General features: G+C 34.1%; 1 protein-coding gene and 5 pseudogenes across 1 annotated transcript; 3 read left to right on the top strand and 3 right to left on the bottom strand.

The window, feature by feature from the left end:
* Positions 1 to 10,179: 10,179 nt before the first annotated feature.
* LOC125813059 (uncharacterized) lies at positions 10,180 to 25,564 on the bottom strand (annotated as a pseudogene).
* An 8,368-nt stretch (positions 25,565 to 33,932) lies between these two features.
* LOC125813061 (E3 ubiquitin-protein ligase UPL5-like) lies at positions 33,933 to 97,636 on the bottom strand (annotated as a pseudogene).
* A 3,637-nt stretch (positions 97,637 to 101,273) lies between these two features.
* On the bottom strand, positions 101,274 to 116,691 carry LOC125813058 (E3 ubiquitin-protein ligase UPL5-like; annotated as a pseudogene).
* Positions 116,692 to 116,843: 152 nt separating this feature from the next.
* LOC125813057 (uncharacterized mitochondrial protein AtMg00810-like) lies at positions 116,844 to 117,490 on the top strand. The gene is made up of 2 exons (XM_049492550.1): positions 116,844 to 117,249; positions 117,366 to 117,490. Exons 1-2 carry the CDS (start codon positions 116,844 to 116,846, stop codon positions 117,488 to 117,490), a joined length of 531 nt encoding a protein of 176 aa, XP_049348507.1.
* Positions 117,491 to 119,138: 1,648 nt separating this feature from the next.
* LOC125813056 (trans-resveratrol di-O-methyltransferase-like) lies at positions 119,139 to 130,482 on the top strand (annotated as a pseudogene).
* A 1,772-nt stretch (positions 130,483 to 132,254) lies between these two features.
* On the top strand, positions 132,255 to 133,267 carry LOC125813055 (probable O-methyltransferase 3; annotated as a pseudogene).
* The last annotated feature ends 10,912 nt before the right edge of the window (positions 133,268 to 144,179 follow it).

Below are 144,179 nucleotides of genomic sequence, written 5' to 3'. Positions count from 1 at the left end.
TGCTTGGATATAATCCCAATAGGTAAAGTTTACTATGACTTTGTTTAGACTAAATTGTCTTTCAGTCATTGAGGAAATAACCCAATCTTCAATATGAATGATGTGTTTTATAATCATTTTATTGAAGTTATAAACATTCTCACTTGTATTATATCCTGAAAAATGTTGAAATTCAACACCTATGCTTATCAACAGAGTCTCATAATATTTTCGAGTTTTGTATGACTCACCCGGGAAATAAAGCCCATTAACTAAATTCCTCTGGAATATCTTCCAAGGTTCTTCTCTTCTCTGTATGTCTGAGTTTTCTAAGAGAAATATCATTTCTCTTTTCTCTACCTTTTCATATGTTTTGATATCATCAACTTCTTCTTTGGCGATTGAAGCAAAAGTATCACCTTGCTTTTGAGTTAAAAACTCCTGTAATTTAGCATATAATGGATCACTTTCTGGAATATCTTCCAGATGTATTGATGACGAGACTTTTTCCTGCGCTCTAGAGTTTAATTAAAAATAAACACATTCCTCCTCTTTGTATAATTGGAGTATTAGATGATGAAGATCCGTATGACGAACTTGATGAACTCGAGGATGATCTTCCCCTTCCTCGTGGGTTTTTACCCCTTCCTCTTCCCTTAGTTACCCAAGGGTTTTCCATCCTGCAAATAAAGCATCGAGATTTATTCCCAATAAGCATCATGATAAGTATTAGCTTCTTTTATAGATACGAAAAGGTCCATCACCATTCCGTCTATAATTTTCCAACAAATCAATTCTTTCAGGTCTCGATTGAGAGGAAGAATCTTTAAAATAGTGATTAATTTTTTTAGTAAAGAAAAGAGAAATTGAAATATCATCAATCTCTTAATTGCAATTATACTCACTCATTTTGAATGCATTCTCTTGATAGGAAGTTTGGTAGAGAGTTATCACTTCCTTTTTTATATAGAATTTCGAAATCAAAAGGTGCTAGTTGTGCATGCCACCTTGCAAACATTAACTTTGATGAATCATGTTTGAAATCTTTATCAAACATATATTTAGCTGCCTGAGCATCTGTTTTTATCACAAATTTTTGATTGTGAAGATCATCTTGAAATTTTAAAACACATTTAACGATAGTTAACATTTCATGAGCTACTGTTGCATATTTTCTTTGAGCATCACTCCATTTTCCTGAATGAAATTGAATAAGATATTCATTTTATTATGCGGGTTGATCTGTTTTAATATTCCACCATAACCCATATTGGACGCATCTGTTTCCACAATCTTTGGTCAGGCAGGATTAGCAAGGGTTAAGCAGAGTAGTGACTTAACTCTTTCTTTAATAATTTTAACCAAATCGGTGAGACTATCAGTCCAAGGCCTTTTATGATCCTTTTTCAGCCGGTCGTATAACAGAGATAAATCGCAAGACAATTTTTTGTAGAAGGGAGAAATGTAATTTAAACTTTCCAAAAATCGCTGCAATTGCGTTCTATCAGTAATAATATCAGGAAATTTTGACGCAAATTCAATAGATCGTTGTATAGGAGTAATTTTTCCTTGACAAATTAGATGACCTAAAAATCTAACTTCTGTTTGGAAAAGACTCATTTTTGGTTTAGAAATCACCAAACCATTTTGAATGACTATTTTTTTCAAAATGTCTAAATGCTTATTATGCATTTCTAAGGTTTTTGAATAAACAAAAATATCATCAATATAAACTATGATGAAATCCAAATAAGGATTAAAAATATCATTCATAATCTTTTGAAATTCTGAGGGAGCATTCTTCAAACCAAAGGCCATTACATTCCATTTGTATTGTCCAAACAGAACATTAAATACCGTTCTATAAGAATGGTCTTTAAATATTTGAATTTTCCAATATCCTGATTTTAAATCAAATTTTGAAAAGATATTAGCATCATATAATCTTGTTAATAAATCTCTTTTATTTGGAATAGGATACCTAATCCATTTTAAAAATTTATTTAAAGGTTTATAATTTATAACTAACCTCGGAATACCTCGTTCTTTTTCTGCTGCGTTATTAACATAAAAAGCAGTACACGACCATGGAGACTTGGAAGGCTTTATCAAACCCTTTTGTAATAAATTATCACTTTCTTTTTTGCAGAACTCAATCAATTCGGTATTCATATGACAAGGACGTGATTTGGTAGGAATATTTTCCTCAGAGAAATCATCTTCATACGGAAGTCACAATATGTTTTTTCCGATTCCAAAAAGCACTAGGATGATCAGCACAAATATCAATGGCCATTTTTTCAGAAATGAGTTTAATCTTTTCATGTACTTTAGCAGATTTTAAAGTATCGAATATATTCATACTAAATATCTCAAGTTGTAAATAATCAACATGCTTTTGTTTCATTTCAATTAGAGCATTAATATCTCTAGAAATAGGCTCGGTGATAAAAGTATAACTAATATCTTGATTTTTATAAGTAGCAGAAAATCCTTTAGCATATATATTGGTAAAAGGATAAATTGCATTTATAAAAGGAGTTCCTAGAATAATAGGAGGGTATAACTGATTTTTACTAAGAAAAAAAGCGAGGAATACAAACTTTATTGTGGCAAATACGAGTATTAGATAATTTATACTTTATATCTAAAGCATGACCAGATGCAGATTTAACCATATGAGTTGTTTTCTCAAAATATTTAGTAGCTACTAGACCTTCTTGAATGCAGCTTACATCAGTGCCACTATCAATCATGGCTATGTTAGTTATAGAAAAAGCATTATCAATTAATATAGTACATTTAACATACCATTTATGAGCTGTAACAATTTGCATCATTCCTAAAAACATATTTTGTTTTGGATCAATATTCAAAGTGTTGGCAAGAGTATTTTCTTCAGCAGTAGATTCATCAACCTTATTCTTTCCTTTGCTATTAGCAAACTCAATTTGAGTAAGACGGTGATCACAAATAATATGATATTGTTTAAGAAATTTAATTTCTTCCTTTAAATGTTCAATTTCTCCTTTTAAATCATCAAAAGAGGTATCACGAATAACCATGGTTTGTTTAGAAGAGAGTCTATTATGAACGTCAGACAAAGAATAAGGAGCAGAATAATTAAACTCATCTTTAACCTTTTTAGAATACTAGATGAACAGCTAGTTTTACCAGCAGCCAATTGAATGATCTTTTCACGAAGAGTATTATTAGTAACTTCTTTCAGAAGTTCTATCACATTGTCTGCAGTGATGATGAACATATTCATGTCTTCGAATTGAGATTGTAGCTTGTAGAAATCATCATGTTCACAATGACAAATATCACCATGACATTTGCAAGCATCATTCGAATCTTGTTGAACCTTACTAGAAGACTCAGGTTGCTCATCCTATGTTGCATAACTTGCTTCAGAATCATCATAATCTGGTTTGGAACCAGAAGTATATAGGAAACTATAAATCTTTTCTTGAATATCTTCATCAAGTTCTAGAGTCTTAAGCTTTTCAAGCTTACAATTTGGAGCTATATGTCCAAATTTTCCACATTTATAACATTTAATCTTATCAAGATCTCGCCTTGACCTATTCTTGGTAAATCTATGAGATTTACGATGAGCCCTACGCTCATCTCTTTCTTCTGTAGTCCTTCTTCTAGATCTTCTTTTCTTATGATGAGATCTATGAGATTTCGATTTAGAAGTTTCTCGGTTGGTACCTTTGGAAGTATCTGGTAAACCGAACTGAGTACAAAAATCTCCCAATTGAGACTTCTCTCTAAGCTTATCCATCTTAAGCTGTCTTGAGAGTTTTAACTCATTGCACAAATTTATGCCTTCTTGCGTACAAGCCCCAATAAGCTTTCCATAAGTAAAATCACTCTTTCTGCAAATAAAGGAGGTAAACCATCAATAAATTTGACTTTCCAGAATTCTAAACCATTTTCGGGAAGTTTCATTGCCCGACTTAAATAAGTATCTTTATACCATCTAAACTCACCTAAATGTCTACATCTATGGCCATTTAGTAAGGATCTAATGGTTTCATATTGATTGGTAAATCTACCACTAAAATGTTCTAAGATGGTTAAGACTAAGGTATAAACAGCGTCTTCTCTATTTTTTACTAATTTATTATTATTATTATTATTTTTATATCATCATCATCATCATTATTATTATTATTATTATCTCCCTCCAGAAGAGGAAGAGGAGGAAGACCAAATGCAAGAAGAGGAGGTCATATCCTCGCTCAACAAGGCAACAAAACACTAACAACATTTAATAGTAATATTTCAGCTGCTTCATCAAGTGGAACTAGTGTTATTGATATAAAGCACCCGATGTATAAAGAATTTATGGACTTTGTGAAGTCCAAAAAAGAGTCAGATAATTATCCACCAACATACTCTTCAATTCTGATTGATGATCAGAACACACAGAGGTCTTTGATATGAATGACAAAAAAGAAGTTATACTTCTTTTGGAGGAGAATGATCTCAAATGGAGAAATGAGCCATGGCAGATAATGGCTAGGTATTTGGATACAGTATCTTATACTACTACTGTTTAAAAATACATAATGCATTATGAGATAATACTCTCATCTACAGGGTGTGAATTTCAGCACTTTTTCCCTGCTAATACTAAGAAAATTTATAACTTTTCTAAAATAATAATAAAAAAGATTTTATCACACGAAGAATGTGGTATGAGCACATTAAAGGAGTTGGATTATATCCATCCTGAACAAAAGATTGCGGTAAAATACAATTACATGGATTCTATTGATGGATTTAATAAAGTCCTTTTATATGAAATAATAAAAATCATTCATGGTTTATTAAGATATGTTCTAATATATTTGACAGACATATCCCTAATTGGTTTTGCAAATGGTGGACTTTATACGGTCCCTCAGTAAAAATCTTAACGGAGTCATACAAAAACTATATCTAGGATCTCCTTGAAATTTAAGAACACATTTCACGATAGCCAAAATTTCCTTAGCTATAGTGACATAATTTTTTTGAGCTGCATTCCATTTGCCAGAATAAAATTGCACTATATAATGGCGCTTGTTATTAGGACAATATTGAGTCAATACTCCACCTTGCAGTTATGATAACTGCAGGTTTTACTAGCCAATTGAAAGGTTGGTGGGATAATTATCTCAATCAAGAGCAAAGAGATAAAGTCCTACAGGAAGTTAAACTAGAAGGAGAGCAATATACTCAGAATGCAGTTTATACACTGGTTCCAAATATTATTGAACATTTGGAACCCCCCCCCCCCCCTCTCTCTCTCAAAATACTCTCTTTGTAATATATCTTTAAGCATTTGAATAAATGTTGGAATTTGGCTACAGAAGTCGTCTAAAGGTATTAATTTTATTATTAATCTTATTAATTTTCTTTGTGTATTGAGCCCAAAGATGGGCTAAACTGTTTGTGTTGAGTTGTAGCATACTATGTTACTATAATAAATGGGGTAAGTTGCAATCATAAAAATGGTTTGAGCATTCAGATTAAGGTCATACATAGATTATCGAGGCATAGTAATGAAAGATCACTAAATTGATCCGTTGGACTACCCGTTGGATTACTCATGTGGAGGGCGGACCCGGATAGTAAGGATTTTTATATACTATAGCCCGGACGAATCTATATTTGTAAAGGTTCCACACAATTTGAATGAACGATCCATATTTGTTTCAAAACAAATACGGATCGCACATTCAAATTGTGAGGAACCTTTACAAATATAGATTCGTCCGGGCTATAGTATATAAAAATCCTTACTATCCGGGTCCGCCCTCCACATGGGTAATTCAACGGATCAACTCAGCGATCTTTCATTACTATGCCGGGATAATCTATGTATGACCTTAATCTGAATGCTCAAACCATTATTATGATTGCAACTTACCCCATTTATTATAGTAACATAGTATGCTACAGCTCAACACAAACAGTTTAGCCCATCATTGGGCTCAATACACAAAGAAAATTAATAAGATTAATAATAAAATTAATACCTTTAGATGACTTCTGTAGCCAAATTCCAACGTTTATTCAAATGCTTAAAGATATATTACAAAGAGAGTATTTTGAGAGAGAGAGAGAGGGTTCCAAAATCTGCCTCTTTATTAAAACATACATCCCCTTATATAGAGGTTTAGAAATAAAAAACGAATAAAAGAAGTGGCCCACAATCTTTACATTGGCCAATAGGGACACGATAAGGCCGACAAACCCTTATGGTCTTCACATGGCCTGCATTATTCTTAGTTGGCCGACATTACTTTGGGCTATCCATACTTTATAAAAGTATCTTTTAAATATTTTGGCCTCTTATGACATGTGACCAAATATTATGCTTTTTCTTTTCCTTTGCCAGTTGTGCTTGCACTAGAAGATTCTTCTATTGTTGTTGATAATTCCGGAGAATAGCGTAAATATCTATCTCTTCATCAACGTCTTGTCCTTCGCCAGCAGCACATGTATCATCTTCTTCATTAGTATGGCTTGCTGATGCCATAGAAATATCATCTTTTATATCGATGTCAAGATTTCTCATTAAATCTTTTTTTACTTCCTCCATGTATAAAGCTATGGCTTCTGACTTGGAGATGAGACCTTTCTTCATTTGAAGTTTTCTTGTAATCCTTTTAAATGGACTTAAATCCTCTATGACTTGCGGTTCCATAGTAGCAGTATCATAATACTTGCTAATCTTAACATTGATTAAGTCAATAATTTCTTGGCCATGTATCTTGCCTTCAGGGTTTTTCTGAAGTAGTTTACTCCAGAACTTGGTATAAAAAGTCCTATGTAAACAAGGAAATCCTTCTGAAGTAGTATTAACTTCTATCGACCATTTCATGATCCAAGGAATAGAGAATTCAATAAAGAAATACATTAAAGATATTCCTTCGAAGAATACATTTTCTTCCTGTAAGTTTATCAATTTCGGGGAGATATCTACCCATTCTAGATATAGTTTTTTGTATGACTCCGGTAAGATTTTTGCTGAGGGACCGTATAAAGTCCACCATTTGCAAAACCAATTAGGGATATGTCTGTCAAATTTATTAGAACATATCTTAATAAACCATGAATGCTTTTTATTAGCATTTTTGTATAAAAGGACTTTATTAAATCCATCAATATAATCCCAGTAATTGTATTTTGCCGCAATTATTATTATTATTATTATTATTATTATTATTATTATTATTTATTTTTATTATTATTATTATTATTTATTATTATTATTATTATTATTATTATTTTATTATTATTATTAGTAGTAGTAGTAGTAAATGATACTACATTTCAATATTAATACTTCCACGTGAAAAAAAACTCACAAAACTTCAACTATTTTTCCCAACATAGTAAAATGCATATTTAAAGATAACCTAACTTTCAAATATTATATTCAAACTTCAAAACAATATTTTTTTTAAAAAAATCAACTAAATCTTTATATCCAAAAGCATACTCAGTCCCCCCACCAAAAAAAAAAAAAAAGCCCACCCCTATACCTTTTCTATTTACCTTCAACACCATCACCTATTGAAGTTAGGACACTAAGCCACAAAGTCTGATATGTCCTTCCTCATGCCGTTCCACAAAAAGACTTCCCATAGATCACGGTACATCTTAGCAGCACTTAGATGAATGGAATAACTGGAATTATGGACTTTTGTAAGGATTTGTTGCCTCGACTCACCCACATTAGGAACACATAAGTGACCATGGTAACGAAGTGCACCATCTCCCTCTTGGGAGAAGACCTCAACTTTTTGCTGATAAATTGCACCTTACAACTGAAATAATATAGGATCCCAACTGAATACATATGAAGCTAAAATGCACTAAATACTGAATTGCTCAAAATACTGACATGCTAACTCAGAATGCAACATTTATATACTGAGAACGTGACATTCGAAATCTGGAGCATGATTTTCTATTTAAGTTACCTAGCAAGTACAGTTCATGAACTACGAGAATTTAAACAAACAAGGGCTCTGAACTTTATACCAGGAATTATGCAACATTTCAAAGAAAACATGTTATTTATACTATGGATTCTATGTCAGCTGAAATCACAATAAGATCCCAAGATTTACAAATAGTAGGTCTAAAAAAGCTATGCAGAATCAAGAAACTAACTGAATTCTAGGGACCTAGTGGATGAAAGCAATACACTAGTGAAATCCAACAGACCTGGTGACAAAATCTACGAAGAAATCATTTGGATTTCGTGGCTGAACTTTGAAGAATAGTGTTGCTTGTTCTAGAGAGGTTTGGTCGACTTTTCCTCTTATTTTTGCTCCAAGTTTGGATGATTTTTTGAGAATAAATATTCTAGGTATGTATGACTAGGTTATTAGGCTTAGATTGAGTAAAATGGCGTAGTTCAGGCATCAAACGACGTAGTTTAAGTGTCTAATGCATAGGGAAAAGGACCAAAATGACCCTGACATAAAAATGACGAGTTCCATCTACTACAGTACTGACAGGCCATCGTTTGAACTACCAACCGTTGGTTAGGGTTGTCGTTCATGCTCTGCCTGATAGGGCTTCACTAAAATGAGCAAAACTTTTTACTTCGAGCTTGGAATTTAGTAAATTCGGTGGCATTGGAAAGAGGATGCAATTATCTTTAATTTGATAGGTCATAGGCCACCTAGTTCATTTTGTGCTAAATTATATGACTAGTTGAAGTTGACCCAACAACAATTTTTCTCCAAGTGGCTGCTGACCCTCACCTACGATTCGTAGGTCCAACCACAGACCGTACTGGTTGACTGTGGGTGGGATTAGAGACCATAAAATTTTTGGACCTCAATCACGGACCCCACCTATGGATCGTGTGTCAGACCACGGATCGTCGATGACTTCCGTGGTTCTGGCACCAGGTCCTAGAAAACTGCATTTTTCTATTTTCTCGAATTTGTTTTTTATTTTCTTGAATCCGAGGTGTTACATTGTAGCTTCATCTCATGATTTAATGCCATGGTTTTATTATTTACAAAATTTCATAGCAAGTAATGTCATGTTTGGAGACCTCATTTCGCACCAACAAAATAAATTTATTTTCAAAGCTAAGAAACTCTTTTGGGAAAAGCCATGCCTATTTAGGGTATGTACTAATGGTTTCATTTGCTAATATGTCCCCGGAATAGAAATGATATCAATTTTAGAGGCTTGTTACTTATCTCATGTTAAAGGGCACGATGGAGGAACCCAAACAACAACTGAAGTGTTGCAATGTGAATTTTATTGGCTCACACTATATCAGGATGTTCATAACGTTGTGAAGAACTACAATCAATGTCAAAGAAAAAGAGGCTTATAGAAGTGTAATGAGGTACCAGTCAATCCTATCCTTGAACTGGAACTTTATGATGTTTGGAGTATTGATCCATGGGACTGTTCATCCGCTCATATGGAAATACAAAGAACATTTTCTTTCGATTTTGTACTCCAAGAGCCATCATTAGTGATGACGGATCACACTTACGCAACAAATCACTCAACATCTTTATATACAAATACGATGTCAAGTATAAGGTGACCACTCCATATCACCCTCAAATTAGTGGGAAAAAATAAATATCAACCCGTGAGATTAACTCCATTATTGCGATAAGAGTGAATGCCAATCGCACGAATTGGGCATGAAAGTTGGATGACACTTTGTGAGCATACCGAACAACATTCAAAATAACTATAGGAATGTCCCCATATCATATGGTTTTTTGTAAAAGCATGTCGCCTACCTTTTGAACTCAAGCTCAAAGCGTTGTGGGCTTTAAAAAATATGAACCTAGATTGGCCAAGAGCAACCCAGACACGCGTGGAAAACCTCAATAAGATTGTTGATTTTAGGTTCAGAGTGTATGAAAGTGCGAAGAATTACAAGATACACATGAAATTTATATATAATATTAGATTTGTTTGACCCAATTTTATTATATTTTAAATTATTAATATGAACAATAGTATTGGGTCAAAAGCAGTACTATAAGTTTTACATTAAGTAAAATCTTTAGTCCTAGAAATGGGAAAGAGTAATAATTCAGTACTTTTCTTAAATAATGAAAGACAAATAATATTCATCGATAGTCAGGTGATTAACTAATACAATTATAATTATACTTAGAAATGTTTTGCATTGTGTCCCTAGGGTAAGATCTCAAAATCCCAAAGGTAATAAAAGGACTTCATAGGAGAACTTATTGCAACATCTCCCGAGTTCACATGTGCACTTAATGCATCACTTCCCAAGTTGACCTGTTGATGCCCAAACAAATATTCATTTTCTCTTTTTCTCTTTCTTTCTGGCCACAAAAAAAGTACAAAACAATAAGAATCAACCAGTTATGATAATGAATATGAAAATGACAATAATAACACCAATATATGAAGGAACTATTTGTTTTATTTTGATTTTCTTGACTTTGTTTACCTATGATTGAAGGGATGTCACGTTCAGATAAATAATTAACTCCAGTGCGATCTTTTATGTAAACTCCATTGCAAGATTCACATGTTCCTACCACATAGTGTTTGATCAATTTGTTACCGCGCATACGTGTTTTACGTATTGGTGTTACCTAAAAATTAAACCCTTATAGTAACCATGCATAAATATAGATGATTTAATTATTTATTCTAATCTAACTTTCTTGAGCTAACCTGCAATGTTTCTCCCTTTTCACTTGATTTTTTTGGTTTTTTCAGGAATTTCTCCATATAGAAGAAACTTATAAACCTCTATCATAGATCGAAACTTTTCCTTTGTCTCCAAATGATGGTAGACCTATTTGTCAATAGTAATTAAATGTTAAGTACATAATTCATCAATCAAAGTATAGCTTGATATTAATATTGACAAAACAATCATTTCTAATATTTAGATGAAAAAACTTACGTAATCAATTGTTGACCCATCTCAATGAGAACTGTTCTTGATGATCCAGTTTTGTCTTCTCTGTTCAAATATATGCATATGGAAGTAATGCATATTTTTTGGTATCATCTCTATAACCTTATTCTTACTCTTCTTATTCTGCAACCAAAACAAGTTATATTTTATGAAATTCAAATATATCCAAAATTTATTTTTAAATGTTAATTACTTGGTGGAGCTGGGAGCATCAATAATTTGTACATCAAGTGGTACACAAGAAATTGAAAATAGCTTACTACAAAATATAATGCATTCAATTACATCAAGTAGCACTAAGTTGTTGATGTGCCTATTTTATTTCAATCACCATCACTATGAATCAATATAATCAGCCAACACTAACACTAGCTAACTACTATTTGTTGGGTTTTAAAAGGTGTGAATGGAAAATGAAGAGTTGCGACTTTTATGAAGAGTTGCGACTTTTATGAAGAGTTGCGACTTTTATGAAGAGTTGTGACTTTTATGAAGAGTTGCGACTTTTATGAAGAGTTGTTACTTTTATGAAAAGTTGCGACTTTTATGAAAAGTTGTGACTTTTATGAAAGGTGGTGACCTTTCCGAAAGATTGTGACTTTTCCAAAGGTTTGTGACCTTTCCGGTAAGGCACAATAAGAACATTTTCACACTACCCTTTGTTTTATATAAATTGAGGAATTTCCTCTCATTTTAAAAATAGAATTTTTCTGGACTTCTTCTACTACTAAATCTAGTATTCTAAGTGTACTTTACTGTCGTTGAGTGTCTCGCTGACACCAGCGTTATGGGTATCAATACACCGGTGATTGAGATCATTCTATCCTGGGAGGACATATTCCAAATCAAACATCGGATACTAGAGGGGAATAATTTCCTTAAGGGGACACTGTGCATTCAGTGGGCTTGATCTTCTTTCTGTTTTTCCAGATTCTGGTATGTGTTACAGATTTTAGATTTGTGAATTAATTTATGTTCTTCTGTTCTTCACTGGTTCATTAAACTTTGGTAACTTCATGTTTCTGCAAAGTTTGTTGGAATCAGTAAGATTCTTTAAACACAGATTGACAACAATTCTTCTTTAAGGAAAAAAAATATTTCGTATATTTTATCTAATTTGTTTCTGATTCTAGTTTCTCTACTAGTTTTAATTTTCTAGTTGTGAAAATGTTCTTAAACTTTCTTACCAAGTTCTTCAAAGTTTTGTTCTAAGTATCTTGGGAATACAAGACGAACAACAATCTTAAGGAAATTATTATACTATTGGTATTTCTTGTATTCTACTGATTGAGAGAAACAGATCATGGAAGTAGAAGTTTAAGGCATTACTTCTCCATAATTTGGTGCTTTGTTTAGCAAGGTCGAAGTGAGAATGTACAGAAAAAATTGGTGCTATTTCGGTTAAAGATTACACCAGGTAATCTTCTTATTATTTATCTAAGGAGGAAAACAATTTCTAAGAGTTAACAATTTTGATTTTTTATCATGTGTATCTTTGGAAAAAGATCTGCAAACCATTTGTTGTGGAATGAATTTTTCTTGGCAAATAGTATTGCCTTTAAAATTCTTTAGTTTGCAAAATGAGAGATGCACATTTTTGTTTGATAAATAGTATGTCAAAATGTTATAGTTGGAAGACTATTTGAAAAGAAAAACATTTCTATGTGATAAAGAATATGTTTAATTTTGTTTGGAGACTAAAAAAAAAAACTTTTGTAGTTTTGTACTTCATGTGAAATTTGATTGTGTCTGATTTTTGTAGGCTAAAAACTTTTGTAGTTTATTACTCTGGATAAATCAGAATATGCAATTGGTTTGAAAAATTATGAAAACTTCACATAATAAGTCAATGTTGTACTTTTGACTTTCTATAAACTCACTGTTATATAGAAACAAATTGTACAAATTTTTTTTGTCTTTATTGTTAGTACCACTTAGAGTTTGTGATTTTGTGCCTCTATGAATGAACTTTGACACTATGTAAATATTGTCAAAGAGAATTGAGCAATATAATTCTTTTGTAGAATAATATTTCCAAAAGAGGTTTCATAGTGCCAATGACATTTTGATAGTCCGGGAAAATATGTGGAAAAATTGTTTTCAAATACTTGAAAAATATTTTTGAGATCATAGTTAAAATGTGGGGGTTCTTTGCTTATGATAAAGATAAAATTAGACTTGGTGTCTAATTAATTTTGGAGCAAAAGATATGAAATTCAATGATACTTTGTATTATGTTAGTCCCACAAAATTCTTGGAGTATATTCGATATTGTGGTTGTTGAGTTTCTCTATTACTAGTATGATGTGACTAGTATGAAACTACCAAATTATATATATACTTGTTCAAAATAAAAGTGTTTTTTTTATGAAAAAGTGTCACTTAAAATGTTGTGATTTTTCATGAAAATATGTCTATTATAATAAAAGTATTTGCATAGACATGAATATTGGTGAATAATTATTCGTTATGTTTTGTAAAAGAAACATTTGGATTATATTGCCTTTATTGGACCTGATGAAACTTTGTTCACGAGTAGTTCTATAACAATCAAATTGAAAGTTATGGAAAGGTCCTGCTGAAAAGGACATTTGACAAGGTGATGACTCTAAACAATGTTTGTGTCATACAAAATTGTAAGAAATAGGAACAAATATCTGTGAGAAAAAGCTACCTCGCGGAGAGCTTTTCAAACTCAATATTTTTATTTGTTCTTACTTGCTTGAGTCAAACTGTTTGTGACATGAACACTTGGGACATGTCAATTACAAAACCTTGTAAGGAAAATTGATCAACTTAGAAGTTTTGTCTAACTTTGAGTGCAATAAATTAAAAAAAATGTCAAGTTTGTATGAAATCTAAGTATGCTGAGCATTCTTATAAATCTGTTGAAAGGAATTCTAATCCCTTAGAATTGATTTACACTGACATTTGTGATATGAAGTCAACACCATCTCATGGTGGAAAAAAGTATTTCGTAACTTTCATTGACAATTGCATTAGAAATGACTATGTCTATTTGCTGAATGGTAAGGATGAAGCAATAGAAATGTCTAGACAATATAATATTGAAGTTGAAAATCAGTTGGGAAAAAGATAAGAAGTAATAGGGATGGAGAGTATAAATCTCATTTTGCAGAAATATGTTTGTAAAGTGGAATTATCCATCAAACTGCTACCCTATTCACCTCAATCTAATGGAAAAAAAAACTTAACTTTGAAGGAAATGGTCAATGCATTACTTATGAGTTCTGGTTTACCACAAAACTTGTGTGGAGGAACTATCCTTACTTCAAAAGGGAACAACAAAAAGTTTTGCCTTTTCATAAAGAAAGCAATAAAAAGTTTTATTTTTCCAGGACACAATCTATTCCATATGAGAAATGGAAATGAAGGAAATCCAACTTGAAATATTTCAAAGTGTGGGGGTGTCTAGCCAAAGTCCAAGTTCCTATTTCTAAAAGGATTAAAATAGGACCTAAGACAGTGGACTGTAATATTAGACTTGAGTAGTCTAGTGAAAGGTCTAAACGACCTTGGAAAGAATAAAAGGATAATGTACTTAATAAAGATATTCCAAGGTATAGTAAATGTCAAAGGACATCTACTTTCTTCGAATATGATTTTGTAACATTTCTTGTGTCTTCTGTAGACTCATCCTTTTAGACAGATGGTGTTAATAGTGAGATTGGTTCAATCTTGAGCAATCCTATTGGAAGTTGGTTGATCTTCCCCCAGGAAATAAACTTTTGGGTTCAAAGTGAATCCTCAAAAGGAAAATGAAAGTCGATGGAATTGTTGACAGATATAAAGCAAGACAAAAAACAAGGTCTTGATCTTTTCGGCACATACTCGCCAGTAACTAGAATTACATTCATTTGGATGTTAATTTTGTTAGTTGTGGTATATGACCTCCAAATTCATCAAATGAATGTGAAAACAACTCTCTTAGATGGAGAATTGGAGGAAGAAATTTACATGGAACAACCCGAGGGTTTTGTGGTTCCTGGTAAAGAAAAGAAAGTGTGCGAACTTGTTAAGTTATTTTATGGACTAAAACAAGCGCCCAAACAATGACATAAGATATTTGACCAAACTATGTTGGTAAATGGATTTAAGAATGATGGAAGTGATAAATGTGTTTACATTAAAATCACAAGGTCATTGTTTGTTTGTATATTGGTGATATGTTGATCATCAGTAGAGACACTAATGACATAAATGCTACTAAACATATGCTAGAAAGCAACTTTGATATGAAAGATCGTGGAGTTGTTGATGTGATCTTAGGTATAAGAATCCTTAGAACTCCAAGATGTTTAGCATTGTCACGGTCTCATTACATTGAAAAAGTACTTGACTAGTTCAAATATTTGAATTTTAATTTTGTCAAGACTCCAATAATGTGAGCTTTACACTTCAAAAGAATGAAGGTGAAAGTGACTCACAATTGGATTATACTAGAGTATTGGGAAGTATGATGTATATCAAAAAGTGTACGCGATCAGATATAGCCTGTGCTATTAATAAACTGAGTCGGTTCACAAATAATCCCAATTAAACTCATTGGATGAAAATGAAAAGAGTTTTGGGGTATTTAAAACATACTCAAAACTATTTCTTTCATTATACAAATATCATACAGTATTGAAAGGATATAGTGATGTAAATTGGATCACCGGGATCAAATAGAGTAAAATCCACGAGTGGATATGTATTTACTCTTGGTGGAGGAGCAGTCTCTTGGAAATTTTCCAAAAAGACATATATTGCTAGCTCTACAATGATCTCTGAGCTAGGTGCTCTAGATAAGGTCGGTGAACAAATTGAAAGACTCCGGAATTTCTTGATAGATATTATTTTTGGCCCAAACCTTTGGCATCAGTATGCATACACTTTGATAGTCAAGATGCAATAGGTAAGGCATGGAGCATGATGTATAACGGAATGTCTCGTCATATAATACATAGACATGATACCGTTAGAAAACTACTCTCTAGTGGAATTATAACAATTGACTATGTAAAGTCAAAGGATAATGTGTCGTATCCACTTACAAAAAGGCCTAACTAGAGAGAAAGTTGAAAGATCATCTAAGGGAATGGATTTACGGCTTAGGACAAGTCATCATGGCTGTAACTCTATCTAGCAGACTGGAGATCCCAAGAGCTAGATTCAAGGAGAAAAACAAAGTTGTGACTGACGGTTCGGCATTGTCAACTAACTCAATCCATTCTCATGATGAAGACAATGCTCAGGAACAAGGATACATCATTAAGGCTTGTTATAGAGTTAATAAAGCTTAATGTTTTTAATGATTTGCTAAGTTTGGCAGATTTGACCAAATAGTGTATCTACTCGATAACACGGTTAGAAATCACCTATGTGAGTGTGAAGTGTAAGCCGCTTCAAAGAGGATGATTGTCAAAAGCCCATCTCTCTATACACTCATGAAACCAGGAGGTGTTCATGGCTAAAACGAACACAACCGTAAGAACCATAAACGGTAAAGGGTTAATTGTGTGACATATGGTTGTCTAGGTATACACCAAAGCTCGACGGTTCAAAGATATCGCATCTACCGATTGACCGAGTATATCCGACATATGTTCACTATGGAAAGTCCAAGGGGAAACCTACTTATCCAGATGCAATTAATTCTTGCTTGTAAAGTACACATACTTGTCCATTTCTTTGTCTTGGAATCATTCCCCATTCATGCGGGGGATTGTTGGGTTTTAAAAGGTGTGAATGGAAGATGAAGTGTTGCGACTTTTATGAAGAGTTGTGACTTTGATGAAAAGTTGTGACTTTTATGAAGAGTTGTTACTTTTATGAAAAGTTGCGACTTTTATGAAAAGTTGTGACTTTTATGAAAGGTGGTGACCTTTCCGAAAGATTGTGACTTTTCCAAAGGTTTGTGACCTTTCCGGTAAGGCACAATAAGAACATTTTCACACTACCCTTTGTTTTCTATAAATTGAGGAATTTCCTCTCATTTTAAAAATAGAATTTTTCTGGACTTCTACTACTACTAAATCTAGTATTCTAAGTGTACTTTACTGCCGTTGAGTGTCTCGCTGACACCAGCGTTTTGGGTATCAATACACCGGTGATTGAGATCATTCTATCCTGGGAGGACATATTCCAAATCAAACATCGGATACTAGAGGGGAATAATTTCCTTAAGGGGACACTGTGCATTCAGTGGGCTTGATCTTCTTTCTGTTTTTCCAGATTCTGGTATGTGTTACAGATTTTAGATTTGTGAATTAATTTATGTTCTTCTGTTCTTCACTGGTTCATTAAACTTTGGTAACTTCATGTTTCTGCAAAGTTTGTTGGAATCAGTAAGATTCTTTAAACACAGATTGACAACAATTCTTCTTTAAGGAAAAAAAATATTTCGTATATTTTATCTAATTTGTTTCTGATTCTAGTTTCTCTACTAGTTTTAATTTTCTAGTTGTGAAAATGTTCTTAAACTTTATTGTGTCTTACCAAGTTCTTCAAAGTTTTGTTCTAAGTATCTTGGGATCGGAATACAAGACGAACAACACTATTTACAATTATTATTGATACCAATCATCATTACCACAAACATCATCAAGCAGTATCGACAATGACCATCATTTGTCACCACGATATATTGTCTACCACCATCATTTACCACAACCATGAGCTATTAGTGATGGTTTGAATTGACTTATTTTTTGTGACTTTTGGTTTTTAAGATATTTTTTAGTTTTGGAAATATTTGGAAAAACACTTTTTTTAAGGTTGAAAAAGTACCAAAAGAGCCAAACATCAGAAGTTGGATGTTATCCCCAACTTTTAGCTTTTGACTTATAAGTCTCTTTAAAAAAACTCATCCAAACACCCCCTTATTTATCATTCAAATATGAACTACCACAAAACTACTATTATAAACTTCTACTATCACCATTATCAACCCCTACTTTCCACAACACCATTAATAGTCAACAAACCATCCTTAATTTTTATTCATAACAACCATCACTAACCATCACTACTCATCCAAACTTTTTATTCCATAAGATAACTAACATTGAAAAAGTAATTTCTAAATACATCAAAAGATTTTATAGATATCTAAATAGGAAAAGCACTAAACACCTTATGATAAGTATGCTAAATAATGGACGAATTTTTCAGAACTTACCAATAAAACACCATCTTGAGGTGGAATAGAAGATATTGGAACCGCCATTATTGCATCCCCGCGATCAATTTTGTGCTTCTTATCCATATTGTAGTAGAAAATACGAGAAATTATTAAAGAAAATAAAGACGAAAATTCAAGGAGAAATTCATGTAAGTTAATATTTTTTTTTAAAAAATAAAAGTTCTAGAATATCCATATCAAGAAATAGATTGTTTTCTTATGCTTTCAATAACAAGAACATTGATTTTCTTTGTAACGCTTCTCGTATCTTCACATAAAAAGAAAATTTTACTTTATACTCCTATTCAAAAAATTATATTTTAATGGTAAATAAAATCAATTAATTTTTTAATATATTTATTTATAACTTAGTTTAAAGTGAGTAATGATGTTAGGTCATGTTCTTTATGCTAATTTCAATGTTTGTTAAATTTTGATCAAAATCACAATGCCTATTTTATGTCTATTAATCAAGGGTAGAGGTTTGAGTTTTTTCATTACCGTACAAATATTTTATACTGAGGTGATATCATCGTAGCTTTCTAAGTCATGTGTGGTTTAGATGCGAAACAAAAATATTTATTTGTGTTATCATATAGACGAAAGTTATCTTGAAAGACCTATTATTTTTAGATGTATGTAGGACCTAACTAAAAAAAGGGCACAATTGGAGGATAGAATATTTATTAATACTATTATTTATACACTCCTTGTATTATAATTAATGTGACATACTTTTCTTTTTAGTCAATCCCAAAATCATGATTTATTTCCTAATTAATTGACAAATATTTAATGACACTATCAATATTTTACTATTGTTGGGTTCCACTTATTTGGAAAAAAAACCACAAAGGTGTAATTGAAGGGGGGGGGGGGGGGGGGGGGGTAGTCTAATTTTAGTTCATGTGTTAAAGGAAATTAAACTAAACACTTTATAATTAAAAAAAATCAAAATCTTACCTCTGAAACATCAACTTTTGATTTATTAAGTGCGAGAAAACTTATGGGAACTTTCATTAATACTGGATCCACATCACCATCAACTTTGAGATTCTCATCCATTTTCTAGTTTAAAATATGAGAAAAAGAATAGTTAGATTTACATTTTGAGAACTTAATCAAACTGCTAGAATTTCAAAAAAAAAAGAGATACTTGTCCAACAATCTTATGCATTTTGTAATAAGATCATCTGATTCTAGCAATGCATCTCTTAATGTTCACTAAATAATTGGATGTCTGATGAAAAGTTCCATCCTATTGTACATGTTTTAAAAAAGAAAAAATGTGCTTACCTCCAAAACTTTAACTTTTGATTCTTCAGGAGCACTAAAAGATATAGGAACTTGCATTAATGTTGCATACTCATCTCCATCAATTTTGTGGTGCTTATTTATATTCTAGTATAAAATATGAAAAATATATTTAGATCTTTGTAAAATGAAAAATTGTATGAAAGAATAGATATCTTCTCAAAAAATATGAAAACTAATCACTTGCTAGTACTTAATCAAAGTGCTAGAATTCCCAAACATCTGTCAAACACCTAACTCTAAAACATCATTTTGAGGTGCGATAAAAATATGAGAATGACCACTATTGCATCTCGTAGATTATGAATAAAATCATTAACATAAAAATAAAGATAACTGCTAGATTTCTAGTAATTTATATATGTCAGTAAAAGTTCTACAATACCTCAAACATTTAAAAATCTTAGTAAAAGCTCTACAATACCCCAAAAAATAAAGAAAAATATGTTTTTCCAAGTTTTATGTTATAAGTAATAGAAGCAATGATATCCATGCGAAGTTCAAACCTTTTTGTCAATCTTGAAGCATCTTCACATCAAAAAAATGACTTTCTATTTTTCTTTAAAGAAACTATATTTTCATATGGCTTAAATTTACTCAAAATACTTCCATCAATGACGAGTTTAATCAAGTGTAGATGATTAAACTTTTTCATTATTTGATTTTGTAGCAAGGTACTATCATATCAAGTCTGAGAGGTTTGGATGTGGAACATAATTATCTATATGTTTTAATACTTGATCATATACATAAAATTTATCTTGAAAGACCTATTCTTTTTTGGCATGAATGTAGACTTAAGGTGAAACATTGTGTGAAGTATTAATGGAGAAAGTTTTAAAGAAAAAATGAAAACTACTATCTTGCTAGTAATTAATGTGCTCGTACCAAGTAACATTTTAAGAAATTAATCAAAGTGCTAGAATACCCCAAAAACGTCAAACTAAAAAATTGTTTGTTCATCAATCATTTACATGAAGTAACAAGATCAATAATTTTTGTGATAATTCATTTCGAAAGATTCAACAAATCTATCTATATATAAAAGGAGAAGAAAAAATGACACATGTCAACACCACAAAATTTTCAGAATTTTAAATTATTTTAAATACTTAATAATCAATAATTAAATAAATAAATATAGACACATGTCAATAATTATCTATCTTAAATTAACCAAAAAGAAATAAAGGTTACATTTTGCAACTTACCGTTTAAATAACACTAAAGCATATTTAAGTGATATACAAAATTGTAAAGAAATCTAAACTTATCTAACTACCTATTCTTTTTTAACTTTTTTTTTTTTTTAAAAAAACAAACTTCAACTACAAATAATTATCCTTAAAATTCCTCACCCACTTACTTAACTTCCTTCCCCATAAAAACTCAACCGTATTAATTCACTAAATTTAAATACGATTGTCTTTTCTTTAGTTTTTTCAAAAAAAAAAATGCATCTAAATAAAGGAAATTCAAACCAATAATAATCATTACTATTCATGGAAAGGTAATTTTTTTTGCATATTTCCTCTCTTTTTCTTCTGTTTTATGTTGTTTACATTATCTATAATTGTACTTTATTTTGGAAGTCTAGATGTTGAAGATGATCAATTGATGAAGTTAGGATCAAGCCATTTATGTGATGAATATATGTAGTTGAAGAAGGAGAAATACTTTTAAGACTAGATTCGATAACTATGACAAGCATGTAATATTTTAAATTTTTTCATCTTATGTTTTGTTTCAAAATCAAACTGTGTTGATGTATTTACATATAATTTATGATTCTTTGTTTACTGCATATTTCATATTTATAATTTTTTAATCTTATTTTTTTAACATGCAGATAATGATGAAACTATAATGAAACTTTTGAATTGAAAAATTAGAAGTATTTGAATTTGAAGATATTATATTTTCAAAAGAAAAAAAATTATTAACTTAATTAAAACTAGAAACTCATGTTTATAGAATTCTAAATAAACTCTTACTATTTCACAAATTTATCTTTTCAGATGTTGACAAATATATTCAACTATATTTAATTTACAAATAAATGAATATAATAGTAATATCTCTCTATATTAATATAAATGAAAGTTGACATATATCTGCTTGCAATTTATTTATTTATCGGATATATTGAAAACGTTAATATTGACAACAATTTCAACGATTACAGTGATAATGACGACGATGTTGATGATATCGATATTAGAACAATGAAGATTAAAGTGGACAACAAAAAAAATATTAAGATGACAAAGGAGATCAAGAAGAAGAAAAAGAAGATCAAGAAGGAACATACAATGACTGAAATGATAAAAGAAATACAGCAAAGTAGATCATCATTTTTCATTTTGGATCATTTCAAGATTATACTAGCAGTGGTAAAGGAATAAACATTGATAGTTTCATTTCATCACCATAATGTGATGATTTGTATTTGTTAGACTAATCACACTTCATTTTTTTTTTAAATGTCCAAGTAAATATATCAATGTTATGTTGAAAATTCATAAAGTAAAACATAAATATAAGTGATAATTTGTAAATCTTATAATATATAATTTGCATAAACTTTATTTTATTTATAATATGAAAAGAGATAAGATTTATTACCCACAAAAGTTTTGTGGGTAATATAGGTTTTCTTATGTGGTTTTTTTTTAAACATTGTTTGTTAGTTTGTATTAAATGTGTAAGAATTGTTTCTGAGTTCTAAAAATTACTTTAAGTTATGGATAAACATTTTATTTTGGCAAATTTTAAAAGATCAAAAGAAAGATGAATATTTATGAAAAAATTACATATTTTTTAAAATAAATTAAAAAATAAATATATTTTTTTAATTTTTAAAACATTCAAAAATTTAAATTCGTTATTTTAAATAATAATCAAGAAATAAACAATTCCATGTAATTGTAATCATATTTTCATCAAATATAGCTAGGATATAAGAATGAAAGTTAACTTAAATTAAAATAAAAGCTAAGTAAAGACTTTCACTAGCTATCCATGAATTATGGATCCCATTAATGTGAAAATTGGGCGTTTTAATTTTCAAAAAATACTTTATAAATTTGTGTTTAACTTTTTAAAAAAAAAATATGTTTTGAATTTGTGTTTCAAATTTAGATAGGAGATAAGTTTGAAAATTAATTTAAATGAAAAAAATGATAAGTAAAAACTTTCACCAACTACCCACAAATTATGGAACCCTACTGTGAAAATTGATAGTTTTAAATTTATTTTATATTCTAAAAATATTATTAATTTAATTCGCCTATTTTTTATTTTTTTAAAAAAAGTTGTTCCAAGTAGTTACAACCATACTTTCATCAAATTTAGCTAGGAGATAATTTTGAAAATTATTTTAATTATACGAGTGAAAGTTGAGCATTTTAATTACTTTTTTAAAAATAAAAACTAACAATTAAATCCTAATTTTAAAAATAAAATAATTTAAACAATTTCAAGTTATAATAACCATATCTTCATCAAATTTGTTGAGGAGATAACTGTACACACAATTTGAAATAATATCAACTCAAAATAAAGATATTAATGTTGTTATCGTTTTAATTTTTAGTTAATAAAAACAATGACAAATATAATAAAAATAAACATAAATAAATATAAAATAAAATATTTAAAACATTAAAAATAATAATCAGCCATTTGGATTATTTACAAATATCCAAAAGAAAAAACTATTTTTAAAATTACATTAACTATTGTTTCTTTTTAATTTATTTAAAATTAAATTTTGTAAAAATTGACAATCTCAACAATATGTCAGTTTTGCCTCTATATTCGGTTACTTCTTTAAAAAAACATTCTTTTTTTACTTTCACTTTATATATATATATGGGGTTGTATTTATTAAGATTAGTTTTACCTTAAATCAATTTTATATCATATTGTAGCACAAACTTAATACGGAAAAAATATATTTGTAAAATCTTTTGATTTTCAATAAAATATATATAGAAAATGTATCAACATACCATCTAATCTTATGATATCAAATATTTCTTATGGAAGGTTAGAATTAATAAATTACTAACATAATTTTTTATTCAAATGATATGAAAAGAATAAAGTACAAACAAATAAAAATATTTGAAGTATTTGGTATTTGATCAAAGATAAGATGATCATAAAATTAATAGTATCCTTACAAAGAATTCAACCTGATATATTATAAAACTAAAGGCATAGTTGATATAGTTATAGTTAAAATAAATTGTGTACTAATAATATTAATTCAATGTGCTCAAATAAATAAGTTAATGATTTGTATTATTATTATATTATTATTATCATAACAAATTAAATATATTATTAACTGCATAATTTATTTTATTAATTATTTTTAATTATAAAATTATTACATTTTAAATCATCCGCGCAGCGCGGGCACGTATACTAGTTCATTTAATATGTGACAAAGGGTTTAACCCTAAATTAAAATTTCTTTCTAAACAAGTTAATTTTTTTGAAAATCAATCATTTTTAGAGTTTATCTTTCTATGAAAAATGTTAAATGCATCCTCAACCTTCTAAATCTATCACTTATTACATTAATGTCTCACGCACTCAACCTCTAAATCTATCACAAATTAAATTAATTCCACACATAGCAAATTGTCTCTTTTAATATGATAAAACCTATGTTGATCGATCTTCTCTAGACATATATTTTTTTTAGAACTTTCATCCTCGAACTAATAAAATAAAACAAATGGTTAGACAGAGAGAAACCAATTATATAAAGTGTAGATCCTTTAAAAAGAATTAAGATTATGTGTTTCAATTTGTTGTAATGAGATTTATTTAATTCATTGAATCGGTGATGAAAATATCATATTTGGAAAAAAACCCACAAAGGTGTACCTTATATTTTCAAAAATTATTTATTTTGAGGATTATTTTAGAACATATCAAAGTGTTTTCATATTTTGTATAATCCATGTCTAGTCAAATCACATAACATAAATTTGAGAGCGGAGGGGGGGGGGGGGGGGGTTATATTTTTAGTTCATGTCTTAAAGGGGATCAAAATAAACACTTTATAATTACAGAAACTTTTCAAAAGCTTACCTCTAAACCATTAGATTTTAATTTATCACGTGCGAGAAAAGTTATGGGAACTTCCATTAATACTGAATCTCATCACCATCAACTTTGAGATTCTCATCCATATTCTAGTTGAAAATATGAAGAAAAAAAACAGTAAGATTAACATTTTATAAACTTAATCAAACTGCTAGATTGCTAAAAAAAAAGATCTTTATCCATCAATCTTATACATTTCGTAAAGAGATCAAATATGATTCTCGTGATACATCTCTTAAGATTCACTAAATAATTGGATGTGTGACGAAAATTTACATCCTATTTCTACAAAAATTACTAAAAGTGGTCGCAACCTCTAAAGAAGAACATTTGTTTTTCTTTCATAACACAATTAAAATTTTAAAAAAAGTTCAAGAATTCACCAAAAGATTTTTGTATATGTTTTTTTTTTTAAAAAAAAAACTAAACACCTATGGGCGATGACTAGATAAACTTTTCAAATGCTTACCTCGAAAACAACAACTTTTGATTGTTCATGTGCATTAAAAGATATAGGAACTTGCATTAATGGTGCATCCTCATCTCCATCAATTTGGTGCTGCTTATTTATATTCTAGTAGAAAATATGAAAAAATTACTTAGATCTTTGTGAAATGAAAAATTGTGTGAAAGAATAGAGAAGTTTTCAACAAGAAAGATGAAAATTAATCACTTGCTAGTAATATATACGTGTATATATGATTATTTTTATTTGTATGATATATATTAATGTTGTTGTGATTGATACGATTTCAAATGTTTTAGCCTTAAACAAAATATATTTTTTCATAATAAAGATAACATTTAAAAGTTATTCAAGAATAGATTAAAAGAATTGTATATGTCTTAAAACGGAAAGAATTAAACACCTTAAAATTGGAGCAAAAGCTTATCTTTAAAACATCAACTTTTGATTCTTGAGGTGTGCTAAATGATAGGGGAATATCTATTGATATTGCCTTTTCATCAGCATCAACTTTATGTTGGTTATCCATATTCTAGTACGAAATATGAAACATTTGATTAGATCTTTTGTTATACGGAAACATTGTGTGAAGTATTAATGGAGAATGTTTTAAAGAAAAAAAAATGAAAACTACTAGCTCGCTAGTAATTTATGTTCCTGTGTCAAGTAACATTTTATTAACTTAATCAAAGTACTAGAATACCCCAAAACCGTCAAACTAAAAAATATTTGTCCATCAAACATATCATGAAGTAACAAGATCAATGATTTTTGTGACAATTCATTTCAAAAGATTCAGCAAATTCATTTAATAAGTGATAAAAAGTTTCACCCTAAATTAAAATTTCTTTCTAAACAAGTTGATTTTTTGAAACTAAATAATTTTTAAAGTTTATGTTTCTATGAAGATTGTTCAAGGCGTCCTCAACCTCTAAATATGTCACAAAATAAATTAATTTCACTCATAGCAATAATTATCTATGTTTTAATATGATCAAACCTAAGCTGATTGATCTCCTCTATTCTAACTCATATTTGTTACAACTTTCATCCTTGAAATAAAAAAAATAAAAACAAATGGTTAGACAAAGAGAGAAACCAATTATGAAAATCATAGATCCATCAAAAAGAATTAAGATTATGTGTTTCAATCTGTTGTAATCGTGAATATTTCAAGACTTATTAAATTCATTGAATCACTGATGAAAATTTCATATCAAATTTAAATTTATTTCTAAACAAATCAAGAATTTTGGGGAAAATCAATATTAAAAACTTCTCTATCAAAAGAATTTATTAAAAGCGGTCTCTACCTTTAGATCTATCACAAGTTAAATTTATTCCGACCATATATATTATTATTATTATTATTATTATTTTAATTTGGTCAAATTTAAAATGATCGATCTCCTATCTTTCAATCTAGATCTACTAGAATTTACATTCAGGAAATAGCAAAAAATAAACAACAATCATTAGACAAAAAAAGAAAAAAATTATCAAGATTATATATATATATATATATATATATATATATATATATATATAAGTCTAAACCTCGTAACTTTATTTCGTTGAAGATGGACTTTTGTTCTGGTTGAGTATTGAACACAATAGATGGAGAAAGTAAAGTGAAGACTAAATAGCACTTGAATAACACAATCAGCGGAGAAGGCAAATATATATATGCTAGTCTCTTGAATTGGTGAGAAAATTAAACTTGTCTTCTTTTACACACTATTTTTGAGAGGTAGAATTAAATTTACACTATTTTTGACAGGTAGAATTCAATTCAGATTCTTGTAATCCATTTTTAGAATACTTTGTTGTAACTAAATAATTTATAATTAAATAATTGTAATTATTAGGTTTTAAAAGGTGTAATGGAAAATGAAGGGTTGTGACTTTTCTAAAGAGTTGTAACTTTTCTGAAGAGCTGTGACTTTTCCGAAGGGTTGTGACTTTTCTTAAGAGTTGCGACTTTTCTTAAGAGTTGCGACTTTACCGAAGCATTGTAACTTTTCTGAAGGGTTGTGACTTTTCCGAAAGATTGTGATATTTTCTGAAAGGTTGTGACTTTTCTAAAGGGTTGTGACCTTTCCGATAAGGTACCATAAACACATGTTCATACTACCCTTTGTTGTCTATAAATAGAGGGGGTTTCTATCATTTTCCAATATGTATTTCTTAACTTCTTCTGTAAAAATAAATTCGAGTGTTCGTTACTGTCGTTGAGTGGTTCACATGATTTTAATTAGGTACTGAAACACCGATGCGTAAGACCATTCTATCCAGGAGGAAGGGGATAATTTCATTAACCTCGGGTACTTGAGGAGAATAATTTCTTTAAGAAAACACTTTGTATTCAGTTGGCTCAAATTTTCTTCCTTATGAAAAATATTTTCCATGCTATTTTTTATCTTCTTTAGATTATATTTGTTTACGAGTTTTAAAGTTTTGGGTTGTATTGAACACTCGATGTTTACTCAAACAACATGCCAAGAAAACATGTAAAATTCTCACGATAATGTTAAGGCAAAAAAAGCCAACTAAAAATGGCATGTGGGTGTTAATTCGTATTATTCCAAAAAGAAAACGAAAATAACTTTTAAACATTAAGTAAAAAATAAAATAAATCCATTTTCTTATTTCCAACTACCCCCCCCCCCCCCCCCCCCCCGCACACACACACACATTTGTCTTCTTTTTTCACATTAGATGTTTTCCCACTTCAACAAACATCTATGGTACAATGTAAGAGACCTATCTTATTTTGGGGTTAGGATTTGTAACTCCATCTCCATTAATTCCTAGTCATTTTAACTGAAGAAAAATATACCCCAATAACTATGCACACTCCCTTTGTACTTTCCAATCTTTTTAGATCTTATTTTTGTTGACTCCCTAATTTTTTCCTTAATTTTGATGAATTTTTAGTTGTTATCTAAACACTCCAATTATTGACAACTCAATTTGCTAATTTGTTCAAATAGAGAAATCACTTGAAGAAGAGTCACATCTACCAATCCTTGTGGTTTGACTCCGACCTCATAAGTTGCGTAATTGTATTTCGTACAACCGTCTACACTCTAAAATATGAGACACAATTGAGTGTTTATATGGCATCATTGCTGCAGATTGGTTAACGATAGTCTTTTATTGATTTTTAAAATTTGAACTTGTGTGCATTTTTGTGTTCTTGTTACTTTTTATTTGTGTTGCTGGTTGCCAAAAACAGGACAAGATGAATCAAGAGGATGACAAATAAATTGTTGGTGATGTTGAGTTCGCAAATGAATTCACTGAAAATGAAGCACCCATGGAGATAGGTGTGGTCAAATCAATTTGCCTACCACCGGAGGTAGGAGATGTCGTATTTCAAGTGACAAGTCAAATGCTTCATTTTCTTAAAATGAAGAGCTATTAGGAGGCAAAGTGGTTTTAAAATGGGAGTATAAGACAAGAATTGGTTCGATTGAGATTGATTCCTTTCTCATAAACTGGAGACGCTACCACATGGCTTGGAGACCCCGAGGGTCAATCACCACTTGGGTGGAACTGAAGGCTGCTTTTCTTAAGAGATATTTTTCCATTTCTCTTGAAGTTGAGTTCAGAGATGAAATCAAAAACTTTCAGCAAAACCCGAAAGAACCACTTTATGAAGTTTGGTTAAGATTTAAACAAAGGGTTGTTAGGTGACCAAGGCATGATTTATTTAAGGTTGTTTTCTTACAATATTTCTTTCGCTCTTTGAGTAGTCAAAACAAAGAGATTATCAAGGGCTTGCCAGGTGGATCAATTATGGATCAGTCATTTGATAGAGCAAAGTTCTTACTCCAAAGGCTTGTTCGAACAAACTGTAATTGGCATAAAAGGGGATCCAACGGGACGATAGGTATCACCGTTTACAAACAAATGGACTATTACATTACTTTACCCTTTCACCTTGTTTAATCACCCTTCACAAAGAAAGGGACTATTAAATTACTGAAGTACTTTTCAAAAACATCAATCATACTTCTTTTTTTCCTCAACTATCAAATAGCACATATGAAATCATTTGATTCTTCGTTTAAAGACTCTGTTCAAAACTTGCATTGAAAACGTATACTTATGGACTTATCTTTCAAATCCAAGATCGATATATAAAAAAAAAATGAAAACTCTTATAACTTTATGAAAATAGTGCTCTCTTTTTCAATATAAACATGATACATTTGAACCTTTTAAGTTCCCTTAAACTCTTTTTAAAAAATAATAATAATGGTTTTAAACTTTTCTCTTGAACTCACTTTGGTTTCCAATATCAATGTAAGGAAAATTATTCACTCAAAAGACTTTTAGAAAAACTCAATATATATAGGGTTCATGGGAAATACAAGCATGAACAATAATTCAAGAATTTCAATGCATAAAGTACCGCAATCTCATAACATAGGAATCTCATAGAATTGAGGGAAAACCCCTAGATTCAACTTGCTACTGACTGAATTGAGATGTAGGGCGTGATTATGAAGCTATTAGACTTAATTTTTTGTGGAGACTTGATTTTATCTTAAGCTTGAGGAGGAACATTAGCTTTTTGGAGGAAACTTTTGATCTTGGAATCTTGGTGCTTGCTCTTGATAAAAGAAACTTTTTTATGAAGTTCTTAGTGTGGAAGAACATGGGAAATCCTTCAGCAAAAGGATTCTCTTTGTATCTTGGATTTATGACTTGATGGTTTTAGGATTCTTGTGACCTTAAATTCATATCCAAATTCATTCACAGACTAAAGAATTGACCTTTACTCATATGAGCAATTTAAGAATCACGCGATACGACCTAACATGTAAATAAAGCATGGTGCGGGTCTTAGCTTAGAAATTTTCGATATGTTACAGTCATAGTCTGGGGGGGGGGGGGGGTACTTGTGCCTTATCCCTAATATTATATATCACATGTACTAAGTTCAATCCAAAAATTAGAAAAATAGATGGCATTTCTTACATCTAATTGCTTAGAGGAGATTTGAGTTGATCAAAATTTTACAAAATCAGGTTGTGTAGGGAAGATCATGAACTACTAGAGTTTATAAATATTGTATACATAGGGTACATGTATTTATATACATTTTTTATACATAGCTATATATCATATTTATCCGATTATATAATAGGGTAAATCATATAAATATGCTATGTTATAAAAATATTTACCATCTATGGCAACATAATTTTTCTAACTAAATATAACATTTTTTTGGAATTAAGAAAATTGTATAGTCTTCGCCTCTTTCTCAGCCCTTTTTCCTCTTCTTCTTTTTACTCTTCTGCTTCTTCGTCTCTTTCTCTGACACTATTTTTCTTCCTCCTTTTTTCTTCTTCTTCTTCTTCTTTGAAATTTTCATTTAAATAACTATCCTCAAATCAGTTTTTTCCCATATTTCACTATTTTTATCCAAAAACAAGATGAAAAGAGGAATAGAAAGACCGAAAATTTGTACAAAATCATGTTTTCAAACAGAAATTTTAAATCTCTAAAATTACAGAAGCAAGAGTTCACCATTGGTGGTCATTATAAAGCTTCAAATTTTGAATTCATTATTTGAATTTTACGCATTTGTGATTAGTTTGGATAGGTAGTTCGTACAAATAATTGAAAATGTCATTTGGAGTTTATATCTCAATTTTCAGAGGGTTTGGTTTAGTTTATAATTGATTTTAGGAGAAATATTAGATTGAAACTCGAAAAAGGTGAAGTTTATGAAACTGTATCGCAATTGTATTAGATATGTTTCATAATTGTATTAAAACCATGAACAATACATTTATAATACATATTACAAACTTCACTCCTTTTTTAGTGATATCAACCAAAATAATTTAAGTAACAAATTTATACATTTATAACATAGGCACAATACATATTACAAATGTTCGAGATACAAACCAAAATGATTTATAAGAAACATATAATACATATTTTATTCATGAATAATACAAGTTTAATTCAGTCTATAGATTATTGTCATGTCTTTCGTTAGTTACATTTTGCATTGTTAATTTTCTTTTCTAATTCAACTTTAATATTATGTAATACACTTTTAACACAAATTTAATTCATTTTGTAGTTTATTATTTGTTACTATTAGATTACTTGTTTAATTCATTATTGATATAAGTTTAATTCACTCTATAGACCATTGTCTGTGTTTCATTAGTTACATTTTTTATCCATGCTTAATTCTCTCTTCTAATTTAACTTTAATATTTATGTAATGCACTTTTAATACAAGTTAATTCATTTTGCAGTTTATTGGTTGATTTGTTATGATTGAATTACTTGTTTAATTCATTGTTGATACAAGTTTTATTCAATTTACTATAATGTTCTTTCGTTTGCTACATTTTGCATTCATGTTTAACTCACTTCTAATTCAACTTTAATATGTGTATAATACATTTTTAATTCAAGTTTAATTCATTTGGCAGTTTATTATGTCTCTTCATTTGTTACGATTAGATTACTTGTCTAATTAATTATTGATACAAGTTTTATGTAGTCTACGAATCATTGACTCCTCTTTTGTTTGCGATTAGTTTGGATAGGTTGTTCCTACAAATAATTGAAAATCGTGTGTGCAAATTGAGATTTCAAATCTCTAAAATTGCAGCAGCAAGCCATTGATGACCATTAAAAAGCTTCAAGCTTTGAATTCATTATTTGGATTTTACGAAAGTGTGATGCGTTTGTATAAGTTGTTCTTCCATATTATTGAAAATAACATTTTGGAGTTTATATCTTAATTTAAGGGAGATTCATTAACTTTAGCATTGATTTTATGAGAAATTTCAAATTAAAACTTGAAGAAGACGAAGAGTTTGGAATTTTCTTGCAACTGTATTAAAGTTGAATTAGCTCTATTTCATAATTGTATTAAAATTGAATTAAAATCATGAACAATTTATTTATAATACATATTTCAAATATATCATCTTCTTATATAATTCAAAATAATTTATAAGATACATATAATACATGTTTTATTCACGAATAATGATATATGTTCAATTCAGTTTATAGATCATTGTCTTGTCTTTCGTTAGTTACGTTTTCAATTCATTCTTAATTATCTCTTCTAATTCAACTTTAATACTATATAATACAATTTTAATTAAAATTTAATTCATTTTGAAGTTTTTTTATTTATTTGTTACTATTGGATACTTATTTAATTCATTATTGATATAACTTATAAGTTTAATTCAGTTTATAGATCATTATCATGTCTTTCGTTAGTTACGTTTTTCATTCATTCTTAATTCTCTCTTTTAATTCAACTTTAATACTATGTAATACAATTTTAATGCAAATTTAATTCATTTCGCAGTTTTTTTATTTATTTGGTACTATTGGATACTTCTTTAATTCATTATTGATACAAGTTTAATTAACTCTAGAGATCATTGTCTTGTCTTTCGTCAGTTACGTTTTCCACTCATTCTTAATTCTCTCTTCTTATTCAACTTTAATACTGTGTAATACAATTTTAATGCAAATTTAATTCATTTTGCAGTTTTTTGATTTATTTGTTACTATTGGATACTTGTTTAATTCATTATTGATACAAGTTTAATTTACTAAATAGGTCAATGTCTAGTCTTTCATTAGTTACATGTTTTTATTCATGCTTAATTCTCTCTTCTAACTCAACTTTAATATTTGTGTAATACACTTTTGAATACAAATTTAATTCATTTTGCAATTAATTGGTTGATTTGTTACGATTGGATTACTTGTTTAATTCATTATTGATACAAGTTTTTTTCAATTTATATGCAGATCAAAGAATGCTCTTTTGTTTGCTACATTTTGCATTCATGTTTGATTCTCTTATAATAATTCAACTTTAATATGTTTGTAATACATTTTTAATTCAAGTTTAATTCATTTTGCAGTTTCTTATGTCTCTTTATTTGTTACGATTAAATTACTTGTCTAATTAATTATTGATACAAGTTTTATTCAGTCTAAAATCATTGACTACTCTACGAAAAAAAAAGGAAAAAGAGCAATAGTAAGAAAGGGAGAAAGAGCAACAAAAAAGAAAGGAAGGGAGAATGAATAACAAAAAGAAAAAAAAGAAAGAAAGAAAGAAAGGAAGGGAGAAAGAGCGAGACAGAGAAAAGAGAGAAATTAAAAAAGTTGTTATAAATGGTAATAATTAAAGAGTATGTTTAAAATAAGTAATTATTTTTTAAAAGGAATCTACTCAAGTAATTAATCCTATATAATATTTGTGCAAATATCTATACATTACATGTACATGCAATCATTTAACTGAAAACACTTTTGGCCAATAGCATGTTCACGCAAGAATCCTTTAAAATAGGCAGGTGTAATATCTCCGCAAATTAAAGGGCCCTATTATTTTAAAATAACAATAAGCTACATGTTTTTTTTATTTTAAATAAAAATATTGATTACCGGTTATTTTGGTTTGTTTATTGAATACTATTTGTAAAAAAAGTAAAGTTTCCATATAAAAAGCAAAAATTATTAAAAGTTTGACATATCTAGAATACTATGTCTCAAGTAAAATTTAAATAGATTGACTATATTATCAATTGAAAAGGAGTTATTAGAAGAAAAACGAAATTATGAGAAAACTATTCATTTTATATCTCAAAAAGCTAGAAGAATTCACATCTTAAAAAATATAATATTTTTGGAAAAAAGTTTAAGGCCTCTATTTGAATTTAATTTAGCTTTAGGCAACTAGTGTGCTTAAGCCACTCAACTAATACTTACTAGTGAGCTTAAGCTGCAGAAGACACCTAATAAAGTTTCAAAAGACATCTATTTAGAAGAATATTACATATCACATGTACAAGTTTAACAAAAAAATTTGCACATCACTCGGCACCAAAGCTGCAACCAACATAAGTTTGGGTGATTATGTTAAGACGATTTTGCATGACATCCATAGACAGATAAGGAGGAAAACACAGGAAGTAAAAGCATGTGTGCGAGGAAGGCAAGCAATCATGAGAATCTGAAGTTCGGTAGATGTGAAGTTTAGAATCTAGACCACCAAAACCCTCAACAGGCAGAGACTTGATTGAAGTCCAGAAGAAGAGAAGCACATTTCTCTGCTCAGCCGACATACTTCCAACTATCTGCAGCAATAAAACAAAACTTTGAAAATACTGGTGGGATAATAACTTTGAAGGAGCAAAGGTGTAGACTTCTCAATAGTTAACACTCTGGAAACATACTTAGTAGCAGACGAGAAATAAGTACCTCCCAGAACCAGGATATTTGAGATCATCTTTTTTGTAGCCACTGTAATTGTATGTTCTTTCCAGTCTTCGACTTAAACAACTGTTTTACTCCCATGAAGCATCCTGTTAAGGTCTTCATGATCTAGGATCCGGTAAAAGGATTCTTGGAGCTGTCGGTCAGTAATTATGTCAGCAAAACCACGAGCAAAATAGGCTACCTGATGAGCAATTGATGTGACAAAATGGTGTTTAACAAGAAGATTAACATAGTTGTCCCTATTCTCACTGTTCACTATCGTATTTTTCCCATTAGGGCAAAGCTCCACCACTTTCCTGGATCCCAATTGTTCGTCTTCACAAACAAATGTTAGGCCTAGGATATCTTCATCCACCATTTTCGTATCCATCTCCAGTATCTTCTTGCAGCCACTGTACAAGTAGGGATCTGATAGTCTTCAAACGAAATATCCTCTCCAGCTAATAATTGCAAAAAGAACACACGATCAAAGGCAATGCTTATTTGTACTCTATGCAACAAGGCCAACGCAATCATCATCCCAGAGAAGGTAAAATACTCAAGGTGCAAGGGGTTCACTTTAGATGCTGCAAGCACAAAATTCAAAGATGATGGTTATTTTGCATTATAACAGAGAGAATAATATAACTTTTCGTGAAACATCAAAAAATTGTATCGAATAGCTTGCAGCCATCTTATAAATGCAGTTGTGCAAGATTCATCCTAATCTAGACAGTTAATAAATATTGGAAGAATTAACGAAAGGAAAGAAAAACTCAGCTTTTCTGCTGGACAGTAAATGAACTTATGAAGTCTAGTATGGTTTCACTGTCATTTATGAAACACCAAAAAGGATGCCTTTGAGTTCAAACCAAGAGTATATTTTTTCCTTCCTCTGTGGAGTACCATTGAATTATCTCAAGTCTTTATGATAAGATGTATTTTGTACAGACCCTGTTCTGCTGCAGCCGTGGCATGATACAAGCTCCATTTCACTTACCATTACTTTAAATAGATTAATGCACTTTGGAATTACTTATGTAGCAAGGAATCAGTAAAACCCTCAGACATGGGTTTCATGAAAGAGTTGAACCTCAAAGAATGCTATGAGGGTATGAACAGCAACATCAAGCAACCTTACATGGTTTACATAAAGAGAGATAATACGTATACTCATACTCACAAAGATTCAATCTCTATCTCATACTATTTATCTATTTTTGAGGAAAAATCTGATAAGAAACATCTTTCTTACTCGACAACTTTAGATCCAAAAACTGACAGAAGGGATAAATGAGAACAAAATGTCACATGCATGTGTACATGAAGGCAACAAAAGTTTACCTGGATTTGGGAAAAACCTTCTACCGTCATTTGGGCATGAAACAAATAGAGCATTCTGAGGGTTGAAAATGGCTTCACATACCAAGAAAAACCACTCCCTCAACACACCAGGCCCGGTAGCTTCTTCATTCTCAAATTGAATAAATAACTGGCCTCGCAGCGAGCTAGGGCTCCCATGTCCAATATACTGAAATGAGTCTTCAAACAAACGAGACCTGCAAATGAGCATCTCGTAAAGCTCCTCATTCTTTTGCCTCCCTTCTCGAAGCATCCTCAAGGCAAAACGTTGCCTTATCTTAAAATTTGTTACTTCCTTGTGCTCAAGAATCCACTGATAATCTGTAGACTTTTTTGAAAGTAAAGCACAACGCAACTCTTCTTTGCGTCATCTTCTCCCAGAACATTTCCTTCAAACTCTTATACAACTTCGAAACTCTTTCTAACTCCTTTAGAATTAAAAGATACTGGGACCAACAGCGTACAATAGGCTCACCTCTTTCTATGTTTACCAAACCCAGCTGGCTTTCCACTTTCTTTAGACATAGCTCCGATTTTTCAACCAAGTCACAAAAAATACTATGCACGCCGTTAATCTCAGATCCTTCATTTCCTGCTTCATCTTGCATCAAGGAAGGAAAACTGACTGGACTGCCAAATGCTTTTTGACGCCGTATTGCACACTTTACCGGATGCATGAACTTAATAAACTCACGCACATCACTCTCTGATAACTGTATAAATTTAGTTGATTGCACACTCAACTCTAAAGCATGAGATAACATTGTTGCCAACTCATGAACAAAAGGGAAAACATCCTTCAATCTTAACTCATACTTGACATTATGGACATACCACTTCATCATTTCAACTAAACTACTCCGGCAAAATATATATAAAGTATCATCAACCCCCGCAGCCCCTCTTAGAATCTTACAGAACTCGAACAAAATAGGAGCAAACAGCCTATATACAGTTACAGGGTTGGTGAAAAGTGTCTTACATGAATCTATAAATTGACAAATACATCCATGAGCAGCTTGTTTCTTAGTTACAGAAGGATATACATAAAGTTTTACCAATGCCGCAGGAACAGAGGAGTGAATAAATATTTGGAGATATTCCTCTGATCCATCTGCGCCATCCTTTGGGGTCATTGCAAGAAAATCATTAAGCATCTTAGTCATACGGGCGAAATGAGCATTAATATCTGTGTTGTCATTCCAGTTGCAGAGGTCATGATTAACCAAATTCAAGTCACTCATCAGCTTCCACGTGTAAGGATGGCGCGTGCTTCGCATTCTCCCGAAGAATTGCAGGGTACCGTCGTTTTGTATACCACATTCCAATAACGTTTGGCACAACTCAAGCTGTTTGCCGCGGTAGATTAATCGTTGTTCCATTGCTGGTACAGCGGAGGTCGATTGGATTGGTCGAATTCCTGTGATAGAGTGGATTTTCCCGTGAACTGATTCAACTGTATCAGACGAATTGGCTTGAATGACCAGGCTTTTTCGGCCGGAAAACACACGGACGAAGAATTGAATGGCTGTGCTGGCAGCGGCATAATCATTGAACCTGCGTTTGCTGATAGTTTCGTAAGGTAACTGGTACGCCATTGCAGGGGCGGCTCAAACCCATTGGTGGCCTAAGGCCAAAATCAAACTAGAGGCCTTAAAAAAAATTTATAAATGTTTTTATTTTAAATCTATTTTTCTAGCTTTTTGAGATGCAAAGTTGTTAATAATTTTTGTGTAGTCAATCTCTTCTAATAATTCCTTTTCAATCGATAATATAGCCAAACCTCTTAATCTTTCTTGAGACATTGTCGATCTTAAATAAGATTTTATTATTTTTAATTTTGAAAAACTTCTTTCGGCTGAGGCGACTGTTATGGGAATTGTTAACATTATTCTATAAGCAATGTAAGCATTTGGAAAAGAATCAAGTCTTTTTATTTGATTGAGTATCTCAATTAGAGTATTGTCTTCTACTTTTATGATTTCCCTTAACATTTTTAATTCAAAAAATAAGTCTAAACCGTCAATATCGGAGTGAGTATTATGTTTTAAGGAACATTCAAGATTAAGACAATTTTTTTTTAAATTCTCATCATCTAATGATCTCAATTTTTTCCCACTAAATAGAAAACCAAAAATATTTTCATATACTTCAAATTGTTCAAATCTATTTTGAAGTGAAAAGATGGCTTGGTCTACTATGTATAAGAAGTAATTAACTCTAAATGATTCTTCAAGAGATCTTGTGATTTCATTATCAACATTTTCATCAAATTGTTTTTTTCTATAAATTACACGTTTTTTACGAAATACAGGTTCAATATTCATCTCTAATGCAATTTCCTTAGCCGAAATCATAGCACTTGTAAATCCTTCTTCTCTATATGTTTTAAAAAAAGAAACTAAATCTCTTAATTGATCTATAGCGACATCAATATGCATATCTTTTGATTGTAAACTTTTGCTAATTGAATTTACAGCAAATAGTACATCATACCAAATAGTCATACCCAATAAAAATTCAAAATTTTCAAGCTCAAAAATTGCTAAACAATTAGCTTCACTTTTAATTTTTGGATCATCACTAACTTCTTCTAATTTAAATAAAGCATCTCTTATTTGTGGAGTTTGAAATCTTATTGCTTTAACACTTTCAATACGACTTTCCCACCGTGTTTGTGACAATGATTTAAGAGTTAAACTAGGTACACTATCTTTTAAAATTTTCCACCGCTTAGTAGACGAAGAAAATAGTGAATATATACGTTGTACCACTCCAAAGAATGATATAGCTTTCGTACAAGAATTAACCATATCACAAAGTACCAAATTTAGATTATGACAACCACATGGTGTATAAAATGATCTAGGATTTATATCAAGAAGTCTTTTTTGCACTCCTTGGTGTTTTCCCTTCATATTAGACCCATTATCATATCCTTGTCCTCTTAAATTATCAATATCAAGTCCAATACATTTTATTTCATCTAAAATAACTTCAAAAAGACCTTTTCCACTTGTATCATCCACTTTTAAGAATTCTAAGAAATATTCGGTTACATTTATTGGAGTTGTCGAAATATCTACACTCCGTATTATAAAAGACATTTGGTCTTGATGACTTGTATCTGGCGTGCAATCAAGTATGATAGAGAAATACTTTGTTTTTATAACTTTTTCAATAATCTTGTTCTTAATTTCACTTGCCAATAAATTTATTAATTCATTTTGAATATTATGTCCAAGATAATGATTATGAATTTCATCATGTTTGATTCGTCGAATATGTTCTTGCATAATTGGATCAAATTCTGCAATCATTTCAATAAGACTCAAGAAATTTCCGTTATTTTCTTGATAGATTTTTTCATTTTTCCCCCTAAATGCCAAATTATTTCTTCCAAGAGTTTTTATGACGGAAATAATTCTTGACAATACATTTTTCCAATGTTCTCTATCTCTATTAATTTGGTCTTGAATGTTTTTATCGATTGTTTTATTATTACGCAATCTAAATTCTAAATCAATCCATGAACTCATATTAATAATATGTTGGCTAGTTGTTTCATGGGTTCTAAGCTTAGTAGTAAGATTTTTCCAATCTCTACTACCTTCATTAGCTAACTTATTATTCTTTGCATTAAAGGTCGTATTAAATAACTTACAACAAAAACAAAATACCTTATTCAAATCTTTGGAATAAACTAACCATCTTCTTTCATGTCTTTCTCCATTTGTCAACTTTTGAAAATAATATGTAGTAGAAAAGTGCCTTAAAAATTTATCCTTTGGAAAACATGTGTTGGTAATTCTAATTGGTCCCTTTTCTACTAATAAGTCTCTTGACTTTGTATCAACAATATTCCATTGACTAGGATCATAGATATTTTTAGGAGTATGATTATTTAATTCATTTATAAGTTCTTGATTTTCTTGGGAATCTACATCCGACTTTTCACTAATTTCCTCTCCTTCTTCTTCTTTTTGGTTTATATCATTATCTAACTCAACTTCAACTAAGTTTGTAACTTGTTCTTCTAAAGAGCATTCCCCTACCTTTTTTTATTTAATTTTATCATTGTTTTCCAAAAATTTATCAAGAGCACCTTTTTGAGATTTTATCAAGTTGTCGACTTTTCTTTTTCTTTTAAGTTTTGAATGACCGGATTCATATTTTCTAGTTGACATATTAAAATCTAACAAATATTTTAAACACTAATTACAATATCAAATAAAAAATATAATAAACATAAGACACAAAACAAAAATAATATTAGAAATTAGAATGATATTACCAAATTCAAAAGCTATGAAGACTTGATTTCCGAAAATGAATCGGGCTGCTGCAATATAGTTTTCTCCAAATTTAAAATATAAATTATCAATAGAACAAGTAAATTTTTCTTAGCTTTATAAGAGAGAGATGTAAGATTAGAAAATAGAAAGTGAGAAGAAATAGAAGGGAGGAGAATAGAATATATAAAAATAAAATTAGAAAACAAAATAAGGTAAAAAAAAGAAGATAACTTGTAAGTTAAAAAAAAATACACAACTTTTCAACTTTTTATGGGAAAGTTAAAAAGTCATGGTCATATCTATGACCATCACTTCATTTAGTCGTTTACACTATTGACTTATTAGCTCTAACAATTTTATTTTTTAAAAATTTAATCTTTCCTAATTAACTAAAAAATGGGGCCTTTGCATTTATTGTCTTAGTTCTAATTTTTTTTTAAAATTTAATCCTACCTAATTAACTAAAAAATGAGGCCCCCTAAAATTGGGGGCCTAAGGCCAAGGACTTTTTTACATGCCTTGCCAGCCGCCCCTGCGCCATTGATGAGTAAGAAGAGAAGAGTTTTGAGTTCTAAGCACTAATTTTGAACATATGTTAGAGGAAGTCAAATTTGTCTTGCCTATTAAGCCTCACCCTTCAAAATACTTCCCGTTTTAAACTATTTTCCTTTTTTGTCCATTTTAAAAGATTATTTTTAGTATGTTTTGAAAAGTATTTTAATTTTAGTTTTCCACATGTATATTTAAGGTCCTAAAATTAAATGTTAGAAGTCTTCAGTGAAATAAATCAGACAAAAAAAAAGGTCAAAAAATCCAAAATACTCTCCGTTTTAAACTATTTTCCTTTTTTGTCCATTTAAAAAAAATATTTTTAGTTGTTTTGAAAAGATAATTTTTCTTTTGTCGCAATATTTTAATTTTAGTTTTCCATATGTATATTTAAGGTCATAAAATTAAATGTTCAGTAAAATGAATCAGACAAAAAAGAAGTCAAAAAATCCAAAATACTCCCTGTTTTAAAAGAAAATTGAATTATTTTCCTTTCTAGTTTGTTTTAAAAAAAAAGATATATAATTTGTTTTAGTTTGTTTTAGAAAGATGACTTTTTTCTTTTATGGCAATATTTTAACTTGAACGTTCCACATGTTTATTTAAGGTCATAAGATTAAAGGGTAATTTTGGTACATTTGATATAACTTTAATTTAGAACTATAAAATTAAAAAAAATCTTCTTTATTTTCTTAAATTTTGTGTCAAGTCAAACTAGGTCATTCGTTTTTAAACGAGAAAGTACAATGATAAAAGTGTTTAAGATTCAAGATTCTTACGATGTATATGGAAAATCTACTTATTTAGACATATATTCATACCACATATATTAATCTTGCATACACTTTCAAATAATTACTTAAATTGCCACTATTTTTGAGAATTTTGTTTCATATTTGATGTGAGATACACCACTCTCTAACAAAATGCCTAGAATAGAGCAATTGTGTATAATATATCTCTTAAAGGTCGTTTGGTAGCTGGATAAGCTCAAGGCTAATATATGAATTGGTTATTTATGTATTAATTTTCTACTACGTTTAATTTCTAATAAGATAAAAGTTATGCATGCATTAATTTTTTTACAATATTTGGTTGGTAGGTTTGCAAATGTTGTGTAAAAATTATTCATGTAGTATTTTCCTACAATGTTTTATTTCCTTTTTTTTGTAATACTACATAATTAATAGAAAAAGTCCAAAATAGTCTCTTATATTTGTAACACCAAAGTCATTCTTGAGTTTTCACATGGAGCAGTAGTAGTCCTTCATGTTTTGCAATATTGGTGCATTTTTGGTCATCCACCAAACTTTTCTCTATTTTATCCACAATTTATGTATGGAATGTTCAATCGTTTTTTTTTTTATATATTTAGTAGAAATAATAACTCCATGTGAGGGAAGGTTAGGAGAGGAACATCTTGTTTTGTTTAGTAGAAATATTATTGCAGCTAAAATCGAGAGACTCTTTAACATGAAATAGTACAAAATTTTCTTTTCTTGCAACATTATATGTCAATGTGTTCTTAGTTTAGTTGCAATAATATTTCTACCGAATAGAACATGCTCTTTTTATCTCCTTCTCTCACATGGAATTATTATTCTATTAAATTTATAAAAAGACGATTGAATATTCCATACATAAATTGTGGACAAAATTAATGGTAAAAAATAGGCGAAATACTTCCTCCATCCGTGCAAAATCCAAAATACTGTTGTTTTCCTGTTTAGTTTGTTTCACCTACTTTATCACATCGTTCCAATAACTCGGCAAGAAACCTGGTTCTCTCATGCTCACCGTTTTAAAAGAAAATTGTTATAAATATATTGAATGTCTATTGGTTAGAGAATATTTAAGAACCTTAACTTTGGGACCAAGTCAATTTTCTCCTATAAAATAGAGGGGACCTCTTCATTGTTAAATCATCTCTCAAAAGAAATAATCAGTCTTCTCTCTTCTCCCTACTTTCTTCTTATTATTATTTTATAGTTTCATAACACGTTATCAACACGAGACTCTACCACCTCAAAAAGTGAAGGTTAAGTTTGAAAAATTAATAAGGTATTATTTATTCTTTTACTTTTAATTTTAATGGTCAATCTTAAGAAACTAGAGTTAGTTGCCCTTCATAGCTCGGGCAAGAACTACCTTTAATGGGTGTTGGATACTGAAATCCACCTTGATGCAATGGGTCTTGGAGACACCATAGAAGAAAAAATAAAGCATCAAAGCATAACTGCCCACGGGAAATGCTATTTTTGCGTAATTATCTTGACAAGATTCTAAATATCGAATATCTCACAGTTAAGGATCCACTTATTTTGTGGAGTAGCCTAAAAGAAAGATATAACCACTTGAAGATGGTTATACATCCAAAGGTACGATATGATTGGATGCATCAAATGCTACAAGACTTTAAGTCTAAACATGAGTATAATTCTGCCATGTTCAGCATCACTTCTGAGTTGAAACTATGTGAAGAAACGGTTAGTGAAATTAATATGATGGAAAAGATGTTCTCCACTATTCATGCCTCAAATGTGCTCCTACAGGAACAATATCGAGAGAAAGGTTTCAAATAGTATTCTGAACAAATTTCTCATCTTCTTGTGGCCGAGTAAAATAATGATTTATTAATTAAAAATCATGAGAATTTGCCTGTTGGATCTGAACCACTTCCCAAAGTGAATGAGGTGTATGCCCACCATGCTAGGCATGAAAAAGGTCGCGGCCTAGTCGTGGTCATGGATGTGGACGTGGTCGTGATTATGGTCAAGAATGAAATTATTTTCCTAGTTTTAATCATTCATCAAATAAAAATACCATCAAAAGAAAAAAAGAAAGGATAAGAAGCATGAAACAACTAGGGCAGGTTATTTTCGATGTGGTGGAAGAGGTCATTATGCACGTGATTGTCATATTCCCAAACTTTTGATTGAGCTTTATCAAGAATCTCTAAAGAAGAAAGAGAATCCTGAAGTGAATTTTGTCTCTGAAAATCAAGTTGACATCACACACTTGGATGTAGTAGATTTCTTCGCACATCCTCAAGAAAATCTAGATCATATGATTGGTGATGGTTCTGTGGCCATGGCCGAGTGAAAGTTGTGTTTGTTTGTTTTTTTAGTAGTTATTAAATTAAGGGAAAAGGGTCAAAATGCCCTTAAGGTATTGGAAATGGCTCAGAAATTTCCTTCTTCCAACTATTAGATCAAAAATACCCTTTCATCCATCTATTTGGATAAAAAATACCCTTAGAGTTAAATTTAAGTCTAAAATATCCCTCCCTTTAACAGAAGCTTATGTGGCAAAAATAATTTTTAAATTTTCACGTGTGGCATTATTATTATTGGTTCACATGTAAGTAGACTCAATTTTATTCTCAATCATATCCATCAATCCAAACCCATTTCTAAAAGACCCAACTCTTTCTACCTTCATCTTCATCTTCATCTTCATCTTCCTTCTATAAAATTATTTGGAAGACTACTAAAATACAATCAAATTCTTTCAGTATTCTTGGATCTTTGAAAAAGGTTATAAAAATTTCTATATATCATCATTCTCTAGAAAGAAAAATTAATTTACCTACTAATTTTGTGGTAGTGAAGATAAGTGCAATTTAATTTGTACACCAAAACGTATCAAAAGAATGAATGATTTGCTAAGATGGGAACAAAAAAATCCTTCATTCAATCTCCCATGGAAGCAAGACACGATTTTACTTTTCATCGAATCGGGCCACGTTTATCACATTTCAAGAAAACTGGAGCCTCTAACAGTAGAGGAGGAGTTCAATCTCCAATTAGCTCATGAAAGACTTCGAAAATTTCTGAGAAATGCTTGAACATCATGTTCTTTTACTGATTGTTTTGATACTATTTTATTAATCCTCCAAATAATTTTGTAGAAGAAAGATGAAGAAAGTGGGAGAAATGGGTTTGGGTTAATGGGTATGATTGTGAATGAAAATGGGTCTAATTATATGTGGACCAGTAAAATAATGCCATATATTTTAATTAAAAAATACATTTTTGCCACATCAGCTTCTGTTTAAGGTAAGGATAATATTATGATTAAATTTAACTCTAAGGGTATTTTTTATCCAAATAGATGGATGGAAGGGCATTTTTGATTCAATAGATGGAAGAAGGACATTTTTGAGCCATTTCCAATACCTTAAGGACATTTTTTACCCTTTTCCCTTAAATAAAACATGTAAAGATAGTTGCGTACAAGTTACATGTGTACTAGTTTTTTTCTTCTTTTTTTTTAGTTAGCATTATTTAGTTTTGTAATTCATTATTAAATTGAACTTGCGTTTGCTGCTAGTTTTGTGAGGTAACTGGTACACCATTGATGAGCAAGAAGAGAAGAGTTTTGACCTCTAAGTACTGCTTTTGAACATATGTTAGAGGAAGTCAAATTTGTCTTGCCTATTAAGCCTCACCCTTCCTCCACATGTCCAAAAAATCCAAATTACTTCCCGTTATAAACTATTTTCTTCTTTTGTCCATTTTTAAAAATTATTTTTAGTCTGTTTTGAAAAGATATTTTTTGTGGCAATATTTTAATTTTAGCTTTCCACATGTATATTTAAGTTCATAAAATTAAATATTAGAGAAGTATTCAGTGAAATGAATCAGACAAAAAAAGTCAAAAATCTAAAATACTCCCCGTTTTAAAAGAAAGTTGAATTATTTCCCTTTTTAGTTTATTTCAAAAAAGAAATGATATATAATTTTTAGTTTGTTTTAGAAAGATGACTTTTTTCTTTTATGACAATATATTGACTTTAGCTTTCCACGTGTTTATTTAAGGTCACAAGATTAAAGGTTAATTTTGGTACATTTGATATAACTTTAATTTAGAACTATAAGAATAAATTTTTTTCTTTCTTTTCTTAAAGTTTGTGTCAAGTCAAACTAGGTCATTCTTTTTAAAATGGAGAAAGTACAATGATAGAAGTGTTTAAGATTCAAGATTCGTGCGATGTATATGGAAAAACTACTTATTTAGACATATATTAATCTTACATATACTTTCAAATAATTACTTAAAATTCCACTATTTTTGAGAATTTTGTTTCATATTTGATGTGAGATACACCACTCTCTAACATAAAGCCTAGAATAGAGAAATTGTGTATAATATATCCCTGAAGGGTCGTTTGGTAACTGGATAAGCTCAAGGCTAATATATGAGCTTTTTATTCATGGATTAATTCTGTATCATGTATAATTTGTAAATAAGATAAAAGTTATGCATGTATTAATTTTTTACAATATTTGGTCGATAGGTTTGCAAATGTTATATAAAAAGTATTCATGTAATATTTTTCTACACTGTATGATTGTGTTCTTTGTAATCCCACATAACTAATAGAGAAAAGACCAAAAATAGTCTCTTATCTTTGGGTTAAACCCAAAAGTCATTCTTGAGATTTTAATTGGAGCAATAATAGTCTATCATGTTTGCAATATTGGTGCATTTTTTATCCTTCACCAAACTTTTATCTATTTTATCCGCAATTTATGTATGGAATGTTCAATCATCTTTTTATATATTTAGTAGAAATAATAACTCCATGTGAGGGAAGGTGATGATAATCAGATTACGCCAAGTGAGCAAGAATAATATCAGTACAAATAACACGTACTTGTAGGCATCATCGGTCGACCCAAATCCACCACATAATATCATGCACGTAATCAAGAATAAAAACTTAAAAATGTCAATAGGACCCACACATTGTCACAACCCGAGCCTACACCTTGGACATGGCCGGCACTCAAGAACCATTGCTGGTCCCCAAGCGAACCCTCATCCTGGCTGACTACAAGCGGAAGACTAACTCAAGCATACAAAGCTTAAAAACTGAATAAAAATTCATGAAACTTAAATACAAAGCTTTAACTCAAAAGAAAACTCTGAATAATATAATATATTCAACTTGCCATAAAATAGGCAACTTAAGTCTTTAAAACATTTAACAAAATAAATAAACAGACTTCTGAAACTCTACTGTCTATCTATGAAGCCTCTAAATGACAAAGATGGAAGTCGGGACAAGACCCACGACTTCCTAACAACTGATATAACTGAAAGCTAAATGAAATCTTCCGGAAGCAAAGAGGCTCACCATAACTAACTCAAACTGCATGTGGTATCAATGAAGCTCTTGTTGATGACCTTGAATACATGCATTACATCACGAAAGGATGCAGGCTAAATGGCTCAGTACGTGGAATGTACGAGCATGTAAGGGGAAGTCTAAAGCATAACATAAACTTGAACTTGATAAAAAAAAAAGGGAACATACTTACCTCTTTTCAAACTTACTCAACTCAAGGAATACTCAAAGATACTCAAAACTACTCAACTCAGAAGTACTCAAGGATAAGATACTCAACTCTGCAATAAGGTTCTCAACTCAGTGAAACTCAACAATAAGGTACTCGACATAATGAAGCACAAATCAACTCAAGATATTCAACTTAAGATACTCAACTCGAAGGTACTCAATGATAAAACAATAGTAAAAGATGCAATATATATGGAAAGCTGTAAAAACTGTAGATAGCAACTCAATGTATTGAAAAATACAATAATACTCAATGTGTATATAAAAATACAATATAAATCTGTGGGAGTTTCTCTAACCGACAACCACCACTATGAGCCTAAGTGATGATACAACATCTTGCCCACACTGCCAGAACTGTCATATACTTTACCGTCATATAGAACGCCTTAACTAAGTGGATCCACTAGTCTATGCTAAAAATCACTTAAGGAATCATCTAAAAAGCACTTAAGGAATCATCTAAAAAGTATGATCCTTTACTACCCATGATGGATACATGGTTTATAGAGACGTGAGTTATCTGAACTCAAACTCGTCCTCATATCGGTGCTCAATACTACTCCCAAAATACTCAGCTCATATGTTTAAAAACATAACTTTGTCTTTGACCTGAGATAATTACTCAAAAATCTCTCTCTTAAAAGAGATGGTACTCAAACTGCTCAAAACTCTTTTGGAAATCTCAGTTTCCTCTCATCTTAAATGTGAAAATATTTACTCTTGGGAATACTTAGTTCCCATATATAATTTTAAAGAAAATGAACTTTACTCTTACTCTTTACTCAACTCAAAGCTTAAGTCTTAAAACAAAGTTAAAACGTTTGTAAAAGACTTCTTAAAATATGGTTCATGTCGAATTATGGACGTGAACGACTCAATGCAAGGTTTTCAAAAACCATAGGTAGAACTCAATACTTGGAACTCAAGAACTTCAATGATACTACTCATTTCAAGAATGCTCAACTCAGAGGGTTCATGCGGAATTATGAGCATGAACTACTCAACTCAAGACTGTTCGACTTATTGGGTTCATGCAGAATTATGGGCATGAACAAATCAACTCATGGACTTCATGGGTAATAGGTAATAGTCCCATGATTAGGATTATAATCTCGGAAGGGTTAGGAACTCGATACTCAAGACTTAGAACTTGAAAATACTACTCCTCTCAAAGATACTCAACTGATGGAGTTCATGCGGAAGTTATGGGCATGAACGACTCGACTCAAGGGTCAAAATATCAATAAGGAACTCATGTATATTACTCTTCTCATTCTCATACTTACTTACTCAAAACTTAACTCAAATCGATGGTGGATCTCAAAGGATTCACAATTGAACTCAAAGACTTTCTTGAACTCTACTCTTAACTCTCTCTTGAATGTGAATTATGAATTCAAGAGTTATGGTTCATGATATGAAGGATCTTGTGATGATAAAGTAGACTCATGAATACATTCTCCTCATTCTCATACTCACTTGCTCGAGTCTTGAAACAAGTTATTAGAAATTGTAAAAGACTCCTCAAAGTGACTTTCTAAAAAATGTTCGAAAGAACTCTCAAACTTGACTCTCAACTCTACCTTGAATGTGATTTATGAATTCAAGGTTGCGATTTGTGATAGGAAAGATCTCGTGATGTTTAGGAGTGTTTTTAAATAGTTAAACATAAGAAATGATCAAGAAATCACTGTCTTGAAGCAAGTCCGCGACGCGGAGATGCATTTTAATATTTGGTCACAAATTTACTTTTGAGGCAGAGAGTTCCGTGATCTCTCCGCGACGCGAAGAAAATTTCTGTTAAAAGAGAAGGTAGGTCCGCGACGCGGAGTAAGGTGCCAGATTCGCCCAACTTTTTCCTTCTTCGTTTTCTAACCCCAATTCGCCTAAATTCGATTCTTTTACTCAACTTCTCTTTAGATTCAAATACCCAACACATGTACACTAGAGTCTAACTCAAAACAACTCTATAAATCGACGCAATAATACCAAGAACTTCTCAATCTTAGCCCAATTCAAGAACGAAAGCAAATTCAAGAACACATATCAAGAACACCAAACTTTCAACTATCTAGAATGAATTTAACGCTGAAATTAACATGATTGGTGTGTGGGTGAATAAACTCAACACTATGAAAGCTTACATACCTGAAAGAACCATCTTTTTGAAGAACTTGTAGGAAAATCTTGGGAGATGAACCCTAGCCTTAGCGTTTCTTGAATTCCTTGAGCTTAGAATTTTTTTGGAGTGGATGAGAGGGTTTGATTTATGAAAACTGATTTTTCTACACATTTAGGACAATTTAGATGAATTCCTTAAGGTTTTTAGGATGAAAATACTCCTAAAGAAATAAATAAAATGAGCTGGGAGTTGGAATAAATTTTCACCAGGTAGTGAGGTCCATATTGGCTTCGTAATGCGGAGCCATCGCGAAGCTGCTGCCAGGTTTGGGCATCGTTAGTAATTCAGTCATGACTTTTTACTCAGAGCTCAAAATTTAGCAAACTCGGTGGTGTTGGAAAGAAGACTCAAAGGGATTTAATTTTCCATCTTGTAGCTCACCTAACTCATCTTGTACTGGGAGTTATGGTCGTTTGAAGTTGACCCAAATCTTTGAAGAACTTAGGAAGGACTTGAATGAACTCTCTTTACTTCTTCTTGAAACTTAAGGTGCTACATCTAGTGACCTTAATACTAAAGAAATTTTAATTCCTTGGTAAAAATACTACTCACAACGAAGGCTGGTTCGAGTCTCAGTTCGATATTTTTTTTGGAGTGTTACACACATTTCACCTCAAGTCACCCACCTTCTTCTCCTGCGGACTCTACCATATAAGTCATTATCTCCTCATATCATATCATAGCCTAACTCTTGTCTATCACATAGAGAATCCCCCAACTCTGATAACGTCTAACTATACTTCTTGAATAGAAATATAAACCGTCGTATGCAATATATTTACCCAACTATGAGTCAGGGTCGATCCCACAAAGAATATGGAAGAATATTATCAATAGCAAATATTTAACTCGATAGTCGTTATTTAAAAAGGGGGAATTTAAATTGAAACAAAAATAAAAAGAATAAAAATAGCTTGGAACTAATTATTTATTTATATTTAGATTATTAAAAATAACTAGGAATATGTTCCCCATGATTTCATAACATAGCAAGAATATTGTACTAGTGATCTATTTCAAGTTTTAGCATGCAAGGTTGTAAAGTTATGTATCTCCTAAGTGATTGGGTGATTGGGTCCTCCAAGTAGGGAATTTCACCATGCAACTTGGTTCGTCTATAAGATTGGGTCCATCTATAAGATTGGGTCCGTCTATTAGATTGGGTCCGTCTATCAAATTAGGTCTGTCTATTAGATTGGTCCGTCTCCTAAGTGATTGGGTCCTCCAAGTAGGCTTACCCTTAACCCCAGATTAGCCCTCACGGTAGGTGGGTCAGGCTATTAGATAGCGAATTATCACATCTAAATCTCCGTTGTTCAATCCCTTTCTCATTCATTACTTCCTTGGTCCGACAAGTAGGAATGAGGAGAATTCTAACGCTGCGCACCGTTAAAAAGCATTCAAAAATGAAAGAATTAACAATACATGCATAAAAATCATTCAAGAATCACTTTGTACATAAACTTACTTTAATAATTCATCATGGTTCCCACAACCCTAGTTATGAAATTTAGCTGCTCATTATCTAAAAAACACAATCAAAATTTACCAAATTAAATATGCTTGTGTTGATCCTAAAATTGTAAGAACAATAGCTAAAATATATTTCAATAATCACAAATACAAATAAATAATAAAGGATGGAGAAAAAAGAATAAACCAGAACCTGCCTCCACGACGGCTCTTCCAAAGCTCCTAAGCTATAAAGTTCTAAATTATGTGTTGTGTATTGTGTAAATTTTCTTGTTTCTTCGCTGCCCGAAGAATAATCTGTTATGCCCTATTTATAGATATAAAATTAATCCTAAATAAAATAATTGAGATCAAGACAAATTAGAAAACCAAAACCCAATTAAATTGGGTTTTCTCTGTTGTACGCGTAAAAATAATGTAAACCGCATTAGTTTTTTTGTTGTTGACTCAATAATTGCCACGGAGCAATAAAAAGATTAACAAATCTGGTAATTCTGCATCTAACCAACTTTATATATAAATATATTATTATATTAAATTTAATTCATTGCTCGATTTTCTTCTATGATTTCTTATTTTAATTCCTTTGTGCTCCAAATTACTTTATCTTGACACCATATTAATCCTACAAATAACACAATATAATAATCCATAAAATTTATGCTAAAAATGATAATAAAAAGCTTAAATATGAGGCAAATAATGATTAAATATATTTATTTTTGGCCTCACATCAACACCCCACACTTAAACTTTTGCTCGTCCTCGAGCAAACATTAAAGCTCATAAGAAAAATCAAACTCAGAATACCACCATTGTAACGACTGGTTCCCGTCATTATAGAAAAGCCAACCGAGAAAATTTTTGGGCTGAAAAACTTTTTCGTAGTAACTTGGGATTTCCCAACCTAGTCCATATTTGGATGAAATCGGAGTCAGTGAGGTCTAGGTAAATATGGTAACAATTGGGTGATCTAATTATGATTCTGATCACGTGAATAGATAGCTAAGACCGTAAGGAACCCATACGACTTTACGGAATTGAATTCGGGCGAGTAGAACTCCCGAAATTGATCTTAGCGTGAACGAGTAGTTTTTGAGTGTCATCGGTTGAAGGTATGTTGTGAAATGGGGGTTTTGGAATTCTTAAAATTGCTCACTGTTTCCGTGCAGGCCGCTGTAGCGGGATGAGTGCATCCATAGCGGGACAGTCACAACTTAAGTCAGAAATAAACCCCAAAAACATTTTATTCTGCACTTATCAACTTTGAGAGCTAAGGAACGACCCCATGTGTTTTCTTGAAAATTTTCCACCATTCTTGACGCTAAAGGTAAGATTTTCACTCCCCGAATCCGTTTTTCGATCCGTAGAACTTAGTTTTGTAGGTAATTATCGATGGGGGGTGGGTTTTGATCTTGACATTATGGTGGAAAAATCCCTAATCTGGGTATGGGGGATCAAGAGTTTGATCTAGGGTTGATAGATTTGATGGTAATTCGGGTAATTATATATTGTTTATTGGTTCTCGTATTATATTAATTGTTTGTAGACCAAGAACAAGCGGAACGAATCCGGAAATGGAAGAATCAAATTACTTAGGGGATTCAAGTTTGTTTCGAGGTAGGTGATGGTTGTAATTTCATGTTGTATGATGCATGTTTGTTCTTACTTCATTATAATACGTGTATGTATGCGAATGTAGCATTATTGATCACACTAGTTGTAAATAAGGATAGATGAATGATGAATGCAATGAATCATTACTTGATTGTATGATTTTGAGAATATACTTGTGATTGTGATTGTGGCTTGTTGAATGGATCGAGTGTTGCGTTTCGACACACTAACTAGGATCGGTTGCCACATTCTGGCATAAACATGGGATCAGTTGCCACGTTTTGACATAAACATTGGATCGAGTACCACATATCCGTACGCTAACAGTTTGGGTGTGGGTTCCATGAGAAAACCATTGACTTGACATAACTGTGTATCTTGAGAAATGTGAAACTTTCCACTGTTCGTAAAGCATATTGATATTGTATATGTTCGGTGTATACATGTTGTTATTATGTTGTAATGGCTTATGTATGTTGCACATAGTGGGATAACCGTGTGATCCTACCAGTACATTGTGATTGTGTACTGATACTGCACTTGCTCTTTCTTTGTTGAGTACATGGCATCTTCAAGGGGCTATTGACATACCTCGTTTAGAAGATCACTGATCATTCAAATTCATGGGTGAGCTATTTCTTCCAGGCTTCCATGAGTTCTCTTTCGTTTATGTTCCCATTTCGGACTTAGACTAGTGCATTAGGATTTCTTATGTTTAGTATTGGGTTGTACCCCTTCTTGTTTAGACTTATGGTTCTTGTTAGAGTTTTGGTACATTGACTTTCAGGTTCTAGGCATTACTTCCGCAATGTTAGTATTTGTTTGCTTGTTAGACTATTGATTTGGAGTTTATGGGAACTCCCTATTTCTTTCCTAAGCATTTAAACTTGCTCCCATACTTTAAATGACTTAGTATGTTGGTTGAGTTTTTATCTAGGTTCATTGATCTCGTTGTACCGAAATGAGTCTAGTAGAGTCTTGCGGAACGGTACAGAGACGTCTGTACTTTACTTCGAGAGGCTGTATGACTTTAGGAAATCTCTTTATTTTCAGGGAAGGGAAAAGTTAGAGTCGGAAGGGGTGTACAAGCGTAAGAAAGCTAAGATAATATCCTCCATTATGGCTAGGAAACTGGTAGGGCAGGGTTGTTTGGCTTATTTGGCTCACATTCGGGATGTCTAGGTTAAGTCTCCATCTATTGAGTCTATTCCTGTAGTGTCAGAATTTAGAGAAGTGTGTCCTACGGATTTGCCTGGTATGCCTCCGAATAGAGATATATATTTCTGCATTGATTTGGAACCTGGTGCTCATCCCATTTCCATCTCTCCATATCGCATGGCTCCGGTAGAATTGAGAGAGCTTAAGGCTCAAAACCAAGAACTTCTTGATAAAGGATTTATTTGTCCTAGTGCTTCCCCTTGGGGTGCTCTATTTTTGTTTGTTAAGAAAAATGATGGTAGTATGAGGATGTGTATAGATTACCGGCAATTGAATAGGGTTACCATTCGAAACAAGTACCCATTGCCTCAAATATATGATCTTTTTATCCAATTGCAAGGTGCATCAGTTTTCTCTAAGATTGATCTAAGGTCTGGCTACCATCAGTTAAAGATTAGGCCTGAGGATGTGCCTAAGACGGCGTTTAGAACCCTCTATGGGCACTATGAGTTTCTAGTTATGTCGTTTTAGGTTGACTAATGCGCCTGCAACTTTTATGAGTTTGATGAATGGGGTGTTCAAGCAATTTCTTGATTCGTTTGTTATAGTCTTTATTTATGATATTTTGGTCTATTCGGAAAGTGAGGAAGAGCATGACGACTATCTTCATATTGTTCTGGGTGTTCTTGGGAAATAATGCATGATAAGAATGTTATAGCTTATGCATCGTGACAGTTGAAGGTGTATGAGAGGAATTAACGAACACATGATTTGGAATTGGCACCGGTAGTGTTTGCTCTTAAGATCTGGCGGCATTACCTCTATGGTGTCAAGTGTGAAGTGTTTACTGATCATCGTAGTTTGCAGCATGTGTTCACTCAAAAGGATCTGAATTTGAGGCAGAGAAGATGGATGGAGCTACTTAAGGATTATGATGTCACCATCCAATACCATCCGAGTAAGGCTAATGTAGTGGCAGACGCTTTGAGTCGAAAAACGGTGAGTATGGGTAGTTTAGCTTGCTTGAGTGTAATCAAGCGACCCTTGGCTAAGGAAATTCAGACCTTGGAGTCAAAATTAAAACAGTTGTGCATCTTAGAAAAAGGTGCGGTGTTAGCTAGCATTGAGGTTAGGGCCACGTTCATTGAGGAGATCAAAGCCAAACAGTTTGAGGATGAAAATTTGAACGAGCTTAAGAAGAAGACTGCGATTGGTAAGGCACAAAAGACCACTCTTGATGCGGAAGGTATGCTCAGTTTTAAGAGAAGGATTTGTGTTTCTCAAGTTGACAACTTGATTCAGAATTTGTTGACGGAATCCCATGGTTTGCGATACTCCACTCATCCGAGTGTGACCAAGATGTACTGAGATTTCAAGCGAATTTATTGGTGGTCGAGCATGAAGAAGAATATAGCGGAGTTCGTGGCTAAGTGTCAAAATTGCCAACAAGTAAAGTATGAACACCAAAGGCCTGCAAGTTTGCTTCAAAGAATGTCAATTCTAGAATGGAAGTGGGAAAATATAGCCATGGATTTCGTGGTTGGTCTTTCCAAGACCTTGGGAAAGTTTGATTCTATTTGGGTAGTGGTTAACAGATTGACTAAGTCAGACCATTTAGTCCGGTAAGAATAGATTATCATGTTGAACAATTGGCGAAGGTATATGTGAAAGTGATTGTGAGGTTGCATGAGGTGCCCCTCTCTATCATCTCCGACCATGGTACGCAGTTTACCTCCAAGTTTTGGAGGAATTTACATGATGAATTGGGCACACAACTTACTTTTAGTACAAATTTCCATCCACAGACGGAAGGGCAGTCGGAGAGGACTATTCAAGTGTTAGAACACATGTTGAGGGCATGCGTGATTGATTTTGGAGGGCATTGGGATAAGTTCTTACCTTTGTGTGAGTTCTCCTATAATAATAGTTACCACTCCAGCATTGATATGACACCATTTGAGGCACTATATGGGAGGGGATGTAGATAACCCATAAGATGGTTCGAGGTTGGAGATGTGAAACCTTTGGGAGTTGATTTAGTGAAGGATGCTCAAGATAAGGTGAAAAGTATTCAAGCTAAACTTTTAGCAGCCCAGAGTAGACAGAAAAAATATGCAGGCCATAAGATAAGAGACATGACATTTCAGACTGGTGAGAATGCTCTTCTTAAGGTATCACCTATGATAGGGGTGATGAGATTTGGCAAAAAGTACAAACTAAGTCCGCAATACATTGGTCCTTTTAAGGTTCTTGAATGTGTAGGGCCAGTGGCATATATATCGGCTTTACCTCCTAGCCTATCTGGAGTTCACCCGGTGTTTCATGTATCCATGTTGAAGAGATATCATTGTGACGGGGATTACATAATAAAATGGGACTCAATTGTGTTAGACAAGGACCTCTAATATGAGGAGGAACCGATTGTAATTCTTGATCGTGATGTCCGAAAGCTAAGGACCAAGGAGATTAATTATGTGAAAGTTCAATGGAAGCATCATCCAGTTGAGGAAGCTACTTGGGAAATCGAGAAAGACATGCGAGATACATATCCCCAGTTGTTCATCGATTTAGGGACTACTCTATTCTTTCTTTAGCCTATTTTTCCTAAGTTTGTCACTCGGGGACGAGTGATGGGTAAATTGGTATCTATTGTAACGACCGGTTCCCATCGTTATCGAAAAGCCAACGGGGAAAAATTTTGGGTCGGAAAACTTTTTCGTAGTAACTTGGGATTTCCCAACCTAGTCCACATTTGGATGAAATTGGAGTAAGTGAGGTCTAGAGAAATCTGGTAATAATTGGGTAATCAAATTATGATTCTGATCACGTGAATAGATAGCTAAGACGTTAAGGAACCCGTACAATTTTACGGTATTGAATTTGGACGAGTAGAACTCCCGAAATTGGTCTTAGCGTGAACGGGTAGTTTCTGAGTGTTATCGGTTGAAGGTATGTTGTGAAATGGGGGTTTTGGAATTCTTAAAATTGATCACTGTTTTCGTGTAGGCCGCTGTAGCGGGGTGATGGCCGCCATAGCGGGACAGTTGCGACTTAAGTCGGAAATAAACCCCAAAAACAATTTATTCTGCACTTTTCGACTTTGAGAGCTAAGGAACGACGCCAGGTGTTTTCTTGGCAGTTTTCCACCATTCTTGCGGCTAAAGGTAAGATTTTCACTGCCAGAATCCATTTTTTGATCCGTAGAACTTAGTTTCGTGGGTAATTATCGATGGGGGAGGGTTTCGATCTGGAAATTATGTTGAAAAAAACCCTAATCTGGGTATGGGGGATAAATGGTTTGATATAGGGTTGATAGATTTGATGGTAATTCGGGTAACTAGATATTGTTTATTGATTCCCATATTATATTAATTGTTTGTAGACCAAGAACAAGCGGAACAAATCTGGAAAGGGAAGAATCAAGTTACTTAGGGGATTCAAGCTTGTTTCGAAGTAGGTGATGGTTGTGATTTCATGTTGTGTGATGTATGTTTGTTCTTGCTTCATTATAATACGTGTATGTATGCGAATGTAGCATTATTGATCATACTAGTTGTAAATGAGGATTGATGAATGATGAATGTCATGAGTCATGACTTGATTGTATGATTTTGAGAATATACTTATGATTGTAATTGTGGCTTGTTGAATGGATCAGGTATTGCATTTCGACACACTAACTAGGATCAGTTGCCACGTTCCGGCATAAACATGGGATCGGTTGCCATGTTTCGACATAAACATTGGATCGGGTACCACGTACCGGTACACTAACAGTTTGGGTGTGTGTTCCCTGAGAGGACTATTGACTTGACATAACTGTGTATCTTGAGAAATGTGAAACTGTTCGTTGTTCGTAAATCATATTGATATTGTATATGTTCGGTGTATGCATGTTATTATTATGTTGTAATGTCTTATGTATGTTGCACATAGTGGGATAGTCACGTGATCCTACCAGTACACTGTGGTTGTGTACTGATACTACACTTGCTCTTTCTTTGTTGAGTACAGGGCATCTTCAAGGGGCTATTGACAGACCTCGTTTAGAAGATCAGTGATCTTTCAAATTCAAGGGTGAACCAGTTCTTCCGGGCTGCCGTGAGTTCTCTTTCGTTTATGTCCCCATTTCAGACTTAGACTAGTGCATTAGGATTTCTTTTGTTTAGTATGGGGTTGTACCCTTTCTTTTTTAGATTTATGGTTCTTGTTAGAGTTTGGTACATTGACTTTCAGGTTCTAGGCATTACTTCCGCAATGTTAGTATTTGTATGCTTGTTAGACTATTGATTTGGAGTTTATGGGAACTCCCTATTTATTTCCTTAGCATTTAAACTTGCTTTCGTACTTTAAATGCCTTAGTATGTTGGTTGAGTTGTTAGTCCGGGTTGTAGTAATGGTTCTCCCACCGAAGGGTTAGTGTGGGCGCCAATCACGATGGTTTGTGTCGTGACAACCACTTTTATTAATACAAACAATTAAGCCATGTAACAGATCATAATATCAAGTACTTTTCCAATCATTATGCAAGATATAGAATAAAACAACAAACTTCTAACCTTCTAACCTCAGAGACAGGCTCTACTAATCAAATTTGGTTTGTTCCCTTACTCCATAAAAGAAAGCGAATAAAATAACATACCTATCATCAAACAAGTGCCCTCACAAGAAGAGGTAGTCCAGACACGAAATTTAAAGATGGAAAAATTACTTAAAAAGGTACCTTTTAATAAATAATTACTGATTTTAGCGATACTTTTTATTGATTACCATTTGTAGCAATATATAACAATACTATGATAAATCTGCAATATGTATTAAAATTGAATTATGTACGCAATATATATGTATTATAGCTGTTTTAAAATATATTATGTTTGTTTGGTAAGAAATTGACACATTTTATTATAAGTGTATTAAAATGTGTGATAAATGTATTATTTATCAATAAAACTTATATTATATGTGTTTTATAAATTGTTCTCTGTAATATGTATTAAAATTGTATTATAAATGTATTGAAAGTGATCAAGTGAAAATAAAATGTCATTGTTATAAATGGTAAATATTTTCTTAATATAATATATTTATGTAAGTTTTCCTTTAAAGAATCGAATAAAAATTAAGGACTAAGCATCAAAGAACAACTCTCTCACTCACAAAAGAATTCACATGTATGCACAAAGAATCATATGCTTGCCCATTATGTACATCTTCACTAATTAAGTATCCTTCAATAGAATCAAATAGGACTTTAACGGGTTATAATGCTGGCTAGCGGACAAGTAAGAAACTATATAATGGTGACTTAAAACTTCCCTAAGGACATTGCATTTTTTTTCACCACCCATTATTTTCGTCACTTTTTTTTCCAGCCCTCATTTCAATTATTTTCATAGGTAATTCTCATCATATCAAGAATGCTTCAATCATTTTTTAAATTCTTTTTCAAGCAATTTTTTGTGTCGCACTCTTTCTAAGAGGGCCCTCTCATTACAAGTAACTATTATTGGTCACATTTTCCCCTTTTAACCATTCCTTTTCTTTAAATTTAATAATTTTATTACAATTTATGTTATAAGTGCCAAAGGAAGCAGGGAATTAGGGATTAAAAAATGGATCAAGATAAATATAAGGCTACCAAACGAAAGCTACAAGCTCAAAGGGGTTACTAGTGATATAATGTCTGTAAAGACTAAAATTTACAAGAAAAATCAAAGAAAGCCTACTATCATCTTCTAAGAAAAGGAATAATTTTTATTTCGCTTCAATAACATGCAGGGCAAGTTCTAGACTAAGATGCAAAATATGGAATATATGCAAACAACCTCACCACACATGGTACTAGTCTCAATCAAGATGGATCAATTCTACTTCTAAGATGGACAGGGTCATTACAACCTATAAAATAAGAATAAGTTATATATAGAGTCACAACCATGAGCGTAGGTATAAAAAAATGTCTATTTTAAGTTTTATTTTGAAGCACTAAAAGATAAGTACTACTCAACTCAGACCTAAATTGCTAGTATCAACAAGTCAAAAAGGTTTTTTTTTCTCCCCCTAAAAAAGAATTACTCTAAAAAAAAATTACCTGGTTCAAAGGGTACTCCTCGAAAAAGAACCGAGGTCATAAGAAAAAACAAGGCGTGGATGAGATATGCCTCTAAAAGCTACAATAAAAAGAATATTTTTTTTGTATATATATATGTCATGACCCGAGCTTACACCCTGGACGTGGCCGACACTCGAGAACCATTGCTAATCCCCAAGCGAACCCTCATCCTGGCTGGCTACAAGCAGAAGAGTAACTCAAGCATACAAAAGCTTAAATGAAATAAATTCAATAAACTCGAATACTCAACCTTTTTAAAAGTCTGTACAATACTCAAAATAAAAGTAAATACAGAAACTCCTCAACTCTGTCATCTATGAAGCCTCTACTATTACAGAAGGATATCGGGACAAGACCCACAACATCTCAAAACTACTAACTGTAAGATAATGGTGAAGTCCTCTGAAATATAAGAAGGCTCACCAAAGCTAGCTTGAATATCACATGACCTCAACGAAACGCCCGTTGATAATCCTGAATACCTGTATCTGCATCTTGAAACGATTCAGGCCAAATGGCTAAGTACGTGGAATGTACGAGCATGCAAGGGGAATTCTAAAGCATAAACCTAGGCTTGAAGTTGATAAAAAAGAAACGTACTTACCTCTTCTCAACTCACTCAACTCAAGAAAATATAGTTCAACTCAACTCAGAGAAAATAGGGCTCAACTCAATGATAAGATATTCAACTAAGTGAAATAAAGCTGAATTCAATAATAAGACACTCGACTCTGGGTACTCAACTCTGGATACTCAACTCAATATAAAGCAACAATAAAAGATGCAATATATCGGAAGCTTTGAAAACAGTAGATAACAACTCAATGTATTCAAAAATACAATGTAACTCTTTTTGTATGCAAGAATACAAAATAAACTTTGTTTGTATATAAAAATACAAAATAAACTCTGTGTATATAAGAATGCAAAACAAGATTTAGAATGAAACTTCAAGAACACTTAACAAGAACTTACATCTTTCAATCTTTATGGATGAATTCGAATACGAAAATCATGTTTGGCGTGTGGGTGAACGAACCCAACACTATGGAAACCTACATACCTCTTCGGGATAAAACCCATGGCGAAAATCCACAACAAAACTCAAGAACTTCGACGAATGCTTTGATCCTCTCCTCTTTTCTCCTCTTTTCTCTTCTTTTCTCTTCTTGAACTCTCAACTAAAACCCTAGGCATATATTAGGATTATAAAACTGAACCTAATAGGATTAGACCCTTAAAATCTTACTAAAAATGAATTAAATCTGGTTGGGTAACGAAAAGACCAAAATACTTGAATGAACTCTCTTTAGTTATTCTTGGAACTAAAGGTGCTACATCCAGTGACATTAACACTCAATAAATTTTAATTTCTTCGGTAAAATCCTACTCACTATGAAGAACGGTTCGAGTCTTAGTTCAAAATTTTTTCTGGTGTGTTACAATATATATATTGTATTAAAAAAATTGTATTTATATTTTTTTTGTATTTTTTTTCAAATAAATCAAAAAACAATAAAGAAAATATTTTTGGAATTTTTTTTAAAAATAAAATAAAATCTTATGGCATATTCACCCTTAAGCTCACAACTATCGGAAGAATTTTCACCCCACACTTAAAATAATGCTTTGTCCCCAGATCAATTTATAGAAAAGATAAGAAGAAGAAGAAGAGTGAGAAATATTCCCTCAAGCCCTCTATGGCCTAGCTAATAACATGTTTTCTCTCAAGCCCTTTATGGCCTAGCTAATAACATGTTTTCTCTCCTTTCATCAAGGGTCGCGTGCACCCACAGTTAACCTCAAAACCTTTTCTTTAGCTTTAAATTCGGGTACTGAGACTTCCCCTAAATCTGCATAAAAAAAGTGACACTAAAAAATAAAATAAGAAGTTACACTACAAATTGGGTTGCCTACCAATAAGCGCTTGATTTAACGTCGTGTCACGACACCATCAATTTTACTATTTTTCCTTCCACTTTGAAGATATGAATTGCAGCCCTAATTCTGCATCAATTTTTCTATTACGTTCAAGGGATGATGGTACAAAAATAAAGGTCTCCAACAATAGATATCACATTATGCACTTCTTGGATCCTAAGTGAGGAATGTAATTCTCCGATTTTGGAACAATAAATTCAAGAATATAGAAACATTGTTTCTCCTCCATACACTCTTCTATAGGATCAGATGGATCGAATGATATCTCAGCATCTAAGCATAGTGTGCAAAATGATTGGAATGAGGTCCAATGTGCCCTAACTCATGAATTGTTGCGCTATTTACATCCTCATATTTACACATACTAGAGTTTTTAAAAATAATATTATCTACTTCATTACATAACTGTAGTATACTCTTCTCAATAGTGACAACATCAATAAAAGTATGATCAAGTAATTCGCCCTCCACTTTTAGTCTTCAAGTTGACTTATAAGCATTTTTTTCTTCCTCACATATATTATTACTAAATTGTTGGGTGTCATATGCATCAATCTTTGTACTCAACTCAAAATTTAATTTATAAATGTCCCAACCAAACATATCAAACTCATGCATGCGCTTACGTATTGATCTGTAGGAGAGTATCAACAAATCTTTCATGTCCCCATGCAAATTATCTTGTTGAGAAAAAAATTAACCCATAAGAATCCATAATATCAGAAGTACAAGAATTGCAAGAAAACTTATCACTATATACTTTTTCAGATGACATCTCAAGAAGAGTAAAACATATGATAATAATGATAAATAAAGTAAATTCAAACTAATCCTAGAAAGACAATTTCTAAGCCACATTCCCCGGCAACGATGCAATTCTTTATAACGTCCAAATATACTACTTGAAAAGAAATATAAACGATTGTATGCAATATATTTACCCAACTATGAGTTAGGGTCAATTCCACAAAGAATATGAATTAATATTATCAATATAAAATATTTAATTCGATAGTTGTTATTTAAAAAGGGGGAATTTAAATTGAAACAGAAATAAAAAGAATAAAAATAACTTGGAACTAAGTATATATTTATATTTAGATTATTAGAAATAGCTAGGAATGTGTTTCCCATGATTTCATAACATAGCAAGAATATTGTACTAGTGATCTATTTATATTTTTAGCATGCAAAGTTGGTAAGTTATGTATCTCCTAAGTGATTGGTCCTCAAAGTAGGAAATTTCACCACGCAACATTGTCCGTCTATGGGTTTATGTTTTACTAACCCTTACCCTTAACCCCAGATTAGCCCTCGCGGTAGGTGGGTCAGGCTATTAGATAGAGGATTATCACGTCTAAATCTCCGTTGTTCAATCCATTTCTCATTCATTACTTCTTTGGTCCAGCAAGTAGGAATAAGGCGAGTTCTAACGTTGTACACCGTTAAAAAGCATTCAAAACAAAAGGATTAACAATACATGCGTAAAGATCATTCAAGAATCACTTTGTACATAAACTTACTTTAATAATTCATCATGGTTCCCACAACCCTAGTTATGAAATTTAGCTACTCATTATCTCAAAAACATAATTAAAATTTACTAAAATAAAGAAGCTTGTGTTAATCCTAAAAATTTAAGAACAATAACTAAAATATATTTCAATAATCACAATACAAATAAATAATAAACGAGAAAGAAAGAATAATCCAGAATTCTTGTAACACCCTGAAAATTCTAAGCTAACACACGAGCAATTTTTAATTTTTGTATAAGGTTGTATCAGATGATTCTTATATTGTTCTTAGGTGTTAAGGTCTTTTTTTAGTGTTGAATGGATTTGGATATTAATTAAGGTCACAAGAAACCCCTAGCACAAAGTTGAGTTGAAAGTTTCCTTATCGATTAAGTTTTTAGATAAGATTGTATTTGGGTCAACTTCAAATAATCATATCTCTTAGAATATAACGAGTTACGTGTCCCATAACATATCAAATCAAAGGTATTTGAATTTTCTTTCCAACGCCATCAATTTCGTGTCAATCCAAGTTTCGAGTAAAACGTTATGACCATTTTAGTATTCTAATACAGTGTAGTGACGAATTAGACGACGGGAAAACATTAAAAGGGTCGTTTTTATTTTTTTACCTCTAAAGTAAACCCTAAATGAATTTGTTAACTAATTAAAAGCCCAAAATCAATCAGATTTTCATCTCTTAATCCCGCATTCTCTTCTCTCTCAAATCCCAAGACAAAACCCTAAGGAAAAATTAAAGTAGAAACTTTCATTAAAGATTCTTCCAATCTTTTTCAAGATTCTTCTTCAAGGTAAGTTCTTCTCCAATAATTCCATTCTTTCCAACTAAAATTCTTTCATACAATTATGAATCATTAATGAAAATCATAATTTTTGGCAATAGAGTTTTCAAGAAACTAATTCAAAAGTTTCAAGAAAGGTTTTTTTAATTGTTCTCCTTCAAGCTAGGGTTTCAAGACTTCTAATATGTCATAATTTTAGCTTTCCACATGTATATTTAAGGTCATAAAATTAAATGTCAGAGAGGTGTTCAGTGAAATGAATGAGAGAAAAAAGAAGTCAAAAAATCCAAAATACATCCCGTTTTAAAAGAAAATTGAATTATTTTCCTTTTTAGTTTGTTTAAAAAAATGATATATAATTTTTTTAGTATGTTTTAAAAAGATGACTTTTTTCTTTTATGGCGATATTTTAACTTTAGCTTTCCACATGTTTATTTAAGGTCATAAGATTAAAGAGTAATTTTGGTACATTTGATATAACTTTAATTTTGAACTATAAGATTAAAAAAATCTTGTTTATTTTCTTAAATTTTGTGTCAAGACAAACTAGGTCTTTCTTCTTTAAATGGAGAAAGTACAATGATAACAGTGTTTAAGATTCAAGATTCGTGCACGATGTATATGGAAAAACTACCTATTTAGACATATATCCATACCACATATATTAATCTTACATATACTTTCAAATAATTACTTAAACTTCCACTATTTTTGAGATTTTTTTTTCATATTTGATGTGAAATACACCACTCTCTAACAAAATGCCTATAATAGAGCAATTGTGTATAATATGTCCCTTAAGGGTCGTTTGATAGTTGGATAAGCTCAAGGCTAATATATGAATTGGTTATTTATGTATTGATTTTGTACCATGTTTTATTTGTAATAAGATAAAATTTATGCATGTATTAATTTTTTTACAATATTTGGTTGGTAGGTTTGCAAATGTTGCGTAAAAATTATTCATGTAGTATTTTTCTACAGAGTTTGATTGCCTTTTTTTGTAATCCTACATAATTAATAAAAAAGATCCAAAATAGTCTCTTATCTTTGGGTTGAAACCCAAAGTCATTCTTGAATTTTTCACATGGAGCAGTAGTAGTCGTTCATGTTTGCAATATTGGTGCAGTTTTTGTCCTCCACCGAACCTATATCTACTTTATCTCCAATTTATGTATAGAATGTTTAATCGTCTTTTTATATATTTAGTAGAAATAATAACTCCATGTGAGGGAAGGTTAGGAGAGGAACATCTTGTTTTTGTTTAGTAGAAATACTAGGGAACTTATCCGCACTTCGCGTGAAATAAAAAAAAATTATACCACCACCCGTTTGGTAATAAGAAATTATAAATTAAACTTCTTTCTGAAAAATTTACTTTATTTGAATATTAATTTGATCATGAAAATTCGAATTGAACTTTATTTATATTTTGTTTTAAGCAAATATAAAAAACAATTATGTATAAAAATAGTTTTTGACAGACCTTTGACTATATATTTGTCCACCCAGGTTATTTATATAAATTTAGTCTTTACTACTCAAGAAATAATTAAATGAAAACATGATATCAAAAATTTCTCAAAAAAACATACTTTGTTATATCACTCAAAAAAGAATATAAACTAAACAAACTTTCATCAATTTTCTACTCATACTCACCACTCTAATATTTTGGATTCATGAATTGAAGATGTTTCATGAAATGTTGTTATTCATTTGAGTGTAGGTGTAATTATAACGATGTTCAAATTCTTTGATTAAGTTATCAAGCTTTTTAAATTTTCAAAACTCATAATACACAAAGTAATACTATAACCGAAATAATATGTTCAATCTATTTGAGAATTTTTAGAAAAGACAACCAAAAAATACTATGCTTCATTAACTTGGTATATAAGCTAATAATTCAAATTAATATAGGAATTGTATGACGTATTAATAAAATAAATAAAATTGAATTATCATATTGAAAAAAATCAAAACAAACATGAAAAAAAAGAAATGCTATAAAAATTCAAAAGCCACTTCATAAGACCATTTATTACATTTTCTTAAACATAAATTTATGTTAACATATTTATTGAATTTCAAGTAACATTGCAAGTTCATATGAGTTATAACCTTTTCACCTCACCCATTTTCTCGTATTCCTCTTAAATTTACATTGAACATTCTATTATAAATATTAAGTATCAATGTTTTTTTGAATGAATATTAAATCATGTTTTCAATCTTCAATTTTTTTTTTATCATGTGTCCAATTTATTTCACAATTAAAGTGTTAAATGAAAGAAGGGTGCAAATAATATTTTATTGCATAAAGAGGTATTATATCATCTTGTCTATTCCTATCTATATAAAATTATGTGTTAACTTAAAAATATCTAAAAATTGTCAATGCATATATTTGGCCTTATTAATTAAGAATGTGTTGGCATAGCCTTTCTAATGCCTTATTAATTAATTAAAAATAAGTTGGCATAACCTTTCTAATACAAGTCAAGCTTTAAGACCATGATTGTTTGGATGGTGGTAAAGTTGTCATTATTTTTGTCTTGACAATTATTTTTTCTTCCTGAAATCATTCGTCTTTTGATCTTTTTTGTATTGTTAGGTTTTTTCCTTCCTCTTTTTGAAAATCAAATGAAAAAATAAAGTTTTTTTATTGAAAAAAAATGTTTTAAGTATTATGAAAGAACAAATGGAAAGAAATCAAGATTTTTTTAGAAAAAGATGTTATGAGATTAATATAATATGAATTTATATCACTCATATCATTTGATGAAAATTTATAAAGTCAAAAGAATTGATGGAAAATAATTATAGATCATGAAAATTACAAAGAAATTATTTAATTAAAAAAATAAAGGCAAAGGAAGAGCATACAAAAGTTATTGCATGACGAAAACTCACACATCAAAGTCTCAATTCAACATAGGAAACAATCACCTAGTCAAAGTTATTGCATTTGGAAGTATAAATACATATCGAAATCTTAAATTAAAAGTATAAAATAATTGTGCATATATATTGAATAAAAGCAAAAATAGGAAAAGAATAAAATGTTTTTTATACCTTAGTGTATGTTTACTTTTTCTGTCTATCGCATTGGACATAAAAATAATTTGAACCATTGCCAATTTTTTCTTCAACTAAATGAATCAAAGACAAACTGAAAAAAAGGAAATAAAAAATAAAGTACTTGAAAAGTATTATATTTTTGAAACTCCGAAATATTTTCCACACTATTGCATATTTATACTACTTCTAAAACAACCAAAATAGAAAGAAGTGGGCAAATTATTACCTTAAAAATGCAGCTTCATCACCAAAATAATATTTAATAATAGAAGTCTTCACATAGATTTTTGTCTCTTTGAATTCGTTTGTAACAAATCTCTTACTTATTGGGAGACAATGGATTTTCACCGTATATAATTACTCTGAACAATTACAAAGTATTAATACATCTTTTCTAGTCTAGAAGGTAAATGCAATTAGATGTGACTATTCAAGAATCAAAACATATTTAAAATTAAGCTAAATAAGTAATAATATAAGTAAGAAAGTGGGAAAAAATGTAGAGATATAAGATAGAAGAGTTTTCTTATTCTTCCAAGTATATTAAAGTGTTTCTCAAATCTTCAAGTGCATAACATAATCCTCAAGACCTCTATTTATATTATTACATAAAGACAGATAAAGAGATAACAATAAACATGATATATATGTTTCTACTTTATATATATATATATATATATAGATTATTGCAGCTAACATCGAGAGACTCTTTAATATGCAACAGTACAAAATATTCTTTTCTTGCAATGTTATATGTCAATGTGTTCTTAGTTTAGCTGCAATGATATTTCTACCGGATAGTGATATACCGTGAGTTTACGGTATTTTTCATGCGTTTCACTTGGAGTTTATGTGTGTCTTAGGCTATTTTGTTATTAGAAATAATGTTTTGTGTGTAATTCTTGCAGGAAATAGGCTTGGATGCGGTTGATGAAGATGCGAGTTGAAAAGTGCAAAAGTGGCCAACGACGGAACAATCCACGGACCGTAGGTCCATCAACGGGCCGTATGTGGGCAGTTGTAGGTCCTGTTCTAGAAGTTGAGTTTCAGTACTCAAACCACGGATTGACAGAATAGACCGTAGTCCAATCCATGGACCGTAGGTGGGCAAGTGTAGGTGGAAGATCAGGGAAGTCTGACCAAGTGTGGAACCACGGAGGCATCGACGGACCGTAGGTCGACCCACAGGCCGTCCTGCACATTCGTTCATTGAAGATCAGAAAGTTGAAGTTCCAGTACCTGATTTTATTTTCTAAGTTTTGGACCACGGAAGGGGACCTACGGACAGTAGGTCGACCCACGGTCTGTAAGTCATGCCGTTGACAGAAGCCGCATCTAAGTAGTTTATTTCCTTATTTGTTTCCTGTTTAAGTTAGAATTTATTTTCTATAAATAGGAATTGTAATCCTCATTTTTGGGGGTTAGACATTATTGTATACTTCTAGTTTTTGGTCTTTTGGGAATTAATTTTGTAAACACTTAGCAATTTATTTTCCGAAATTCGTTTGATACAATTTTAACTTTGAATTTCAATTCAAGATTTGGGTTTTCATCTATTCTAACGGTAAGTCTTGATTTTTTTTAACCTAATTATGAATTGTGAACGCTCAAGCATGAGTAGGTAAATCCACAACTAGGGTTGTGGGAGCCATGAATAATTAACAATGTATGAATAATAATTAAGTAATTCTTGAATAGTGTTTATGCATGTATTGTTAATCTTTTCGTTTAGAAGTCTTTCTAGCGGTGTGCAACATTAGAACTCGCCTAGTTACTACTTGCCAGAACAAGGAGGTAATGAATGAGAAAAGGATTTGTAACAGCCCGCAACTAGAAAGAGCTATAATTAGAAAGAGTCATTTTCTGGAAAAAATGAAAATCTGTAAATTTGACAAAATTAAGTTAAGTATGAGTTTAGGGTCAACTTCAAACTACCATAGCTCCTAGTTCAGGATGAGTTAGGTGTTCTACAAGATACCGTAGGAAATATCGTTGAATTATCTTTCCAACGCTGCCAAGTTTTCTCAGTTTCAAGTTCATAGGAGTGAGATATTCCCATTTGAAGTTGGGTTGTCTAGATAAGGAAAGTCAAAACTGGTTTTTGAAGGGCATTATGGTATTTTCACCTCCCAATTAATTAATTTCTTTTTAGGTAATTAAGTTGGGGTCTAAGCTGATTGGATTCAGTTTACGCTTTTGAAATTGAGTTAGGATTTTGAGAGAACAGAAAAAAAGAGGAGAAAAGAGAAGGAGAAGTAAGGAAATCATCAAGTTCTTGAAGAATTGCTTGTGGATTTCGTCAAGGGGTGATCCCTACGAGGTATGTGAGATCACATAGCATTGGGTTAGTTCACCCACGCGCCAATCATGATTTATTTTAGTGAGTTTATCTTCTTGCAGGTTAAGAAATTAAGTTCTTGATGGGTTTTGTTGAAGTTCTATTGAGTTCTTGATTCGTTGAAATTGTTGAGGAGTTGATTGATCCAAATTCATAAAATTAGGTGTTGTTTTGAGTAGATCCTTGCATATTTTGGTTATGTAGTTGAATCTAAGTGTTTGGGAAAATAACCAATCGAAACTAGAGGTTTTAGAGTTGAAAAACGATTAAGAAAAATCAGAGTTTTCAGGGCAGGGGTCTGGGGCGCCGCGCTAGCCAGAGCGCCCCACTTCAGTGTCTGAAGTTTGGGCACTAGGGCGATGCGCAAGCCAGAGCATCCCAACTTCAGTTCTGAATTTTGGGCTCTGGTGCCCCGTGCCACTCTGAGTGCCAGGGACGCCAGATCTTTTACTTCTCCCCCCTTCTTTCCGTACTAGTTCCCTTGAAGCGTACCTATGTTTTCTAGTCGATTTCTACACTCTAAGGTATGTCTAAAAAAATGAAATCATCATTAACATGAGATTGTGAGCCTTGAATCCATAATTCAATTCAAGGAAAGTTAAGAGCTAAGTCAAGAGAAGTCAAGAGTCAACTCAAGAGAAGTTCTTAGAGTTTTCCAAAAGTTCTTTCTAAACGTTTTAACTTTGTTTTAATACTTAAAGTTCAAGTTGAGTAAAGATCAAGGAGTAAAGATTGAAGTTCATTTCTTCAAAGAGTATATTGGGACAATGTATTCCCAAAGAGTAAAATATTTTCACATTTAAAGAAGAAAGGAAACCTTGATTTCCAAAAGATCCTTTGAGCTAGTTTTCAGTAAAGAGTAAATGCTTTCACAATTAAGTAAGAGAGGAAACTTTGATTTCCAAGAGGAGCCTTTAAGCTAAGTTTTGAGAAATTATCTCAAACCACAGAAAGAAGTATGTTTTTAAACATAAGAGCTAGTATCATATTTTGGGAGTAGTATTAAGCACCGATATGGTGGAGAGTTCAGAGAATTCCGAGCCCCCATAAACCATGTAGCCACCATAGGTAGAAAAGGGTCATACTTTTTAGATGATTCCTTAGTGCTTTTTAGCATAGAGTAGTGGATCCACTTAGTAGTCAGGTTTTATACCCTCGGCAAGGTGTAGGACGGCCCTGGTGGTGTGAGGCAAAACGTTGTATCATCACAATAGATCTTACGTGATGGTTGTCGGTTAGAGAAACTCCCATAGCAGTATTTTGTATTTTTATATACATTTCAGAGTTTATATTGTATCTTTTCATACACACAGAGTATTATCGAATTTCTAAATACACAGAGTTGTTATCCATGATTTCAAAGTTTTTCTTTATATTGCATTGATGTTATTGCTTTATATTGAAATGAGTTCAGTTCAGTTTAGTTCAGTTGAGTTAAGACCAGGTTTGTTCTTTCAATTCCTTTCAAGCTTATGTCTTGTTTAAGAATTCCCCTCGCATACTCGTACATTCAATGTACTGATGCCATTTGGCCTGCATCTTTTAATGATGCAGATATAGGTAACCAGGATCAGCATCCAACACATTGTTGATTCTAATTGAGCTCCAGAGTTGTTGGTGAGCCTCATTGCTTCCGGAGGATCCCTTTTTATTGCTTTCAGTAGTTAGTTCATTAGGATGTGGTGGTCCTTGTCCCGACATCCACCTCAGTTATTAGAGGCTTCATAGATAGTCAAACAATTAATTATGAGTTCTTTAGTTTTGTATTTCAGATGTTTTGCTATGAGACTTGAGTAGTCATCTTTGCAAGTTTGAATATTTTTTTAAAGACATTCTAAGTTATTTCATAAGTTCCTTATTTGAGACTGTTTCTTATGTTTACATCTTCCGCTGAGTAACTACGCCAGACCAAGGGTTCGCTTGGGGCTAGCAATGGTTCTCTAGTTCCAGTCCCGTCCAGGGTGTAGGCTTGGGGCGTGACAAGATTAAAAAATAGAGATTTAGTGGATGCTATCTAATAGTTTGATGTCAATTAGAGTGAGGTTGAAAACTAAACTACATTGATATGACGACTAATCTGGGCAAAAAGGTAAGGGTTAGTAAAGCATACACCCAAAGCCGGACCAAGGCGAGTGGTTAAATTCCCTACTTGGAGGACTAATAACTTAGGGATACCTAACTTACCAACTTTGCATGTAAAACACTAGGAAATGATTATTGTTATTAGGATTACTGCGTTAAGAGCTTGTGGGGAACACATATACCCTAGTTTACTTCGCATATTGATAAACCAAAGTCTGAATCTTGTTTACTTGTTACTTAAGCAATCAAATTTGTTACTTACAAAATCCCCCCCCCCTCGTTTACTTTTCTCGGAAATAGTTTGACTAAACGGAGATAATAGTGAGTTAAGTTTAAGTCTAAACCATATTTCTCATGGGATCGACCCCAACCTACAAGTTGGGTTCTTTATTTGACAACGATCACTTATACTTCTCTAGGGAGGTGTAATTTAAGCGTATCAAATTTTGGCGCCGCTGCCGGGAAATTTGGCTTTTAGATTAAGTTTAACTACATTATTGAACTTTAGTTAAGTATTTCCTGATTTTGTGTTTTTCTTTTGTTTTTGTTTTCTACAGGTTTCTACTCTAGTGTATGCCAAGTACATGGAGTTGAGGCGAACCTTTGACCCCCTATGATCCAGAATTAAGTAAGACTTTGAGGAGAATGAATAATCAAGGGATACACAACAATCCAATCATAGAGGGTCTAGGTAATGGAGTAGAATTACAGCCTCTAGGGGTCGTTAATGTGCCCGCTCAAATTCATGGTGGAAATCTAATCGGAGATGCAAAGAGGGCGCATAAGCCGCTAACACCGAGGTTGCGTGATAACTACATGGTTGACTACAATACAGTTAAATCACAAAGGCCTATTGCTCTTCCGCCTCTACCTCCAGGGCATACATTTGTTGTGACCAATAGTCTTATGAAAGTGCTTACAGCAAGAGGGTTATTTTCTGGCCTAGCTTCGGAAGATCCACATGGTCACATGGCTAAATTGAGAAGTGTCTGTAACAGTTGTATGGGACGACCGTAGTTTGATATGAATGACATAGGTTTGAGAGTCTTCCCTCTGTCATTGACCGGTGATGTTGCAGTGTGGTTTTCTGAGCTTTGATATAATTCGATTTATACATGGGACCAATTGCATAAGGTGTTCATGGAAAGGTATTTTTCGGTGTCTAAGAAGTTAAATCACAAGGATAAACTGAAAAATTTCTTAGCACTACCTGAAGAGTCTATAAGCAGTTCATGGGATAGGTTCACTGCATTCATAAGAAATGTTCTGAATCACCGCATAGATGATGAGTCACTGAAGGATTACTTCTACAGAGGACAGGATGACAATGGAAATGTTGTGCTATATACTATGCTGGAGGATCATATGGTGAGTGCATTTTTGAGGAGATCGCTGAAAAAATAGAGAATATTTCCCGAAACAATAAGGCATGGAGCACTAGAAAGGCAAATACTGGTAGAAACACATTCACGATCCAAACTGCACCAAGTCAATCAAATGATGATATTTGTGAAGAGATGGCTCAAATGAGGACAGAACTGGGCTTGGTATTAAAGCATGTGAGTGAAGGTGCAGAAAAATTGAATGGTGTAAACTACTTAACTAGAACTCCACAACCACCAGTGGAGGAGTGTTACTGTGAGGAGGATGCATATTTGATTAATGATCAGACGAGGGGTTTCCTAACCAACGCCCAAGGTTCCAACTTGGATAATTGGTGCCAAGATCAAGGAAACCAAAGCTAGAACTATGGAAACTACAATCGAGAGGGAAACTATGTCCGGGATGACAATTACAATCGTGATAACAACTACAACCGGAACAACTATGGCAACATGTATGAGAGAGTTGGGCAATATGTTCCACCTGGTAATAGAGAATTTGGTAATAGAGAGGTTGGTAGTAGTAGTCACGAATTGAGGATATGATGCAAAAGATGATGAAGAGGTTTGACGCAACTGATGAGAATGTGAATAAGATGTGAAATGACTTGTCTAGAATTGGTCAAAAAGTTGATGTCCATGCAGTGTCCATCAAGCAACTTGAGTAGCAGTTTAGTAAGTTGTCGTCCACTACTGTGAATCCATGTCAGCCTAGCACACTTCCTAGCAACATTATCCAGAATCCGAAGAATGATGGGCATTATATGGAAGTCACTACTCGCATAGGTAAACAAACCATTGATCCCCCTATGTCGTTTGACGTTGAAAGAGTGGTAGAAAAAGATGCGGATGACATTGAGGTTATTGGAGAGTCGAAAGATTCTACAAAGAAGTAAGCAGAGGTGGCCAAAAAAGTTATTCCCATGCCTAGACCTCCACCTCCATTTCCATAGAGATTTGTGAAAAAGACCGAAGATGGAAAATATTGCATGTTCATAAGTATGTTGAAACAACTTTCCATTAATGTTCCATTGATAGAAGCTTTGGAGCAAATGCCTGGATATGCAAAATTTATGAAGGACTTGGTGACCAAAAAGAGGGCTGTCAGTTTTGAGAATGATGAGAGGTTGCAACATTGTAGTGCCATTGCTACAAGGTCACTTGTGCAAAAGAAAGAGGATCCTGGAGCTTTCACTATTCTGTGTACCATTGGTATGTTGCATTATGCGAAGGCTTTGTGTGATTTGGGTGCCAACATTAATTTGATGCCTTTGTAGATTTATAAGAAGATGGGTTTAGGAGCTCCAAAACTGACTGCGATGCATTTACTTATGGCTGATAGAACTGTGAAGAGGCCCATTGGAGTGTTGCAAGATGTCCTTGTGAAAGTAGAGTAATTCATCTTTCCGGCGACTTTGTGATCTTAAATTGTGAGGTTGATATTGAGGTTCCCATCATCTTAGGGAGACCATTTCTCGCTACTGCGCGTGCATTGGTTGATATGGAGAGAGGGCAGATAATGTTTCGATTAAACAATGATGAGGTAACTTTTAACATTTGTAGGTCTATGAAACATGAAAGTGATCTTAAATTAGTATCTATGGATAATCACATCGTGAGGCAAGAATCTGAGGTGTCCATTGAGGAAAAATTAGGTGTTGATGTGCTAGCCGCGGTGATGATGAATTTTGACAGTGATGGTATTGATGAGTATGGGGAGCTAGTTGTCGCACTTGATAGGTTCGAGTTTTGTTCCAAACCAAAAAGATTAGAGTTAGATATGAACAATCGAGACTCCCCTCCTACAAAACCGTCTGTAGATGAGCCTTCAAAACTAGAACTCAAGGCTCTACGATCCTACTTGAGGTATGTATTCTTGGGGAAAAATAGCACGTTGCATGTGATCATTGTTGCTGACTTGAGTGAAGGGAAAATAGAGGCCTTGGTATCGGTACTGAAGTGGTTCAAGAGGGCTATTGGATGGACTATTGCGGACATTATTGGGATTCCTCCTGGCATTTGTTCTCACAAAATCCAACTCATTCCAGAAACCCAAGTATTGATAACCAAAGAAGACTTAATCACCTTATGCAAGAGGTTGTGGAAAAGGAGATTATTACATGGTTTGATGTTGGAGTCATTTACCCCATTGTTGATAGTAGTTGGGTCTGCCCTGTTTAGTGTGTGCTAAAGAAAGGAGGGATCACTATGGTTCCTAATGCGAAAAATGAGCTTGTTCTGATGAGGTTGGTGACTGGTTTGAGAGTGTATATGGACTACCACAACCTTAATGCATTAACATAAAAAAGACCACTTCTCAATACCGTTCATGGATCAGATGCTCGATCATCTCGCTAGTAAGGGTTGGTATTGTTTTCTAGATAGGTATTCGGGCTACAATCAAATCTCAATAGCTTTGGAAGATCAAGAGAAAACTACCTTCACTTGTCATTTTGGGACTTTCGTCTTTGAAAGGATGCCATTTGGGTTGTGTAATGCTCTATCGACCTTTCAGCAGTGTATGATTTCAATATTTTTAGATATGGTGGAGGAAATGAGTAAGGTATTTAAGGATAATTTATCTGTGGTAGGTGACTCATTTGATGGTTGTTTGATGCATCTGGCCGAGGTACTAAAACGATGTGAAGATTGCAATCTTGTGCTCAATTGGGAAAAGTACCACTTCATGGTCAAAGAGGGGATAGTTCCGGGTCATCGAATTTTGCAGAAAGGTATTGAGGTTGATAGAGCCAAAGTTGAGGTGATAGAAAAGCTTCCACCACCCATCTCTATCAAAGGTGTTCAGAGTTTTCTTGGGCATGCACGTTTCTACCAGAGGTTCATAAAAGTTTTCTCAAAAATTGCACACCCATTTTGCAAGCTACTCGAAAAAGAGTGTAAGTTTGATTTTGATGAAATTTGTCTGAGATCATTTGGAGAGTTGAAAGTAAGGTTAGTATCAACACCTATCATTATTTCACCGAATTGGGGGCAATCGTTTGAAGTGATCTGTGATGCGAGTAGGGTGGTACTTGGTGTGGTATTGGGAGAGAGGCGAGAGAAGATTCTTCATCCAATTTACTATGCCAGCAAAGCTCTGAATGTGGCTCAAAAGAACTATACTGTGACTGAACAGGAACTCTTTGTTGTGGTTTTTGCATTTGAGAAATTTCAATCCTACTTGCTTGTTACTAAGGTCATAGTGCATACTGACCATTCTGCATTGAGGAATCTGATGGCTAAAACGGATGCAAAACCGAGGTTGATTTTGATGGGTATTGTTGCTGCAAGAGCTCGATTTTGAGTTTAAGGTTAGAAAGGGAACAAGAAATTAGGTTGCCGACCATTTGTCCAGATTGGAGGAGGAAGCTATGCTCAAGTTAGGAGATGGGCTGAGATTAATGATGCATTCCCAGATTTATAGGTATTGGTTGCTTCTTATGATCTTATCCCTTGGTTCGCAAATTTTGCTAACTACTTGGCAAGCGATTTGGTTCCATTGGATTTGTCTTTTCACCAAAAGGAAAAAGTTTATGTCTGATGTGAAGAAGTTCTTTTAGGATGAGCCTTATTTGTTTCGTATTTGTGCTGATGAGATTATTCGTCGCTATGTACTCGAGGTTGAGATGATGAGTATACTCGAGGCGTGTCATTCATCGCCTGTTGGTGGGCACCATAGTGGTATTCAGACTGCTCATAAAATCTTACAGTGTAGGTATTACTGGCCTACCATCCACCAACATGCTCATGATTTCGCCAAGTCTTGTGATCGTTGCCAACGAGAATGAGGAATTTCAAAGAAGCAAGAACTACCTATGAACCTGATATTGTTGATTGAGCTATTTGATGTCTGGGGTCTTGACTTCATGGGTCCGTTTGTGAGTTCGCATGGGATGAAGTATATTCTTGTTGTGGTTGACTATATATAAAATGGGTGGAGGCAATTGCGCTTTCAATCAATGAGGGAAAGAGTGTCACCGCATTCCTGAGAAAAAGTATCTTCTCCAGATTTGGTACACCAAGGGCAATCATAAGCGATGAAGGTTCTCACTTTTTTAACAAGTTGTTCAAGGCGTTGCTAGAGAAATATGGGGTTCGTCACAATGTAGCCACTCCTTATCATTCGTAGTCTAGTGGGCAAGTTGAGGTGTCAAATAGAGAGATAAAGAGAATCCTTACAAAGACTGTGAACGCCAACATAATTGATTGGCCAAGAAGGCCTGATGATGCTCTATGGGCCTGTCGCATCTCATACAAAACTCACATAGGTATGTCCCCCTATCAACTTGTATATGGGAAGTCATGTCATTTTCCTGTAGATCTAAAGCGTAAAGCAATGTAGGCGCTAAAGAAGTTGAATTTGGATTGGGGCATCACATCGAGTAAAAGACTGAATGATATGAATGAGCTTGATGAGTTTCGTGTAAAAGCATATGAGAGTTCATCCTCGTACAAGGAGAAGATGAAAAAGTACCATGATCAGAAGATTGAAAAGCATGAATTTGTTGTAGGTGATCTAGTGCTCTTATTCAATTCAAGGTTGCACTTGTTTCCTGGCAAGCTTAATTCCAAGTGGACCGGGACATTCAGAGTAACTCAAATATTTCCACATGGAGCTGTTGAGCTCGAGAAGAAGGAAGGGACGAGGTTCAAGGTAAACGGATAGAGGATCAAAGTCTACTTGGGGAGATTGACAGTGTACACGAAGTGATATAGGCTTATTATCTTGATGAAGTATGAGTAATCAAGGTTTCTGCGTCATGCCGCGACGTTTAATCAAGCGCTACTTGGGAGGCAACCTAAGATGTACAATCTAGCCAACTATAAGAGTTTATTTTCGATATAGGAGTTTTCTTCTTTCTTTTTGATTTTGTAGCTCTTTAGATATGTGTTTATTTTTCTCATTATTGTTGGCTAGATATAGAATAGGGTCTATGTCTAAAAAAGTGTCCAGAAAAATGTAAAAAAAAAGTCCTAATGGTTGCTACGTTTGCAGGGACGAGGCAATAACTGCATAAAAATCTGTGCAGAGGTGTACGGGCCCCATCGACGGCCCCGTTGGTCAACCCACGGACCGTAGATGGCGTCCGTAGATCCCACGTAAGTTTTTAATTTTTTCTAAGTGTCAACATGACCTACGGAACCCATCGATGAACCGTAGGTCGACCCACAGACCATCGATGGGGTCTCGTGGGTCCAAGTTAGGGTATCTACCTGACCCAACTCGGACCCCAAATTAATATAATCTTTCATTTTTAAAATCATTTCCCACTTCCATTTCCCCCCTCCCCCCCTAACCGTTTGTAACCTTCCAATTATCCCATATTCATCCATAAATATAACCCCCAATCAATCCCAAACTGATTCAATTCAAATTCCCAATCCCATATCTTCTATATTCTCTCCCAAATAACTCCCTCCCCACCAAATCAGTCGAGATTCGGGTTCATCATCAAGTTCAGTCTTAGGAACATTGGTATGAGGAGTCATACTTATTTCACACACTCACCAAATTTGATTGTATAACGACCGGTTCTCATCCTTATAGAAAAGCCACCGGGGAAAATTTTTGGGCCAGAAAACTTTTTCGTAGTAACTTGAAATTTCCCAACCTAGTCCAGATTTGGACGAAATCGGAGTCAGTAAGGTCTAGGAAAATTTGGTAACAATTGTGAGATTTAAATATGATTCTGATCACATAAGTAGATAGCTAAGACATTAAGAAACCCGTACGACTTTACGAAATTGAATACGGGCGAGTAGAACTCCCGAAACTGATCTTACAGTGAACGGGTAGTTTCTGAGTGTCATGGGTTGAAGGTGTGTTGTGAAATGGGAGTTTGGAACTCTTAATTCGACTCACTAGTTCCAAAAAGTCATTGTGGTGGAATTATTCCCGCCAGGGCAGGACCATTGTAGTGGGATTAGGCCCGCCATAGCGGGACAATCACAAATTAAGTAAGAAATAAACCCCAAAAATGTTTTATTATGGACTTTTCAACTTTGAGAGCTAAGGAACGACCCCATGTGTTTTCTTGATAGTTTTCCACCATTCTTGAGGCCAAAGGTAAGGTTTTCACTCCCCGAATCCATTTTTCGATTGGTAGAACTTAGTTTCGTGGGTAATTGTTGTTGGGGAAGGGTTTCATAACTGTTTGGATGGTGGGAAAGCCCTAATTTGGATATTGGGATCATGGGTTTTATCTAGTTCTGATAGAGTTATTTGTAATCCGGGTAATTAGATATTATTTATTGATTCCTGTGTTATATAATTGTTTGTAGACCAAGAACAAGCGGAACGAATCCGAAAAGGGAAGAGTCATGTTTCTTAGGGGATTCAAGATTGTTTCGAGGTAGGTGATGGTTGTGATTTCATGTTCTGTAATATATGCTTATTCTTGCTTCATTCTGATACATATATGTATGTGTATGTTGCATTATTGATCACACTAATCATAAGTGAGGATAGATGAATAATCGAATGCCATGAATCATAACTTGATTGTATGATTATGAGAATGTACTTTGTGATTGTGATTGTGGCTTGTTGAATGGATCGGGTATTGCGTTCCGACAGACTAACTGGAATTGGTTGCCACATACCGGCATAAACATTGGAACCGGTGTCATGATATGACACGCTAACTTGGAACGAGTACCACGTATCGGTACACTAACATTTTGGGTGTGGGTTCCATGAGAGGACCATTGACTTGACAAAACTGTGTATTTTAAGAATTGTGAAATTGAACATTATTCTTAAGTGATATTGATATTGTATATGTTTGGTGTATGCATGTTATTATTATGTTGTAATGGCTTATGTATGTTGCACTTAGTGGGATAGCCGCATGATTCTACCTGTATATTGTACTTGTGTACTGATATTGCATTTGCTCTTTGTTTGTTGAGTACATGGCATTTTTAGGCGGCTATTGACAGACCTCGCTTAGAAGATCAGTGATCAATCGAATTCAAGGGTGAGCCAGTTCTTCCAGGCTGCCATGAGTTGTCTTTCCGTTTATGTCCACACTTTCAGACTTAGACTAGTACTTGGGATTTTCTTATGTTTAATTGGGTTGTACCCATTTTCTTAGACTTGTTGAACTTTAGATATTTTGGTACATTGACTTTCAGGTTCTAGGTATTATTCAACATTTTTTTTATTAGACTTTTGTTCGGAGTTTATGTGAACTCCCTATTTCTTTTCCTTAGCATTTAAACCTGCTTCCGTAACGTTAAATGCCTTAGTTTTGATTAAGTTATGTAGTTTTATGGTTAGTTGGGTTGTAGTAATGGTTCTCCCACCAGAGGGTTAGTATGGGTGCCAATCACGATGGTCTGGGTCGTGACAAAGTTGGTATCATAGCCTAGGTTCATTGATATTGATGTACCAAAATGAGTTTAGTAGAGTCTTGCGCAACGGTACAGAGACGTCTATTATTTTTTTCGAGAGGCTATAGGACTTTAGGAAATCTCTCTGTTTCTCTTTTTTCCTTTCGTGCTATAACATGATTTCAATTGGTATTTCGCGATTCGAATTGGTATCTAACCTCCTTCACTCTTATGCCCGCAGATGGCTAACACTAGGTTCAACGGCGTCAGACCCGTAGCTCCTGTCAATGCTCCAGTTGAGGAATATATAGTGAGAGGTCACAGTCTAGGTAGGGTTAGAGGAAGAGCTAGGGGTAGAGGCCGAGGAAGAGTGGCGCCTACTAGGGATGGAGCACCGGTTGAGAATGCTCCCAGAAATGAGGCCCCTCATGTGCATCATGAAGGGGTAGAGAAGAATATAGAGATTGAGAATGTTGGACAAGAAGAAGAGGTGCAGGCTGAGACTACATGTATTCCTCCCTTAGACCCAGTGTTAGCTCAACAAATTATGTCGTTCTTGAAAGGATTGGTTGGTCCTAGAGTGCTTCCCTCTGTTTAAGCTACTCAAGCTCCTGCCAATCCCCCTATTTCTATCACTGTCCCTAAGGTGGGTGAAACTGTTGGTAATGATGCTTTCTTCCGTCCTTTGTTGGGTCCTGTTATGACTGGTAATGAGCATGCGATTTGACTATGTTCTTGAAATTGAAAGCACCTGTGTTCCATGGTTCTGAGAGTGAGGATGCCTATGAGTTCATCCTAGATTGCTATGAGAGACTTCATAAGTTGGGAATTCTCTATTAGCATGGAGTAGAGTTTGTGACCTTTCAACTTCAAGGTGAGGCTAAACAGTTGTGGAGAGCTTATGTAGAATGCAGATCTTCAGTTTTACCCCCACTCACTTGGACCCAATTTCATGCTCTGTTCTTGGAGAAGTATGTGCCTGGACTTTGAGAGATCATAAGAAGGATGAGCTCATGGCTTTGGAGCAAGGTTGTATGTCTGTGGCAACTTATGAGGCTAAGTTCTATGCTTTGTCGCGATATGCTAGGCAATTGGTGACTATTGAGGAAGAGAGGATCCGCCTATTTGTTAAGAGTCTAATTTTTGAATTGCAGGTATTGTCTGTTTATATGACCTCTGTAGGAAAAAGCTTCAATGAGGTAACATATTTTGTGAAGAAAGTGGAGGAGATGAGGCGAGACAGTCAAGCTAAGGCATTGGCTAAGAAAGACAAGAATTCAGGTAGCTTTCAGGGATCTTACTTCAGAGGTTCAGGGAGGCCAACACTTAAAACCCTGCCAATTCAGTCCCCTATGCCCGCTTCTACAGGTAATTACTCCGAAACTCCATCTAAGAATTTGATTCAGCATAACCAGGGAGCCGCAGTTTCGGCGGGCAGCATGCCATCTTTTGATCGTACTTGCTATAACTGTGGAGAACCTGGGCTTATAAGGAGAGATTGTCCCCATCCGCGTATGATGGATTTTACGCAGCACCAGACTAGAGTAGTGGTACTCGCGGAAATGGTAATAATGGTCGAGGGTGTCCACAAGGCGGGCGAGGAGGAAATCAGTGAGGCTGCGGAGGTAGGGGAAATGGTAACACAGGTAGAGGTACGGTGCAACCAGGCAGGGAAGCCACCCGTCGTGATAATAGGGCTCAATGTTACGCCTTTCCGGGCAAGAATGAGGGATTGGCATCTGATGCAGTGATCACATGTCCTATTTTTATTTGTGACCGGATGGCTAATGTGTTATTTGATCCGGGTTCTACTTATTCTTATGTATCCATGCAATTTGCCTCATAGTTTGACATGAATTGTGATATACTTGATGCCCCCATCCGTGTTTCTACCCCAGTTGGAGAGTTTGTCATAGTCACCCATGTCTATCGTGCTTGTCCTATTTTGTTTATGGGTTTTCAGACTTGGGCTGATTTGGTGAGTTTGGATATGACTGACTTTGACATAATCTTAGGAATGACTTGGTTATCCCCCTATTATGTTGTGCTTAATTGTACTACTAAGTCTGTGACACTAGAAATTCTGAGAAGGGAAAAATTAGAGTGGGAAGGGGTGTACAAGCCTAAGCAAGCTAAGATCATATTCTCCATTCAGGCTAGAAAACTTGTAGGGCAGCGTTGTCTGGCTTACTTGGCCCATATTCGAGATGTTGAGGTTTAGTCTCCATCTATTGAGTCTATTCTTGTGGCGTTAGAATTTATAGAAGTGTTTCCTAATGATTTGCCTGGTATGCCTTCGAATAGAGATATAGATTTCTGCATTGGTTTAGAACCTGGTACTCGTCCCATTTTCATCCCTCCATATCGCATGACTCCGGTAGAATTGAGAGAACTTAAGGCTCATATCCAAGAACTTCTTGATAATGGATTCATCCATCCTAGTGCTTCCCCGTGGAGTGCTCATGTCTTGTTTGTTAAGAAAAAAATAGTAGTATGAGGATGTGTATAGATTATCGGCAATTGAATAAGGTTACCATTCAGAATAAGTATCCATTGCCTCGAATAGATGATCTTTTTGACCAATTGCAAGGTGCATCAGTTTTCTTTAAGATTGATCTAAGGTCTGGTGGTTACCATCAGTTGAAGATTAGGCCTGAGGACGTCCCCAAGACGGCGTTTAGAACCCGCTATGGGCACTATGACATTCTAGTAATGTCATTTGGGTTGACTAATACGCCTGCAACTTTTATGAATTTGATGAATGGTGTGCTAAAGCAATTTCTTGATTCGTTTGTTATAGTCTTTATTGATGATATTTTGGTTTATTCGAAAAGTGAGGAAGAGCATGCCGACCATCTTCGTATTGTTCTGGGTGTTCTTGGGAAACAAAGGTTGTGTGCTAAATTTTCTAAATGTGAATTTTGGTTGACTTCGGTTGGCTTTTTGGGGCATATAGTTTCAAAAGAACATGTAAGGGTAGATCCCCAAAAGATTGAGGCGCTTAAGAATTTGGTCCGACCTAGCTCTGTGATGGAAGTTAAGAGTTTTGTGCGGCTCACTAGGTACTATCATCGATTTGTGAAGAACTTTGATTCTATTGCCACTCACTTGACAAATTTGACTAAAATGGAGATACCATTTGAATGGACTGAAAAAAAATGTGAGGAGAGCTTTCAAAATCTCATGACTCTCTTGACCACAACACCTATCCTTGCACTACCTGTGGAAGGTAAAGTTTTTACTGTTTATTGTGATTCTTCACATTTAGGTTCGGCTATTGTGTTAATGCAGGATAAAAATGTTATAGCTTATGCATCGCGATAGTTGAAGGTGCACGAGAGGAATTATCCAACACATGATTTGGAGTTGGCAGTGGTAGTGTTTGCTCTTAAGATCTGACGGCATTACCTCTATGGTGTCAAGTATGAAGTGTTTACTGATCATTGTAGTTTGCAGCATGTGTTCACTCAAAAGGATCTTAATTTGAGACAGAGAAGGTGGATGGAGCTACTTAAGGATTATGATGTCACCATTCAATACCATCTGGGTAAGGCAAATGTAGTGGGAGACGCTTTGAGTCGAAAAACAGTGAGTATAGGTAGTCTAGCTTGCTTGAGTGTATCCAAGCGACCATTGGCAAAGGAAATTCAAACCTTGGAGTCTAATTTCATGCAGTTAGGAATCTCAGAGAAAGGTAGGGGTGTTAGCTAGCATTGAAGTAAGGGCCACGTTCATTAAGGAGATCAAGGCCAAACAGTTTGAGGATGAAAATTTGAATGAGCTTAGAAACCAGACTGTGATTGGTAAGACACAAGAGACCACTCTTGATGCAGAAGGTGTTTTCAGTTTTAAAGGATGGATTTGTGTTCCTCGAATAAATGACTTTATTCAGAAATTATTGATAAAATCCCATGGTTCGTGATATTCCATTCATCTGGGGTGGACCAAGATGTATCGATATTTGAAGCAAATTTATTGGTGGTCGGGCATGAAAAATGATATAGCGGAGTTGGTAGCTAAGTGTCAAAATTGCCAACAAGTAAAGTATGAACACCAAAGGCCTACATGTTTGCTTCAAAGAATTCCAATTCCGGAATGAAAGTGGGAAATGATAGCTATGGACTTCGTGGTTGGTCTTCCCAAGACGTTGGGGAAGCTTGATTCTATTTGGGTAGTGGTTGACAAACTGACTAAGTCAGCCCATTTTATTCAGGTCAGAATAGATAGATATGGACTTCAATTGGCTAAGGTTTATGTGAAAGAGATAGTGAGGTTGCATGGGGTGCCCCTTTCTATCATCTCAGACTGTGGTACACAGTTTACCTCCATGTTTTGGAGGAAGTTACATGATGAATTGGGCACACAACTCACTTTTAGTACAACTTTCCATCCATAGATAGACGAACATTCAGAGAGGACTATTCAAGTATTAGAAGACATGTTGAGGGCATGTGTGATTGACTTTGGAGGGCATTGGAATAAATTCCTACCATTGTGTGAGTTCTCTTATAATAATAGTTATCACTCCAGCATAGATATGGCACTGTTTGAGGTACTTTATGGGAGGGGATGTAGATTAGCCATATGATGGTTCGAGGCTGGAGATGTGAAAACTTTGGGGGTAATTTAGTGAAGGGTGCTCAAGATAAGGTAAGAAGTATTCAAGCTAAGCTTTTAGCAACCCATAGTAGGCAGAAGAAGTATGCAGACCATAAGGTAAGAAACATGGCATTTCATACTGGTGAGAATGTTCTTTTTAAGGTATCACCCATGAAAGGGGTGATGAGATTTGGCAAGATCGACAAGCTAAGTCCTAGATACACTGGTCCATTTGAGATTCTTGAATGTGTAGGACCGGTATCATATAGATTGTCTCTACCTCCTAACCTATCGGGATTTCATCCTGTATTTCATGTGTCGATGTTGAAAAGATATCAGGGGGACAAGGATTACATTATAAATTAGGACTCAATTGTGTTAGACAAAGACCTTCAGTATGAGGAGGAACCGATTGCAATTCTTGATCGTGATGTCCGGAAGTTGAGGACCAAGGAGATTAAGTCTGTGAAGGTACATTGGAAGCATCCTTCATTTTTGAGGAAGCTACATGGGAAACCGATAAGGACATGCGAGACAAGTATCCCCAGTTGTTCGTCGATTTAGGTAGTATTCCATTCTTTCTTTAGCCTATTCTTTTTTCCCTAAGTTTATCACTCTGGGACAAGTGATGGTAAATTGGTATCTATTGTAACGACCGGTTCCCGTCGTTATAGAAAAGACAACGGGGAAAAAATTTAAGGCTGGAAAACTTTTTCGTAGTAACTTGGAATTTCCTAACCTAGTCCAGATATGGATGAAGTTGGAGTCAGAAGGTCTAGGGAAATCTGGTAACAATCGGTGATCTAATTATGATTCTGATCACATGAGTAGATAGCTAAGACATTAAGGAACCCGTACAACTTTACAAAATTCAATTTGGGCGAGTAGAACTCTCGAACCGATCTTAGCGTGAACGGGTAGTTTTTGAGTGTCATGGGTTGAAGGTGTGTTCTGAAATGGGAGTTTGGAACTCTTAATTCGATTCACTGGTTCTGTGTAGGCCACTGTGGTGGAATTATTCCCACCAAGGCGGGGCTGTTGTAGTGAGATTAGGCCCCCCATGGTGGGATAGTCGCGAATTAAGTCAGAAATAAACCCCAAAAATGTTTTATTCTGCACTTTTTGACTTTGAGAGCTAAGGAACGACCCCATGTGTTTTGTTGACAGTTTTCCACCAATCTTGAGGCTAAGGGTAAGGTTTTAACTCCCCAAATCTATTTTTCGATACGTAGAACTTAGTTTCGTGGGTAATTCTGTTGGGGAAGGGTTTTGGAACTATCTGGATGGTGGGAAAAGCCCTAATTTGGATATTGGGATCATGAGTTTGATTTAGGGTTGATAGAGTTGTTTGTAATCTGGATAACTAGATATTTTTTATTGATTCCCGTGTTATATGAATTGTTTGTAGACCAAGAACAAGTGGGATGAATCCGGAAAGGGAAGAATCAAGTTTCTTAGGGGATTCAAGCTTGTTTCGAGGTAAGTGATGGTTGTGATTTCATGTTGTGTGATATATGTTTGTTCTTTCTTCATTATGATGCATGTATGTATGTATGAGAATGTTGAATTATTTATTACACTAATCGTAAATGAGGATAGATGAATAATTGAATGCCATAAATCATGACTTGATTTTACGATTATGAGAATGTACTTTGTGATTGTGATTGTGTCTTGTTGAATGGATCGGGTGTTGCGTTCGGACACACCAATTGGGATCGGTTGCCACGTACCGGCAAAAACATTGGAACCGATGTCACGATCCGACATGCTAACTTGGAATGGGTACCACGTACCGGTACACTAACAGTTTGGGTGTGGGTTTTATGAGAGGACCATTGACTTGACATAACTGTGTATTTTGAGAATTGTGAAATTGAACATTATTAGTAAGTGATATTGATATTGGATATGTTCGGTGTATGCATGTTATTATTATGTTGTAATGTCTTATGTATATTGCACTTAGTGGGATAGCCGTGTGATCCCACCAGTACATTGTGGTTGTGTACTGATACTGCACTTGCGCTTTCTTTGTTGAGTACAGGGCATATTTAGGCTCATATTGACAGACCTCGCTTAGAAGATCAGTGATCAATCGAATTCAAGGGTGAGAAAGTTCTTCCGAGTTGCCATGAGTTCTCTTTCCGTTTATGCCCACACTTTTGGACTTAGACTATTACTTGGGATTTTCTTATGTTTAATTATGTTGTGCCCATTTTCTTAGACTTGTTAAACTTTAGATGTTTTGGTACATTGACTTTTAGGTTCTTGGTATTATTCTGCATTTGTTTTTATTAGACTTTTGTTTGGAGTTTATAGGAACTCCCTATTTCTTTTCCTTATCATTTAAACATGATTCCGTAACTTTAAATACCTTAGTTTTGATTAAGTTGTGTAGTTTATGGTTAGTTGGATTGTAGTAATGGTTCTCCCATCGGAGGGTTAGTGTTAGTGCCGATCACGATGGCTTGGGTCGTGACACATTGTTTGTAAGTTAAATGATTTCACCATAAACTTTGAATTCCTTGTTCATTGTTTAAATTTTGAAGTCACAAAGTTGCACTTGACCTTGGGTTGTTAAAATACTTGTTAAAATGTTGAGTTTAGTTTAGAAACACCCTTGGAATGACGGTACACGACCATGTAATTAATCTAGATCGAAGAAATAGGTTGATAGGTGTAATTGGAAGTTTTGACTTAGGGTTGTTCAATGTTTTTGTATGAATGTGAAAGAAATTGCATGATCACAACCCTAAGGATGATGAACTACGATAAAATATGTTGAAATGCATGTTTAGACTTAGATTGATGGATTTTGTGACAATATTGTGTGTTGGAAAGAAGTTGCAATTCAAGCCTGGCACAACACTGATTAACGGCCACCACCGACGGGTTGTAGATCAACTTACGGACCGTAGGTCGGGGTTCGTGGATCAGTTGCACACTAAAATTGTGTTAATTAGGAACTACGGTGTGGACTGCGGTGCGTCGTTTGATCGACGAACCATTCTGCACATCCGTGGTTCCACCATCAGAGACCCAAATATGGGTACTCTGACATACGGAGGGGACCCACAGGCCGTCGTTCCATCGACGGACCGTAGGTACCCACTGTGGGTCACATGTTCAGCTACTGCCTAATTTTCTTTTCAGTTTTTTTCTAAGTCTGATTCGTGTTCCAAAATGGGTCATTTTGTGATTTTTGGGTACTAACTAAGCTTCCACAGGTACCATGGCTCCGAAACAAGCTCCAACCTACGCAAGAGGGGGCAAGTCCAAATCGATCTCCCCTTCTTGACGTCTGATAGAAGAAGAAAGTCATCATGATTACGTTCCGGAGACTACCCGAGGCTCCCCTACTGCTCCCCTACTGCTCCTCTGACCACTAAGGCGATCCCAACATATTATCTCATCCAGTGACGAGGTCACTGCCCCCAGTCTGAGGAAGGGACTTCATCTGCGGACAAGTCACATTTTGACTCCCATTCTAGTGGTGATTCCGCTTCTTCATCTTCATCTGATGCCCTTGTACCACCCAGAGCAGACCCATACCCTAATGCTACTGAACAGAACAGATGGTGCATGGACAGCCAGTACCAATTATATGAAAATGGCACCATGCTCAATGAACACCGGAAGATGGCCAGGATCGTTAGTGAGGGGTGAAGGGTTCTTACAGGCAGCCTCCACACCATGCCCATTATTGAGGAGTTATTCTAGAGGCACAAATGTGAGTGGATGGCATGAGGCCCAGGGAACTACAGTAAGGAGATGACTCAGGTGTTTTATGCTTCCTACTCCGTCACAGTACGCAATGACATATCCAAGAAGGCTAAGACACTAGCCCAACCTCTACTTCAGTCCACTTTGGTATGCAATATCCCGGTTGACATCTCATAGGCCACCATTCGCCATTTCATCTATAGCCCAACCTACACTCTGTCCATTAATACAACAGAGTATGACTACAGGATGGGCATTGTTCAGAGCGGGGCATTTCAGAGCGATGCAGAGCAGAGGGAGACACTTATAAGGTGGATGGATCATCACATAGCCGAGGATAGAGAGGAGACAGAGTGGGTGAGGAATATGAAATTGCCTTTCAGAAAGGAAACTCTGAGATTCGCAGTGAAGTTCTTCTAGCTTGTTGTTCGTACTAGAATATCCCCTACTCAGGGGGGCAATGTTGTCACTTGGGACCGGGCTGTGATGATTGCTGCTATTATGGCGGGACTGGAGCTTGATTTCTCCCGCATCCTGATCGCTAAGATCAACGAGAGGGACTTTTGTACCACCACCACTCTGCCCTTCCCATGTCTGATATTCTATCTCTGTGGGGAGGCTTCAATGCCCATTTGACATTGCGATAGGTTGATCGAGGCGACCAAGACTGTAGATATCGGTCTCATTCGAGATGATGTAAATCTTGCTGCACCATGGAGGAAGCCACAGGTTGACCTACCGTCTTTGGGTGCTGATGTTGTTGTTGATGTGAAGCAGTTTCATGTTGATGATACTGCAGTTCCTCCCACCACTACTAATGCATGGGCTCCACCTTCTACTGCCACTAGTCAGGCCTAGAGCTCATCCCGAGCCACTCCCTCTTCAGGGTCCACTATCGTTTCTCTGACCAGAGTCTAGAAGTTAGAGACCCAGATGGCCACTCTACTGCAGATCATGAGGCCTTGAATGTTGCGCTCTATTGAGGAGTTTGAGGCTAGGATGGAGCAGATGATGAATAGGAAGATTCAGGCTGTTCATAAGCGTCTGGATGCTTTTGAGTCATGATTTCTATAGAGGTCTGCCCCTACTATTGATGTGACCACCTTCCAGACAGATTTGGCTAAGCTCTGGACGATGTTAATGCCCTGCTATCCCCTATTGTGGAGGTACCAGAGTCTGCACCCGAGGTGTAAGAAGACGAGGTGGTGATGACTGCCCTTTTTGGTGACACTATGCCACCACCTGATCTTTCTTGTGCTGCTGGCAAGTGCCATCGCTCCGATCACACTTCCGACACTGAAGAGGCTTGACGACTGAAGAAGAAGGAGCGCCAGCAGTTGGAGATAGCCCAAAGGCAGTGCATCATTGATGAGGAGATGAGGCAGTTGCGAGCCTAAGAGATAGATGTTGGCCCTTTAGATTCGAGGAGCACTACTGATGGTGTTCTCATTGTTGGTAAGGGCGCTACTGATGGCATCCGTAGTATTGATCCAGCGGGTTCCGGGAAACCAGACCCACCCGCTTCTTGATGGGTCTTTGGCGCATTTGCGCCACAAGTTTTCTTCACCCTATGCTTTACTTTTTATTTTGTGCATTGAGGGCAATTGCACCTTATTTTGTTGGGGTGGGGTAAATCGTTGTGAGTGATAGGGTGAAGTCTGAGTAACCCAACTCATAATCCTCTCTTGGGATTTTCTTGCATGTGTTCTTTTCCCCTAAGGGACTGTTTACTTTTATGTTGAACTGGCATGTTTAGGATTGTATGTGTAGAAGTAAGTAGATGAATGAAAGCATTGATGGCATAAAAAGCATGAAATTGATATTGGTCCAATTTTTTGGAAATGTGCTAGATCTATAGGTTGAATGAGTTGAATGTGTTAGATCTTCATATGACAAGATAAGGAACCGGTATGATAGCATGACTTAAGCTAAAACTTGAACTGGGTAACTCGATAATCCAATAATGAAACAATGTGCCAAGTTTGTGTGAGAAAAGTTTGAATGTTCATGCAGTATGTGCCAATCTAGAACTTGCCCTATTGGTTCTGCTAAGATAATCTAGGCTAGAAGTTGGGAAATGATCATAGGTCCTTGTTCAAATAAGTCTACTCAAGACTAAAAGTCAACCAAATGAAATAATTTTTCCCTTTGATCCAAATGTTTGAGCCTAATGAATAGCACTTCTTTCAATACACCTATTTCACCTTCCCCAAAAAGATTGTTTTGGCCCCGGTCCCTCCTTGGACATGTGCACCTTAACTTAGGCCAAAAGCCTAAGTTGAGGGTGGCTAAGGATCCATTTGTTTTGTGAAGTATCCTAAAAGAAAGATATAACCACATGAAAATGGTTATACATCCAAAGGCACGATATGATTGGATGCATCTAAGGCTACAAGACTTTAAGTCTATACATAGTATAATTCTGCCATGTTTAGCATCACTTCTCAGTTGAAACTATGTGAAGAAACGGTTAGTGAAATTAATATGATGGAAATGACGTTCTCCACTTTTCATGCTTCGAATATGCTCTTGTGGCAACAATATCGAGAGAAAGGTTTCAAAATGTATTCTAAACTAATTTCTCATCGTCTCGTGTTGAGCAAAATAATGATTTATTAATGAAAAATATGAGAATTGGCCTACTGGATCTGAACCACTTCCTAAAGTGAATGAGGAGTATGCCCACCATGCTAGGTGTGGAAAAGGTCGCGGCCTAGTCGTGGTCCTGGACGTGAACGTGGTCGTGATTATGGTCAAGAACGAAAATATTTGATTAAAACTGTATTGCTTGTCATTATTCCCTCTATCTAATAATAAAAATATAAATTAAACGATACTGAACTATCACTTCATCGGTATAAATAAAAAATGAATTCAACAAAAACAATTTTTAAAATACCTATATCAAATCTCACGAAGAAATTATTCTTTTGAAAAAATGCTCCAAATTTGCAACTCTATACTAGTATACAAAAGAAAATGAATACATAGAATACAACGGTATTACCATAATACATATAACTATGTATGATAATAATGATAATTATAGCTAGAGAAATATGATAACCCCTAAAATATAATCATTTATGTAAGTTTCTCAACGATTAATTCAATTTTATTAGTCATCTTATTTAGAATATTTTCTTGAATTTAGTATAGTCCAAATTGTTTTATGGATAAATTCAACATAATTTTAATACTTAAATAGTTACTTACACAACAAAATAATCAAAATTTTGATATTGCGTAAATTTTTTAAAATAATCAGCCAAACTAAACGATTAACATCCCTATTCTATAAATTAAATAGGACTTTGAAAGTTAAATTGTCTTATAGATCAATCTAAGTCAAAATTTCTTATCCAATATAACTCAATTATTGTTTATTACACAAAATGACCATTCACTCTTTCTTTTTTGTTGGTAAGGTACATTCGGTCATTCCTTACTCATGTTGACAATTTGTCCAATTGCCTATTTTTTTGACTATTTACAAATAATTCTAGCTTTAACTATAGACACTAACAAATCAATGAAAGAGATTTATTCGGTTTAGAATTCGGTCTACCGCAGATGTGAATCATTTTAAGTAAATAATAGGGAAAAGGTTAAAAATACCCCTCAACTTTGTTTTATTGGTTGACTATTTCCTTATCGTTAAAATGAAGTTATTTTTACCCCTGCCGTCACTAATTTCACCATTTATGCCCCTCAATTGGATGGATAGTCCCAAATCAATCAAAATTACCCTATTTTAACGTGACCCACCTATTATTATAACCCCATTTTGTTCATCTTCTCCCTCCTTTCTTCTAAAAAAACTCGTTCTTCTCTTTTCTATCCACTTTATTAGCCTTAATCATCTTTTTTTTATCATCATTATTCTTTACAATGAAGTATTTTCTTTCATTTATACCCAATCTCATCCCAAACTCTCCAGCTCTAATTAAAATTTCATCTCAAGATTAGTCAGTGAGTAATTCAAAAGCACACAAATTTTTTTGCTACAAGAATATAGCCACCACATGCGCCGTTGTAATCTTAGCCGGAATTTTTCTCTTCCACCAGCAGTACAATTGTCCACAAGTAGAGAAGGTGACGGAGATGAAATGGTAGAAATTGGAGGGTCTTCAACCAAACACCCTTCCTCTTTTAGCAACCAAACAATAACCACCCCCACTGTTTAGACTTCCAAGCCACCACAATCCTCTCTTCTCCTCATCTCCATCTCGGCAAGCAACTACCAATCAACAACCTGTAAACAAAACCCAATCTGAAACAACCAAAACCCACTCTTTCGACTTCCTCCAGACCCACATCGCAAACAGTGTCCATCCACCTCCGCGAAAATCCCAACTTTGATAGACCGGAGGAAATCAACAACGACAAATTAGAGATCCAAGATTCAGTGATTCTGACAATTTTTTAGATTTGACTGGAAAATAATGCTCTGATTACCTATATTTAATCATTGTTGTGTTCTTGTGTTTTTGGATTCATAGTCATTATTACATTATTTTCGATATTGTTGGGCTGTGTCGGATGATTTTGTTGTTTTTGAAAATGAACACAAGTTTAAAGATGAAGAAGAACAAAAATGGGTTGAATTTTCGGGTTGGGTTGTGGATAATTTAAATAAAATAGGGTAATTTTAATTGATTTGGGACTTTCTATCCAATGGAGGGGCACAAATGGTGAAATTAGTGACGGTAGGGTAAATATAACTTCATTTTAACGGTAAGAGCATAGTCAACCAATAAAATAAAGTTAAAAGGTATTTTTAACCCTTTTCCCTAAATAATATATTAAAAGACTCAAAATATTGAGAGGAGCTCATATTTAAAATTTGGGATTGTTTAGAGGAGATTTGAGTTGATCGGGATTTTAAAAAATTGGCTCGTCTAGGGAAGATGAACTATTAAAGATTATAAATATTGTATAAACAATGTACATGGATGTATGTACATTTATGATACATAGTTATATATCATATATACTCGATTATACACTATTTATACAATACCAATTCATTACATATACCTACATTCATTAATTGAAACTATTTTTGGCCAATGGTATATTTATGCAATCCCTTTAAAATAGGCAGGTGTCTTATGCTTGCAATTTCGAGGGGGGCTATTATTTCTATGTAATAATAGGCTATATGTTTTTTTTAAGAAAAAATGTTGAGTACCGATTTTTTTGGTTTATTGAGTACTTTTTGTAGAAAAAGTAAAGTTTTCATATACAAAACAAATATTATTAGAAGTTTGACAAATCTAGATTACTATGTCTCAAGAGAGATGTATTATCAATTGAAAATGAATTATTAGGAAAAAAAAATTGATTATGAGAAAACTATTAATTTTGCATCTCGAAAAGCTAGAAGGACACACTTTATGAAAAGTATAATATTTTTTTGAAAAAGTTTAAGGCCTCTTTGTATTTTGCTTGAGGCCACTAGTGTTCTTGAGCCGCCTTGCTAAAACGTAATAAGACAAAAAAAAACCACAAGTAGGAACAATGGGATTGGGCAAGTTTGAGCTTTTGCGGAGGCATGGTGAGGTGGATTCAATTTTTTTTAAAATAATCGGGTAGGGCGAGGCAGGGCAGGTTTGCAGGTTGCGAATTGAAATCTTAAACTAAAACTACAACCTAAAATCTAAAATCATTTCAATCAAGTTGATATTCATTAGGATTCCTTAATATCAATCCATATATTCCAATTGTTTTTAATGGTTTTTTTAGTTTACCAACTATCAATGTTAAATCAAACATAAACTACTTTCACTATTCGAATTAGATATTCATCAATAACTATAAGAAAGAGTAGTAAAAGTTGTAAGGAAAAATTCATTTATAAATGCGAGTCTAATATGACCATTCTAAAAGAAAACATGAAAACCATTTTGAGAAGGGCCAAGTTAGCAAATGAGACCACTTTCATGTAAAATTTATTTTTTTCAAGCAGAAGAAGGAGAAGAATTCACATATTGCTCCCATAAAATTAGAGTCTTCACAACTTTATGCAGGTTTGCCTTGCCCAACCATTTGCAATCGCTAAACAAAAGATACCGTCTCACAAAAGTCAAGTTTCTGAAGGTTGACATTTCTTACATCTATTTAGTAGAATATTATATATCACATGTACAAGTTCAACCCAAAAAATTGCATATGACTTGGCACCAAAGCTGCAACCAACATAATTTTGGGCAATTATGTTAAAATGATTTTGCATGACATCCATAGACGGATAAGGAGGAAAACACAGGAGGCAAGCAATCATGAGAGTCTAATGTTTGGCAAATGTAAAGTTTAGAATCTAGACCACCAAAACCCCCAATAGACAAAGACTTGATTGAAGTCTAGAAGAAGAGAAGCACATTTCTCTGCTCAGCCAACATACTTCCAACTATATGCAGCAATAGAAAAGAAAACTTCGAAAATGCTGCCGGGATAATAACTTTGAAAGAGTTCAGAAATATACCACATCTGAAAAAGAATGAAGAAAGAGAAAATCAAAGGGGCCAAGGTGTAGACTTCTCGATAGTTAATACTCTGGAAACATAATTAGAGCAGACAAGAAATAAGTGCCTCCCAGAACCAGGATATTTAAGAATCATATTTTTTGTAGCCATTGTAATTTGTATGTTCTTTCCATTCTTCTACAGAAACATCAGTTTTACCCCCAGGAAGCATCTTGTTAAGGTCTTCATGATCTAGGATCCGGAACAAGGATTCCCAGAGCCGTCGGTCAATAATTACGTCAGCAAAACCACGATCAAAATGGGTTACCTGATGAGCAATTGATGTGACAAAATGATGTTTAACAATAAGATTAACATAGTTATCCTATTCTCACTGTTCACTATCGTATTTTTCCCATTACGGCAAAGCTCCACCACTTTCCTGGATCCCAATTCTTCATCTTCACAAACAAATGTTAGGCCTAGGATATCTTCATCCACCATCTTCGTATCCATCTCCAGTATCTTCTTGCAGCCATTGTACAAGTAGGGATTTGCATCCCTAATGTCTTCAAACGAAATATCCTCTCCAGCTAATTGCAAAAAGAACACACAATCAAACGCAATGCTTATTTGTACTCTATGCAACAAGGCTAGCGCAATCATCCTGCCGGAGAAGATAAAATACTCAAGGTGCAAGCGGTCGACTTTAGATGCTGCAAGCACAAAATGCAGATGAGGGCTATTTGCGTTGTAACGGAGAGAATAATATTACTTTTCGTGAAACATCAAAATATTGTATCGAACAGCTTGCAACCATCTTATAAATGCAGCTGTGCAAGATTCATCCTAATCTAGAGAACTTTGATGGAGTAAATTCCCAACTGTTATAAACGAGGAAAAAATAATAATACAACTAGTAACTACTCATTCTTATGCCATACAACCCAATTACACTAATGCAGCTTCATTGAGAAAGATATCTAGGTAGAACTGCTATGGCCATAAATAAGACTTGAACTCTTTCAATCGTTACTTCATGAATTTCATCTGATTGCAAGGTGTGATTGGAGAATCAGAGAACGAAAGGACATCAACAATAACAAAATAAAATATACTAACATGAGAAATAAAATCGAGACAAAATCAAATTTAAAATCTCAGCATGTTAGAATGTCTTAATCTCCTCAAGCAGGCTGGCATTATAAATATATATCAACATCTATTCGTGCATACGCCAACTTTCACTCCCTTAAATACATCAGGTGTCGCATATTTACAACGTGCTTTAGGGATCCGGCGAGGCACAATGAATGCTGAAACCTATTCCCAACTTCCAACAAATCCAGACAATAACATAGTATCGAGAAGAAATCAAATCCAGAAAATATATTAAGTAAAATCCTTGCAAGTCCTATAGAAAGAGACATTTCTTAAAAACTTGTAACGGAAGGATGAAAATTATTGGAAGAAGAGACAAAAGGAAACAAAAACTTAGCTTTACTGTAGGACAGTAAATGAACTTATGAAGTCTAGTATGGTTTCACTGTAATTTACATCTACCATGAAACACCAAAAATGATGTATTTGAGTTCAAACCAAGAGTATATTCTTTCCTTTCTCAGTGAAGTATCATTGAATCTTCTCTCTAGATGATCCACAAGATTGCTGCCGAAATGGTATCCCAAGTCTTTATGATAAGATGTCATTTGTACTGACCCTGCAAGAAACTCTGTTGTAGCCTTGTCATGATCCAGTCGTAACCCTAGCAAGTTAATGATCCTGCTCCATATACGCGCTACTTTTTTGCAATGGGGAAAGAGATGATTCATCGAGAAATTATTCTATCTGAGATATACCTCCCTGACAAACTACAGAAGGGAAAAACCTACCTTTGATCAAGAGTGTATAGCAAGACTTAATAGTAAATAGACCATTTTTTTGTCCTTCCCAATCACAATATTAGGCTTGGGCTGTAGGTTGGGGCTATTGCTCAGTTGTTCTAAAAGCTATCCTAGTTGTTTCTTCCTTCTTTTGGGTTGGCTACATAGTTAAGCAAATCTGATAAGGGGAGTGTGGCAACTGTTTGATACACGAAAACATGCTAAGCATTCTGATATTCCATTTTTAGCAGGTATTATCTTGCCATATCAGGATCTTTTGTTTTTCCCTATCCTCAACCATTGAATAATAAATAGTGCATGTCTCTATAGTTCCTTCCACAAACCTCCGATGTGTGTCCTCATTCCTTTATCTTTAGTTGAACAAGTTCCATTCGTCCTACCATTACTTTAAACAAATTTAATTCACTTTGGAATTACTTATGTAGCAACAAATCAGTAAAACCCTCATACATGGGTTTCATGAAAGAGACGAACCTCAAAGAATGCTATGAGGGTATGAACAGCAACATCAAGTGACCTTACATGGATTACATAAAGAGAGATAATATGTATACTCATACTATCAAAGATTCAACCTCTATCTCATACTATTTATCTATATTTGAGGAAAAATCAGATAAGAAACATCTTTCATACTCAACAACTTTAGATCAAAAAATTGACAGAAGGGATATATGAGAACAAAATGCCAACAAAAGCTTACTTGGATTTGGGAAAAACCTTCTGCCTTCATTTGGGAATGAAACAAATAGAGCATTCTGAGGGTTGAAAATGGCTTCACATACCAAGGAAAACCACTCCCTCAACACACCAGGTCCCATTAGCTTCTTCATTCTCAAATTGCATAAATAACTAGCCTCGTAGTGACCTAGGACTCGCATGTCCAATGTACTCAAATGATTCTTCAAACAAACGAGACCTGCAAATGAGCATCTCGTAAAACTCCTCGTTCTTATGCCTCCCTTTTCGAAGCATCTTCAAGGCAAAACGCTACCTTATCTTAAAATGTGTTACCTCCTTGTGCTCAAGAATCCACTAATAATCTGTAGACTTTTTTGAAATTCTAACTATTAGAAACCACAATTCAACTCTTCTTTGCCTCATCTTCGCCCAAAACATTTCCTCCAAACCCTTATACAACTTTGAAATGCTTTCTAACTCCTTTAGAATCAAAAGATACTGGGAGCAACAACTTACAGTAGGCGCACCTCTTTCTTTGTTTATCAAACCCAACTGGCTTTCCAGTTTCTTTAGACACAACTCTAATTTTTCCAGCAAATCCAAAAAAACACGATGCACACCTTCAATCTCCAATCTTTCATTTCCTGCTCCACCTTGCATCAAGGAAGGGAAACTGACCGGAATGTCAAATGCTTCTTGATGTCGTATTGGAATCTTTACCAGATGCATAAACTTAATAAACTCTTGCACATCGCTTTCTGATAACTCTATAAACTCAGTCGATTGCATACTCAATTCTAAAGCACGCTATAACCTTGTTGTCATCTGATGAACAAAAGGGAAAACATCCTGCAATCTTAACACATACTTGACATTATGGACATACCACTCCATCATTGCAACTAAATTACTCAGGCAAAATATATACAAAGCATCATCACCCACAGCCCCTCTAAGAATCTTACAGAACTCAAACAATATATGAGCAAACAGCCTATATACGGTTACAAGGTAGATGAAAAGTGTCTTACCTGAATCTACAAATTGACGAATACACTCATGAGGAACTTGTTTCTTAGTTACAGAAGGAGATACATAAAGTTTTACCAAAGCCGCAGGAACAAATGAGTGAATAAATATCTAGAGATATTCCTCTAATTTATCTGCGCCATCCTTTGGGGTCATTTCGAGAAAATCGGTAAGCAACTTCATCATACAGGTGACATTAACATTAATATATGTGTTGTGATTGTAGTTGCAAAGGTCATGAATAAGCGAATTTAAGTCATTCATTAACTTCCAAGTGTAAGGATGGCGCGAGCTGCGTATTCTCCTGACGAGTTGCAAGGTAACGTCATCTTGTATACCATATTCCGATAATTTTTGGGCTAACTTGAGCTTTTCCCGCGGTAGATTAATCGTTGTTCAATTGCTGGTACACTAGAGGTCAATTGGATTGGTCGAATTTCGGTGATCGACTGAATTTTCTGGTGAACTGATGTAATTGTATCGGACGAATCAACTTGAATAACCAGGGTTTTACCACCGGAAAATATATGGGCGAAGAATTGAATGGGAATTTTAGAGAAAGAGAGAGGGTTTTCTCATGAGTCATCCTGGCTGCGCCAGTGACAGAATAATCATGGAGGCGTTTGGTGCTAGTTTTGTGAGGCAACTGATACGCCATGGTAAGTGCAGATGAGCAAGAAGAGAGAAGAGTTTGGAGCTCTGATATGTTATATAAGCAACAAGGAGTCTTCAGGTGAGAGGCGTAGTCAGACAATATTTGTATGAGATCGTCTCATACTTTGCCAGGTGTAGTTTGGGTCCCACTACAAGAAAAAAGGCTAAAAGGCTCCATTTTTTTTATTCTCTTTCTCCTATTCCATATTTTCTTCTTCTTCTTTTTTCGTTTCTTTCTGAAATTTTATTTTTTTCGTATGAATTATATTTATTTATCAAAAGTTGAAACTTAATATTTTTGGTAGGATTAGTTGTGATTTAGTTTGGACCATTTTTCAATTAAATTAATTAAATTGGTTTTTTGCAAATGTTGAAATCAAGTCAAATTAATTAAGTCAGATATTTTATCACTTTATTTTTTTAATTCTTTTTTGCAAGTTGGTTTTCGTTGACTTTTAGAAAATATATGATAATAAAAAAAATTGATCTAGTTATATATAGGATCCTTCAAAAAAAATGTTTGCATTATCTAAGAATTTAATCATTACTAATAAATATGATAAATTCGTTCCAACGATTTTTTTTGTCAAAAAGTTAAATTTAGCTGCAATATACTATGTCTTGATGATGTTTTATTTAAATAAAAATAATCAATTAAAAACATGAGTTATTTTGAGCATGAAAATACATTCTTGACAATCAAGATAAAAATATAAATTAAATTACGAAGTAAATGCAAACAATTTGATTATTATAAAGAGAAACACATGAATAGAACAAAGTGCTTTTAAAAAATAACACACACACATATATACAGAGACAGAGAGAGAAAATTATAATTATTATGGACCATTAATTAGTAGAACAATATGATAAAATAATTTACATTAAAAAATCAACGTATAATATTTTTATAAACGAACACAAAAACGAATAACTCCACAAAATATCTAAATTCTCATATTCCTTATTTATCATTCTATAAGATACTTATAGGAAAATAAAAGGTTTAATTTTATGAAATTAATACGAAAATATTTACATTTTTTAAATTGTAACTTCAATTTCTTTCAAGAATTAAATTGAAATTTTCTGGTCACATTCACTTTAATTTTTCCTTGAATAAATATTATATAAAAATAGAATAGACATATTAGACATTTTGCGTAAGTTTGAAAAATTCTTTATGATTTCAATAAATGTAACATATAGAGGAGGAAAAAGGAAAATAAAGGAAAAGGAGAAAAAAAGAAAGTAAATGTAAAGTTTAAAATGAATGGCAAAAGTAATAAAGATGAAAGAAAATGAAATAGTAAGGCATGGCACCCATTTATACAGTTGGCAGCCAAAGAAAGCCTCACACAACTAACAATACGTGTGCCTCTCAAATAATAAAAAATTTCTTCTTCAGTCAAGTGACAACAATATTAAGTAGTCCCTACAATGGTTTATTTTTCGTTTTAGTCTATTTCAAAAATAATTTTTTTTTAAATGTTTTAATTTTAGTTTTCTACAAGGTATATTGAAGGTCATAAGATTAAAGAGTGTTATAATACATTTGATATAACTTTAATTTATGATTATAAGATTGACAAATCTTCTTTAGTTTTTAAATCCTGCGTCAAGTAAACTAGTCCATTAATTTTTAAACGAAGGTAGTATAATGATAAAAGTATTTGACAGATTCGTGCAATATATATGAAAAATCTACATAACTAGACATATATATATATATATAGATTTTCAAATAATTACTATCACGCCCCAAGCATATAGTCTGGGTATCACCGACATCTAGAACCATTATTGATCCCTAGTGTTTATTGTGACTTGTAGGAAAATTGGAGTTGTGACTAAAAAAAATGGAGAGCCAGCTGAATTTGGTGAACAAAGAAAGAGGTACGTTATTGGTCCCGGTATCTTTTAATTCTAAAGGAGTTAGAAAGCATTTCAAAGTTGTATAAGGGTTAATTTGGAGGAAATGTTTTTGGAGAATTTGAGGCAAAGAAGAGTTGTGTTGTGCTTTCTGATAGATAGACTTTCAAAAGGGTCTACAAATTATCAGTGCATTCTTGAGCACAAGGAGGTAAAATATATTAAGATAAGGCAGTGTTTTGCCTTTGAAGATGCTTCGAGAAGGGAGGCACAAGAACGAGGAGTATTATGAGATGCTCATTTGCAGGTTCCACTTGTTTGAAGAATCAATTGAGTACATTGGACATGTGAGTCCTCGATTGCTGCAAAGCCAGTTATTTATGCAGTTTGACAATGAAGAAGCTACGGGCCTGGTGTTTTTTTATTCATTCTTACACTGCAGGAATAAATTGTCTTGCAGCGATCTAGGATCCACATGTCCAATTGACTCAAATGATTCTTCCAACAAATGGGACCTACAAATGAACATATTGTATAGCTCATTATTGTTGACTTTACCTTCTTGAAGCATCTTCGAGGAAAAACATTGTCTTATATTAATTGAGTTACCTCTATGTGCTAAAGAATCCACGGATAATCTCTAGACATTTTTGACAGTCTAACTATCAAAAAGCAGAATGCAACTCTTGTTTGCCTCTTCTTCTCCTAAAATCCTCCAAGCCCTTATATAGTTTTGAAATGCATCTTAACTCCTTTAGAATTACAAGATACTAAGACCAATAAAGTACAATGGGTTCACCTCTTCATTTTTTATCATAGACACAACTCTAATTTGTCCAAGTTACAAACAACATGATCCACACCTTCAATCTATATTTTGTAATTGTACATCTCAAATCATTTCCTTCCTGCTTCAATCCTACCTTGCTTGAATAAAGGGGAAACTAATATGACAACCTAATGTCTTGACGCCATACTGTACACTTCATGGGATGTACTAATATGATAAACTCATTCACATCACTACCTCATAACCTTATAAACTCAACTGATCACAAACTCAATTAACTTGTTTCAAACTCATGAACAAATGGAAACTAACATGTAATATTAACACATTCCTAACATCATACTACTTCATTATAGACGCTAAACTACTACAAAATAATATATACAGAGCATCATGAAAACCAACAATCCCTCTAACAAATTTCCAAAACTCTAACAATGTAGGAGCACTGTCAAGACCCAACCCACCAGGCTGTGTAGACACCTATTTTAGTATTTCAGTAGATTGTTTAGTTTATCCTCGTTGTTCTCTATCAGAGTTTAGTTCCATGCCCCCTTAGCTTTAGTAACTTTTTGGATTATACACATGGTGCTCAAAGATATAAAAAGTATACAAGAAGAAGAAGACAACCGACAACACCTTAGAAAATGTCCTTGGTCTGATATAAGCCTCTTCGTAGACAGCTCCTTCAAGGTTCTGTAAAGAACCATGAATATTCTATGTAAATTGTTGTGCTAAAAAGGAAATAACCTCTATCAAGTTGGAGAATTCAAAATCAATGATTAGTTTATAGATAAAGTCGAAAAATACCCTAAAAGTAATTAGACAATAAAACAAACACATAAATAAATTATAACATTCACTAGTACATGTACTCTCTTAAATTAGAACAGATTCATTGCGGTGATACATGCACCTCCCTTTAATATATGTCCACATAATGTTAAAACTAAAAATATTGTATTCGGGGATCAAGGTGAAACAAGAAACTTAAATGCATCCATATAGAGACCGACTCACCTTCCTTACACCTTGGTGGGATCATTGGAAGTCAAAGACTAACATAGAATACTATATCTTCAATGCTTCGAGTATTGCAGTCTACCAATGGCTGCATTGGAGGATTCCCCATTAAGAGATGAACAAGTTTGAAGATTGTCTCTCACTGAGTGCGTATAAAATTTGGTTTATTGGGTCCAAGAGTTTCATCTAAAAGTAAAAATCTCACTAAGATTATCAGACACACCTAAACTCGTCTTCACTGAAATCCTTATTTCCACCCCGTATATCACTTTTATGATCAAGTTTATCAAGTACTTGAGGCTACCTTAAAGTTGGAATTGTAAAGAGGGCCAAACCAATTGTCTTCCTCTAGAAAGAGGTATCATTGTCCACCTGAGAAATTTTCACACAACAAAAGACCAACAATAACATAAAACGTCAGGTGAGGAACACCACACAAAGTTGTTATCAGAACTAATTTCAAAGAAGAATTTCACGCTTAACTTCCCCAAACCTTCTATAAAAGAATTGAGAAGATGCAAGACCTCTAAATTCCATGAACCCACAATAAAAAAGGATAAATAATTTACAGATGATGGCCTTTCTCTTTCATTAACTGGAAAAGGTGATTATCGAGCGACTAATTCTACTACTAATGTCGCTCGTATGATGAAGATGCTTATCATGGTTCTCACAATGACCCTAAAGGATGATACTAGTAAATCTGAGGAATATCTTCTAATATTTATTCACTCCTTTGTTTCTGCGCCTCCTTCTATATTTAGCAAACAAGCTGCTCATGGATGCATTTGTAAATTTGTAGATTCATGTAAGACATTTTTCCACTACCATGTAACCGTATATAGGTAGTGTGCTCCTATATTGTTAGAATTTGTAAGCTTCTGCGAGGGGTTGTATGATGTTAAGAATATTTTAGGATTGGAGGATGATTTTCATTTGTTTGCGCATTGGCAACAAGGTAATTGCATGTTTTAGAATATAGTGTGCAATCAACTTAGTTTATGAGGTTATCAGGTAGCCATGTGTGTGAGTTTATCAAGTTTATATAGATAATAGCAGAAGAAAAGTATAATCATGAATGTCGATTGTTGATTTGTAAATATCTAAGTGTGATTAGATATGATTTTGTAGGCTTTAAATTGATCTTATAAAATCATCTATGATATGCTATTGAATAGGTTAGGATATTAGATCAATAATAAAAGCATCCCTTGATTCTCAAATCTGCCAGAATCAAGGGATCTGATTGCTAGTTAGTTCAATTTTCTATACTATAAATATGTATTTCTATGGATGAATAATATTGTACAATTTTGGTACCAAAACTTATATGGTATCAGAGCAAGATTATTCTTGTAACTAAAAAAGCAGTGCTTCCAAGAAAATAGAAGCCAACAACATCAATAGAAGTCAGGAGTTTTATTAACAATCTTGACAAGAGACAACAATGAAGCTGTGGTGTGATTTTTGCATAAAATATTGGCACACTTGTGAGACTTGTTGGAATATCCATAGGAAATCGCCTAACTGGAACAAAAAAATGGCAGACAACAATGGTCAGACCCTTTAGTGTACCAGCAAAGAACCAGGGCTACGATCTTCTCAAGAAAGGCAACCTTTCACTGAGGAACCAGTAGAGCGGCTGCACAAATTTCTCCAAATTCTCCAACCTCAACTCCAAACCAGTAAATCTGATTTTTCTACTCCCACTTGTTCTTTTTCCAACGTAGGTAATGTACCATCCATTTTTGTGAGTACAAAATCAACTGGTATAAGTCCTTGGATCATAGATTCAGGGGCTAGTGATCATATGACATGGAATTCCCATTTTTTCTCAACTTACACTCCTTTAGCAGGAAATAAAAAAGTTAAAATTGCTGATGGTTCCTTCTGAGCAATTGCTGGAAAAGGGACAGTCAAACCAACCCCTTTCTGACCCCTTTTGATGTCCTTCATGTTCCAAAACTGTCTCATACTATTTTGTCTATCAACAAATTGACGCAAAACCTTAATTGTCGTGCTATTTTTGACTCTACTTCATGCGTATTATAGGAAAAGGTTTCAGGGAGGATGATTGGCAATGCTAGAGAGTCTGAAGGTCTCTATTTTCTTGAAAATGGGGACAGTTCAGTAAATCTTAGTTTAGCTTGTTTGAAATCTGTTCATGTTGATAATAAAGTCATGTTATGGCACTATAGACTTGGTCATCCTAGTTTTCATTATTTGAAACTCTTTTTACCCTTAGTTGTTTATGAATAAAAGTACATCCTCTTTATAGTGTGAATTTTGTGAAATGGCTAAACACATACGTTCATCTTTTTCTTCCCAAAAGTACCATGCCACAAAACCCTTTAAGTTAATCCATAGAGATGTTTGGGGACCTTCTAGGGTAGCAACTGTAAATGGAAAAAGGTGGTTTGTAAGTTTCATAGATGATCACACTAGACTAACTTGGGTGTACTTATTGAAAGACAAAAATGAAGTAAAACATATGTTTGAGGCTTTTTATGTTATGGTCGAGACACAATTTCATGAGAAGATTCAAATATTTTGGAGTGATAATGAGAGAGAGTATTTTAATGACCACCTAGGAAATTTTTTCACTTCCAAGGGAATAGTGCACCAAAGTTCATGTCCTAATAGACCCCAACAAAATGGAATAGCTGAGAGAAAAAATAGGCATCTTATGGAGGTAACTAGAGCCTTAATATTCACAAGTGGAGTCCCTAAATTTCTTTGGGGAGAAGCTCTTTTGACATCCACTTATCTTATTAATAGGATGCCTTCCGTGTTCTAGGTTTTGAAACCCCTTTTAGTATGTTCAAGTCATTCTTCCCTACTTCTAGATTGACCAATGATCTACCTTTGAGAGTCTTTGGGTGTAGTGTATTTGTTCATGTTCATGATCATAATAGGAGTAAACTTGATCCACGTGCTAAAAAATGTGTTTTTGTTGGTTCTGCCCCTAGTCAAAAGGAATATAAGTGTTATGACCCAAACACTAGGAAGGTTATTGTCACAATGGATGTCACCTTTTTCAATCTCAGATATTTTTTGGAACTCATCTTCAGGGGGAGAAACATCGTGAAGATTCAATGGATAGTAAGGATTCTCGCGACCTCACATGTGAGAAACAAAAGGATCTACCTTTGATGATAAATACATGAAATATTACTTTTGGTAGTAACAACCTTGATAAGGTAAGAGATCCCAACTTATATAATTAAAATAAGGAAACTGAGACAGTAGAACCTTTTTATGATACAATTAATGACAAGGACATGGAACAAACAAAAGAATTGCAGGTTTACATGAGAAGAAACCGGAATCAAGAAAAAGAGACTAAGGATGCTCATCAGAACCAAAAGTCCACTCCGCAAGATCTTACTCATATACAAGGTAATTCTCCAGAACCTAATTCAAATTTTCCCCTTGTTATTTTAGACCTTGATCTTCCAATTGCCAAACGTAAAGGAGTAAGAATAGTCACAAACCATCCCATGTCAAATTTTGTGTCATATAGAAACTTGTTTCCTTCCTATATAACTTTTCTTTCTCAATTATCTGGAATGGAGATACCGTGAAATGTGCAGGATGCTTTGAATGTTCCCAAGTGCAAAGAGGCAATTCTAGAGGAGATAAATGCTCTTAAGAGAAATGAAACATGGGAAATGGTGGAACTACCACGTGGAAAGAAAACAGTGGGCTGCAAGTGGGTGTTTGCCATTAAATTTAAATCATATGGGTCCTTGGAGAGGTATAGGGCACGTTTGGTAGCAAAAGGGTTCACTCAGACCTATGGAATTGACTATGTTGAGACATTCGCTCCAGTTGCCAAGTTGAATTCAATCTGGGTTCTTCCGACCATTGCTGCCAATCTTGATTGGCCCCTTCAACAACTAGATGTGAAGAATGCATTCATGAATGGAAAACTCGAAGAAGAAGTCTACATGGATCCTTCTTCGAGTTTTGAAGAAAGGTATGGAACTAGATGTGAAGAATGCATTCTTGAATGGAAAACTTGAAAAAGAAGTCTACATGGATCCTCCTCCGGGTTTTGAAGAAAGGTATGGAACTAGAGTGTGCAAGCTAAAGAAATCTCTCTACGGGCTCAAACAATCTCCAAGAGCTTGGTTTGAGAGATTTACTCAGTTTGTAAAAAAACAAGGGTACACTCAAGGGCAAGCAGATCACACCATGTTCATTCGCCACTCTCTTGAGGGAAAGACAACTATCCTGATAGTGTATGTTGATGATATTATACTTACAGGAGATGACTTGCCCGAAATAAAGAATGTAAAGACACGGTTGGCCTCGAAATGCGAGATCAAAGATTTAGGTCAGTTAAAATATTTTCTTGGCATGGAAGTAGCAAGATCAAAAGAAGGCATTATTGTGTCACAAAGAAAGTATGTACTAGAACTTCTAAAAGAGACAGGCATGAGTAGTTGTTGTCCAACTGAAACACCTATTGATTCGAATATAAAATTTGGAAACAAAGTAGGAAATTCAGTTGAGCAAAGTCAATATCAGAGACTAGTGGGGAAGTTGATCTACTTATCACACACTCGACCTGATATAGCTTTTGATGTAAGCTTAGTGAGTCAATTTATGCACTCTCTGAAGGAAGAGCACCAAGAAGCGATCTATAGGATTCTAAGATATCTGAAAAGTTCACCAGGGAAAGGATTGTTTTTTCAGAAAAGGTCAAGATAAAGGCATTGGAAGCTTTACAGATGCAGATTGGGAAGGTTCTACTATTGATAAGAGGTCTACATCAGGATATTGTACTTTTATCTAGGGAAATTTCGTGACTTAGAGGAGTAAAAAGTAGAATGTTGTAGCCCGTAGCAGTAATGAAGCTAAATACAGATCTATGGCCCATGGGATCTGTGAAATAATTTGGCTCAAGAAAATGATGGAAGAACTAAAAAGGTTGTTTGTGTTACCAATGAAGTTGTACTGTGACAACAAAGCTGCCATACGTATTGCTCACAATCCAGTTCAACATGACAGAACAAAGCATATTGAAGTGGACATACACTTCATAAAAGAGAATATTGAAGAAGGAAACGTGTGCATGCCTTTCGTCACAACAAATCAACAAATTGCAGATATTTTCACAAAAGGCTTGTTTAAACCAAAGTTTAAAATTCTTGTAAGCAAGTTAGGCATGAAAGATATTTACATGCCAACTTGAGGGTAAGTGTTGATTTGTAAATATCTAAGTGTGATCAGATATGATTTTGTAGGATTTAAATTGATCTTATATTATCATATCTGATATGCTATTTAATAGGTTAGGATATTAGATCAATAATAAAATCATCCCCTGATTCTCAACTATGCCAGAATCAAGGGATCTGATTACTAGTTAGTTCAGTTTTCTATACTATAAATATGTATTTCTATGGATGAATAAGATTGTATAATTTTGGTACCAAAACTTACATCGATTAAGGAAGAGAATGTAGCTTCAAGAATGAGGCAAGGCCAACCCAAAGTCTAAGTTGAAGTTATAGGGCTGGGAGGTATGAGTTGATCGGATGCGGGGAAGCCCGGGCAATCCGCTCCTATCAATCATTTGTCAGCCCAAGATCATTAACTATGATCGGAAGACTCAACTAAAGAAGAGGAAGCTAAAGAGGTGAAGAAAGATTTTGGATAAGAGAACTTTATTATAAAACAAGAATCTTTGATTTAGGTTGTTTTTGGGTTTTTCGTAGGTTGCATACCAATAACTAAGGTCATCCCTATTTATACTTGTGTGGGATGGTTCTAGATATTACAACATATAGATTATTCTATCTTTTACTACAAATATCTAACTCTCTAGAATATCTAGATATTTTTTCAAGGCAACTTCTCTAAAATATCTAGAAATTTCTTTAAAATAATTATTCTCGATACGACACTAGACTATTCTAGAAAAATCAATGATATTACAAAAATCAACTTTGTCATTTTTCACAGTTTATGCATCCCTTAATGTGTGCAATATGCTGTTAAGAAGAGTTTGGCTGTCCATTTAGTTTTCCTTCATTGAAGTAAGGTACCAGTGAAGCAGGAAAGGAAAGATTTGAGATGCACAATTACGAAAAAAAGATTGAAGGTGTGCATTATGTTTATTTGTAACTTGCTGGATAAATTTGAGTCGTGTCAAAAGAAACTGGAAATACAATAGGAAGATGTAATTCTATTGTACTCTTGTTGGTTTCGGTAACAAGGAGATATATACACATTCAATTTTCTTTTAGTTCTGAAGGATTTAAGAAGCAATTCAAATTCCGTATATAGGCAATTTGATATTGTTCGAGTTTTGTAAGATTCTAAGAGGGGTAGAAGGTGTTGATGATGCTTTGTATATATTTTTCCATAGTAGTTTAGCTGCAATGATGAAGGGGTATGTCCACGATGTTAAGTGTGTGTTAAGATTGCATGATGCTTTTCCTTTTGTTCATGAGTTGGAAACAAGGTTATCGCATGCTTTAGAATTGAATATGCAATCATCCGAGTACGTACAATTATCAGAGAGTGGTGTGCGTCAGTTTATTAAGTTCATGCATTCGGTGAAGTGTGCAATAGGGCGTCAAGAAGAATTTGGCAGTCCGGTTAGTTTCCCTTCCTTGAAGCAAGATGAAGTAGAAAGATTTGAGATTAAAGGCGTGCATTGTGTTTTTTGTGACTTGTAGGAAAAATTGGAGATGTGTCCAAAGGAACTAGAAAGCCAGCTGGGTTTGGTAAATAGAGAAAGAGGTGAGCCTATTGTACGTTGTTGGTCCCAGTATCTTTTAATTCTAAAGGAGTTAGAAAGCATTTCAAAGTTGTATAAGGGTTTGGAGTAAATGTTTTGGGACAATTTGAGGCAAAGAATAGTTGTGTTGTTCTTTCTTATAGGTAAACTTTCAAAAAGGTCTAAAGAATACCAGTGGATTCTTGAGCACAAAGAAGTAACACATTTTAAGATAAGGCAGTGTTTTGCCTTGAAGATGCTTCGAGAAGGGAGGCATACGAACGAGGAGCTTTATGAGATGCACATTTGCAGGTTTCATTTGTTCTTGTGCCTCCCTTCTCGAAGCATCTTCAAGGCAAAACGCTGCCTTATCTTAAAATGTGTTACCTCCTTGTGCTAAAAAATCCACTGATAATCTGTAGACCTTTTTGAAAGTCTAACTATCAGAAAGCACAATTTAACTCTTCTTTGCCTCATCTTCTCCCTAAACATATCCTCCAAGCCCTTATTCAACTTTGAAATGCTTTCTAACTCCTTTAGAATTAAAAGATATTGGACCAACAACGTACAATAGGCTCACCTCTTTCTTTGTTTACCAAACCAGCTGGCTTTCCAGTTCCTTTAGACACAACTCCAATATTTCCAGCAAGTCACAAAAAACACGATGCACGCCTTTAATCTCAAATCTTTCATTTCCTGCTTCATCTTGCATCAAGGAAGGGAAACTGACCGGACTGCCCAATGCTTCTTGATGCCTTATTGTACACTTTACCAGATACATGAACTTAATAAACTCATGCATATCACTCTCTAATAATTGTATAAACTCAGTTATCACACTCAATTCTAAATCATGTGATAACCTTGTTTCCAACTCACGAACAAAAGGGAAAACATCCTGTAGTCTTAACACACACTTAACATCAAAGACATACCCCTTCATCATTGCAGCTAAACTACTCCGGCAAAATATATATAAAGCATCATCAACACCCTATACCCCTCTTTGAATCTTACAAAACTCGAATAATATAGGAGCAAACTGCCTATATATGGAATTTGAATTGCTTCTTAACTTCTTCAGAGCTAAAAAATAATAATGACCAATAAAGTACAATAGGTTCACCTCTTCATTTCTTATCAAACCCAACTCGCTTTCCTGTTTCATTAGACACAACTCTAATTTGTCCAAGTTACAAAATACATGTGCATACCTTCAATCTATCTTTTTTTCTTTTGTAATTGTGTGTCTCAAATCTTTTCCCAACTTCACTCTCACCTTGCTTCAATGAAGGGAAACTAATCATAAAACCTAATGCTTCTTGAGGGAATATTGCACACTTCACGGGATGCATAAACTTGATAAACCTATGTACATCACAAACTCATATATATCTCTATAAATTGAACTAATCACACACTCAATTAAACTTGTTTCCAACTCGCGAACAAATGAAAAATATCCTGTAATATTACCACATCCCTAACATCATACCAATCCATCATAGCTTCTAAACTACTCCTAAAGAATATATAAAAAGAATCATGAACACCAGCAACCCCTCTCACAAGTTTACAGAACTCTAACAATATAGGAGCAAACTCCCTATATACGGTTATGGGGTGGGGAAACATGCATTACATGAATCTATAAATTAAAAAATGCATCCATAAGCAACTTGTTTGCTAAATATAGAAGGAAGCATACAAATATTTACCTGAGCCACACGAATAGAGGTGTGAATAAATACTAGGAAATATGCATTAGATCTACTAATATCATCGTTTAGGGTCATTGTGAGAAGCATGGTAAGCATCTCCGTCATACAAGAGATATTAGAATTAATCATTCGATAATCATTGTAGTTGCATAGTCATGAATAAGCGAGTTTAATTCATTTATCAGCCTTCACGTGTGAGGATGTTGCGTGCTTTATAGTTTCCCAAAGAATTACAAGGTGTCGCCAGTTTGGATATCACGCTCAGATATCATTTGGGACAAATGAAGTTGTTTCCCACCGTAGTGTAATTGTTGCTCCATAGATGATACCCTAAAGGTCTATTAGATTGGTTGGATTTCAGTGATTCATTGGCTTTTCTGATTAACTGAGGCAATTGAATTGAGGAATTAGCTTGAAGGACTAGAGTTTCTTCGCTAGAAACACACAAACAAAGAATTGAATAGAGCTGACAGATAAAGAGAGGTAGTTTCATCTTTTCAGACCCTCATAGCAGTGGAATAATCATCGAACTTGTGTTTGATGTGGTAATCTTGGGTAACTGATACGCCAGTGGAAGCTGTGAGCAGGAAGAGTTGTTTGAATTTGATATTTGATGTGCTGAAAGCAATGATATATGAGGATTCTCCAGTTAGGGAATCAGCAACATTATTTTGTTAATCTAGTGAAATTTGTCGCCTTTCCTCCCCCACCCCTCCCTAAATTGCCTATTAAGTCATCCCTCGTGTCCCTCCCTCCCTCTGGCACCATGCGTGCCAATCAAATTAAAAATCCTCCTCCTCACGAGTTGAGTAGAAAAATACAATGATAAAAAATATTTAAGGCCTTTTATAAACGTCATCGTATAATTGGATTCAAATGTAATTGTCACGTGGTAATCATGTGACAGGGGTTGCTCAATAACATTTGTGGCCTAAAACAAAACTTTATAAGAGGCCTTACTTTTTTTTGAAAAAAAAATTCTCATGTCTATTCTTATGTAAAGTATTTTTTTCTAGTTTTTTAAGTTAAAAGTTAGTAATCGTCATTTTTCTTAATATAACTATTTCTCTAATAATTCTTTTACTATTCAAAATATAGTCAATCCATTAAATCTTTCTCAAAACATCACCTAAAGATGTCCTTTTTAGATTGTATTAAATAAATTTCTCTTTTTTATTTTAAGTTTGTGCAATTATATTCATATTTTCTAGTTAATGCATTTGAATTCTAATCAAAGCCACTTAAAGTTTCCCTAATATAGCCATTAAAATCTCTACCTGTGAAAATCTTCTCGGTGTTCGGTATACCTCTCACTACCTCATCTAAATCCTCCCAACAAACATTTTGGCTTCCTTATCTAGGCCCACTTGATTCACACAAGTACTAATGACATTCAAATTTATCCTACCAATGACTAGCTTAATCGTCATCATCCTATAATTGATCCTCCTAACCTCCACCACTCATTCCCTAAGGTCCTCGTCTACTAGAACACCTACTTTATTTCTATCCCTCGAGACTCTTGAGTACCATAAATTAAACTTGTCCACATCCCTCACCTTGGTACCTACCCATCTGGTCTCAACACAAGGTATATGTATCTTCTACTTCTGATAATATTCACCAACTCTATGGACCTTCCCATTAGTGACCTTGTGTTCCATGACCCTACTCTCAACATAGAAGAAACTTTAACCCCCTTACGCCTACTTCCCCTTGCTCCAGACCTTAATCGAAGACATGACCTTAGTCCACCATCATTCCCAAGATGTAAATGAAATATGAATCTACTAAACTATTGAATCAAGTGGAGAATGTAGGGCCAACTAAAAATACCAAAAATTGAAAAAAAAAGCAAAAAATAATATAATGGATGAACAAAAGCAACTAGTTTAGAAACCACATGAATTATGCAATATATGGCGCTATATATGGATCAAGAACCAAAGAGTCACATACAGAAAAGTGAACAAGAGATAGAGATATATAATAATATATTAGCATAATATGTTAGATCGAGTAAGATTTTGATAATTAACAAATAGGTGAATAGATGCGGGGAGCCGGTTACTGAAATATGTTCCTATCACAGAGAGTATAACTAGGATTAGGAGAAGAGGTATCACGTGAAGAAAAAGGATAAAAGGCGGTGGATGAATCATGTTTATGACAAAAGACTTGTTTGCATAAAGTTTACTTTCATAGTGAAAGTCTATAAGGATAGCAAAGTCGTATAAAGAAGGAGAAGCTTGAATCTATAAATACAGTAAGGGTTTCACAAAGATATTTACACACTTACATAGAGAGCTACAAGCAGAACATAATCAAATAAGTGAGAGATCATATTTGAGATAAATTGGATTGAAGATTAAAAAGCAATTGATATCGAGAAACAAGATTGCAGAATGCTAACTCTCATAGAAAATGTTCAACTTTGAATGATAGCAGGAACTAGTTGCTAGCCTCTATAACCAGCTGAAAATTTGAATACATTGATCTTGAAAAAATCAACATTGGTCTAAAGAGGAAAACCAACTTCTACAAGGAAAAGGTTGACCAACATGATTCTGTTAGAAAATGATATTTCTAGATGGTTTTTGTTTAATGGTTCTTTTTAAATATTATGTTTAGTATGCAAGGGAAAGGTTGTCCTTGTTTTATCGAATATATATTTTGTAAGAAAGTCAATAGTGGTTGGATATGTATGGTCCTCTACTTACTTTGGAAAAGCTTATGTAGATATATGTGTGTATGCATTTTGAAATCTTAATATGAATGAAAAGAACTGGTGTTGAACTAAGTCCTTTCTTATTTCTAATTTCTAATACTAACACTGGTATCAAGAGCCCTTTTTCTTGAGGGATCTGTGAAGGCAATAAGGCTAAGGTTTTTTCTCCAGTTCTTCTAAGGTGAGAGTTGAGCAGCAGTAACATGACATCCAATAGCTTCTTGGGTGCAGGCCCTCCTATGTTTACAGGAGAAAATTATCACATATGCGTGATAAAGATGAAGGCTTATCTCAAAGCTCTTAGTCTATGAGAAACAATTTAAAGTGAAGATGATCCTCTTCCACTTGGACCAAATTCAGTAGTTGCACAAATGAAGATTTATGAAAATGCAAAGTCAAGGAACCCAAGGCTCTCACACGTCTTCATTCATCACTTTCAGATGTGATTTTCACAAGAATAATGGCTTGTGAAACACCTAAAGAAGTATGAGAGAAGCTAAAAGAGGAGTTCGAAGGAAGTGACAGAGTGAAGACTGTCAAACTCTTAACTCTCAAAAGAGAATTTGAGATGTTAAGGATGAAATAAGGAGATAATGTGAAAGAATATTCTGCCAAACTTGTGGAGATTGCAAACAAAGTAAGGCTGTTTGGTGAAACATTTCCAGATTCGAAAGTGGTGGAGAAGATGATGATAAGCCTACCAACAAGGTTTGAGTCTAAGATTTCAGCAATAGAAGAATCTTGTGATCACGAGACCTTATCAATCCAGGTTTTGTAGAAAAATGGGTCATATTGAGAATAATTGTAGGCTCAAGAAGAATCAACCACAACAACGCCATGTCCAGCAAGGAAATTTTACTGACGAGTCCGAAAAGGAAGAAGAAAGCTTGTTTATGGTTTCTCATGAAGGAAACGCAACCAACAAATCTACATGATTCATAGATAGTGGATATACAAGTCATATGTCACAAAATGAACTCATGTTTCATACACTTGACAAGTCAATCAAAACTAAAGTAAGGATGGGAAATGGTGAGACGGTAGATGCACTTGGAAATGGTTCAGTTACCTTTCAGACTACACAAGGTACAAAGTTTATACATGATGTGTTGTATGTTCCTTCTTTAGCATGTGACTTGTTAAGTGTGGCTCAAATGATGTCTAAAGGCTATTCCTTATTTTTGTAAGGAAAAACATTGTTTGATTTTTGACTCCGAAGATAGTTTGATTGTTAAAGTAGAAATGGTGGACAAAACTTTTCCTTTAGATGGGAGGTTTGATAGTGCAAATTTTGCACGTAAGGATGATCATGGTTGTGGCACAAAAGATATGATCATTTTAACTATGCTACTTTAAAGACTATATGAAAAGAGCTTGACTAAGGATTTACCTAAGATTTCACTGTCTAAAGAAGTTTGTGAGTCGTGTTAGATGGGTAAGCTACATAGGAAATAATTTCCTAAAAATGCTAACTGGAGGGTAACTAAAAAACTTGAACTAGTTCAAACTGATGTGTGTGGACCTATGCAGACATCATCTTTAGGACACAATAAATATTTTGTGCTATTTATTAATGACTTATCAAGGATGATTTAGGTGTTTTTTTTGAGTAACAAGTCATACGTATTTTCTCTTTTCAAGAAATTTAGAGCTTTTGCGGAAAGACGGAGTGGTTGTAAGCAAGGTTTTGAGGTCGGACAAAGGTGTTGAATACACTTCAAATGAGTTCAATAAGTATTGTGAAGATATGGGGATTGATCACAAGTTGACAGTAAGGTATTCACCCGAACAAAATGGAGTGTCGGAGAGAAAGAACAAAACGGTAGTTGAAATGGCTAGATGTTTGTTGCTGGAAAAGAAACTGCCACAAAGCTTTTGGGTAGAAGCTATTCATACTTGAGTGTATTTGTTAAATAGGCTGCCAATAAAAGTTGTGGATGAAAAGACTCCTATTGAGGCATGGAGTGGAATACAACCATCTGCCAAGCATTTAAAAGTTTTTGGTTCGATATGCTATTCTCATGTTCCTTTAGTCAAAAGAACCAAACTTGAACCAAAAGGTGAATTGGGGATATTTATTGGTTATTCATCACAAGCCAAGGGTTATAGAGTTTTCAACTTGAAAACAAAAAGTATTTCAATTCGAAGAGATGTAGTCGTGGATGAGCATTCTTATTGAAACTAGGATAAGGAGAAAATTGAGAAAGATAATGCATTTTTTAGAACTTGAGTCCACTGCCTGAAACCCAATCATTTGGGTCTGAAACGCTGGAAGAAGACGAAGAACCAGATGGGGAATCATCACTTGATTCACCAATTTGGAAGAGAAGGTCCCTCTCCGAGATATAAGAAAGATGTAATGTGGCAATTTCAAAACCAAATAGCTATCAAGAAGCATCAAGACATGAGTTTGGATTGAAGCTATGTAGGAGGAGATTGGTATGATAGAAAAGAATGATACTTGGAATTTGGTTGATAAACTAAAAAACAAAAATGTGATCGTGGTGGAGTGGGTTTATAGAGCCAAATTTAATCCAGATAGCTCAGTTTATAAATACAAAGCAAGGCTTGTTGTGAAAGGTTACGCGCAAGTTGTAGGTATGGATTATGGAGACACGTTTGTACCTGTTGCATGACATAATACAATAAGGTTGTTATTTGCTTTGGCAGCTCAGTCAAATTGGAAGTTGTATCATTTGGATGTGAAATCGACATTCTTAAATGTACTGTTTCGGGAGGAGATCTATGTTGATCAACCAGAAGGCTTTCAAGTTGTAGGAATGGAGGATAAAGTCTACCGACTTCATAAGGCATTGTATGGATTAAAGCAGGCTCCTTGAGCATGGTACACTGAGATTGATGATCATCTCATTCATTGTGACTTCATGAGAAGTGAAAATGAAGCCACTTTATATGTGAAGAAGACTGAAGGAGGAGATGTGTTTGTGGTGTCACTCTATGTTGATGATCTTCTGGTAACATGAAGCAATGAAGCAATGGTGAATCAGTTCATGCAAGAAATGGAGACCAAGTTTGAAATGTCAGATTTGGATGAAATAAGTTACTTTCTGGCAATGGAGATTCATCAAGCTACTGATGGAATCTTCATTTCTCAGAGAAAATATGCATGGGATATTCTTAAAAGGCTCAAGATGGAGAGGTGCAAGCCTATACCAACCCCACTGGTTCACAATGAAAAGATTTCGAAGTTTGAAGGAGGTGACAAGGCTGATCTAATAGTTTATAGAAGTTTGATTGGTAGTTTGGTGTATTTGACAGCAACAAGACCTGATCTCATGTTCGCGGCAAGTCTACTATCGAGGTTTATGCAAACTCCAAGTCAAGTTCATCTTGGTGTTGCTAAACGAACATTGATATATATCAAAGGAACTGTTGATTATGGTATTTGGTTTAAAACGAAGAGCAAGGGCAACTAATGGGTTATTCATATTGTGATTGGGCAAGTAGTGCTGATGATATTAAGAGCACTTCTGGATATGCTTTTACACTTAGTTTAGGCATGTTCTCATGGAATTCAAAGAAGCAAGAGGTGGTAGCTCAACCTTCTGCAGAAGTAGAATACATCACCGCTGCTGGTGCAACTAATCAGTCTTTAAGGTTAAGAACGATTCTACGTGATTAGGAGTAAAATGACATTGGAGCTATTGTCATTAAGGTTGAAAACAAGTCAGCAATATCTATGGCCAATAATCCAGTGCAACATGGACGTAGCAAGCATATAAATGTGAAGTTTCAGGCTATCAGACAATCATAGAAGGATGGCGAAGTTCAATGAACAACCCAGATCAACAGATTGCAGACATCATGACCAAGGCTCTTTCTAAGGGGAAATTTGAAGTTCTAAGGGCTAAGTTGGGAGTGTCAAAGAAAAATCTCAAGGAGGAGTGTTAGAAAATGAGATATTTTTAGATGGTTTTTTTTTAATGGTTCTTTATAAATATTATGTTTAGTATGTAAAGGAAAGGTAGTCCTTGTTTTGTGGAATATGTTTTGTAAGAAAGTCAATAGTGGTTCGATATGTATGGTCCTCTACTTACTTTGGAAAAGCTTATGTAGATATATGTGTGTGTGTGTTTTTTGAAATCTTAATATGAATGAAAAGAACCATTGTTGAACTAAGTCTTTTCTTCTTTCTAGTTTCTAGTACTAACATATTCTTGTAACTAGTCTCTTTAAACTGAAATCTTGAAATTAAGTGTCATTGGAAAAGGATAGGGCAAGATTATTGATAACCTTATCAGATGTGAACAGGATCTTAAGAGACTTAAAATTGAATTGTTTTCAGAAAAAAAAAATCTATAAGAATTAATCAGGAACTGGCTAGTACTAAATATGAGCTTGAGAGAGCAAATAAATGGACTCAGTCATCCATGATTATGACTCAACCGAGTAACAACACACATAGGGACAAAATTGTAATTAATAACTCTAGGGTTGCATGTCCAAAACATAGAGCTAACATAAATAAAAACAACAAAGCTATCATAACAAAAAAAAACAAAAATGAATCACATCGAAGGAACAAGAATGTTTTAAAAAAAACTGGAAATACTTTAACAAAAATGGATGAATAGAGATCTCATTCATCCTTCTGATCTAAAGAAAGGACCCAAGCAAATCTGGGCTCCTAAATCTAACCCTTGAAATTTGCTGAAAAAAGTGAGAGGAAGCAAGAAATACCGGTACATGGATAGTTCTTACTCAAGCCATATAACTGGAAACAAATTAAAATTCCTCTCCCTTGAATAAGAGAGGGTGGAATGGCTGCATTTGGTGGTGGAAAAAAAGGAAAAATCAAAGGCATTGGCAGGATAGGTAAATCTAATAAACACGCAATTAAAAAGGTATACCATGTTAAAGGACTGAACCACAATCCACTCAACTTATCACAACTCTATGATAAAGGAGAAGGTAACCCTCTACTCTACATGTGTTGAAGTGATAAACTTGAAAATTGAGTAGACTGTCTTCACTTGACAAATATACAAGCATGTGTACATTTTTTATATTGCAAAGGTACCAGCTGAAGATCGTGCATGACTAAGATCCTGTTTGGATTGGCCAAACAAATAGCTTTTAAGTCAAAAAATAAGAAGTATGGAGAGTCCTACTTTTGATTTTAAACCTTTTAAAGTCATTTCAAACTTATTTGAGTTATATTTAACTTTTCCAAACACTCTCAAAATCTAATAATGACTTAAAAGTAGGTTTGACCAACTTTTAAGTCAATTCAAACGGGCTCTAAGTGTGATGCGCAACGATCCTCTACTATGGCACAAGGACTGGGACATGCCATTCATGTTCAGCTAAACGAACTCATCCCCAAGGACTTGGTGATAGGGCTCCCTAAAACTGAGTTCAAGGAAGACAAGGTTTGTGAAGCATGTGCCCAAGGTAAGCAAGTAAAAACATCTTTTAAATCCAAACAGATCATCAGCTCAACTCCTTGAAACAGGTAAAAAGTAGAGGAGGCAAGAGATATATATTTGTACTAGTTGACTCCACAAGGCTTACTTGGACAGTTCTTGCTTCTAAAGAAGATGCATTTGAGGCATTCTACACTTAAGTGAGAAAATTGGAAAAGAAACTTGATAAACAACTAGCTACTATTAGATCTGACCATTGAATTGAATTTGAAAATAAATTTTGTACAATATTGTTCCTCTCATGGTGTTGATCATAATTTTTCTGCTCCTCGAACCCCTCAACAAAATGGAGCGACTGAAAGGAAAAATAGAACTCTGAAAGATATGGCTAGGACTATTATGGTAGCTTGCTACATAATGAAGCCTATTTGAGACAAAAATCTCTATGAATTACTCAAAAGGAAAAAAACCTAACATCTCTCACTTAATAACCTTTCAATGCAAGTGCTATATCCAAAATAATAGAAAGAACTTGTTAGGAAACTTCGATGCTAGAAGTGATGAGGAAACCTTTCTAGGATATTCTTCACATATTACAGCTTATAGAGTGTTAAACAAAAAATCTATGTGTGTTGAAGAAAGTGTGCATGTAGTCTTTGACGAGAGCAATGTTATGGCTAATGAAAGTTTGCAGGATGATGATGAACTGCCAAGGACTTATGAATTAATTGTGTAAGACCAAGTGAAAGAAATAGGTTCCACCCTTGTAGGAAAGGATGACACAACATCCACTCTTGTGACAATGGTGACATCTCAAATAAGGCACACTTAATTGATCTGTATCACTCGAGAAGTTGGAAAAGTGAGATGGAAAGGAGAAGTGCAGAATTTGTTGTTGGTGCACATTTGTACGAGGCTAGCTATAGGTCGTATAGGGTCCTACGGTCCATAGGAGGATAGTCAAGGAAAGGGGTCCTGGAATGTTGAAATTTTCAAGTCTCTAAAAGGTTCCCATGGACCAACATGACAGTCCATAGGAGCATATACGGGCCGTAGAAGGTGGTTCGTAGGAGTGGTTCAAACTTGGTGAAATTTTGGTTGCCTTGGGTACTACAAGAGGGCCTTCGGCCCATGGAAATGTCAACGGACCATAGGAAGTGACACATGGTCTGTGACCTTGATTTTTGGGTCTTAAGTAAAACCACATATAATTGACCAGGACAGTTCATAGGGTCTTGTACCGCTCGTACATGGTCTCGTAAGGTTCCTTGGATGCTTTTAACTCAAGGTCATATTGGTTTTTTCCTACCCTTTTAATGCCTAAACTATGTCATTTCTAGCCTATATCTAGGTCCTATAACTAATTTTAATCTTCAAAAACTACCCATTCTCACTCATTCGCTCAAAACCCCAAAAGCTCTCAAGGTTTCTTCTCCAAAATTTCTCCCAAGATTCAAGAGGATTTCTAGTGTTCTTCAAGTTCCAAGCTTCTTTCTACAATTCAAAATCTAGGGTTCTCAAAGGTATGTGGAATATTCATAAAGGGGTCCTTTTTCATCCATTGAGTCCTAAGATTTCTCTGTTTCTCTTCTCTGATTCCAACCCAAATTCTAGGGCTTTGCATAATTTCTCATGTGTTCAATTGTTTGTGACTAATTTCTTTATATTTGATCTTGTTATGCATTATTTGATCATAATCACATGTTTTCCTTGATTTTCATATGAACTCATACTATATATCTACTTTATGATTATGAACTATGTTTTGAGATTATGCATGCATCCTGAATTGGGGAATTTTATGAATTAAGGATGATTTAGATAAAACATCAATACATTTTATGAAAAGTTTATTCCAATTCAAGTATTCTCGTTTTGAAAATATGATCATGATTTTGATGCTTAAGATAAGTGTCTTTATGAATATGTTATGAAATCATGATTTTGAAAGGAGCTATTCTATGATATAAAGTTTATGATTGGATTAGTATTACTAGATTCTTACCTTTCCAAATATAATGATCATGATATGATTACATACCTTTCCATTGGGAGTTTACTTAGAACTGAGTGAACTTTGGGATGGAGGCTCACACATTAGTAGATTTGGAGTTTATTTAGTAGCAATCCCCTTCTCCCATAACTATGTGCCCCGTAGGACTTTGACTTAGAAAGATATTAGCTAGTGGATCCACTTAAGCTTAAGAACATGGTCCTTACCTTGGCAAGTAGGACACTCTCATTTTGGTGTGGGAGTAGTACGCTGGTCTCCATATTGTAGCTCACATGGTTTATGTGGGTTAATGGTAAACATCCCACAAAAGTTTATGGTTTTATCAAAGAGTTTATGACTTCCTCAAAAAACTATGATTTAAGTTTATGTTATGGTTTTCAATTATTACATTGACTTTGTGCCATGATTTATGAATTTAGCTTATCAAGATTGAACATGCTTTACTTGGTCATGCATTTTAATGTTTTCAAGGCTTATCATGCTTCATATTTATGTTTATGCATTTATTCCATATTCAGTACATTCCAAGTACTCATGCATATATATCTTGTGTGCCTATATTGCTACATAATATAGTGTCTGACATTCCTCCATTCGGTCGTGGCTAGTGGATTGATTCAACTTTACATAGCTTGTGGTGAATCCTCATGGTTCAAGGGCATGATTACACACTATGAGTTCTTTGTCTATTTCAGTTTTTTCAATTTTCAGACTTATTTCTTGAGCTAGGGCTTGTCTTAGTCACACCTATGATAGTAGAGGCTTGTTGTCAGACCTAGTATGATTCAGCATTTACAGTCTTGTACTCAAATTGTCTTATGTTGAGACGTTAGGTTGGAGACTTATCTTTCTACTTTGTGATTTATTTCTGTTATTTTGTACTCATAGTGTCATGATTATATCAAATGGCCTGTTTAGGGTCTCTCGGGATCCTATTTGTCATGTCACAACTAGGAGTAGTTTGGGTTGTGATATCATCAAATGGTGGAAATTGAAACAATGCATCAATATAACAAGAGAACCAAATAGTATAATCACAAGACTTAGTCCTCAAAGGATACCAGTATCAAGGATCACATCCAATTGACAACATTCTCACATACCTGGATCCGGAATAACCACTAGATCAAGACTAAAAAAGCTATGTACATTCAATGTTTCTCTATCTATGTTTGAACCTAAGAAAATTAATGAAGCTCTGCAAGATGCAGATTAGATCATTGCCATGGAAGAAGAACTTAATGAGTTTGAAAGAAGAAAAGTGTAGCACCTGGTACCATGACCAAAGAACAGGACTGCCATTGGAACAAAGTGGGTTTTCAAAAATTAGCTAGATTAAAACAGAACTATCACAAGGAAAAAAGAAAGGTTGATGGTCCAAGAATACAATCAGGAAGAGGGCATATACTATGATGAAACATTCACGTCAGTGGCTAGATTTGAGTCAATCAGACTCCTTATAGCATTTGCTACTTATATGAAGTTCACACTTTATCAAATGGATGTGAAGAGTGTAATTCTTCATGGGTTACTGAAGGAAGAAGTGGTGAAAGCATTGACTATCCTGACCATGTTTTCAAACTTCATACATCCCTTTATAGACTTAAACAAGCAACCAGAGCATTGTATGAAAGTTTATCAAAGTTTCTTCACATCTATGGATATGCAAGAGGAAAAATTGATAACACCTTATTCCTCAAAAACAAAGGAAAGGACTTGCTAATTGTATAGGTTTACATAGATGACATCATATTTGGAGCCACTAGCAAAGCGAGTCGCAAAGGAATTTGCTTCTCTGAGCAATGAATTTAAAATGAGCATGATGGGGGAACTCAATTTCTTTGCTGGGCTTCAAATAAAATAAAATCCTTAAGAGACACTGATCCATCAGCAGAACATAAAGGAATTACTTAAAAGATTCAAATGGAAGATGCAAATGTGATCGACACTCCAATTTTTACAGCCATGAAGTTAGGTCCAGAGGGAACATGTACACCGGTGGAGATAAAACTATATATGGGGATGATTGGACCTGTCATATATCTCACAACTAGCCGACCTGATATTGTATTCAAGATGGGTCTATGATATGGATTTCAAGCTAGTCCTAAGCAACACCACGTGAAGGCTATCAAAAGAATCATATGGTACTTAAAATAAACCATTGACCTCGGCTTGTGGTATCCAAAATGAAGTATCTTTGAACTGGTAGGATATATTGATCTTGACTATGCAGGTTACTTGATGGATTAAAAGAGTACTACAAGAATAGCACCCTTCTTAGGTTCATGTCTGATCTTTAGGGAAACAAAGAACCAAAAATCATTGGGCTTGACTACTGTTACGGCTGAATATGTAGTAGATCCCTCATGTTGTGCTCAACTACTATGGATTAAAAACCAACTCAAGGATTTCTTGCTTAACATTGAGTGTGTTCCAAACTTTGGTGACAATAAAAGTGTGATCAATATAACCAAAATTTCAGTTCTATATAAGAGGACAAAGCACATTGATATTAAACATCACTTGGGATAATATGGAAAAGAGACTGGTCTCTATGAATTTTTGGATCACTAAAAAGCAAATTTTTGATATCTTCACCAAGGCACTGGCAAGGGAATATTTTGAAAGGAACAAGTTGGAACTAGGGATGATATAGATCACATATCCTCAGTGACTAGTTGACGAACACTGTACATAAAGCATAAATTTTAATATTCAATCTTGTACATTCGGTTGTGTGTCCCTATGCTGGTTTAAATTCTAAGATATTCATAAACTATAACCTAGTTTTTTCATTTGTCATCAGTGAATGGACTCACAAAATTGGGAACGGAAAGCTCAACGTGCTCAAAATTAAAGGTATATGCACTACTCTTGTTAAAAAGTTGAAAAATTGGAAAGGAAGCAGTTGAACATGTCCCTTCCATGTGTCCTACAAAAATAATAATTATATCTAGTATATAAACAAAATGATCTCCATTATCTCCAAAAGGAAAAATAAAAGGGGAACATCTCATCAAGTCTGCCAATTGTGTTAAATCACACCGCTACCTAAAATAAAACTATTCATATGAATGGAATCTCTAATTTCTAGCCAATTAAATTACCCCTACTTCAACACTCTTTATTTAAAATACCCTTCTCATCCACAATCTCCAAACCCTCTCTTTTCAGAATCTACAAACTAATTTTTTCTCTCTCTTATAAATGATGGATACCTCTTCTCCCTCTACCTCTACAACAAAACCCCAAACTCCACCCTCTCATCCCTTACCTATACATGTTCCTTAGGAACTAACCCTTATACCCTTCAAGGAACAGGTTCATAGTTACTCTTCCTTCTGTGATTTTTGTTGATGTTCTTGGTTTATCTCATCTAGAATGTCTCCTTGTGGAGGTGGTTGTGGTTTGGGGGGAACCATACATGGTTGAATTAGGGGTTAATGAGAGAATTTTAGAGGATTCATCTTGTGAAGGGGGACAAACTAGGGACCCTACGACTGAAACTTGTTCACCTTCTAGGATCATATTAGGTGCATCTAGTGAGGGGGAACTGGGGTTGCTATCCAAGGTCATCATAACGGGTGTTCTATTTACTAGTACCAAGTCGATAGAACAGGTGGTGGACTCGGTCAGTGAAGTTAAAGATATTTTCTGTTGCGATATATACTATTAACCACATGTTTAGATATAGTATTTATTATAGAATAATTATTTATTTATTTTAATAGAACATATATTTGTTTATGGTGCTTGTTTACTTATATAGTATATGATTTAGTGTATAGAGTTTAAGCTTATACACAGAGGATTAAATCATCGGTTCTTATAAGTATTAAGTTTTTTTGTTCACAATCTAAGATAGAAATTGGACATGCCATCGGTACGATTGTAACACAAGATTATATGTAGTTTATCTTGATTATGGGAATGATATAGTTCCAACTTCTTGTGCTAGTGCATTTTGTATGTATTGAACGAGACCGAGTAGAGATAGTTGCTTTAGACTGACTGACAAAAGAATATTCTCTAAACTATTATATGTACTTATATTCTTAATCCTGATATAACTATCATGATCTGTATATGTTAAGCATCATTTTGATTTATTAAACGGTGAGATTCTAAGATGGGTCAATATTCCTAGTAGATTGGATGATGAGAATATATATTGGTGAAATAATAAGTTAGTTGATGGAATCCATGTCTCGGTATAGAGATTGATGATATGCCTTTTTGAGAAGCTTAAAAGTTTTCATCGTGTCAAACCTTGCAAGTGGATTTAAGAATCCGACACATGAAATAAGTTAAGCAATGCTCTAAAGGAAATTGATCATTGAATTAAGTTTGTCAGTAATTTAATTTATTGATTAGTATCTGTAATCTTAACATGGGGAATTTCAAAATATAAATAGAGGAGTGCAATTATGAATTTCTAATGGAATGATTTGTAATTTATTATGGTAAGAATAATTCAAATTAATTATTTGGAATTATTTTCATAATAGGAAGCCTCGATAATTAATTTTGTGGTCCCTACCGTGCCCATATTTATCTAGAACTTAGAATTTATTGCAAAGGGAAAAAGGAGAACTATGTGTCTTTCTCTATTCTAAGGAAAGAGAGAAGTATGCATCTTTCTATGTTCTAAGGCAAGGGAGAAATATATCACTTTTTCTATTCTAAGGAAAGGAAGAAGGACATGACTTTTTCTTTTCTAAGGAAAGGGAGATGTACATGTCTTTCTATTCTAAGGAAAGACATGGTATTCCTTTTACTTGGACTAAGAAGAAATCTCTATAAATACGGATTCTTCTAACCCTTGAAAAATAATTTTTTCCATAAAATACTTGTCCACCAAAGTATTGAGAGGGTTCGGAAGTGAACTTGCGATCACTGTAGAAGACCATAGAACTGTGGTCTAGTTTGTGGACTAGCTTATGAATTTTCTTGAAGTTTCTAGCATGTCAACTAGCTTGTGGATTCACTTGAATGTATCGGCTCATGCTTCAAGAGGTAATTCTGAAATTAAATTCAGAAAGTTTATATGCCCTAACATGATTGTACTTGTTCTAGTATAAACAATGTGTTGTTTATTATTCATGTAAGTTGTATGATTATGGTATGCTTCCGCTGTGCATATAGATATCCAACAATTTCCCCATTGCAAATCTTGTCCCCAAATATCTTAGTTCTCGCATGCGCAAGGCATTGGGATAACCTGTAGTGGTTCCAATAGATAAACCTATAGGTGACTCACCTACTCAACTTTTGGTGTCTATCCCTATCCATAAGTGTAACACCTCGGAAGTTCCTAACTCAGATAAATTCAAAAATCAGTTGAAGTCTATAGGTTCTTGGTATTTACAAACAATAGTTATGGATCGTAAAAAGCTTCACGACTCAAGGAAACAATTTGTGGTTGATGCTTCAGAAATTAGGTTAAGTGTATCAGTGATTATGACTAGGCGTTGTAGACTACCCTTGTGAAATAAATTATGTAAGTTGTAATTTTGATTTCATCGGTACGAAAGAAATTACGGGTTGTGGTTTGTTGTATGAGTCATGGATAGACTCATAGAAATAAGTCCAGTAACTCCATACTTCACAACCTTGGGTTCCAAAGTACGAGTCAATAGTACAACTCATATAAAGAACCATGAGTCGTATTTGGGTCTTGTATATTCAGATTTCAAAAATTGGTAATTTTAGTACATCTAGTTCAACGACAGGATAGTACGAGTCGTACAAAGGACTATGAGTAATATCATGGTTTTGTAGATCATTCTTCAGGGACTGGATGATTTCAATAGTTGGGATTATATGATTGGACACTACAAATTGTTGAAGATATCATGGGTCGTAGAAGTGGTTTGTGGTTCAAAGTTCTGAATTTAGGATTTTCAATTGAGTTTTACAGACAAGCTTCTACGGTTCGTAAATGGAATTACGGTCCGTAGATTATCTTGTTCTGCAGTTTTTATTCATGGTTAATTGGGCATTTTCCACTATGTTAATTCCTATACTCCATCAGTTTAGGCTTATTTAGAAGGATATAACTGATTCCTAAGAGCCCTAACCACCCAATTCACTCTCATTCTCCCAAAATCCAATTCTTCCTCTCTCTCAAGTCTTCATCCTCAAGCAATCTAGGGATCCAAGATCTCAAGTCTCCATTGAAGGATTTCACTATGGTTTCTATCAAGGTATGTGGGAACTTAATCAATGGGTTCTGTTCACCCATTGAGTCCCGAAGAAACCTCAATTTCTCATTTTATGATCATCTTAAAACCTAGGGTTTCATGATTTCTTATGGGGTCTTGTTGAATTACGAATTCTTCTTCTTGATTGTCTTTTTATGCATGAATTGATTATAGTTCAAGATTTTCAATGATATTTTTATAAACCCATGATATGCAAGTATATTCATGACCATACTTATGTTATTTTCACATTCAAGCTTCATAATCAGATTGTTATGAATAAGGATGATTTCAGGTAAAGTATCATTCAGTATGTATGATTATAATGATTTAGATTAGTTAAGATGATGTGTCTCTCAGATTATGTTATGTTATCATGATTAAAGGTGCTACACAAATTATCAGATTTTTCATGAATTATTCAGTATTATCATAATACTACTGTTTCTAGATTTATGCATATTTTATGTTGGGAGTATACTTAACAACCAGTGGACCTAGGGATGAAGTCTCACCTATTAGTTGAGGTATGAGACCTATACAATCAACCCATTTGTCCCAAAACCACGTGCCCTTGTAGGATCTGTCTCAGGTAGACATTAGCTAATGGATCCACTTTAGCTCGGATTTCATGGTTCTTACCTTGGCAAGTAGGATAGTCTCTTTTCAGTGTGGGAGCAGAATACAGAACTCCATATTATAGCTCACATGGTTTATGTCGGTTATCATATACATCCCACAAATAAGTATATTTTCAAACATCATGACCTTGTATTATACTTTTACTTGATCACTGAATTAGCATGTTTTATAGACTTATCGTGTTATAATGACATATTTATGAATTTCCCCATACACAGTACATTCTGGGTACCGACAACATACTTTTCTACCTATATTGTTTCATAATATAGGTTCTAACGTATTCCATTTGGCCCACAGTTAGTACATGATCTTCTCATCCCCGCTCTATTATTGGTGAGTCCCCATGATTCTAGGACTTTCCTCTATGCTTTCATTCAGTACTTCCATTTGAGTTTTCAAATAGTTCGAGTGAGTTAGGGAGTTGTCCTAGAAACTCACTTATGAGTAGAGGCTTTTCAAACATTAGTTTTCCACGTAAATTGTCTTGTGTCAGATTCTCTCTTACCTTGCTAAAAAATGAATTCTACTTTATTTAAAAATTAGAATACTATCAAAATTATGCTAATGAAAAAAAAAACATTTCATATCACTTTAGTTTAGTTTCAAAAACAGATATGCAGTTCTCCATTTCATATTACTTTAGTTTAGTTTCACAACTAGTTCTCCATTTCATATTACTTTAGTTCAGCTTCAAAAACAGATATGCAGTTACCCATTAGGTGCAGTAAACATAAATTATTAAAGGGCACATTAATGAAGCAGACAGAAAAGTAAAAACTTTGTGGGACCAACAATGCATTGTTATTTTTATTTGTACTTGACTTCTATAGATGTAAGCGTTATTTCTATTTATCTGTGGCAATATTTTTAATAGTCCGTGAAGCCAAAAAGAATGTTCAATTTCGTTATTTAAAAATATAAATTTTAAATAACATATTTTTTTTTATTAATGAGATAGTATAACAAATATTTATAATTTGATTTAAATTACTACTTATTTTTTTAAAAAATAAAAAATATTTAGAATTTCATGTCTAATCAAGATTGACGACATAAATAGAAATGAAGAAAGTATAAATAGATTATGTACACCCAGTAAAATCTTCTTAAATTTAATAAAGGTGGTCCTCTCATTCTTGTTATATCTATGCGCATAATCTTGTATCCTAATTATCTCAGCCAATATTATCTTTTTATAAAATTCTCACAACTATAGCATTGCCTAATGACAACATGACTAGAGAAATGTTGGCTGCTCAGGCACACATATGGAACCATACATTCAGTTACATCAACTCCATGTCACTCAAATGTGCTATTCAACTTGGAATTCCAGATATAATCCATTCTAATGGCTAAGCCATGACCCTCTCCGATTTGGTGGATGCCCTCCCCATCAACAATAATGCTAAAACCTTGGATTATACCTTCCGTCTCATGCGTACCCTAATTCATGGAGGCTTCTTTAATCAAACAAAAGTTAATGATACAGAAGAGGGTTATTTACTTACTCCAGCTTCATGTCTCCTTATTAAAGAGGAGCCATTGAGTCAAGTCCCCTTTGTGCAAACGGAACTAGATCCAAATTTTATGGATCCATGGCACTCACTTAGCAAATGGATGAAGAGTGATGACCACTCTAGTACTCCATTTGTTATTGCTCAACCCCTATATGAATATGACGAGAGGTAACCAAATATTAACCGTCAATTTAATGAAATTATGGCTAGTGATTCCTGATTGGTTATAAATATGGTGATTTAAAATTGTAGGGGAGTTTTTGAAGGCATGAAATCATTGGTGGATGTTTGAGGTGGTGTTGGAATTGTGGCTAAAGTTCTTGCAGATGCATTTCTTTAATTGAATTGCATCATCTTTGATTGAAGGTAATTGAAGGATGTGAAGGGATCAAGAACCTAAGCTATGTGAAAGGAAACATGTTAAAGTTCATTCCCTCTGCTGATGCGATTTTACTAAAGGTAATTTTGTAATATAGAGATTGATTTTCACTATATAAATTAAAGTACTTCTGTTAAAGGTTAATATTTGATGACTAATGATCAATAAGCAGTGGGTATTACATGATTGAAGTGACGAAGAATGCATCAAAATATTGAAGAAATGCAAAGAAGAAATTCCAAGCAAGGAGAAGGGAGGGAAGGTGATCATTATTGACATGGTGTTGATGGATCGTAACCTAGAGGAAGAAGATGACAAGTCATATGAAACTCAACTTTTCTTTGACATGCTCAGGATGGTACATGTTTCTGGAAAGGAAAGAAATCGACAAGATTGGGCAAAACTATTCTCTGGTGCTGGTTTTAGTGACTACAACATTATACCTATATTGGGATTAAGATCTATTATTAAGGTTTTCCCTTAATCTACGCTATTTGATAAATTCTACAAAACTATCATGCCACTAATAAAATACTTTCGTGTGTTATATAGAAAAAAGTGTCATTCCTCATTTCCATCATTAATAAATGAACCTCTTTGTGTTTTATTTTCAATCCTTACTTCTTTGATGATTGCGACTACTTCTTTGAGATAAGTAACTTATTATGATAATAATTCATATATTGTCTAGATAAACTGAAAAATATCTATAATTTCACTGGAAAATACTCCATCTAGTACATATTTAGTGTACAACACCTAACTTATTAAGAGAAATATTTAATGACATCAATCAGTTGCTACTATCTACTATTATCCTTTTTATCATTACGAAAATATTTGGAAAACATATTTTACATTTTTATAAAATATAATTTATACCCATAATTTTTAAAAACTATCAAAACGAACCACATGTTTTTATTACATAGTAAGATAGGAACATGGACGTAACAAGATTCATGACTTCCGCAACAAGTCAATTAGATCTTTGTTGCAGAAAATATAAAGTAATGTCCATGACATTGGATCAGTGTCGTAGTTCGGAGTGAGTGCAACAAACATCATTTCATTCATCATGAAGTAGACGAAACAACCGACTTTATTACCCTGAGTCGATTGTTCGTCACTTTTATCAACAACCATATCATCACTTTCATATTCACTGAATATTCCATCAACTCTCTGATGTTCATGTAAAAAATATGTAATAGAGCGCAAACAACTACTATAGAGGATGTTTTTTAAAAGAAAAAAGTTTGATGTAGAATTTGAATTTTTAAAAGCTGTCAAATAATGAGATTTGGCCCAAATACTAGTATTTTTCTAGTATTAGGAAATTTGGGTTATTTGCCAAAACAATTTGCCAAATAATGACAAACTATATGGACAAACACTATTTGCCAAATTTTTTTCCAAATTTTACTTGGGAAATCTATGGCCAAATGGATATGTAAAATAACTGTGAAACCTCATATTAAATGAATGGTAAAAATGAAAAAAAGTATCAAAAATTTTCTTGTGCTATGAACAATCAATTTATTTTGTACTATAAAGAAAGTCTCAACCATTCACTTAATATTTATACAATAATTATAATTTTAAATATATCATGTGAAAAAAGTTGAGTAAAAAATTATCAAAAAAATATTTATATCATATTTTAAATGAACCAAAAAAATAAAGTAAACCAGAAGAAAGTAACACCATTAGGTTTAGTAAACAAACAATTGGCAAAGGACCAAAATAATGAAGCAACACAAAAGCCAAAACTTTGTGGGACCAACAAGAGAATGCATTGCCAAAAACTAAAGCCAATTGTTGTAATTGAAAAGCCTGATTAAACAAGACAAGTTGTAATTGGCTTCTATTAGATAATAAAGCGTTATTTCTTTTTATCACTTGACAATATTTTTTAATAATCCCTTGAAAAAGAAAGAATATTCAATTTTGTTATTTAAAAATATAAATTTTAAATATCATATTTTACCATTAATGCGATAATTTATAACATAACAAATATTTATAACTTATTTAAATCCCTAACTTTTTTGAAAAAAAATATTTAAACTTGGTGTCTAATCAAGAATTACGACATAATTAGAAATGAAGAAAACTAAATTAGATTATATACACTCAGTGAAATCTTCTTAAATTTAATGAGGGTGGTCCTCTCATTCTTGTTATATATATGCGCATAATCTTGTATCCTAATTACCTCAGCCAGTATTATCATTTTATAAAAATCTCACAACTATGACATTGCCTAATGACAACATGACTACAAAAATGTTGGCTGCTCAGGCACACATATGGAACCATACTTTCATTTACATCAACTCCATGTCACTCAAATGTGCTATTGACGAACTTGGAATTCCAGATATCATTCATTCTAATGGCCGAGCCATGACCCTCTCTGATTTGGTGAATGCCCTCCCCATCAACAATAATGCTAAAACCTTGAATTATATCTTCCGTCTAATGTGTATAGAGTTCATGGAGGCTTCTTTAATCAAACCAAGGCAAATGATAAAGAAGAAGAGGGTTATTTACTTACTCCGGCTTCACGTCTCCTTCTTAAAGATGAACCATTGAGTCAAGTCTCCTTTGTGCAAATGGAACTAGATCCAAATGTCATGGATCCATCGCACTTACTTAGCAAATGAATCAAGAATAGTGCCAACCCTAATACTCCATTTTCAATTGCTCATGGCAAGGCCCTATTTGAATATGACGAAAAGGACCCAAAACTTAACCGTCAATTTAATGAAGCCATGGCTAGTGATTCCCGACTGGTAATAAGTGTGGTGATTGAAAATTGTAATGGAGTTTCTGAAGGTTGAGATCATTGGTGGATGTTGGAGGTGGCATTGGAATAGTGGTTAAAGTTATTACGGATGTATTTCTTGAAATGAATTGCATTTTGAAAGTGATCTCGGTGTTTTTGGGTTGGCACGCTCAGTTGGACAATCTTTACCTCTCATCTCTTCTCTTCAAGAAAATCAAAGTTCAAAAACACCGAGATCACTTTCAAAAAGATCAACTCAAAATCTGCATTTGCATCTGAATCTGCATCCAAATCTAGATCTGCATTCACATTTGCATCCGCATTCTCATCTGCATCTGCATTTGCATCCACAAAAACTGATGGTTCCAAATTCTGTATCGCTATGGAAAATATCCTTGATGTTACTGCGGGAAACATGAGACCTATCACAAGGAACCCAGCAAAATTGCTGGAACAAAATAAGACATCGGTGAAATGATCGAGAGGGTTCTTGCCCAATTGAGCCTATCTACATCCAAAAAACCCTTCGCTTCAGCCGACAATGATGTCTTAAGCGCATGATCTACCCTACATAACATGTTTGCATCTCACTTTTGGAAAAATCAATGTTATTCCCCATTACCTATGATGGTAATGCACGCGAAGGTGGTTGAAACTTCCACCATAGAAGAACAACTTGAAAATTTGACGAAAGCAATTGAAGGCCTATTAAAGTACATGAAAGGTCAAGACGTCCAAATTACCAAGTTGACAAACATGATGGAGAAAAGAGAATCCACCCAATTATGTTCAAATCTTCATGAAATTCAGGAGAAAAGAGAGTCTTTCACAAAACAAAAAACAATCATCAAGGAGTTTCAAGTGTTTGTCGAAGGTCTGATTCCTGTTGACAAATTGATGGACTTCATCAAAGAAACTATCATAGATAAATTTGAGTCCACTTCCAAGTCTTCTCTTACATATTTAAAGTCGTATTCTCAAAGAATTGATAACCTAAAAATACATGTTGGCTATCAACCTCCTAAGTTGCAACAATTCGACGACAATGGAAATCTGAAACAACATGTGGCACACTTTGTCGAAACTTGCAATGCTGGAACATACGGTGATTATCTTGTTAAGAAGTTTGTTAGATCTCTCAAAGGAATTACTTTTGAATGGTACGTAGACCTTGAGTCTTGTTCCATCAATAGTTAGGAGCAGATGTAGCAACAATTCCTTAAGCGATTTTATAGCACAAGACGTGTTGTGAGTATGATAGAGATTGCAAACGCCCGTCAAAGAAATGATGAACAAGTCAATGACTTCATGAATCGTTGGAGGATCTTGAGCCTTAATTGCAAAGATCGCCTAAGTAAAACTTCTAGGATCGAAATATACATCCAAGGTATGCATTGGGATTTTAATTAGATATTGCAAGGCATAAAGCCTAAAACCTTTGAAGAACTAGCAAGGCGTGCTCATGATATGGAACTTAGTATGACTTCAAATAGAGATCATGAGTTGTTCAACTTCGAAATTTACAAAGAAAATATAATTGACATTGAGGATGAGGACAAGTTTTCATCCGAAATAGAAATTACAGATTCTATGTAAGTTGACATGCTTCTTGACGTACGACCCTAAACTGCAAGTCATAATGCTCATCCATGCAAGAGCTTAAAATACATGTCATGAAGCTCATAAAATTCGAGCCAAATTTTCAAGTTCTGAAGCTCCTCAAATTTGAGCTAAGTCTTCAAATCAAAATACTCCTCGGCGCACGAGCCTAAACTACATGTCATGAAAATCATCAAATTCAAACTAAATTTTCAAGCTCCCAAGCTCCTGAAATTTGAGCTAAGTCTTCAAATCAAAATACTCCTTGGTGCACGAGCCTAAAATGCATGTCATGAAACTCATCAAATTCAAACTAAATATTTAAGCTCACGAGCTCTTGAAATTTGAGCCAAGTCTTCAAATCAAAATAATCCTTGCTCATCAAATTCGAGCTAAATGTCCATTTCATAAAGCTCATCAAATCTGAGCTAAATATTTATGTCGTGAAGCTTGTCAAATTCAAGCTAAGTCTTCCAGTCATGAAGCTACTCAAATTCAAGCAAAAACTTTAAGTCAAATTTCTCCTCGACGCATGAGCCTAAAATGCTTGTCATAAAGTTCATCAAATTCTACTGAATCTTCAAGTTTCAAAGCTCATCAAATTCAAACAGAATCTTCAAGTTTCAAAACTCATCAAATTCGAGTAAAATCTTCAAGTCAAAATGCTTCTTGACGCATGAGTCTAAAATGCATGTCATGAAGGTCAAAAAATTCTAGCTAAGTCTCAAATATCGAAGCTCTTTAAATTCAAGTTAAGTTTCCAAATTATGATGCTTCTCAAATGCGAGCCAAATCTTCAAGTTACAAAAGCTCCATGAAAATGAGTTAAATCTACAAATTGTTACTTTTAGCCCTCATGAGTTTAAACCTATATGGTCCAAAAAAATTTCAATAGGTTGAAAATCTTGAAATATGTGGCCTAGACAAATTAGAAAAATAAACTCACATGTTTTGCATTGAAGTGTAAAGTAAATATATTTTATTACTTCAAAATTGTGAGAGTTTTTTCACATCAACAATCATAAGAAATAGTTGGAAAAATGGATATATCATCCTATACAAAAAGTTTGAGTAGAAAAAAAAAATCAAACAACAAGAAGTGATTTGTCAACTCGTCTTGGATGTCTTTATCAAGTTTGCATCACTTCTTCATCATCATCCTTTCAAATATTTTTAAGGATTGATGTAGCATAAACGGGCATTTATATTTGACATGAGGGCATATTTTGAAGTTTAATTTAAGGAGTTGATCATGTGACAAGTAGTTCCTCTCCAGAGCTAGCCAAATTGCGGCAAAGTAGGACCTTTCATCCATAAACCGATAGGCAATCGGATCATACTATCCAAATGTTAGAAGATATATTGAGAGCATGTGTAACTAACTTCAAGGGTAGTTGGGATGATCACTTGCCTTTGATAGAGTTTGCATATAAAAATAGTTATCACTTAAGTATTGGTATGGATCCATTGGAGGCTTTATGGAAGGAGGTGTAGATCTCCAATAGGTTGGTTTGAGGTGGGTGAACTTGCCCTATTAGGTCCCAAATTGGTACATGAGGCTATGGAGAAAGTTCTATTTATTAGAGAAAGGTTTAAAATGGCCCAAAGTCAACAAAGGTCCTATGCCGATGTTAGGAGAAGAGATCTTGAGTTTGATGTTAATCATTGGGTCTATTTAAAAATTTCACCCATGAAGGGTGCAATGAGGTTTGGCAAGATTGGGAAGCTTAGTCCCCGATATGTGGGCCATATAAGATTTTTAGGCAAATTGGCAAAGTTGCTTATGAACTTGATTTGCCTAACGACTTGACATCGGTGCATCCAGTTTTTCATGTCTCCTTGTTAAAGAAATGTGTAGGAGATCCGACATCTATAGTACCCTTAGGAGGTTTGTGTCACTCCCCGAGCCTACACCCTGGACGTGGCCTCACTTGAGAACCATTGCTGGACCCAAACGAACCTTGGCCTGACTCACTACTTAGCGGAAGACTTTAATCAACATATACAAGAACTCAAAGATAAACTCATGCAATAAACTTAGAATGTTTCAAAAGAACATTCAACTAGTGAAATAGGCAACTCAAGACTCAACATAAATAATGGAAATTGAAAAGACCCATGAAGTACTGTCTATCTATCTATATATGTCACGACCCAGACCATTGTGATTGACACCCACACTAACCCTCTGATGGGAGAACCATTACTAAAACACAACTAAGCACCCTTAACAAGATACTACACATTTAAAGATACAGAAGCAAGTTTAAATGCAGAAATTATATGGAGTTCCCATAAACTCAAAAGGTTTAAATAAACTAGTCAAACTAATGCGAAAGAATAACCCCTAGAACCTGAAAGTCATTGCACCAAAACACTACTAACCACAAGTCTAAGAACAAGGGGTACAACTCTGAAACCAAAAAAACACCTTCAACAAATAGTCTTGAGTCCGAAAAGAGTGGACTTAAACAAGAGAGATCCATGGCAGCCTGAAAGAACTAGCTCACCCTTGAATCCGGTCACACTCAATAGTCACCTAGCCGAGGTCTATCAATAGCCGCCTAAAGATGCCCTCTACTCGACAAAGAACATGCAAGTGCACTATCAGTACATAACCACAATGGACTGGTAGGATCACACGGCTATTTTAGTAAGCGAAATATATATAAGCAGTCACAACAAAGTAAAACACGCATATACATAATATATATATATAAATATCATTTATCATTTCCGCAACAATCTACAATTCCACATTCTGAATAACAAGTATATATGACAAGTCAATGGTCCTCTCATGGAACCCAATTCAATGGTCCTCTCATGGACCTCATACTCAAACTGTTAGAGTACCAGAACGTGGTACCCGATCCCAATTAGTGTGCCGCACGTGACACCTGATCCCATATATGTGTCGGAATGTGGCACTCGATCCAAGTTAGTGTGTCGGAACGTGACACCCGATCCAATATATATGTCGGTACGTGACATCCGATCCCATTTTGTGTGTTGGAAATAACACCGAATCCATTCAACAAGCCACAATCACAATCACAATGTACATTCTCATAATCATACAATCAAGTGTTGATTCATGGCATACATTCATTCGTCATACTCAATTACATTATGTGTGATCAATAAGCTTCATTCACATACATACATGCATTACAATGAAGCAATTACTAACATACATCAGGCAAACCATGAAATCACAACCATTACCTACCTCAAAACCAAGCTTGAATCCTCCTAAGACACTTGAGCCTTCCCTTTCTGGATTCTTCCCGCTTGTTCGTAGTCTAAAAACATACAATTGACACAACGATCAATAAACGAGGCCTAATTACCCGAATTATAATCAACATTATCAACTCTAGGCTAACCCAAGATCCCAATACCTAAATTAGGTCTTTTTCCACCATTAAATTCAGATCAAAACCTTCTCCCAATGATGATTATTCAAGAAAATACATTCTATGGATCAAAATACGGATTATGAGTGTTAAATCCTTAACTTTGGTGCCAAAATAGGTGGAGAATTGTCTAGAAATTTCCCTGGGTCATCCCCTAGTTCTCAAGAACGAAACTTGTAGAATAATAACATTTTTGGGGTTTATTCCCAACTTTATTCGCAATTGGCCCGCTATGGCGGGCAGTATCCCTCCACAGCATCCCTGCTATGGCGGGCAGTATCACGCTACAGCAGCCCCACCCTGGCGGGAATAATCCCACCTTAGCGGCTTGCACAAAGACTGAGAGATAAATTAAGTGTTCCAAACCCCCATTTCACAACACACATTCAACCCATGACACTAAAAATATACTCGTTCATGCTAAGATCAATTTCGGGAGTTCTACTCGCCCGAATTCAATTCTGTAAAGTCATACGGGTCCCTTAACGTCTTAGCTATCTACTCATGTGATCAAATTCATAGTTAGGTCTCTCATTCATTACCATATTTCCCTAGATCTCCCTGACTTCAATTTCATCCAAATCTGGACTAGGTTAGGAATTCCCAAGTTACTACTCAAAAATTTTCTGACCCCAATTTTTTCCCCATTGCTTTTCCCTAGCGACAAAATCCGGTCGTTACAATACAAGTTCCTTAACATCTTAGCTATCCACTCATGTAATCAATTTACTCATCACTCGTTCCCGAGTGATCAACTAGGAAAGACTGGCAAAAGTAAGGGTAGATTAGTATCTGAATCGTCAAATTACTAGGGATACTTATCTCGCATGTCCTTATCTTTCAGACATCGCGATCAAGAATTGCAACCGGTTCCTCCTCATACCGAAAGTCTTGTCTAACAAAACTGAGTCCCATTTTATAATGTAATCCCCATCTCATCACCAATTCATCCCCCAAAGATTTCACATTTTCAGCCTCAAACCAACCAATTGAATACCTACACATCCTCTCATACTCTAGCTCAATGAAGTCATCACAAATCGGATCCATTCTGCACCAACAACACCAATCAGACATATTGCAGGCAAGTTACCAAGAGCCTATAGCTTTGGCTTCATGGGAGGGAAGTAATTCAGAACACGCTCCAATATTGGAAATTGAAGATGGTAAGAGTAGTGCATCTGACAACTACCACCAGTGTATAATTCCCACATCAACTGATAAGATAGAACTTGTTGTGCCTAAAAAATCAATCCCTATTGAAACACTTCATTCTATAGTGTCACATCAAATATCACAGGAGGAGACAAGTAATTCCACACAAGGATCTATACAAATAGTTGAGGTTATGCACTCAGGAGTGGAGGATACTGAGGAAGAGGACAGTGACCGATTAGAATTACTAGTATGCAAAGAGGCTGGAATCTATCCCAGGAGGCAAATAAAGGGAGAAGAATGAAAAACAAGAAGGAGTCTGACTTAAAGCCAACAAGAACACAAGCTAAGAGGGTGGGGAAGAACAGTCTTAAATGATATACAAAGCTTTATTTTGGAACATAAGGTCTGTGCGAACTCAAAATGCTTTTCATAGAGTTCAAATGTTAAACAGACACCACAGGTTTATTCTTATTGCTTTGATGGAACCATTTCAAGACATGACTCATATACATAGCTACAAAACAAGGTTAGGTATGCAATATGCCAACTATAACACTAATGGGTAGATTTAGGTGTTTATCAAAGAGGGCATTAGTGGAGGAGTTATTGCAGACACGGAACAACAATTGTCCTTGCAGTTGACTCTAGCTAATGGGTATCAGTTCTTGGTCACCATGGTTTATGCAAAATGTACAACTATGGAAAGATTCTGTTTAGGGAATGATTTGTACTCTATTAGGCACAATTTATCATTTCCATGGATGGTATGAGGGGACTTCAATGTTATTATGGAGGATTATGAGAAAATTGGCGGACTACCTATTTATCCGCAAGAGTATGAAGACTTTGCATTGTGTATTAACTCGGGTGAGTTAGTTGATAGCCATTTCACAGGTAGTCCTTTCACTTGGTGGAATGGTAGAGCAGATGGGGACTGTATATTCAAAAGGCTAGATAGGGTGGTAACTAATCAAGCCTTACAAGACTTGTTTGGCCAACTGGAGCTTCAAATCTAGCTAGGCCAGGATCAGATAATCCCTCTATGTTATTGACCTGTGGAGGACTGACTCAAAACTACATCAAACCGTTCAGGTTTCTGAAGTTTTGGGCAGAGAGTGATGACTTTCTGGAGGTGGTTAAACAAAACTTGGAATCTGTCTTCTTAGAAGATGTTTTTGTGTAGTGGAAATTGAGATTAATCAAGATCAAATTAGTTTTAGCCAACTGGAGTAAAGATAAGTTTGGGGACATTTTTAAGCAATTGTTGATCAGAGAAAACATTGCTAGAGTGAAGGAATTTTTTTTCACGAACATCCTACAACTCTAAATAGGATGGTGCTCTAACAGGCTCTGGCAGAATACAAGTTATACTTGCACTATGAAGAAGAGTTTTGGAAGAAAAAGGCAAGTATTCAATGGTATAATGAGGGGGACAAGAACACTAAATTTTTTCATAATTTAGTGAAGGAAAGAAGGAAAAGACTACATCTGAAGAGAATGCTAAGATCAGATGGCACTTGGGCCGAAGGGTAGGAGGCAATTACAGCAGAGGCAGTAAATTATTTGAGATTTCTGGGACTGATTTTAATGAGGAGCTTAGTTTACTCAATCATATAAGGCTATCTATTACTTCTGAGGAAAATGCCTTGATTAAAGAAATACCCGATGGAGAGGAAATTAAGTCAGTAGTGTTTAAACTAAAAGGAGATAGTGCTTGTGGACCTGATGGCTTTACAGGTCATTTTTTCCAAAAGTGTTGGTCAGTAGTTGGTCTAGATGTTTTTGGGATTGTTCATGCTTTTTTTCAGGGCCAGACTCTTCCTAAATCAGTTACTCATACTAATTTGGTCTTATTGCCTAAAAAGTAGTTTATCAAAACCTTTTCATACTTAAGTCCTATTAGTTTAAGTAATTTTATTAATAAAATCATTTCTAGAGTCATTCATGATAGGTTCGAGGTTTTTCTTCCCAGATTAATATCACAAAATCAATCCGGTTTTGTGAAGGGAAGAAATATTGCTGAAAATGTGTTGTTGGCTCAAGAAATTGTCTCATATATTAGAAAAAGTGGGAAACCAGATAATGTTGTTATCAAACTAGATATGGCCAAGGCATATGATAGGGTTAATTGGAGGTTCTTGGCAAGTGTATTGGATCAGATAGGTTTTGATGCTGATGTTATAGATATAATATGGAGAGTTGTGGCAAATAACTGGTATGTTATTCTTATCAATGGGCAAGCTAAGGGTTTCTTCCATTCTATAAGAGGGGTAAAACAGGGGGATCCATTATCACCTGCTTTATCTATCTTAACTGCAGAGGTTTTATTTACAACTTTAAATCATCTATTTGATCACAATAATTTTAAATGCTTTGGTATGCTTAAGTGGAGTGATAGGTTAAATCATCTAGCATATGCAGATGATACTATTATCTTGGCAACAACAGAAAATCAATCTTTATCCCTAATAATGAAGGTTTTGCAGGATTATGAAAAGCAGTTTGGTCAGAAAATCAACAGAGATAAGAGTTTATTTTACATGTTTAATAAAGCTGCAAATCATTCAGTAGAGATGGTGGAAGATACTACAGGTTTTGTCAGAGGCAATTTTCCTTTGTTGTATCTTGGATGTCCAATTGGACATGCCAAGTAAAGGAAATCTAATTTTAGAGAATTGATCAAGAAGATACAAAGTAAGCTGCATATATGGAAAAGCAAGTTATTATCCTTTGGGGTAAGGTTGTTCTCATTAACCATGTGTTGCAGAGTATGCCCATATACCTCATGTCAGTAAATGGCCCTCCAAAATGTATCATAAATGATATTCATAGATTGTTTTAGAATTTTCTATGGAATTATAAAGAGGATGGGAGGGCAAAACACTGGATTGCTTGGAATGATATGTGTTTGCCTAAGGAGGAAGGTGGTCTTGGTTTCAGGTCACTGATAGATGTCTCAAAAGCTTAATTTTCTAAACTCTAGTGGAACTTCAGGACCAAAAACACTTTGTTGGCAAACTATATGTGGAATAAATATTGTAAGAGGCACGGTCCACAAATAGTAGAATGGAAAGGAGGATCTCAAGTTTGGAAGTTGATGCTTCAGGCTAGAGATTAAATAGATCAGGAGATATGGTGCGAAGCTAGACGTGGTCAGGCCAATCTTTGGCATGACAATTGGACTCAATTAGGGGCATTACACTTCTTTATGCCTATTTCACATTCCAAAAGATATGAATATGCTGATATAAGTTGTGTAATGGATAATAATAGATGGAATAAAAATTTGCTGAAAGAATTGTTCAATGTAGAGGTTTGTGAGCAGGTAAAAAAGGTACTAGGTATGGGGTAAATATCTCATGAGAGAGATCACCACTGGTGGATGCCAAATAGCAAAGGAACATTCATAGTGAAAAGTGCTTAGGAAATAATGAGACAGAAGAAGGAAGCTCAACAAGACATCATGTTTATCTGGGAATAGGGCATGCCTTTCAGAGTATTGTTCTTAATTTGGAGAATGTGGTTCCAAAGAATCCCCATTGGAGAGATTCTGGTTAGGTTCAAAATAACAAACACATTTGATTGTGTGTGTTGTAATAACTCTATGCCAGAAACATTTGACCACTTATTTGTATCATGTCCAGATGCTAAATATGTATGGGAAACTTTCTCAGGGGCTGCTGGAATTCAAGGTCCTTTCCTTAGGGTGAAGCAGACTATTTATAAATGGTGGGGGAAGGAATGCAGCCCCAAGTTACAACCTTTGTTTAGATAAGTTCCTATATTCATTATCTGGCAGCTTTGGTAAAGAAGGAATAAATTCAAACATGGAGGAAATATGTCTAGAAGTGCTATGATAAGAGAGGTTAATAGGAATATCTACTTAATGTAAAAAAAACAGATACCCTTGGCTATCCAACCTTCCTAGTCATTGGCCCCAAATTGGCAAATTCTTGGAAGATTACACTCATATCTTATCTTGCAAAGTGGTGAGATGGATATGTCCTCCGGAAGGTTATTTCAAATGCAACACAGATGGATCTTGCAGGACCCAATTGCATCTCAGTTCAAAAGCTTTTAGTGTGAGAAACAACAATGGAGACTTGGTTTATGCAGAGACAGAAAGTGTGATGCTATGCAGTGCTTTAGAAGAAGAGGTGGGAGCTTTTAAAAAGGGTTTGCAGTATTGTGTTAGTCACAACCTCCTGCCCCTTATCATGGAGACAGACTCTCTCATTTTGAAGAAAGTCATCGAGTAAAAGTGGGAATTACCATGGGTCATATCAATGGACGTAAGGTGCATCAAGAACAAGCTGAAAAATAAAGATGTGGTGGTGAATCATATATTTCGAGAGGGGAATACTGTTGCAGATTGTTTAACTAACCATGTTTTTAGTTTTGTAAGTACAGCAAAGATCTAGTTCTTATCTAACAATAAGTTACCAGCACAAGCGAAATTTAACAACCACTGAAGGAAATGCAAGATGAAGGAGAACAAATGGTTAGGTAAAACATCAATATGATTGAATAACAACTACAACATTCTAAGCTAAAAGGCGAATATATTCAATCCACAACTGGAAAGGTAAGTCGGCACTCAAAATTAAGATCAAGATGAAGAGGTTACCTGATAAACACTATATTTGAGGCAGTGGTATCAGCTCATCAGAGTTCAACCTGCACAAAATAACGTTTTTCCAGCGATATCTTTCATTTTTTATCGACCCAATGTCCGACATCAGAAAATACCAAAATGGAGATTTGGATAATCACTGAAGGAAATGCAAAATGAAGAAGAACAAATGAGTAGGTTACACAACAACTTACTTATTTAGCAGCAACATTCAAAGTTACTACTGGAAATATAAGTCGGCACTCAAATTTAAGATCAAGATGGAGAGGTTACCTGATAAATCCTAGATTTGAAGCAGTGGTATCAGCTCGTCCGAGCTCAACCTGAACAGATTGGGGTTTTTTCCAGATATATCCTCCATTATTGATCGACTCAAACTAGTGCATCGATTCTGGATTTTCCTTGAATGGATATGTCGGAAGAAGGCAAGGAGCTGAAAAAGTCTTCATAAGTTTGGATCCATGGTACTCGTGAGAAGTTCGACTGCCCAGGTGGATACCTCCCAAGCTCATGGCTGTTTTATTGGTGTTTCTTCAAGTAACGTCTACCGAAATTGTTCACGACTAGCAGAGATGGAGATC

This window comes from Solanum verrucosum, unplaced genomic scaffold, assembly GCF_900185275.1.
Source record: "Solanum verrucosum unplaced genomic scaffold, falcon-dt-bn FXZP01000090.1, whole genome shotgun sequence".
In the NCBI taxonomy this organism is placed as follows: domain Eukaryota; kingdom Viridiplantae; phylum Streptophyta; class Magnoliopsida; order Solanales; family Solanaceae; genus Solanum; species Solanum verrucosum.
This window is presented reverse-complemented; position numbering and strand designations above follow the sequence as displayed.

Excerpts from the sequence above, each read along its gene's own strand:
- LOC125813057 (XM_049492550.1), top strand. The coding sequence starts at position 116,844 with ATGGTGAATCAGTTCATGCAAGAAATGGAGACCAAGTTTGAAATGTCA. Across the intron at positions 117,250-117,365 it reads CAAAGGAACTGTTGATTATG|GCATGTTCTCATGGAATTCA; the intron begins GTATTTGGTTTA and ends CACTTAGTTTAG.